General features: G+C 38.6%; 1 protein-coding gene across 1 annotated transcript; it reads left to right on the top strand.

Annotated features, from left to right (window-relative positions):
- The first annotated feature begins 54,438 nt into the window (after positions 1-54,438).
- cdh7a (cadherin 7a) lies at positions 54,439-142,441 on the top strand. The gene is given in 13 exon segments (XM_026941430.3): positions 54,439-54,928; positions 66,079-66,403; positions 66,405-66,527; positions 87,628-87,922; positions 95,916-96,035; positions 101,755-101,922; positions 102,911-103,098; positions 106,682-106,935; positions 108,276-108,412; positions 115,487-115,608; positions 123,076-123,193; positions 124,894-125,145; positions 140,664-142,441. Coding segments are annotated over 12 exon segments (2,394 nt in total). The 5' UTR covers positions 54,439-54,928; positions 66,079-66,304; the 3' UTR covers positions 141,182-142,441.
- The last annotated feature ends 1,738 nt before the right edge of the window (positions 142,442-144,179 follow it).

Here is a 144,179-nt window from a genome sequence, read left to right as displayed (position 1 = left end):
GACTTACCTTCAAGGGGGGAAGTTGGAGCTCAAAATTATGTAATTTTCTACCTCTGTGCATTTAAGCTACAAAGTCAGGACGCACCTCATTTACTGTTCATGCAATGAGCGGCCATGTTGTTTTGACGTCACTCCCTGAACTCAGGATTGAGGAGACCATCCCGAGTTCCAGAGTAGGAATTCTGAGTTGCGTTTTCTTTGTTTTTTCCTAGTCAGAGGTTGGAAATGATGAGGTACGACCTCCAGTCGGATGCAGCGTTCCTATCCGAGAGTTCAAAACGCCTGCTCAAATGTCGATCGGCTCATCTGCCGTTTTTATCACGAAAAAAAAAGACAGCTCTTTTGGCATATTTTCGTATATGTATGTTCCAGCAGCGTTACTCTGATGTTAGAATATGGAGTGCTTTTTTCCATCTCACTCCTCACCCCGGTGTGAATACGTCTGCCTTAAAGGCTCAACAAAGAGAGGATTTCAAAGAGAGCTGTTTAAGTAAGCTAAGAACCTTTAACTCTCCAAAGGACCCCATGAAGTACCCTTTCTCTAAGAACGTATACAATGCATATTTTTATCCTTAATAATGGCCTCCTTTTGAGCATCACCTCATATTGTAACACTATATGACTTTCCCTATGCACTACATAGGGCGCCTATACAGTGCAGTCGCTAGACCGTGCATTTAAATAAGAACCCAATGTAGCTGATAATAAACGGTCAAACCTTTATGATCAGCCATTTACACTGACATATGGTGGTGACACATGACGTCTCGCCTCAGGCTGTGCTGATGTCTTAACACACACACACACACTCACACACACACCCACACACACACACACACACACACACACACACACAAACAATTGACTTTCTGCCAGCGCATTTTGCTGCCGCTGCAGGACCTGACATTTAATGATCTTTAGACAGAGTGATGTCACATTTATCAGTCTTCATCAGAGCGAACACATCCCAATCGTCCAAGTGTAAACACAGGCCTGCTCTTCTCCCACTCACACACACTGTCGCTTTCACAAACACACACACATACATATTCTCTCACCCTTTCTCACACTCTTATCTCTCTCGCTTTCACTTATACACTCAATCAGGGCAATTAACCAGCGCAGACGTTTACGGCCCAGATGGCTCCGCACTAATCCTAATCCTCCTAACGCCAGCCAAGTCGCTGGAGTTCGGCCAGTTCAGCGCTTTCTTCAGCACCACAGTCGTAGCCTGGAAGTGTGTATTTCACTTCTTTAAGAAGACGACTGTAAGCCCTTTTGCTAATATCTCTGCTCCAAAGTGAGCAGTGCTAAGTGGAATTATAATGTCATTCAGTAGCAGGAGTTTTTTTTATTAATAATTTACCAACACATCTGAGGGAAATGTCTATATTCCTGACAATAATTGTCTTATTTTCGCCACAGTTTCATGCTTGCTAGCTAAGTTCCCATTAGCTAGCTTATGCTCAGTGTAGATTTCCCAGTTGCCAAGCAACAGTGGGCCTCATTTTTCAAACTGGACTCTGGATATGAACGAATTTAATCGTAACTGGTTTGCAAGAGCTTTTACACAATAAACATTGTTCATGAAAATCCAGTTAGTATCCTGTTTTTCAGCGCAGTCGACGCTTAGGAGGCGCTCTTTCACCGTCAGTCATCATTTTGTCATTTTCAGCCCTCTTTATGGAGTTTTGTGGGCGTCAGTAAATATAAGTGTGCCGTGAACATGCTTGGTAATTTACGGCTGATCGGTGTTTATAAACTTACGCACATGAGTACGAAGAAAATCCGCAAATCTGGTGGAAATTTTTTGTTTGGTTTGGCCTACAAAAACATTTACACACAAGATTGATAAAAGAGGTGTGCCTAGTGTTCTCACAGCTTCACTTAAACTGTGAGTGTATGGTGTTTATGCATGCGATTGACCCGACATAAGCTAATATGTTTAGTAGTCACATTCCAGTGCTTCTAATTCAATTATAACACAGCATTGATGTTTTCATTCCTTTTGTGTATATCAGGGAAAACTACATAGCCTTATTGTAACATTTGCATCTTTTCCCCTCCTCTCCTTCGAGAGTAGATAAGATAATGGGTTAGATAGTTATGACTCTCTACATGTTGAGCTCTGAGCTCTGTCGTACACCGATTCGCCACTATATTAGCTGTACTGATCCTGCGAGGAATAAAGTGCCGGCTCGGTGCAGGATGCCGGTATGATTGGAAGCAGATGCTCCTTTAATGATGTTTGAGTAAAACATTGAATGCCTTCATCTCCCTGAGTAACTCGTGTATTATAAAAACAGCCATAAAGCAAGCGTCTGTCATGAACATCCTGCCACGAGCATTACGCACAGAATGGATTGGACGCATGAGACCAGATTCTTACAGCCCTTACTGTCCCAGCTCTGGGCCGTAGCGGCTTCCGCTGCAGATTTATGGAACAATAATGCACCTTGGCTCGACTTCCTCTTGCCCCCCACATCATATCCTATTAACCTTGGCAATGTTTAGCAATGTAAGTATGGCCGCTGGGGTAATACTGCTGAAATAACGTTTTTGAAATGGCCCCCCCTCGGGTGTGACCCTGAGGGCTGGGATGTGATTGAAGGTTAGAGAGGGGGGGGTCAAGATGAGGCCGAGGGGAGCAGAGGACATTCACAACATTGACTTTCAATCCCAGAATCCTCTTTTTCCCCTCTTTTTGGTCACTTGTTATAGTTGTAGATAAAGGACGTGATGGAAGGGGGCCATGTTTGCCACCAGACCTCTGTTGGTTCTGGTCGATTGTGTTGAATTTACTCCTGCAGTGTTCAATTGAGTCCAGTTTAATCCTGCATGGAGGGAAAAAAAAATCAATATTTAAAGAGTTAAATAAACCCGGCTGTATTTTTTTTTTTTTTTTTACTGAGAAGAGCTTTAAGGCCGGCCATTACAAGGACATCATTTTCATGCAGACTATACAGGGAGTGGGATATAAATAGGAGGATATGATGATTAATTAGCATCTTCTCAGCCAATCATATTAATCGTGTCATACGTTGTGAGAAGAGCTTGCTAAGCACAACGGTGCACCCTGTAAAAATGGCTGACTTAGGGAGGCAGCACCCTGGGCGTTTAGCACAGAGGACACGGAGGGGATGAACCTGACATGAGCAAATATTTGGAATAATGTCTTCCATTACTCGGTTAAACAGACGCAAATTAGACGAGGGCTAAGAGCTCATCAGAAATGAGAAGCCACACAAGTGTGCTGTGAATATAAGACCTATAGCTCCTGTATGGAATACATAACACAAAACACATATAAGAGATTTGTGAGATCTGAGTATTTCAATTTTTTTGCCTCCCTTCTTATACCCTTCTTACAGAGTTCACTGCGTTTGAGAATGGACTGAGCAGAGGTGTTGGTTAGCAGCCTCGTGCCATCTCTTGGGGTGTGTACTTCTGAGAAACAGAAATAGCTATATATAGCTCCTAAAGCTAGTTAGTTAAACACAAATTAAATAAAGCAAACAATTTTAGCAGATTAGCAAACAAGCTAATCTTACACACAGCTAGCTACGTACACTCGGTGGTACCAGAGGCACCAGTGATCTCTGCTACGTCCTTTGCTCTATGTAATGTGTCTATACACATTTAATGAGAGGCTGTAGCCTGTATGACAGGATAAGACGCAACCACAGTTATGCTTTTCTTCTATTTTTGTGAGTCAAACTATACAGGAACTAATTACAGGTAGGAGCTAAAGTTGTAAGTGGGGAACTGAAGAAACCTCGGACCACACTTAGCATAGGATTGGTCCAAGGAATCATGTCATGCCTAATTTGCATAAAAGTGAGAAAATTTCAATTGAAATGCTGCTTGTCACGCTGTCGCTTTGTCATTTTGTCGCTTGTTGTGTGCACACAGAAAATGAACGGTCGAGGTCATTGCTAATGTGACTGCACGGTAAATGGTTTTATTTATGATGCAATGCAATGAAAGATTTTTGATTAGGTCATAACATTTTATTAGAGTGGTTTTAATTCTGACCTGATGTATTGGAAGAGGTTTTGATTATGACTTAATGTCCTTGAAGATAGGATGTATATCTATGTATTTGTATAGGATGCAATATATATATATAGGATGTATGTATATGTATTTGGATAGGATGTAATATATATATATAGGATGTATGTATATGTATTTGGATAGGATGTAATATATTAGAAGGGTTTTGGTTATGATGTAATGTATCTGAATGGCATTAAGATGTTATGTATTGTGAGGGTTTTCGTTATGACTTAAAGCATTAGAAGGGTTTTGGTTATGGCCTAATGCAGGGTTTTGGTTGTGATGTAATGTATTGTAAAGGGTTTTGATTATGACGTAATGAGTTGTAAGGGATTTTGCTCATAGCATAATGTATTTTTGAAAAAGGGTTTTTGCTAGAAAGTAATGTATTAATAGAGGGGTTTTGGTTATGACATTATACACTGCGAGTGTTGCAGTTATCACTTAACATATTGAAAGGGTCTTTTGATTATGACGTTTTGACACACATTAAGGGAGTGACAAGATAGGGAAAAGGAGAAAGAGAGAAGATGGGATCGATAGTGGGAAAAAATCCCTCCATTCTCTTTCCTGCCTTCTCTCTTTAGCTCTTGATCCTCTCTCTCTCTCTCTAAAACTTGTTTCCCCCCCCCCTCTCTCTCTCTATCTCTCTCTCAACCTGCCAGTCATCATATCTGTGTCTACTGCATAATGTATAATATTGTAATTATGAGGATGTTATTGGACATTACCCACTGGAGTTGCTGTACATTTTGAGTTTGCTATTTTGTTTGTGTCTGCTGGAGAAACTCACAGAAATATTATAAAATATTGAGGTTAGACATTGTGCTAGGCTAAGACATGGTCCTTTGGGTTCTGAGCACAATACATTAGAGAAAATTATATATATATATATATATATATATATATATATATATATATATATATATATAATATGTTCCAAGGTCATGATGTGTTGTAACAATAAATAAAATAAAAATAATAATAATAATAATACTAAAAGGAAAGGAAAATAGTTATGCACTAAAATGGAATAAACTGGAATAAAATAAATACCTATGATAGAAACAGAACAGCTGCTATAATGTAAAGCTGCTCGCTAGATGTTATTGTGAATTTAAGTGATGTAAATAAAGCATGAATGCTCCCCTCTTGACTCGTGACTGCATAATTTAAAATAGACCCCAGGCTAGCTTTTAATTTCTGATTAAACCTCATGATTGTTTATTAATAACAGAATGAAATATCTTTCCAGGATTAACTCAATGAACACAAACACACACATACACACACACGCAAACACACACATGCATGCATGCATGCACGCATATAGAAAAGCAAATCCTACTATACAAGCTGTCAGTCGCATCCAGTGTTGTTAAAAAAAAATAATAATAAAATAAATAAATAAATAAATAAAAACCCGCAGTGTCACCTGATCACATGACCAGAGCAATAAAGCAAGCATGATGAGAGTAAGAAGAGTCTCATCATCTGTCCTTCTATCCCGTCCTAATCCAGCCCATCTCCTCGCAGCGAGACGTTCAGGATCAGCGGTCCAGCCGCAGGTACGCCTCAGCTGCGACATCGCTTCATAACTCGATGAGCTGGAAGACGAGGAAATGGGTCAGATGAGACAACGTGCTCTTCCGGCCATTATTCAAAAATGCTAAAACGGCACCAACGACTGATCCACAGCTGGGATGTCGCACTCTGATTTATTCATTCGCTTTGATTTATGCCAGTAGGCCTTTATATATTTTGCAGATGAATTAATCAAAATGAACGCTGATTGGGGCAGATGTGCTACTCGTAAATCCTAGAAGCTTTAAACTTACATATGTTCAAAGCCACTTACGAGATGTTAAAGGAATTCTTCAGTACTCCGTTTTTCAAACTAATCTAATCTAGTCTAATCTTGTTCACCACATCTGTAGAGAATGTGTGAGTTCCACTAGCAAGAACTTTGACATGTGCCCCTGAACTGATTTTGTTTCTGGTTTACACCAATCTTAACTTTAATGGAAGTCTAAGTGACATCAGTGGGAAGAATATTACACAATATGGCTGCCTAGCAAAGAGGTGAAGCGGAAATTAGTCAGAGCAGCTACCAACAAGCCACATGTAATTTGGTGAAGCATGGTGGTGGTAGCATCATGTTGAAAGCTACTCCATAGCTGTGATGCCTACGTGATACACTCTGATTAATTCATTCTCTTTGATTTAAGCCAGTTAATGAAAATAAATGCTGATTGGGGCAGACGTGCTACTTATAAATCGATGAAGCCTTAAACGTAAATATATTCAAAGCCACTAACGAGATGTTAAAGGAATATTCCAACATATTCGAACACTTCCTATTCAAGTGTAACGCTAAGCAATGTTAAACAACTATCAATTTTCATTTTTTGTAATTTTTTCATATTAGAACTGTTGCTGTTTTTTTAAACTCACAACACACAATATCTTAATGTTATTCTTGAGATGTTTGACCTAACAGTTTACGCCATACTATCGCCACCTACTGGCTGGAGTGTTTTCAAGTCATCTTCATGTGCATGGAAACATCTTCGAAACTGCTGTTCGTATGGATGGGAATTTTGAAAAAGTAAAAATATGTTTTTAAAAATATCCATATGGACAGCGCCTAAGGCAGTTCTTGTCGGAAAAAAATAATCGCGAAGGTCATGTAAAGCATGAATGTTATTCCAACCAGCAGACCAGAGTAAACAAGAGCGCTCACAGGATGACATGTTCGAACGTTATTTTTTTGAACGTCTCTCAACATCGTTAGCACAATTAAAGGTGGCAGCGGCTGTGTCGGCTCAGACGCAGCTGTCACCCGCCAGTTTGTTTTCCACGCTCCAGCCTCGCATGAGCTGACAGTGCGAGGGTGAGAAGTGGCCTGTGTTTAATGTCTGGTGGGTGTACGCCAAATCCCCCGAGGCCAGGCACAGCCGATAGACAGGGGGTGTGTTTTGACAGGAGACATGCTGAGCAATCAGGAATACAGTGTTGTATACGGTATAATACACTGACACGGGGCTTTGAGAGAATAAGCCTAATCTAACAGATGCTACATAATGATAAAAAAAGTCTTTTTTTTGATTCAGCACCACTGCACATTCTGACAGTATGTCATTATGCTGTAATTACTGGTACAATATTGTGCACAGGTTCGTTAAAATCTCAACATTACACACACATTCACAAAGAAAATATGCAAAGTGCATTATGGAATCCTTAAATAATGTATGCTAAAATACTGAACAATAGCGGTGCAGAATTCTCGATTCTGATTGGTCACGAGGTGTTGATTCATAACATCGGATTCACAGGGACTTGTACGGCGGATGCACCACAAAGACACAAGTGATCATTGATATGGCAAAGTTTTCTGTAAGGAGATATTTATTTAACATTAATGGAAGGAGTCTCCAGTGTCAGCAGTTTGTAATGAAGGCAGGGTTTATGCTTTACGGTTCTTGGTAGCATGACAAGCTGCGTTTTTTTTCTTTTTTTCAAAAAAGTGAGAAAAAAAGAGAGGCTGGTGAGGGAACGACTGTTTGTTGTCTTGTTGGATGCAGCCACACGTTATATATTTATGAATATATTTTCAGATTCCAAATCCATCGGGGGCGTGCAAACTTTTGCTCATGACCTCACATTCACCTATGCAGCTTGGCTGAATATTTTCCTCTTCAGTGTAGTGTAAAGAAAAGAAAAGCGCATGAATGAATAAAAAGTAACGTACTCCAGGATCACACCGAGGTGTCAGATAGACTCAGGCCAAATGCGCATCAGTGTTGAACAGATAAGTGGCCGAGTGATGGGAAGTGAGACAGGAAGGAGGTGTAAATAACTTCCTCCTGCGGTATGAAGGAGGAAAAGAAGCCATCAGCTGATCCACAGGCAGCCGTCTGGTGCCGAGCCAAGAACAAGCGTATCTCCTAACTGATCAGCAGCGCAGACGTCAATAACCTAGAGTGGACCATCTCAGGACGGAAATGAGCGAGCGAGATGTGGATGGATGATACACTGCGTGTGTGTGTGTGTGTGTGTGTGTGTGTGTATTAGTAATGTAATGCAATACCACTGTATCTGTCTGTTCCTGTATCTGTTTAGTGCTCTAAATATCTGTATCTCTATTTGGATTTAAACCTAAAGTGGGCGTGGCCTGAACCAGAACAGTTTTTTTTATTAGTTATATACATTTATCAATTGATTGGTTTTTTTTTGGACCCAACTGCGATATTTTCTAACATATTTACCTGGTTCTATTCCCCAAAATATAAACAAACTAGTAGATTAATTCAAACCACACCCACACTGGACACTTTGGGTTTATTAACTTATTTATTTATCCAATTTTTCATATTTTATTTATAGACAATAAGAAGTGCAAAATAAGAAATTGCTTGTACAGTGCAACTGTCCTTTGCCTAAAGTCGTGAATCTTGAATCTTAAATGTGTAGCTCACCTTCACGTTAATGAGTGTGGTCTTTCTTTTCCCGCGAGCTTCATATCTGACCTGATATTTTTTCTCGAATAAAAATAGAAATGTCTCTATTTGTATCCGTTTAGAACACGTTATCTGTTCATTGCGAGTAACATATTCAGCTCATCCCGAGTGTGTAAACTGTATGTGTGTTTATGTGTATAAGGTTAGGGTTAGATTTAGGTCTTGTGTAGCATTAATCAGCTGTATGACTACTTCTGTCAATGGAGGTCCTCACAAGGACAGTAATCTAAACCCACACACTCTTTCGTTCATTTATTTTCTCGCAGTATATACTGCAACTGCTCTCCACTGTGAGGTCTTTAGGTAAAAAGTGTAAATCATTTAAATGAACCAATCGTTTATTCCTAACTGTGTTGTAGCGTAAAGATCATGCTGAAAGTGAGCAACTTGCGCTAATAAATAAGATCATTATAGCGCTACGGAACTTCCAAGTGGTTTGCTCTTTAAACTCGGCTCAGTTCTTCCGCTTAGCTGGATTTTTCCATTCTTCAAAGCTGTTCTTGAATTTTTTATTTTTTTTGCCTCCACAAGAAACCTGTAAACTTCTGTAAACACTTGCTCAGAAAACATTTCAAAACACAAACCTTAATTCCTCCACCTTATTGAAATAAATGTTTTTTTTATTAAGGAGACATTTATTTAACATTTATGGAATGAGTCTCCAGTATCAGAGCTGAAGATGTAACTTTAAGTTTTCTGACATCTCCAAGACAGAGGAGTTTACGCCTTGTGGTTTCTCAGTAACATGACAAACTGCTTTTTTATCTTATTAACTTGAGAGAAAGAGAGAGAGAGAGAGAGAGAAAGAGAGAGAGGGAGGGAGAGAAAAGAGTCTGTTGAGAGAACAACTGTTTATAGCTTATATAATGTAAGTGAAAAAAGGAAGTAATTTGTTTTATGGATGTTCCACAACATTAAATGTAACTATAAATGGATAAAAAGGAAACACAAGAGTCATTCAATCATAAATAAATAAATAAATTGTTGCCATTTTGCTGTGGTATAAGAGGAATAAAACATCTTGGCAACACCATGTGCTGGTCAATTAGACTTATTTAACGTTTGCAAAAATAAATTATTTAACATTGAAAAGATGGAAAAATAAATTTGACAAAAAATAAAGTAACATTTGCTCTTAGAAAGATTTAGCATTAAATTCAGCTCATTCCAATCAGTAATTATTAAAAAATTTAATAAGTAAAAAAGGTGTTAAAAAGTCCATTTACGTGAGATAATTTGTGATCACAGTATATCAATATCGTTATATTTCCCAGTTGGACACATTAGCATTAGATTACTTTCATAACCCAAAGTAATAGTCTAATAGACTAACGGAGATTTTCTGATGACTCGTGATTGATGGGCGAATTAAACAAATGAACAAATATTCCACTGATCAGCTGTTGAACTACTTCCGGAGTTTTCTAAGAAGAAAGCGGCTTCATTAAATAGCCGCAGCAGATAAGCAAGCTCTCACTGGGTTGTGTGGTCAGAGCATATTTTCTTTTTTCTTGCATAAGTCGTGCTCGCCTCTTCCTCTCGGCTGGAGGGAGATGTCTAAGGTAATGGAGCGCGGTCAGGAGCGTGGAGCGGCATCCTGATCTCCGCGAGGAACGGCAGGATGCCGAGGCGAGGTTCTGCTTCCGTAGCGCTCTCTCCGAGAGGGGCTGACATTTGCTATGTCTCCTCTCACTGCAGGAACTCTGTGGATTGATAGAAAAGAATGTGCAGACTGGAACGTCCCACTGAGTCTCGGAGAGCAGTTTTAGATTCCTTACTCCTCACAGCGAGGCGGATGCTTTCAGCTCGCTCTTACATAAACAATTCAGCTGGAATCATTGAAAACCTGCAGAACAATGAGGAAAACCGGCGCTGTTCGGAAAATAACATGGAAGTAAAGCGCTATAAAAATGTACTGAGGATACAGCTGCAAATTCATAAGTTATAAACAGACAAGGTTTAGATGAGTGAGCAGAATTAGTAAATTCATTTCCATGACATCACAGTGCTGTTCTCAATCCTGATTGGTGAACTGCAGATCTCAGAAGAAGAAGTCTTTATTTGTCACATATACATTACAGCGCAGTGAAATTCTTTTTCTTCACATAGGTCAGAGCACAAGGTCAGCCACGATACAGCATCAGGAGCAGAGAGGGATAAGGGCCTCGCTCAAGGGCCCAACAGTGGCAACATGGCAGTACTGGAGCTTGAACCAGCAACCTTCTGATCAGTAACCCAGAGCCTTAACCACTGAGCCGGTTTATCTCAGAGTCGTGTTAACGCACGCGTTCTAATACGTCATCGTTTCTATAGCAACAGCTCATTCACAGGGACTTGTACAGCAAATAAACAGATTAACAATGTGTAATTATTGAAAGAGATATTTCCATAACATTTATGGAAGGAGTCTCCAGTGTCAGAGGTAAAGCTGTAACTTTAAGCTTTCTGAAATGCTCAGGACAGAGGAGTTTACGCTTTATGTGGTAACATGACAAGCTGGTGAGGGACTGTTTGTAGCTATATAACGTAAGCGAGAACAGGAACTCGTTTCGTGGGTGTTCCACAACATTAAATGTAACTATTAAATGTACAATATGTCATCCTTTAAATAAGGAACATTGTAATCATTGGCAAAATTGCTGTAGTATAAGAGGGATAAAACCCTTCAGGACATGCTGTTATGGTGGTAACAGTAACTCCGCTTCATCGCACCACTACATCATTGATTATTTTCCTGTAACAGCACGAGCCAAGTGTTTTATTTCTTATATAATTCCAGTCAAATTGTTCCGAATCTCGAGAATTTATACGCAATTTTTCATAATATTCCCGTGACCAAGCCTGGCATAAAATGGCCAAAATTTACATTTCACGTCATTTCAATACATTTTAAACAGTTTGTGTACTCAGTGATGTTTATTTAAAAACAAAAATACAATTTAATTTTAAAAAATGTAATTTCATCTCAACAGAACAGGTAAGTTCAGAACAATGAATCATTTGTGAAAAATCAAAGTAACTAATATTAAATTTAGGTCTGAATTTTGTAAATTTTCAATTTTTCAAGGTTTGAATTGCATTTCAGTGTTACATGCTTAGCCAGTTTTGCTTTGTGTTTCTGCTTAGCTATTCTTCACTATTTCTTTAGGAATTAAATGACATTTACAGGAACATTCCTAGTTAAGTTAACAACATTGATTTTTTTGGAAGAAATAAAATATTAACGTAGCACCCCTGTGCTCTCTAGCAAGCTCATACAAACAGCTAATTAGCTACTTAATTAGCTAGTGGCCTGTTTGCTAGGTATAACTATCTACACAGAGCGGCACAGCTCCAGGGTCTCCAGTTTGATCTTGGGTTACTGTCTGTGTGGAACCCTTAATTATCCGATGAACCCTTAAAGATACATTAAAGAACCTTTTTGTTTTAAAGATTGATAATGATATGCTAATAAATAGTGATTAGCCTACTTTCTGATAAGGAAACACTCATTTCTGAAAAGGTTCCTCATCAGAATGGAGAGCAAAAACCCTTAATTATTCACTGAACCTTTGAAGAATGCTTTTTTTATGCATGTAAGTGTGGGTTCTCCTGGTTCTCCAGGTTCCTCCCATGTCCTAAAATCATGCTAGTAGGTGGACTTACTATGCTAAATTGCCGCTAGGTGTGAGATAGTGTGTGCAAGGTGCTCTGTGATGGAAGGGTGTCCCATTCAGGGTGTATTCCCACCTCCCGAACAGTTTTCTTCCAGATTCGCCACAGTGCTAGGGCTCTAATTAAATAGCTAATGCTAATAAATACAACGTTAATCCAGTGAACAGGTGTAAAAGAGCGCACAGAGGTGTAGTGAGGTTAGGTGATAGTTGTGGGTTGTTGACATGGAAGGCAGATGGATGAGGATCAGTGCTTGTGGAAAGTGTGTGAAGCTCCACAGCTGTTTTCTCAGCTCTCCTCTGAGGGTGATTCGGTTTCATCTGCTTGATCAAGCATGAGGCTGTGCTTTGTATGCGGACTGGGAGTCCTTCTCCTCCTTCTCCTTCTTCTCTTCCTCCTCGTCTTCCTCACACACCTGCACACTGTTAATTCCCACGCTATCTCTCATCCATCATCCGGCACTCAAAGCACGCCACGTCTCCGTGACAAAGACGTGAGAGGGGAAGAAAGCAGCACGGCCTTCTTATAAAGACGACAGTTTCATCTCACTGTGTGTTTGTGCGCCACTTTTACTCGTATCCGCAGAGCGAGTGTCACAAACAGTTCAAGGATCCTAATAGCGTTAAGTTAACTATATATGCAAGTAAGGAATAAAACACTCCATGTTGTGCTGAAGTGAAATTTATTAATTGAAGAATGACATGTACTTGTCGTTATCCATTTTATCCAAATTATAGCAGCTACAGTGTAAACAGTCGTTCCCTCACCAGCCTCTCTTTTCTCTCTCTTGAAGTTATTAAGACAAAAAAAAAACACAGCTTGGCATGTTACCAAGAAACCACAAAAAGTAAAAGTTGAAAAAAAAAGAAACATAAATTTACAGCTCTATCATAGACTGTTAGAAAGGGTTGACACTGAAGATGTCTTTCATAAATATTTAATAAACAGAAAGCTTCACCATATCAAAATGGCTCCTGTGAATCAGCTGTTGCTATAGAAACGATAACGTATGAGGACAAGTGCGTTAATATAAACCTGTGATTTGTAACTGCGCTATTATCAGAGCTGCTGTTATAGAAAATGAATCAACACCTTCAAACCAATCAGAATCGAGAATATAACAGCGCTGTGGTGTAAAATAGATACTATAATAAATATTATTAGTGTTATAGACAGGATTATTTAAAATCATAAAACAATGTCGAAACTAGATATGGAAATGTCTAAGGTTATAAAGTTCTTTCGTGCATAAAATAAAAAGACCGCCTCTATCTCTTTCTCTCTCATTCTTTAACTTTTATTGTATAGCAAATCCTAAGAACATTTATGATCTTAAAGCTCTTTTAGGAACATACTTAACTGGACCACCTGTAATACATGGAGGTGCTAAAACTTATTCTCATAAGCAGAATTCTAACAAGCAGCAGCTCATTTTCTTGAATTTCATTCAATTCGCGATTTAAAGCTTTTCATAAATATTTCAGCTAACTGGCACTGTTCCAAAAACAAACAAACAAAAAAAAACCCATTGTACACTGGCAATTAACTCTTGTCTCTTTTTAAACTACAAATTAATCACTGATAGTGAGACATACAAACAAAACGGCAATTAAATACGTTCCACCAAAGACCTATACTTTATTTAAAAACTTAATAACTGCCTGCTGTCAGATCCTAACAGGACTCTAAGTGATGTTTAATTAAAGGTAGGGGAAAATACAGATAAAACACCCACACACACACACACACACACACACATAGAAAATGATAGTGTCAATTATAAAATAAATATATATTTTATACCCCATTTGAGTGATCATGATTGACATTTTTTTCCATTAGATCTAAAGTGTTTCCAATAAAATAAAATAAAAAAAAATTAACCATTCTTTATTATTTATTATTTATTTATACCTATTCACTACATAAATTTCATTTTTCAGCATAACAGTTGAGGTTTGAGTAATAAACTGTTTAGTTATAACCAGCGGTGGACAAAGTACTGAGAAATGATTCTTGTATATTGAAGTGAAAAGATAGATACAATTAAAACATGTATTTGTAATTTGAAATGTACTCAAGTATTAAAAAGTAAAAAGTAAATGATTTTAACTAGTCATGTTTTTATGTGAAAAGAAACGTATTCCTCATCTAGAACTGTTTTAAAAGCAACTACATCATTTTGTCTTGAAAGAAAACATCATTCAGTCACCGTAAGTGTGCAATATTAGCTAGAATTTGAATTTCCCTAACGTATTACATTAGCTCCTGGAATCCATGCTAGTCTAACCTGGCATTAGCAAAGAAAACAGGCTTAGTTAAATATAGCCAGGTAATGTTAGCAAATTAGTGAAACTCAACAATACCTCAACAATTAAAATTAGCTTTTTAAAATGAGATGGAATTTATGGCAGCTGGGGAGGCAAAGAGAGACGCCTCATTTTACACGAGTTTTCATTTCCTCAAGCATGCTGACATATTTTACTGAGGTAGGGCCAGGGGCACTCATCCTCAAGTTCAACACTGAAAACTGGTGGTTACACACATACACACACACACACACACACACACACACACATATACAGACACAGTACTGTGCAAAGAAATACTGTAGAGCAAAGATGCCTGCAAAAATAATGAAATTAAATGTTTCTACATTTTAAAAAAATACTATAAAGAGCAGTAAACAGTAATAAATGAAACAAAGTCAGTATTTGGTGTGACGATCCTTCGCTTTAAAAAAAAAATAGTAGTCTCAGGTGCAGTGTGTGCAGTTTTATAAGGAAATGAGCTGTAAGTTCTGACAGTACTGAGTATCTTGCAGAAACAGCCACAGTTCTTCTGGAGACTTTGACTGTCACACTCGCTTCTTATTTCTTCTTCTCTCATCCAGCCAAAAAACTGTACGTACACACACACACACACACACACACACACACACACACACACACACACACACACACACACACACACACATATATATATATATATATATATATATATATATATATATATTAGGCCACAACTGGATAGATAGGTTTATAGAAATATATATATATATATATATATTTCTATAAACCTATCTATCCAGTCGTGGCCTAATGGATAGAGAGTCGGACTTGCAACCCGAAGGTGAACCTGAAGGTTGTGGGTTCGAGTCTCAGGTCCAGCAGGGATTGTAGGTGGGGGAGTGAATGACCAGCGCTCTCTCCCACCCTCAATACCACGACTGAGGTGAGACCATTGAGCAAGGCACTGAACCCCCAACTGCTCCCCGGGCGCCACAGCAAAAAAAAGGCTGCCCACTGCTCCGGGTGTGTGTGTTTACTACTGTGTGTGTGTGCACTTGGATGGGATAAATGCAGAGCACAAATTCTGAGTATTGGTCACTGTACTTGGCCACAAGTCACTTCACTATATATATATATATATATATATATTTCAGCAAAAAGAATTTATTTATATTTTATGACTTCTACATTATCGTGTCAGTGCAAAAACATTTAGCATTTAAGAGAGCACAAAAAACATAATGAAGGCTGCTGGGTTTTACTGCAAAAATAAGAAGTGAGTGCGACAGTCAAAGTCTCCAGTAGAACTGTGGCTGGTATATTATATTATAATATCATTTTTTTTTAAAGCAAAGAGTTGTCACACCAAATATTGACTTTGTTTTTTTTTTTATTACTGTTTACTGTTTGTGTTTTTTATGTTATTACCTTCAAGAAAGAGAAAAAAGAGAGGATGATGAAAGACTGTCTGTTTATACCTGCTATAACGTAAGTGAGAACAGGAACTAACTTGTTTCCTGGACATGCTGTTTAACTGTAAATGGATAAAAAAGTATGACATTTTTTAATAAATAAAACAAATACATAAATTATTGTCAAATTGTTGTGGTATAAGAGTACCTATAACAGCATCTTCTCTTCGTCACACCACTCCATTCAGGAAGTGTTTTTTAAACATTTCCTGAGATTAACCTTGTGAGAAATCAAACGCTATGTCCAATCATGCACACTCACGCAAGAAGAACTCTTCATCTGGAATCATCTGGAAGTCCACGTGGAGTGGATGGGCTGCAGATGTAAAATAAGATCCTTACCTCGAGATCCGTTCTTCAAGTTTCCACTCGGGAACGTAGCAGAGATCTTTAATGCATGATACACAACGGCTCAGGGATCCGAGAGGAAGCTCCTGCGAGAACGCTGCCATCCTCCTGCACTCATTGTCCTCAGTTTGGAGAGGTTTGTTTGCTTACCTTTAGTGCGTCTTGGGTGAATATTATTTATCTCGATGCTCATTATTCATCGCTGCAACACACCTGTGGGAGCGTGGCTCCTTCGTAAGATGAATACTAATGACTCTGGCAGCTCTTAAAGTTCATCTCTGTTCTCTTTAAGGCTTTAAAAACAGCACAAATATCAAAGAACCCGAGTTTATTCCCTTACCAGTGTTTCATTTTATAAAAAAAAAGCCCATATTGCAATTCCTTTGCTGTAAATGCTATTTCCCCCTCTAAGAACTATAAATATTTCTGACCTACAAAATTTTTAGAAGCAATTTCCTTTCCCAGGCTGTAAAATCTTTCAGGGTGATGTAGAGTAACCTTCTTCCAGCTAATTGCTGTGTTTTGAGAAGGCCGTATTTCTGCTGCAGCTCGGATCACGGCTTCATTTTAGCCTAAGCCATTTTCATTATTCCTCTCCACACACACTGTTATAGTCGTGCAGCCATTTGAAAATATCTTTGTCTTCTACACATTTACATTTTGCTTTTAGTCATCTGTCTGATGTTTCTATTCAAAGTGGGGCTGAATCCAATCCAAAGATGGAGCCGAAGTCAAGGGCGTAACAGCGGCTTGGGTTTTATACTCGAATTCACGAATTCAATCTCACTGCATGTTGCGGTTCCCATTTGTTCATCCGTGACTTCATCCATGCGTGGTTGTTATTATTTTTAGTTCACTTTCCCATCCCTTTCCTGCTCATTGGTTACTTGTATTATCTGTCACCTGTGTTTTGGTTCATATTTCTTGTTTCTCATGTCTTGTTTCATGTGCCTTGTCTTTTGTTTTTCCATTCAAAAGTTATTTTGCGAATGTAAACCTCATTTCTTTTATTTCTGCGTTTGCTCATTAAATCCTTTGTGTGTCTCTAACCTGTTTTTGAGGACTTCAGAGTTTCGAGTCATTACAAACTCACCACCCTGTGGTCACTAAATACATGGCTACGTCTTCTATTTCTCCAGCTAAGAACTGTTTAAATTAGCCTAATTATTTATTACATTGGATAAAAAAAGTGAATAGATGGAATGATTTTTAAGCAGCCGACATTATATTATATAATCACTTCTCTAACAATCACCACGATTTGGTTGCAAATCTGAATCCAGGATGATCCATGTCCTGGCTGAGTGTGTATCCGCTTCCCATCACATAACAGAACTCGGGAAAGAGGATTTTTCAGAGCCGTTTCTAGCTATAAGTGTTATAACCAGTCAAGGATGTCTCTTATGGCAACCCAAAGTTTCAGAATCCTACATTTTTTTTTTTTTTTTTTTTACATAAAAAAGTTTGTTTTAATAATAGTGTGCAACCAAAAAGCCAAGGGTGCCAATACTTTAATTTATATCATAATAGACATACTAAAAAAACAAAAGTATTGTTACTTAACAAAGAAAAATATGTAATTGTTGACATGGTGAGGTTTTCTGTAAAGAGATGTAACATTCATGTAACATTTAAGGAAGGAGTCTCCAGTGTCAGAGGCACGTTTTCGGATACGCGTGGGAAATAACAGAAAGAGTGAAAAAAAAAGAGTAAAAGAGTAAAAGAGAGACTGGTGAATGGAATTACTGTTTAATAGCAACACATACATTATAGCAGCTGTAGCAGGAACTAACGTGTTTTGCAACCTGAAGTGTAACTATAAACAGATAAAAAGTAAAAGTGTCATTCTTTAATACATTTTAAATCATAATCAGTGGCAAACTGCTGTCGTAGAAGAGGAATAAAAAACATCAGGACATGCTGTTAATGGAAAATAATCAACTTCTGGTTGATAACAAGAACTGGGCTTCATCACATCACTCTGTTGTTGATTATTTTCCTACAACAGCACGACACAGAGTGTGTTTTTATGACAGAGGTGATCTACAATCTGATCCTGAGACAACGGTTTTCTGCTGCAAAAAGAACTAACATTTCTGAATTAGTTTTAATAATAAATCATTCATTTAATCAGCTTTACCAAATGCAAATACGGTAAGCCATGTTTTTTTTTCTTTTTCTTTTTGCATCTGTTGCCATTTTAGACTTTCATTTTCTCTAAACTCTTGCTACTTGGCTTTCTACCAAGTGTAATAAAGAGGGATTACGTTCATTCTAAACCAGAGGAAATGTCCATATTCCGACTCTGACATTTCACATATGGTCAAATAAAAAAAAGAGAGAGACTTTCATGCCGGAGGTGACTTTCCCAGACAGCAGTCACAATCTCTTTATCCACAAAGAACATTAATTAACGTTTCCTTTTTCATTCTCACCTCAATAGAAACCTCCTCAATTAAAATCAAACCTTTTCAATTATCTTTAAAGGGCAATGAAGTATGCAAAAATATGTGAATCTTGTCACTTACAAGTAAAAGTACCTAAAAGTTCCTGCTAGCTAAATGTTAGCTAAGGTAATTACGCACATTTTGATACGATCAATCCGACAGAAAAGTCTGAATGAAAAACCAGCAGCTCATTCAAATGAAAATGACATAAAAAAAAACATATAAATGTAAATAAATAAGTGTAAAGGTCATATGCAAAAATAAATGAATCTTGTGTAAAACTTATGTGGAAATAAATTAATCACATGTAAAAAAAAAAAGAATCATGTACAAAATTAACTTGAAAATAAACAAATTGTGTAAAATTCATGTGAAAACATGAATCATTTGAAAAAATAATTGTGAAACAAATGAATCTTGTGTAAACAGTCAAATGTGAAAATAAATGAATCATTTGAAAAAATAAATGTGAAATAAATCTTGTGTAAACAATCAAATGTGAAAATAAATGAATCATTTGACAAACTAAATGTGAAACATATGAATCTTCTGTAAACAATCATATATGAAAAATGAATCATTTGGAAAAACGATAAATGAATGAATCATGTGAGAATCATATATAATCTAAACGAATCATGTGTAAAATCCATGAGTGCTTTTTTTTTTGCATAGTTTAATGTAAAAATATTTAAAAATTTTAACTGGAAATTTGATGATATCGATCACCGTTTCTTTAGGTTTCAGCAGCTCTGTGTCACAGAAACACACACCTGCTGGTGTCAGTCTGAATCATTTATTTGCCCCAATCTTAATCCAACATGTTATTTCACAAAACTGAACAGATTTCAGGATTTGAAGCGATTGTAATTAACACAATGATCTCTTTATCCACGATCATGTTCATGACGAAGTCACCAAACTCCCAGTTCATCTTTTCCATCTGCTCTCCATCTTGTTCTGCTAATTAAAAGAGAACTTTTTAAAGGACAGCACAAGCTTTTAATATTCATGTGTATGACAAAAAGATGGCCTTCAAAAAAAAGTTTGGCTGCGTGTGTACAAAACGAATGCGCTAACATATTGCTGTATTTTAATTTCTTTTCATTTAGAGGTCGGGTGTTAAAATGTTGAAGGGATGAATGTTGGGTCAGGATGTGAGAGTACCAAAAAAAGAAGGCTGAAGACATCAATGCAAATGTTGTTATGCAAAATGTTGCAAATAATTCAAACACAAGCTAAGTTTTGTTTATTGTTAAATTCATGACGTAGTCAGAATTCTGATTTCATGAGAAATTCATATGATGTGGCTGAATTTGAAATGATTTCATCAGAATAATTTCATAGAGAAACTCTAACCCCACCCCTCACCTTAACCTTCGTAGCTTTCCAAAAGAGTTGACTTACGTGAATTGAAATTCACATGAGCTAGCGTGTATGAAAACTGTTAAAGCTGAAAGAGAGGCTGTAGTTTTAATAATGACCGATTTTTTTTTCAGTGTTATTTTTTCTTGCCCTTGTTTATTAAAAGGTTCTACACAGAACCTTTAAGGCTTGTCCAGAGGAAGTAGCTAAAGAGACCTGTAGCAGTAGATATATATATATTTTTTAATAAAACAACAATTTGTAGCTGGTCGTTAGCAATGTAGGCGGGAATATGGTGTTGATATGGTGAAGTTTTCAGTAAGGAGACATTTATTTAACATTTATGGAAGGAGTCTCCAGTATCAGCGCTTTGTAACAGTCATAAGGACAGAGGAGTTTGCATTTTGTGGTTTCATTTTGCGGTAACATGACAAGCTGCATGTTTTTTTTGTCATATTAACTCCAAGTGAGAGAACAAGAGACAGGCTGGTGAGGGATCGACTATTTATAGCTGCTATAATGCAAGTGAGAACAGGAACTAAGTTGTTTCCTCAGATGTCGTTCTTTGATGAATAAAAAATTGTAATCGTTAGCAAACTGCTGTGGTATTAAAGGAATAAAACACTTCAGGATTTCAGGATTGGTGGTAAAAACAGCACAACTTGTGGAAGCAGCGTTAAATTGCCGAGCTGAGCTAACCCTTAAGGAGCCATTTTTCTGGAGATTTTGAGAAAACAGTACAATAACAAGCTTTCAGGCTTTTCAGCTTTCATGTTACCAATTTCCTCGTTTTTTTCTTTTTTTTTTTTTTCTTTTTTTTCATTTTTTCGTTTTATTCCTCCCTGGACGAGCTGCCAGCCGGCGAGGATGATTGGGCCTGATCCTTCCTAGCTGTGTATGCTGTGTACGCCGCTGTTCTGACTCGAGTGGACTTCTGCTTGTTTATTGCTCTTTTTTTATGTCCTGGATGTTGGAGTGGTTTCGTTAAGTTCCCGGCAGTAAAGCTTACCTTAAACAAGAAATCCTGGTCACTTGTTAGTGTTTGTGAAACTCTGAACAGGAAAATGTTCTTTTTAGTGATCCCAAGAATGCATTATACTACAGCACTGTTGAATTCTCGATTCTGATTGGTCAGAAGGTGTAGATTAATTTTCTATAACAGCAGCTTGGACAGTCTTTCAGCTTCAAATCACAGGTTTATATTAGAGCGCTTGTTCTGATATGTAATCATTGCTATAGCAACAACTTACACAGTTTTTTGATGGTCACTAAACATAGCCTAAGCCTAATGTATGGTGACGTTTTCTGTAAGGAGTTCGTTTATTTAATATTTATGGAATGAGTCTCCAGTGTCAGTGCTTTGTAGCAGATGGTTTAAATGCATTATGCTTTCTTGGTAACATGGCAAGCTGTGTTTTTTCTTTTTTCTAATTAATTTCAAGAGAAAGGAAAAAAATATACTGGTGAGGGAACAAATGTTTATAGCTGCTATGACTGTAAGTAACATTAAATATAACTCTAAATGGATAAAAAATGGATACATTAAAATTAATAAATAAAAAAATACAATGATTGGCAAATTGCTGTGGTATAAGAGGAATAAAACTCTGAAAAATCTCAACAATAATTGCATCTCGCACACACACACACACACACACACACACACAATGTAAGAGATGAAAAACTTGTCATCATCAGGTCAAGTGCCACTGCATCAACCTAGTTTATTTGAACAGAGTGTACATGTACTGCTGCAAAATGCTTTTAAAACCCACCACAGAGAGCGAGTGATTCATATATCTGTTCATTTCTCTTCATGTATCTTTCCGGATACACACTCACAGCCTTTTTTATAACAATTTCATTCAAATGCAAAACAAGATTTCTTCATGGTTTTGGTTTTATTTGTGAATATTGTGTCTGCTTGTGTGTGTGTGCGTGAGACGAGGGTTCCATCGTACCTAATATTTCAGGCAAAAAAACAAGGCATGCTAACTTCAGATCATTTCCAAACACACAGCATCAGAGTTTTTTTTGTTTTTTATCAGCTCAGGAATAGCAATGAGAGCGTGCGTGCTGGTCAACACTGAAACATTTCCTCATTACGCCGGCTCTCCAAAACAAACACAAGAACCAACAAGCATAAATACAGATTTTATTACTCGAGCATTTGAATGTCACTCCCGGCAAAGTACCTGTGTCAGTGGGTGCTGACAGTTCAGGCCGCGTGCTGAAAATAAATGAGCGCTTAGCCATGCGGCTCGGCTCGGCTAGCCACGGGGGAAAATTACTCTGAGCATCAGGACAAAATAAGGAGGAAAGTAAACACATTGACAATCCAGCGTTGCCTTCGGCTCGTAAAAAAACAATGATGCATGAATATCTGAAGAGGTTTCAGTTCATTTCTCATGTAGACAAAAACAACAATGCAAATAGAAAACAGTCAAAACAAAGCTGAAGTGGCTGGATAACACCGCTAACACTAAACGCAAATATAAGCCAAGAAACACAGTTCAAACAATCGCTGATCCTAATCTAATGAAAAACTTGCTGGTATTTTCCCAAGCCGATTAGTATAAAGTTTTAAAGTTTAGGCTGAGGGGTCAGGGTTACGTAGCGTGCACCATTTACGATGACTTCATTCATACGGAATCCGAGGCTGTCTGTCTCGCTTAGAACCCGCACGCATAGTGCCAGGGTTGGAAATTCCCAGTTTTATTATAAAATATAGTATTATGAGAAGAGAGCTGTGAGTGTAAGAGCAAAGTAAAAGGTAGAAAGATAAAAGACACACATTCACTGGCTCCTGGGAACAATTCTAACAAGAATTTTTGTAAACAATGTGTTTTTGTTTTATACTCATAAAATTATGAGGGGAAAAATGGTAAACTTTTCATTTTAAGACTGTAATAAACTAATTATCAGCAAGTAATACAGAGTTTACTAATAAATGATTACCTTTTAATTAAGTAAGGAAAGAAACACTCGTGTTATACTGTTATTGGAAAATAATCAATGACTGGATTGTTAAATTTTTTGTTACATCTGGAAAACAACTTAGTTCCTATTACGTTTTCATGTTACTGAGAAACCGCAATGCGTAAACTCCTCTGTCCTGAAAACTTAAAGTTACAGCTTTATCTCTGACTGTTACAAAGCGCTAACACTGGAGACTCCTTCCGTAGATGTTAAAGAAATATCTCTACAGAAAACTCGTATCAATGATTACACACATTTTTCGGCTACACACATTCGTCTGCCTTACAAATCCCTGTGTATGTTGTTACTATAGAAACAATAATATATTAGAACAAGCACAATAATATAAACCTGTGGTTTGCCTTGAAGCCGGAACTACTGTCTGCTCCTTCCGACCAATCGGAATCGAGAATCCAACCGTGTCGTGGTATAATTATTGTATAAAGTTTAAAATACATTTTAAGCACATACATAAACACAAACAGTAGCATGACAATGTTTTGAAAATTTGCCCTTCACACAAAAGCCACTTAACATTTACGCTGCTTTAAGAGGGTTCATTGTTCCAGACTGCTATAGAACAACATTAGCACTCTCTCGAGTGTCTTCATGATTCCGCATTCCCAGTGCGCTCAGGTAGGCTTTGGTTAAATACACCCGGCATGTGCGTCCCGCGGGACGATAGAGCTCGCTGTAGCCTAATTGATTTTCTGGTTAATGCTGACACTTAAAGACGAGCACAAACTTCTGTCCTTGTCCAAGGCCGGCTACTAATTTTGGATTTTCTGCTCTTCCCCATGTGTCCTGAACCCTTGCTGAGGGGGAAATCGACTCTGAATCGATGCTCCTGCCTCCCCAAAGCACGGGGGACGAGGAGAGTGAAAAATCAACAGCCACGAGCCTGCACGAGGGACTCGGGGTTCGTGATTGATGTGCTCCACGTCCGCCATCGCTGCTAATTTATTTCCCGTTGCTTCATAGATCTGTAATTATCTTGTATTGAGTGGCGGCGCGAGTCGAGTCCTCAGAGGGTCACTGTAGTCTCCTTGTGGTCTCATTGAGAGTGAGTGGAAACACAGCCCAAATTCGGGTTGATTACATTGCAGAATCCAGTCTCGTGAGGAGTCTTGAGAATTTCCAAGGCTTTCCAGTTTGAAATGTTTCAATTTAAATCAATGACAGCAGAGTGCTTGATTTTTTTCCCACTATAAAGCAGACAAACTAACATCCTGAAATACTTTTTTCCCCCCTCAATTTTGAATGAGTTCCCCAGACTGGCCAATGATTTTCCGTACTTTTATCTCCTGCTTCTGTTCTTATACTTTTCTTTCAGACAAAATATTAACAGACAATACATGTTGCTGTTAGAATTTATACATTATTTATGAAATGTAAAATTTTATATACAGTTACATCAAAATGAAAATTTAAGCACAAATAATTAATTAAGTAATACTGTGCAATTTAAGAAACATGAGATTTCATAGCTTTCTAATTCTGCTTCTAGTTCAGCTTTCCTTGTGTGCACTGTGTCCCCATCGAGCGCTCAGTGCTAAATAAGTTCTCTCAAACTCATAATGTTAATAGGTTGATCCTTCAGTCTGATATTAGCACTAAATGTAAAGTATTTTTTCAGGTAGCAGGTGGTTTCTATGGCTATCAAATGATCACCCTCTGGCTAACGTTATATCATTATACCTGTCTGCCAGTTCAACTTTAATTGCCTTTAATTGGAAAGTTGCAGGTTGTTGTAACACAAGCGACTGCAAAAAATTTTAAACGGGCAAATAAACTAGAAAGGTCCTAGAAATTCATAATAATTTTTGCTTTTTGTGAATTTGTAACATAGGAATTTTGTGAAACCTGTAAATTTGTAACATGAATTTTGTGAATGCTGAGAATTCATATTGCAAATTTTGTGAAGGTTGTAAATTTGTAATGTAAATTTTGTAAAGGTTGTAAATTTGTAGTATAGGAAATTTGTGAAGGTTGTAAATTTGTATCATGAATTTTGTGAAGGTTATAAATTCATAATGAAAATTTTGTGAAAGTTGTAAATTTCTAACATGAATTTATGATGGTCATTATTTCATAATTTGAATTTTGTGAAGGTCGTAAATTTGTAACATGAATACTGTGAAAGTTTTAAATTCATAATGTAAATTTTGTGAAGGTTGTAAATTTGTAACATGAATTTTATAATGGTCGTTATTTAATAATTTGAATTTTGTGAAGGTTGTAAAATTTCTATTCTATTTCTATGATGCAATTACAGCAAATTACAAAACTCATAGGTTTATATTAAAGCAGATCTACCAAAAAAATGCAGCAACCCAAAACACATGGCATGTTTGACTCACTTCCTTCAAGTGAGTAAATTCAGAGTTGAATCACTTTCTCTGTAGAGTTCGATTTGAAGTAAACTGAGACTGCCTCACTCAGGTGTGTGATTACTGTGTTCTCACCTGCTTACAGAACCGCACCGAGGTGGAGAACACCAGGGTTCTGTTCAAACTGACTAAACACTAACACTAACACTGCATATGTGAAAGCAGCATAGTATTTGATTTTGCTTCAACAGTGAACAGATACCAGACTGAGTGATGCTCCTGTTTCTGTGTCTTTGGGCTGTCAATGTCAACTCAAAGAAATAAATAAATAAATAAATAAATAAATAAATAAAAAAACCAAGCCAGAAGCAGAGAAGCAGAGATGTTTTCGCACTGCAGGGGAAGTTTACACAGTGAAAATGCTCTGCTGGTGTAAATTAAGGGAAAACTGTCTGGAAGATTATAACTCTCCTGTGACAATCCCGCCTGCTGCTGCTGTTGCACACGTCCTCACTTTTCCATCACCCGTCCATGTCCCCTGGAGAAATGGGGCTTAATTAGTTCCCATTCGGGTAATGGGCTGGGCTGAGCTTTGGCCTGGTGTGATGGCGATGTGTCAGTTCCAGAGTTCTCTCATCATGTGCGATCACAGAATAGCTGCGAGTCTCTCTCTCTCACACAAACACAGACATACGCACACACACACACACACACACTCGGTGCACAACCTCTGCTCATTAAAAGCTAATTATCCTCATTTGCATTTTAGCCTGTTGTTTTCATCTTAGCATCTCCGCATCTAGACGAGGTGCGAGGAATGTTTGAATTGGAGTTTTAATTGGACTCCAGTTGATGAGTTTGAGAACTAGATATTTTACTTCATGTCCCACAACATGCATTATTTGCCTTTTACAGTTCCCACAAGGAAAATAATCAACAACAGGGTGGTGTGATGAAGCGGAGTTACTGTTATCACCCCACGCTGATAAGTATTATTTTCCTATAACAGCATTCCCCAAAGTGTTTTATTGCTCTTATACCACAACAGTTTGCCAACGATTACAATTTTTATTATTAACAAACGACAGATAATACTTTTTATCTGTTTATAGTTGCATTTAATGTTGTGGAATGTCCACGAAACAAGGTAGCTGCCTTTGTTTGCTTCTGCTATAGCAGCTATAAACAGTCATTCCCTGGAAAGCATCTCTTTTCTCTCTCTTCAAGACAAAAAAAAGTAGCTTATCACATTCCCAAGAAAAAAGAAAGTGTAAACTAAAAGTGTAAACTTCAGGCTTCCACGCGATACGATACCATTTTGATTTTTTACGGCAACGATTCGATATTTGACGAAATCACAAAATTTGTTATTAAATGATGCGATATGATTTTGTGTATTGTATACGACTAAAAATTGTGCAAATCTCAAACTTTTCTGTTATGAAGACTTTTCCGTGTCTAAAAGCTTAAAGTTTTCAAACATCGAAACTGGAGACTCCTTCCATAAATGTTTAACAAACATCTCATTACAAAAAACTCCACCTAATCAATGATCATTAAATAACACGTTTTTAAAATTAGTTTATAACATCCAACATACATGTTTTTACTTTTGCCATGTTGCCATTTTTAAAGATAAAAGTGGATATCTCTACTTTTCCTGAGTAAGAACTTCTTGTTAAAGATCTTTCCCAGTGTATATGTAGAAGAAGTCACCAGAACGTGAACACTGAGGCTCTTCACTGTTTTCCAGCACACCTGAGCCACGTCTTCATCTGAGAGTGTGATAATTAGCTGACGAATTGAATGATGTGTGTTAGAACGGAGAGAATTAGCACATTGGCAGCGCTGTGTTCCTAAAGGGCTGATGAGGAGTGATGCTTGTCCAGCAAACCCAGCACAGCCCACTGAATGTGGCATCGTCTGCTGCGATTTGTTCCAATCCATTACGATAACACCTGAGAAGACCAGCCGAGTTTCCATCTTGGTTAAAGAGATCATTAGCGGAATATTAGTGGAAATCTCAAACGTGGTCAAACAGCCAAGACATCACGACAGGAGTCCGGATTTTGCTTCTTGAGATTTGTACTGGAGCTATACGGCGAATGTGGCTAACAAGTAAGGGAAGCTTATAGCTACCAGTGTAGCATCTTTAAATCATCACATGTGCGTGTCAAGAAAAACGGTTCATGGTTCTTTGGATAGTTGAGGTTTCTTCACTTGATAAGCTGATAAACTAAAACTATCAAATGAACCTTTCTAAGATTGTAGACAGTGGATCTGATGGTGGTTTAATAATAAACTGATTGAAGAATATGTCATTATTTAACAAAGAAATAGAAGTAGTTTATGGAACATTCATGGAAGGAGTCTCCAGTGTCAGTGCTTTTTTAACAGTCAGTGGTAAAGCTGTAACGTCAGGTTTTCTGCCACAGGATGTTTTCAGAACAGAACTTTTTTACAAGCGGCATGTAGAACAATGCAGTAGCGGTTGAGAAAAAAATGGTAAGTGTGAAAGCAGCCAAACCAAACAACGTTAGCAAACATTAAGCACAGCTTAATAATGACAGCTAATCACCCTGATCATATAAACTTATTAGATCATGCTAATAGCTAGTTATCTAGCTATATCTAGTTATTGGTTAGATAGAATTTAGACAAATAGATATTGTAGTCATAGATATCTGGTCTCAGGATTTTATATTTGAGCCTGAATTCTTTAAACAACAAGAGCTTCTGTTTTTTTTTTCTTTCTTTTTATTCAACGACATTGAATATGAGATGTAGAAAATTGCAAATGAATACATCTGGAGATTATTCGACCCTCTGTTCTTGTTGTCACATCTGTTAAAGTTTAGATTTGTCAGGAATTTTAATCAACTGCTTGAAGGCATCTTGAAAAAAAAAAAAACAAGATTAATAAGATCTTATGACTTTTTTTATGTATAATTTGCATACTAGCAGATGGGATTCGTTAACTAACTGTACACCTACTATGTGCGCCTGTGACCCTGGCCAGTGAAGGTAAATGAGGGTGTAAAGAAGAACTGATTATAAACAGAAACCCTGTCCAATAGTCTACAAAATGGCTGCATTGGTTTACAAGCCTAGAATCCATTTCAAATAGAAAAAGAAAATGGTAAAAAAAAATGTTATTGCCTTAGAAATTTAATGCACATGATAACAGATGTACACCCACTGGTTCGCACAAAAGCACTAATGTATGCAAAACCTGCAACACTGCGATAAACAAACACAATAACACTTTATAGTAGTTATTAATGTTCTCTTACCAGCTTGTCTTTCTTCTCTTGATAAACTTAGTCATATTGTTTTGGACCTGAATCGAATCATATCAGTGGTGAATCAGTTTGTATCACTGCTGAATCAACTCGTATTGGTGCTGAATCGAATCGTATCAGTGGTGAATCAAATCATATAGGTGCTGAATCAAATTGTATAGGTGCTGAATTGAATCATATCACTGCTGAATCAAATTGTATCACAGCTGAATCAAATCGTACAGGTGCCGAATCAAATTGTATTGCTGATGAATTGAATCGTATCGGTGCTGGATCTAATCGTTTCACTGCTGAATCGAATCAGAGTGCTGCTGATTCAAATCATATCTGTGATGAATCTAAATGTATCAAATGAAACAAATTGTATAGCTGCTGAATCGAAGGGGATGTGCTGAATAAAATCATATTGCTGCTGAATCAATTCGTATCGTGCTTAATTGAATGGATTCAGTGCGGAATTGAATTGTATTGTTGCTGAATTGAATCTTATCGCTGCTCATCGAATCATACTGATACTAATTTGAATTGTATTGCTGCTGAATTGAATCGTATCGCTGCTGACTCGATCATAACGGTGCTGAATCGAATAATATCTCTGCTGAATCGAACCGAATTGCTGTTGAATAGAATTGTTTTGGTGATGAATTAAAACATATGGGTGCTGAATTGACTCAAATCACTGCTGAGTCAAATCATTTCACTGCTGAGTCAAATCAGTTCACTGCTGAGTCAAATCAGTTCACTGCTGAGTCAAATCAGTTCACTGCTGAATTGAATCGTATGGGTTCAGTGGCGATTATTTTTGCATTGAATTGTATACTAAATATATAGATGTGCATCGTATCATCTAAAAGAGTGAGATTCGCAGCCCTATAATAAACAGGCAATATCTTGTGTTCTTAGCCGCCACACAATTTTGGATTTTTGCATTTAAATAAAAATGAATAAGCTTCAGAAGGCTGCAACCAGAAGCCTCTTTTCTCTGCACATCTATTTAAGGTGCTCTTCAAATTCAGGTGGCAAATAACAGTTTATGAATAGTGCTTTGTTACAGCATCAGTGCACCTCCATAAAACTGACATATTTACATCTCAGCAGCTGACACGCTTCTGTTCGTATGTGCTTTCCATTTCGATTATTTTCCTTTCAGATGCTTTTGCGGCTGAGGAAGAACCTCGCAATCCAGGTCAGATGAGTACCTCCAGATTATCAAACCCATATATTTACAACATTCTTGTTTCAGAAAATGCTTTTAGGCAAAATCGAACCCAAGCACAGAGCTGAGCACAAACTCCTAACTCTGGTACTCATGTACTCATGAGCAGCCATGTACGGCCCATGAATTAATAATTAGGCAATAAAACTTAACTTCCCGGGGACATCTGTATCATGATGCATTGCAATCGTAAAGAGCGCGCATATTTTATGAAAGGTGAAATTCAGACCATGTTCTGGAGATGTTTCTCCATGTCTGAAAATGTATAAATCATAACTGAAACAAATAATGGAGCAATGGAAAGTGCTGACAGGCATCAAAGAAAAAAAAAAAAAACAGTCAAGTGCAAATGTTTGTACACCCTTAGGCCAAAATGACAGAAATGCATTAAAGAAATTAAATTTATAGCAACAAGACATTTAGTATGTTAGATTTTTCCATCTCATGTAATCAGAAAAGGTCACAGAGTGTATGTTAAGGTGGTATATAGTGGGTGTATCTCTGGTTAATAACTCGGATGTCAAACATGTTCAGATCTTCATAATGCAAGGCTTACTGCAAAAATTCTTGCTTTTTTTTTTCCAAACATTATTTCTGTTGATTTTGCATTATGTTTCTTTTTTAACACTCATTTATTTATTTAATTTAAAAAAACAGTAGGGGGTGCAAACTTTTACAAAATTCCTAAGAATTCTAACAAGTGAGAACAAATTTTTTTGGATTTCATACTAGCAGTAAAGCAATGATGTCTAACTCCGAAATTTCACATGAAGAAGAAAATTACGCTCTTTCCTTCTTTCATCTCTATTTTCATTTAAATGATGATATTGTGATACTGAATGATGAGGTCACTTTGAAAGCACAACAAGCCTGTAACCCCTTATTATATCATGAAAAATATAAATAAAAAAAATTAAGTAAATCATTAGAATGTCCTTAAAGTCCTCATGCCATTAGCATGGGTTGTAGCTTACTCCATTTTGTATTATTGCTAATTCTACGCTAAACTCAACCCTGTGACTCATTTTTGGAGCAAAGTGCTGCAAAGGAACCTTGAAATAAATGAGAAATTGTTGCCTGAGATGGATTAACGCATTTTTTCTCAGATTCAATGTTGAAAACTCTCATTTGTGTGATTTCATTCGTGCAATTACCGAGACCCTGAGATCGCATTGCTAATAAATACTACTTCAGTGCTCGACTTCTTGTCTAACTGCGGCCCATTGCTGTTTTTATTCACCTCCTTTAACGGCGGAACAGCGAGTCCTTTCACAGTCCTGTTGGTGTTGATTATTAACCTTCCTGTGAACCGTCAATTAATCCCCTTAAGCAGGGCGCTGAGCCGGAGTGAAGCTCCACCACCGAGCTTCTCGCCCTCATTGCTATTCTGCTCCGAGGAGATTGTATACGAGGACTTAATTTGTTACATATGTCATGTTCTTCGCGCAATCTTGCCACGCGTTATAGCCCACTCTGCTGGGATTCCCAATCCGTGCTCGGGGGCTGATTCCCCATCTCCCAGGAGAGCAGTGCAGGAGCAGGGGGAGGGAATTAAGAAATTAAAATGATTTACTGCTCCGGAGGATTACCAGGTCGACCGTGCCGGCGTTTCTGCGCTTCTACAATACAGCAGCTGAGATAAATAATATAAACTGCGAAAGCCAGGTTATTCTTCTGTGCACTTTGGGGAGATATTAAAATTTGGAGCAGGAGGTGAATTCAAAAGAGCACCACAGAAAAGGAGAAAATAGAGAGAAAAGAGAGTGAGGGAGGAAAAACAGGACACAGACGCAGCCCAGCAACAAAGATTTTCTCCACGAACCGTTTCTTTGGGTGCAGTCTGGGTCAAGCAATATACTGTCTCGCTCACAGTGCTGTTAAATAAAGATAGAAAATAGGCAGCAGCGTAGTAGAGACCGAGAACAGCCTCTAGCGTTTTTGTGTGATAGATCTGGAGCGGGTTTGGCAAATTCATTCACCAGTTTTAATTACATAAATGCACATGAATGTATTTGAATATTAATGAGCTTTTAATGTTCTACTGCACACATTAGCACACAGTGCGTTCATGTCACTTAAATCACGGACGTTTAAGCCTGTTTCAGATTTACTCACGTACTCATGTACATACAGTATGCTTTTTCTGTTGCTGATGATTATCTAGATTAAGGTGATGCTAGATTAGTCTCAAGTAAGAATCCTACCACAATAATAATAATAATAATAATAATAATAATAATAATAATCTACCACAAGGACCAATTCAAAATGGCTTCCTGTTCACTATATACGCTCACTACATAAAGTATAATGTAATGGCATTGTGGAGTCTATGGCCATGCCCAAAAGAACACCAGTTAGGAATAAGCAACTAACTAACTAACTAACTAACTAACTAACTAGCTAGCTAACTGACTAACCAACTAACTAACTAACTAACTAACTAGGTAACTAACTAAATAGAAATTGTACGTTTTTTTTCTCTCAGAGCCATCATTTTGTGCTGGTTTTGACCTGACACTGACACTGAGAATCGTATCAATACACTGTAGATAGATAGATAGATAGATAGATAGATAAAAAGTTTGGACTACACCTGTGTACTTTGTGTGTGTGTTTTTCGTTGTTGTTTGTTTGTCTTTTATTATTTGTTTTTAAGTAGTGTCTTTAAGATAATCCCAATGTTATACGGAAAATTCAATAAGAATATTGTTTAAAAATATCAAAATGTTAATTTTGGCCAAATAGTCATGCGATCTAAATACTTAATGCAACTAAAATGGATTTGTTTTTGAAGATTCAGAAATATTCATAAATATTATTGATTTTTTTTTTTTAACGGTATCCGAACAGTGAACAGCCCTGACATAGAAATGAGTACAAATTAATAACTTGAATTTAAAATCCCTTGCTATCACTGTACAGTGCACTGTGTGAAATAATTGGCCCTTTGTAGTGCACTATATCAAACAGGGATTTTAGATTAAACATTAATAAATAACATAGAGGACATTATTGATCTGATATCATTATGAGTACGATTTGATGGCTAACTCCGCCCCCATGCCATCTTTAACCATATATATGAATTTTGCCATTGTCAGATGATGACAGATGTATGTTTCTCAGATGTGTCCTGACCCGACCCTCTTCTCCTTCTTCTCCCTCTCTCTCCGCTCAGGCCAGACGAAGTGGTCTAACACATCAGTGTCCAATCTGTCGTCTGTGGTCGAGGTGCAATCCCATCCTCCTCCTGCTCGCCGAGTTGTTTGACACCTTTCGTTTAGCTCTGATTGATCGATTGCTTTCACCGGCGAGTCAAAATGAGAGGAGACGGTTATGTGCTCTCGCTCCGCCTCAGCAGGAACACAATAGCAGAGTGTGTGTCTTCTGCTACTCGGGCCTCCCGGGAGACTCGGGCTAAGTGACAACGCTGCAATGAGGCGCCTGATGACCGACGCCTCTAAAAATGGAGGGAGGTGTTCCCATCAGAGTGAGCCGACCTCTGCTGGGAATTGGCTTCGGTCTGGACCTTGCTGTGCTGCTTTAAATCATCGCGCACCTCAGAGAGAAATAAAAAAAGTTTTGTCTATTTCTCCTAGAACATATCTTGCACACTTTTGAAATGATCTCATCTCATTTATAGGCTGAAATTTCCCACACTATCTCAGGTTATCATCCCGTTATCCGAAATTATCCTGACCACTTCATAAGCACGGGGGCGGCTGAAAACGATCACGCCGAACGTTTCAGTGTAATTTATCATGACTGCCCATTACGGTGCCTGTTTAAATCGTTTAATCCACGAATTTTAATTTCAGCAGCTGGAAAAAAAACTCCCCGTCATAAGCAATAAGACGAGAGGTGAAGACCGAGCCATGCTGAGCCGTGCCTCTTATTAAACATGATATCGCTGACCTTTGCATGTGCTTAGACATTTCCTAAGGCGATAGGAAGGAAAGGAAAGGCCAGTGTGTGTGTGTGTGTGTGTGTGTGTGTGTTAAATCCTCTCTAAAATAAGACACTTTCAGCAGGAACTGGCTAGTTGCACTTACTGAGCTGTGAGATTTCTGCTTTCCAAAAAAGAGTGATGTCGCGACGAAGGAGAGATTCTAATTAATAAATTAGAACCTGCAGGTAAAGCTGTAGAAACAAAATGAGAATAATGGAACTGACTCTTAAATCATGGTGCTCTAATGGGTGTTGTCAAGCACCATTTGTAAATGTAGCAGAAAAAAAATGATCTATTGTGGATTAAATTGTCTGCCTAGCGATAAGGACGTACGGTTTTGCATTGCAAGGATGGACGAATCAGTAGCCTGGCCGCCTGGGATATTGTCTCTAGGCTATTTTTATTTTATGCATAGATATGTCTTAAAACTCTGAACGACTTGCTTATCAATATTAATAATTAATCTATAATAAACTATAATAAAAAAGAGCATCCAGGATTTATTTTATAATAAAATTCTGAGTTGAAGTTGTGCAGTTAATGGCGTTCTCTCAGACTGGGTGTCTTCGCTGACTCCAGCCTCCCAGGAGACTCGGGATAAGTCTCAACGCTGTATATTAATGCAGATATTCTGATACGTTATCGTTTCTATAGTAGCAACTTATTCACAGGGACTTGTACAATGGAAGTGTCACATAATCTGAACCTAATAATAAAACAAACAGTGTAATTGTTGATATGCTGAAACTTCTCTTTCAGGAGATGTTTATTTAGCATTTATGGAAGGAGTCTCCAGTGTCAGTGGGAAGGTCTTCTGCTACAAAATGACTGAACTTGTTTCGCAGATGTTCCACAACATTAAACGCAGCTCTGTTGAGCTATAGATTAAAAATTGTCCTCATTGGCAACTTGATGTGGTAAAAGAGGAATAAAACACTTCGGGACATTCTGTATAACGCAGTTATGGGAAGATAAGCTACTTCCGGATCTAATTGCTAACATTGTTAATAAAGAAATTCTCGCAGGCAGAAGAGAACAACCTGAATTTTACCACAACACTCCTGCTGTGTGTCATGTTGGGGATGAGATGGCTAATTTGATTCTTTTTTTTTTCAGATGTGCATGAAGAAAATAGCAAGGCAAAAGTTCTGTGCGAGTGCTACTTAATAATTAGCAGCTACTCCATTTGTTTATACAGACCAAAAAGCCCAAAGTCCCGCCCACTTGGTTTCTATTGGCTCACAAGAATGAGGCTCGTGAACTGACAGGTCAGAATTCACCCAGATAAAGTAACTGCAAATGCACCGTTCCTATCCAACGTCCTTCCTCCGTCAGTGAATTGAATAGAAAAGCTCTAGCAAAGAGTCAAAAAACATAAATGCCATGGCTAAACCATAAATATTGGCACCTCTGAAATTCCCACAAATGTGATCTGAGATCATTATTTCCAGTAAGCGCTTTATCCTGGTCAAGAACCTTGTGGATCCGGAACTATTCCTGGGAACACTGAGCATGAGGTGGGAATACACCCTGGATGGCGCGCCCCACACACACACATATTTGCATAGCCAATCTACCGAATGGTATGTTTTTGGGAGGTGGGAGGAAACCACAGTACTTGGAGAAAACCCACATGGACACTAGGAGAACATATAAAACTCCACTCAGACAGTAACATGAACTCTGGGAACCTGGAGCTGTGAGGCAGCAACGCTGTTAATCAATCAGTAATGCTGTGCCGTAGTCATAGGAATCATTTATGAAAAAGACTATTAGCAGCGCTCTCTAAGTAATGAATAAAAATCCAATCAAACAGCTTTATTATCAGTAGCAAATCTTCAACATTTGACACTACTGGCTGTTAGTCGTGTTCTGATCTCCCCAGCCAAAAAAAAAAGAATTAAATAAATAACAAACTAAACCCTGCCTTGTGGGATGCATGTTAATAACAGTTCCAAAGCTTCGGAAAAGTCCTTTATTTCATGGTGTGATTTGCATTCTCCGAGTTCGCCGATGTGGTTTTAAATTAGATTGGGGAAATGGAACTGGCAACGCTGTCATTTAAGTACAGAAGGGCTGTGACCCGTCGATGACTACGGGGACCGAACACGATTTAATAAAGACTTCCACTGAGGCTGGAGTCGTGATATTTGGAGCCGAGCACGCGTGTCAAAAGCTGCCTGACTTTTATGAACTTTTATGACCTCGTGCATGGGGGATGGCGGTCTGAGGTATTGTTTTATGTGCCTTTGAGCTATCACAGGTGTCTTAGAGTCATCTCAGTTCACCCAGTAAACAGCAGTCTTAGGAAACAGGCGTGCTAGTTTACCAACCGACGCGCCAGTGTTAACACTGTGAAATAGCAGGAAGTCTAAAATCAAGTGCATTTTAAAACATAAGATGTTCATTCTGACCATCGGAGAAGCACATTATCTTAGGAATTGTACCAAAAATATAAAAGAGAAATATTTTTATACCACATCGCTGTTGAATACTCAAATCTGATTGGTTAGAAGCTCTGACATCACACACTTACTGTATATGAATGCATTATCATTGTAATACGTCATTGTTTCTATAGTAACGTCTCATTTAAAGGGATTTGTACGGCAGGTGCGGCACAGAAACAGGTTTTTAAAAATGTGGAAACTTTGATATGGCGAAGTTTTCTGTAAGGAGACATTTATTTCACATTTATGGAAGGAGTCTCCAGTGTCAGTGCTTTGTAACAGTCAGAGGAAAAGCTGTAAGTTTTCCGTCACGGCAAAAGGGATAACAGGACATTCCACAACATTCGACGTAGCCATAAATGGATAAAAAATATGATGTGTTGTTAAGAGGAAGAAAACACTGCTGTTATAGAAAAATACTTTACTTCCTGCTGGTAATAGTAACTCCATTTCTTCACACAACTACGTCATTGATTATTTTCTTACAACAGCACGATATATAGTGTTTTTTTTCCTTTACATAATCCTTATAAAGAAGTCAGCAATGTTTAAAACATGGAACTCTGTTTGTTGCTGTCATTATAATTAAGCTAATATTCAAAAGCACCATTTTTTATGTTAGCACACAGCTAACGGTAGTGTAGGTTTGATGCATACAGTAACAGCGTCCTAGCTTAAGATATAAACATGTATGATACAGGAGGTATATCCTTTACTGCATTTATGTGTGCTAGTTCTGTTCTATTCTGTATGCTAGCTCTGATGAACATTGTAGTAACGATTTAAACAGTGGTAACATGACTCAGCACTGAGGTATCAATTGGCATGTCTCATAAAATAAACGTTTCAATTCAGCTTGACATCTCTGATTCTTTACAAGCGACACACTGCAAGCCTTAAAACTTGACATTGTGTCCTGCTGTATACGTGTAGAAATGAGATGACAATAAAAATTGATTTGACCTGATGAGGTACAGATGATAAAGTCAGGGTGATCTCAGAGGTCCAGTGAGTGGAACGCCCAGCCGTAATTCCCCTGGACTGCGAGTGAAACAGCCTCCCCGTGCCCTCTGGTTAATGGGCACTAAACCATGGGCACCGGCGCTGCTTTGATCTGCTTGCTCACTATAAACCTTTTCATTTAAGTGTGTTTTATTTGCCTCCCACCTCATCCAGTTCTACAGCCCAATTCAATTTGCATGATAGCGCTGTGCAGAGATTTCACGTTTCTCTCTTCAGTCCCTGGATATCAGTATCAGTCTCACGTAAAGACGTTTGTTACACAGGCCTGCTGTCAATCCCTTACACTCTGACTACCATTTACAGGAGAGAAATAAGTCACTGACGCCCTGAGACATGACACGTAGATTAAATTTTGTGTTAAATCTGATGTATCTCTGTTCATGAGGTTGATTCATGGTTAAAGGGTAGCACAGAGTATCATTCTGTTTAATGTCTATAGAAAGGAATACAGGATCAGGAAAAAAAATCAGTAATATATCTTCTCAGGTTAGGGTTTCTAACTTAACTTGATAACGCTTTACATTAAACTTCCATTATCTATTTCATTAGATAACGTTAACAAACCACTTCACTTTAATAACGTTAACAGAAAAACACTTGAATTCTTTTTCTTTCCCTAAATGATTAATTCTATGCTTACATCCACAGCGATGACCTTAATTAAAAAGTGTGGTAATTAAATGGCAAAATCATCAATAAATATAAAAAAAAAATTTGATGAATTGTGGGTGCCAATATTTATACTCATAGACCTGGCTTCAGCTGGTAATCAACATGTATCAACATAGATCACAGATGAAACAAATAAGGTATAAAAGGTGTTACTTTGCTTTGTTAGCATTACGTCTGGTGTATTAAAGTAAAAGTTTATCGTTTAGCGAACCTTATGTGAAGCTTTAGCTGCTTGTATTTTATTCTTGTTCTAAACTAAAGCTAAACCAATGAGATGCTACCACTTATTAAAAGCTATCTCCTAATGTGGTCATGTTTTCGCCATATTTATGAGATTATTCCACATGAACGGCTAACTCTTGTGGTATTTAGTGCATCGAAATCTTCTGGCAGCTTCTTGCTTCTCAATTTAGTGAAATCTCCATGGAAATCTGGTTCACAGTCAATGCTAGGTGCAATTATAGTGTCATTTAAGTATTACAAAATCTTTTCTTAGTAAATTACCAACATATCTGAGGTAAATGTTGATATTCTTGATGATTCTGTACCATTCTCGGCATCGCTGTTCCTTTCTCTTCCCCATACAAGACAAACCAGCGAGTGCTAGCCAGCTAACTCACAAGCCTCCATCTTTAGCTAGGATATGCTCAGTGTTAATATTTCCTGGTTGCCTAGCAACAATATTCTGGCAAGTTTAATTACCTACGCTGCTATGTTCGCCTTCGCGTGTCCATTTGAACGCATTAAAATTTTAGCATAGTCACTGATCAGTGATGCGTGATTTGTGTAGCTTTGTCTAATAACTCGTCAAGCTTGTTACTGTTCTTTTTTTTTATTTATAACTAATGGGACCTGGAGCCAGCGCCGAATCTTTTCATTCATGTTTATCCGTGTGTCATGGCTGGCGTCCGCAGCGGGGGCTCAAAACACAGGCAGGCAGTAATCAAAAGGCAAATCCATTATCATAAATCAAAGCACAGGGAAAGGTTCAGAAGCGGAAAATTATATTCACATGACGAGGAGTCTAGAGACAGAAGAACGACAAAACAGTAGAAAGTAATGATGATTAACTAGAAATTAGGAAACCAGGAGCCTTTGTTGTTGTTATTATTATTATTTTTTTTAATATGTAGCTAAACATATTTATTATTGGTCTACATCAGGGGTGCCAAACTCATTTTAGGTAACAGGCCACATTACACTTAGTCCATGTGAGCCGAACCAAATAAATAAATCAGTTTAGTGACCAATAACAACAACTTATATTAAATGGGTTCATTTATTGATATTTATCTGAAAGGTACATTCTGAATTCAACAAAGAAAACAGATGAACAGATTGCCATTCATTACCTAAATAAAGAAAGAAAGAAAGAAAGAAAGAAAGAAAGAAAGCAGATTTTCCAAATTATACTTTTATCATAATTAGCAATTACTGTAGTGTTACTTCCTGGAACTTAAATGGACTTTTATGTCATGAATCTAAACCAAATATCCCATAACACTGAAGTGGAGAAAAAAAAACAACAATATAGTTTGCAAAATTAAGTACAAATAAAAAAAACGTAAAAGTTGTGGTCACTGCTGTGAACCGTGGTTACAGCATAAAGTTTTTAGCTTGCTAATGAAGAATTATGTATCAATATATCTGCAAGCAGCAATTATCGGGGTTCAAGCACTTTAAGAACTTTAAGTGCAGGTTTAAAAGATATTATTTATTACGTATTATTATGTATTATTTAGCCAATGTATAAGCACTTAAACTGGAGATGAAACAAGACAATTTTCAGAAATTTCATGTAATTTATAACAATTACAGAACAATTAATTCATGAAATATAGCATTTTTATTACCATTTATGCCTGTTGTAGTGCTACCTATTGCCTGATCTCTATAGAAATTTGCATGCTTCTTTATAGTCATAAGATGCATGCGCTTACCTAATTTTGTGAAGTTCTGAGCTTTCGTTTATGAATTATAGCCTTTGGGTATATTTCGGCACACCCATATTTTTAAATGACCCTGTTATCGCCATCCAAAGACCAAAGTTCAATATTTTTTTTCATAATTATTGACAATTATTTAGTGCTTGATTCCCTAATTAACATATTTTTGTCAATAGCTGAGTTTATGGCTCTATTTTGCCCCTAGTTCAATAACAGGGTCTAACGGCGTCCAACAGACGATTTTAAATTAGAAAATGGATCCTATATTCATTTAGCAGGCCGGATTAGACCCGTTCCTGATCCAGATCCAGCCTGCAAGCTGTTTGTTTAACACCCTTTTAACAAATTTTCAGTGAGCTGCATTAAAGTGTAAAGAATTCACACTTACAAAACATTGAATTTTAAACAGAATGTAATCCATTAGCAAAAACATATCTGGTCTCTTTAGGTATGCTCTTCTGCTATGAGCCTAAAGTTGCTAGCAAGTAAACAGAAAACCTCATAGCTATTAGTTTAGTATCAAAACTTCACATCCAAATAAATACCTAGACAGAAAAGCAAAGCAGCAGAAGCCAAAAGGTTTCCCAAAAATGGAAATAAACAAAGTTAAATGAATTGCTGCGAGTATGAAGATGCACTGCTACTGAGCAATAAACTGTGACAAATGCGAGTTAGTGCTAACCATTAATTAGCTGACTAGCTATTTGGGATTGGCGGAGGACACAGAAGCATTTCTAGATTCATAGCAGAGGTGGGAAGTAATTACAATTACAATTACTTTGAACAGTGAAAATGATGAAAATGCTGTATTTTTCAAGGCAGTTTATATTGTGACAACTAGCAATTAGCATTCAGCTAGTTTATATCCTCGGAGTTGTTACTGTGCTAGCTAACATTTGAGACATTAGCGATAAAGCTGATGTAAGTAAGAAAGTACAATTAATAAACTCTGGTTTGTAAATATTTGTACTATACTGGACTTTCTAGTGAATACATGTTTCGAACACTACTATATTTTGCTATAGTCATATATCTGCAGTCATAAGGCTCATTTTTAGCAGCAGACAGCTGTAAGGAGCTGATCAAAATTCCTAACAAATCTAAACTTTAACAGATGTGACAGTGAGAATGAGACACTGCATTTATGACGGCAGTTTGTATTGTGATAGCTAGCGAGCTAGCGATTAGCATTCAGCTAGATTGTTTTGTCAGAGGTATTATCATGCTAGCTAACATTTGAGAGCTTAGGAAAGGAGCTGTTGTGAACTAGCCTTAGCTAATGTTAATGTTTTCTCACATTGCTTAGTTGCTTGATCAGGACTTTTTCACGTTAATTTAAGAGTTTACACTTTTCTACTTTAACATGATTAAAGATTATGGAGCTTTACTTCAGCTTTTATCAGAGGATTTATTTTTAGATGATTAATTGCATGTTTATTTGCCATTTTTAGTAGTTAACTGTTTGCATATGAAATCATTTATTATGTTACATTGATGTAAGTGGTTTACAATTACACTTGGTATTACAAAGGCACATTTAAAATAAACAGTTTTACAGTTGTATTGCGTTACAATTTGAAGAGATGGTCAAAAGGACAGAACATGCGGCTCGTCTCTCTGCTGTCTCTGTCTATTCCATACCCAGGTGGAATATTTTACTGATATTTGATCCCATCCTGGACCGAAAAGCAGGACCTGAGACTCTTATTGAATACCAGCACCTTTAGGCTTTCAGATTGAGCCATTAATTGGCACAGGGCAATGGAAGAGTGTTGTGCTCGGTGTAAATGGTGTGTTAGGAGCATCGCTAGCGGCTGGGATCTTTAGCTCCATGATTAGGATTCCTGATACGAAATTGCAGAACCAAAGCTGGAGGCATGCAGCATAGGAATGCTAGTTTAACCTTTGTAGCTGAGACGTGCCAAAAATACCAGCCTCTCTGCTTTTAGTGATACGGAGCTGGTAAAACAGATGAGAAAATATTCAGCTTTTTTTTTTTTTCAGTGAACATATTTTCTTTTGTTGTAGTAAAACTGTGGCAGGTTGTGTTTTGCTCGTCGCTTTGTCAAACGCACCTGTACGTAAGCTTTAAGCATCGGAGCCCCCGGTCTCTAAGCTAATATTGGATTTTCAAATATAGGGCTGTGTCTGTGTGAAATCGTAATGAATAGCAGCAATGCTAGCAGGGTAAAAAAAAAAAAAAAAAACACCGCCGTGTGAGTCAACTATCTATGGAGCCTTTCGCTTTTTTTGTTGTTCTCTGAAGGCTGACTCTAATTATCTGCTCCTCGTTGCTAATTGTTATTGGGTCTGGAAGAACGAGGGGATTAAATCCGACGCAGGGATTATAAGGGATGAGGCAATTACGGCTGTTTCATTTCAAACTCTATATCCGTCAGAGTGAAAGCGTGGAGGTGATTACTGCTGAAAACACAAGAATGTATCATTCCTGGAAAGGGAACTTACAAGGAACGGTGTTTTCTTTCTTTCTTTCTTTCTTTTTTTGAATTACCCAAATCTTTTCTTAGGGTTGAATGCTAGGATTGTGATTTATATCATGGACCAAAGAAAGAAATGGAGACGGGCTTTTTTTGGTTGCTTTCAATCTGAAAACTAGCATCGCTAGCTTTAGTAGTTCAATAAAATGTTAGAGGATTTTTCATCACCATGTTCAGACATTTTGAATCGAAATGTTTCTTGTATGTTTTGAATCGAAATGTTTCTTATGTAAGGAATAAAACACTCCGTGTCATGCTGTTCCAGGAAAATAATCAACGACAGAGTGGTGTGATGAAACAAAGATACTGGTACAGCCTGAAGTTGATTATTTTCCTATGACAACACATCCAGAAGTGTGTCATTCCTCTTATACTACACCAATTTGCCAGCGATTATAATCTTTTTATTTATTAATGAATGACATGTCATACTTTATATCCTTTTATAGTTACTGTATTTTAGTTCCTGTTATGTCATAGTAGCTATAAACAGTCATTCCATCACGAGTCTCTTTTTTTTTCCTGAAGTTACTATGACAAAAAAAATCAAAGTAACTTGTCACGTTTCTACGAAAATTTTCTGATTTTCTTCCACGGGAGAGTCTTCAGGAAAGAAGACCTTGCTTTGCATGTTTCTGGTCACATGACAAGCTGCGTTTTTTTTTTGTTTTATTGACATCACAAGAGAGAGGGTTCATAGTGTTTATATGAAGTGAAAACATGAACTAACTTCTTTCACAGACGTTCGACAACATTAACTGTAACTATAAATGTATAAACTACAATTCTCCATTCTTTAATTAATAAAAAATATAATCATTGGCCAGTCACTTTAGGGAGTGCTGTTATTGGAAAAGTATTTCTGGAATTGTAACAGCATGGCATTGTTTTATTCCTTATTCGTGGCGTTAATTATGTACAACATAACTCTGACAGACATGTTAATCACGATGTACTGTAAACACCGGTATACTGTCACACGCGCCCTGCTCAGAACAGCCTTTTATCAATCAGACCAGCTCACAGCAGTCTATCTCACAGCATTATGTTTCATGATAAAACGTATCCTCGGACATAAAGCGAATCTTCAGTCCGTCACCAGCGAATCCTCCTCGAAGCCATTTCCTCGCGGTAACGAGCCAAGTCGGGGAGCGATGGCAATCTAATGGAGCGTGATTGAATGAGAAATAATTGAATTATGTGGGGGCAAAATCCTCACAGCGGGAGAAGGAGAACGAAGGCGAGACGTCTCAGCTGCTGACTGATGACGCGAACCTTTCAGGGCCGTGTGTGTCAGCTGCTTCTGACAGATGCACCTTGTTTTGCTGCAGCAGAAGCAGGAGAAGTCAGGCATAAAAGCGTATATTGATGTATCTCGTCGCTTTATGATTAGCACTGTAAAGGCCAGGCTGGAAAGATTCGACATCATCTGAAAATCAACTCGAGTTCTGCTCAGATTTCCAACCTTTTTTTTTTTAAAGAATAGAAAGCTTGCTAGAAAGGTTCAGGGCATCTGGTTGAGACTAAAAGTGTGCATCAGAAGAGGCAACAAAGAGGACGTTTTTACTCTCATGTGGATGTTTTCATGAAGCTCGCTGCACAAACAAAGATCACGCTTATTAACAGGTGATTTACAGCGTCCCGAGTAAGTGTCATGGTGGCGTAAAGCGTAAACTCCTCTAAAGACTTTCCTATGGCAGGAAGTTTAAAGGGACAGCATAAATAAACGTCTCCTTAAGGCATGACTTTTAACATACCTGCCTGCGTACTTCACGTACATCTGGAAGATTAAAAACAAAGTTCACTACTTGTAGGAACGTCGAACTGTAATGTTTAATGATTTCACGCACAGCAACGTCAAACACACTCACAAGCTCTTTCTCTATAAAACTTTCAGTCGTCGGCGTGATGGCTATCATGAGCTGCGTTTCAAATAAAAAGCTCTACACTAAAAGTATTACAAATCTAGAAGATCCAGAAGAGCCTTCAGTAAGTTTGAGAATAATTCTATTACCTACATTATTTTTCTATTATAGATCATTTCTATATATTATTATCTATATTATTTTCTCTCAAGTTTTTTACAATTCAAACTCTAACTGCAGTAGGAAAACCGGTAAGCGTTAGTACTCAATAATGGTCTTAAGTATGTGATTTGAGACACAGCTCTAGTTTGTTTATTCGGTTGCAGGCACAGTGTCACATGGTGCCATACTTACTGCCCCTCATTTACGTTGGTATTACACCATGTGGACGCGTCACGTTCAATTCTACGGAAATTCACAAGTGATGCAGGATACAAGTGACAGTCATTTTGCATACTTGTAGTTAAAAGCAAGTATCAGATCACAGGAGAAGGTCATCACATATCATGTAACCTCTTGGCAGAGGCAGCCAGACTCTTGCCTAAAATATACATAGTGGCACCCTAGAGTTCACGTGACCATGTTTTCTTGCACATAGGGGAACACTAGGGAACTTCTTCACATTCTCTTGCATATAGTGGCAACCTAGAGGGCACTTCATCATGTATTTTCCACCGGAAGGGGACCCTAGAGGGCAATTTACCTTGTTTTATCTACTGTAGGGGCACCCTAGAGGGCACTTCATCATGTATTTTCCACCGGAAGGGGACCCTAGAGGGCAATTTACCTTGTTTTATCTACTGTAGGGGCACCCTAGAGGGCACTTCATCATGTATTTTCCACCGGAAGGGGACCCTAGAGGGCACGTGATCACGTTTTCTTGCACATAGCAGCACCTTAAGGGCACTTCATAATGCTTCTCCCATGTAAGGGAACCCTATAGGGCACTTTTTTTCCACAGGAAGGCACCCTAGGAGGCACTTTATCATGTTTTCTCACACAAAGTGGCACCCTAGAAGGCACTTCATCATACGTTCTTGCAAATAGAAGCACCATATAATGCACTATATCTCAGTTTCTTCACTGTAAGGGCACCGTGGGGCGCACGTCGTCACTTTTTTTCCACTGCAAGGGCACCCTAGAGGGCACTTCAGTGTGTTTTATCACACACAAGGGCATCCTAGGCATTTCATCATCTTTTTTCTGTTTGAAGTACAGCCATTAGGACATTTTAGTCACAGTAAAGGCATCCTAGAGGGCACTTTTGTAGTGGGTGGGTGTGCATGTAGGACAAACCACCAGTGTTTTTAGGGTTTGGGGGCTTTTTTTGTAAAAGTTTCTGGAAAATGACACAATTTTAGCATGTGGTTTGCAGTTTCATTAGATTTTCCCTTCTCTGTAGCTCATCCATCTCCAGAGATTGCTGCCAGTTTTTTTTTTCTTGTCAAAATCATTTCCCACATTACCACAACTTCATTAAACACACTCAATACGGAAGGCATGTGGCCGTCTGACCCGTCGGAAGCTCGGGTCCATTCGCAGGCTTTGATGAAGGCCCACCCTGAAGGCTCTGTTCATTATGATTAGTGCTTCCACATTCATCCGTCTGTCACCAGCGTCACGTAGCCAGCAGCAAGCGATCTAATAAACGTCAGTCTCGATGAAGCCGTCTGCCTAAAAGAAATCGGAAATGTAATCAGGAGCTCACACAGATAGATAGAGCGAGGGACCTCTCCTACTGCTCCTACGCCTCCTCGAGAAGAACAGCACGTGAACGGAGCCCCGATGCTGATATACGTTTGTTTTTTCTCTTCCTGCTGTCGCAGATGTGTATCTTTAATTATGTGGACACTGACACAGTGGAGTGCGCTTCATTCTGCTAAAGAACAGTGGAATAATCCCAGCATTAAGTGTAAAGCCTTCCTGAAAATATTTCAGCTTTCATAGTAGCAAAGCAGGAAGGTTTGCAAAGCTTATGTAAACACCTGCCTCGCAATCTGCCTGTGTGTTCTAAACAGCCATTGGTATTCTGTACCACACACAGACACACACACACACACACACACACATGCTCAGGAGCGTTGCCATCTTCTACCACACATCAATTTGATCATGAAGGGAAAAAAGGAGCAATCACAAACCCTTAACATCTACTGTTCTCACATTAAACTCGTGCTTATTAGAGCAGCTGAAGGTGAAAATGCAGTTTACATTCGATGGAAGCGTGTGTGTGTGTGTGTGTGTGTGTGTGTGTAAAATTCATTTTCAGTGTTTTATAGTCTTCAAACGTGCTGCTCTTAATATCAGACTGAGCTGTAATGAGTTTATAACCTTCTAATGCAATCTATCTATCTATCTATCTATCTATCTGTGTGTCTGTCTTAGTCCATTACGTTTAAAGGTGTTGTGTATATTATTTTTTGATGGTTTCCCTTAAAATCTTTTCAGTACGAGTAAATGATGTCTGATCAGTGATGAGTGATTAGTGATCAGTGATCTGCAATCAGTAATCAGTGATTAGTGAGCAGTGATTAGTAATTATTGATCAGTGATTATTGATCAGTGATGAGTGATTAGTGAGCAGTGATGAGTGATTAGTGATGAGTGAGCAGTGATGTGTGGTTAGTGATCAGTGATCTGCAATCAATAATCAGTGATTAGTAATTATTGGTCAGTGATTATTGATCAGTGATGAGTGATTAGTGAGCAGTGATGAGTGATTAGTGATTAGTGAGCAGTGATTAGTGATGAGTGATGAGTGAGCAGTGATGAGTGATTAGTGAGCAGTAATTAGTGGTCAATATTCAGTGATCAATGATTTGTGAGCAGTGATTAGTGATCATTGATTAGTGTGCAGTGAAATTTTTATTGAAAAGGAATAGCGTATTTAATATGACAACACTGTATAGTGCTGACACACACACACACACACACACACACACACACACCCATCCGCACCATATAGACACACACATTAAAGCTCCATGGGATTCCAGCAGGCTGGTATTATTGACTACATTTAAGTCTGTGTTTCTCTTTCTGCCAGAGATTCAGAGTGAAGATGAGAGAGGAACCCTCAGGCTTCAGCCTTTTGTTGAATCTTCTCATGCATCGGCCATGTTTGTTTGGCCTTACACTAATCCCATCTTGTTTCTTTTCAACGTGCCCTTCCCTCCTCTCAAAGAGGATTTCCATGCTCTAATTAGGTGTATCACAGTAATCTGCGAATCCTCCGCCACGGCACCGCTCTACACATTCAGGGCTAGCCGTGCCATTGTAGCGCGGACAGCATTAGCGTGCTAACTCAGATGATCCAGGGTGGTGAGGGCGTCTCCATATTGACTGTATCAAATCTAATCCCATGCTTCTTTGTTCGCATTGACCCTGAACACATGTCAGGCCTGGTTGAAAGGGCTCGTTCGCTTTGAAACGTTATCCCGAAAATGTTCTCACCCTCGCCGGTGGTCATGCGCAGATCTGATTGGCCCGAGCGCATCTGTTTCACAGGAGGGGAAAAGAAAAGACGAGGATTTGTTCAGATCCGTGCAAGCATGATGAGAGTGCAACGACGGGAATAAAGGCAAGAGGGGATCTGAGTGTGCATAAAGGCGAGATAGGGCCTCCTGGCTTTCAGAGTGATCGCTCAAGCGTGTGTGCACACACACACACACACACACACACACACACACACACCCTACAGGACCCTGCAGGAGACGTAACCACAGCCTTACAAAAGCAGGCATCTGAAAATCTCAGCTCCTGTGTGAAGTCTGATCAATAGATGAGAGATTGTGTGTGTGTGTGTGTGTGTGTGTGTGTGTGTGTAAAACCTTTTAGTTCTTTTAGGTTTTTTTGTTTCTTTAAATAAAAGCTGCAGGTTCATAAAAAAATCTTTTTTTTCTTTGTGGTGACCAGAAAGGTGTTTTTATTTAAAATACTAAAAGTGCAAAAGATCCCCTCAAGGACAAAAAGAAAAAGGTCCCCACAATGAAAACTTTATTTTTTTTTTTCAAAAAAAAAAAATAATTCAGCTTTTATTGAAAAACCAAAAGGTCCCCACAAGGATAGGAAGACTAACGAATGTGTGTGTGTGTGTGTGTATGTGTGTGTGGCTCAGCAACTCGGATCCCTTGCGTCGTTGACATCTGCTCCTCTTCACTGCGAGCCTGGTGACACAGTCCATCTTCAGAAAAGATTGAGCCGCTGAAAAAAAAAGAAGAAAAAAAAGATAAAAAGGCTTCGAATGAACTAAAAGAGCAGCGGCTCGCTTTTGTTCTCCTGTTTTTCAAGCCGGGGAGAAAAAAAAAAAAGATTGATGCAATTTCCTGTCTTCAGAGAGCTGGCTGAGTTGAGGCCGGGGTTTATTGTGTTGTGTCTGTCATGGCGCACATTCCTGCGAAGCTGACGAGGGAAGTGAGAATTCTTTTCCTCCCCGAGCAGGAAACGGTGCGAGAAAGTGAATCTTCATAATTATGAAGTTTAATAAAGCCGTTCTGAGGGGACCGCTTGCTTCTTTGTGTCCTCTGGGCAGAGACTCCATTCTGCCTGACAGCCACTCATGCGCAAATAAACACATCTTTTAAATATCTTCACACTTATTACTTTGTGCCACCTTAGGTGTTTGCTGCTTTTGGAGCATGACAATAGAAAAAGAAAAGCTATTTTAGTCCTCAGTGTGAGGAATATATTTAGTGAAAGAGCTCATCGTTACTCAGTAAAGCTGGAGCACTGTTGCTAATCGATGTGACAGCTACGTTTAGGTGTATTACTGTAAATATAGCCTACCACGGACCAAAGAAATACAAATTACAGCACAGACACTTGACGTTTTATTGAGATTCCTTTCTGAATGTGATATAAATATTCTCTCATATAAGCATATAATCCTTCCTCACTTCACCGTCTTACCCTGCGCTCACACTAGCGAAAGACAAACTCTTTTTCTTGTTCTCATGTTCAAAGATTTTCTCTTTATGCAACTTTATGCAAATTAGCTATAAACGATAAATTCAAACGATTGGCTCAAATGATTCCTCAGACCAATCCCATGGCGCGTGTGGTCCGACCTTTCTTCAATTCCCTTTTGAAAAAAATGAAAGAAAAAAATTGTGTGTTTTCATCTTCTTCTGTCATATATGATCTCTCATTAAATGTGGAGAGAGACATTACGAAGAAAAATGATGCTTGGAAAGAAGGAGAAGAGATTTAGTGTCTCTAGAGAGTGTACGTAGCTAGTACAGTTACATAGCTAATACAGTTAGCTTGTGCTTCTAATCTGCTAATAGCTAACACAAAGCCTTGCATGTAACATGTAAATAATAAACAGTGCATTATTTAATTGTGTTTCACTCGTTAGAAGAGGACATATAGATATACAAGTAAATATATATATATATATATATATATATATATATATATATATATATATATATATATAAAATGGTGCCTCTGCTGATTGTATGTTAGCAAATATAGTATAGCTTGCAAAGTTAGCTTGTGCTGCTAATATGCTAAAAGAGCTGGCATGTACCGGATATCACACAACCAACTGTCATATTTTTTCAGTTTATTAAAGTATAAGAATACATTTTAGATATAATTTCCATAAACATCAGTCATATTCTGTATAAATCATGTGATGTAGGACTCATATATATTTTAGCTACTACCCTTTCTCATGGGAACGAAAAACGCTGGATTGACGGCACACGCCCCCAAGGGACAACATTTCATTTTTAATTTTAAATCTTTAATTTATTTTTAAAGAAATAAATAAAGGGGGCGGGGGGGGGGGGGGGGGGGGGGGGGGGGGAGATGGGGTCTTTTGCACTCACTAATATATAATATATTTTCAGTTGTTTATGAGTTGAAAACATTATTAGTGCTGTTATGATTCAATTCAGTTTAATTTGCACTATAGGTAAAGTTTGAGGGAGTGGGCGGGGCTAAGCACAGTGAAATCTGTTACGTGTATAAGACTCCGTGTCGTGCAGTTATAAGAAAATAATCAGCGATGAGGTGGTGTAATTAAGCAGCGTTACTGTTATCACCCAGAAGTTGATTATTTTCCTTTAACAGCACATCCTGGAATGAGTTATTCCTATTATATCACAGCAAATTTGTACTTTTTATCTGTTTATATTTACATTTAACATTGTGGAACGTCTACTGTTACTACAGCAGCTATAAACAGTGGCTCCCTCACTCGCCTCTCGTCTTTTTTTATTTCTCTTTAACCATAAACTCCTCTGTCCTGAAGATGTCGGAAAACTTAAAGTTACAGATTTACCTCTGACGGTTACAAAGCGGTGACACTGGAGACTCCTTCCCTGAATAATTTTGCAAAAGGCAAGAAAAATAGATTTCAAAGGTATTTTCTGAAAGGAAAACTTTTCTTTAGGAACTCGATTAACTGAGAAATCAAATTAATTTATTGGAAATTAAATAAGAATCTAAATGACTTCAGCTGTTGGTTCACACTGACATTTTGAGATCCTGTTGGATTTCAGAGACGAGCTCATGGAAAAAAATTACATTTTGGATGTGACTTGGCCATTACCTGCTATTAGATACCAAACCGCTGGTCCGGTGAGGCGTAAAGTGGCGCTGTCTCACCGCCAGCTCCCCGTGAACACTAATATATGAGTGACATGGAGAAGAGAAGGTCTCAGCATGGCTGCTGTGGAAATCACACCACTACAAAAGCAGTATTATCTCCGCGTCCTCTCAGGGCCTCGGGTTTCCATGGCGGCGGCGTGGCGTGTTTGGGTGGGTGGGTTGTAGCATGACGCACATTCCACTCCGAGACTGGATGAAGTCTGGACTAAACTTTGTCTCTTCCCAGCATGCAGTGCACAGAAGCAAGAGTTATATTTAGCTGCAGAATTATTGGCACCCTTCAAGACAAGGGGCAAAAAATAATTGCAGAAAAATAAATATTACTCTCAATGATTCTGTCAAACAACTGGAGAAACTACTTACCTCTACTCTATCAAACAATTATAAAAATGTTGATTTAAATATTCATGTTTTCTCAAAAAAAAAAAAAGAACGAAAAGTGGCAATGGTTTTGGCTCCCTTAAAATCAATTCATGTTTTTCCAAAATTGCTTTCAGTCTCTGGATAACGTTGGGCATATAAAATCTCTTTATGGAAAACAAAAAGAGACAGATCCATCTGTCCATCCATCTGTTCTTCCATCCATCCATCCATCCATCCATCTAACCAGTCAGTCAGCATCCATTCATTTATCTACCTATCCATCTACCCAATCACCCATCCAGACATACATCCATCTGGACATCCATCTTTCCAACTATTCATCCATCCAGTCAGTCAGCATCTATCTATCTATCTATCTATCTGTCCATTTTCCTGTCCATCCAGCCACCCAATCATCCATCCATCCATCCATCCATCTATCCAACTGTCCATCCATCCATCCATCCATCCAACCAGTCAGTCAGCATCCATCCATCTATCTACCTATCCATCCATCTTTCTGTCCATTCAACCACCCAATCATCCATCCAGCCATCCATCAAACTAGCAGTCCATCAATCCAACTGTCCATCCATCCATCATTTACATTTCGTTATCACTGCTACAGTCATCCTCCTATTGGTGGCTCTTAGAAGAGTGTCACAGCAGCACTCACAATCTGAGATTTTAATAAAAAATTTCTCACGCTCCCGGAACTTTTCTCACTGTCTTTGGTCACAGTGGTGCTACGTGAGCAGGTCACGTTTTCACAACTCACGCAGAAAAATTGAGAATTTTGTCTGCGACTGCAAAATCGGGCTAAAAGTCATACTATGTAAAGCCAGCTGAACACTGTTTGAGGATTAGTCATTCTGCTCTCTATACAGAACTAAATTTACAAAACCGATCCGGAAACATGACTCCCGCCAGCACTGCTGTTTTTATTACACGCAGCATGTTCCTTTCTCCAATTTGGAACCTTTCAGCTGTGAGCACTTAATATCACTCTGGCCTCAGACAATGCGCTTTCACAGTCACTAATCCGCAGTGATATAAGACCGAACACAGTCATATGTACCGTCGAGCTGTTAGAACCGAGCTGTAGCTCTGAAAGCACGGCCACAGCAGCCAGGAACTCTTAATTAACTTTGTCACAAAGTCATTCTAGTAGTGGATTAGCAAGAGTGCTTCGTTAGAGGCCCTTTGCTTATTTGTTGTAAAGTCACAGAGGGGATGTGGCTCGATTCCCTTAACAGCTCTGCACACAGCATCATTCTTCATAATTCCTCTCACACACACACTCTGACTCACACACTCACTCACTCAGAGACAACAATGGTGCATAAGCTAAGTGACAGATGAATTAACAACACACTCCATTTCTGTCACGCTTTTTCGACACAGGCGCTGGCCATTGAGCCTGTCACAGAGAGAGAAGCGTCTCAGGGAAAAATGCAATTACTCCATTAACGACTTGTCCGTCTCTCTCACACACACTCACACACAGACTTATCTTTCTTTCTCACTCACACACACACTTGCACTCTCTTTTTTTTTACTTCCCTTCACTGTCTTTCAATCCCTCTTGCACTGAGAGAAGATCTTTCTTCGCAGACACAGTGAAATCCCTGGTGTTAAATTAACACGTAGAACCAAAACAAGGTCAAAATGATAAAAGCAAACGAAAAGAAACAACAGTATAACACTTAATTCACCTCTGGGTATTAATTCAACAGTGGGGATTGCTTGCGTGTGTGTGTGTGTGCGTGTGTGTGAAGACAGAGAGTGTGTGACAGAGATGATAGTCATTCTAATAGAGAGATAAGTAAAGTGGAAATCAGAGTGCGATCTGTGCATCACAACTTTATACAATTCTTACAATTCCTGTAAGACACACTCTCAGCAATCAAGGGTACCTTTAGTACCTTTAGTACCTTTAGTACTTTAACCTGGAAGTGTGAATGTACTCAACCCTTAAGGCTTTACTCTAAAAGTTACCTTAAATTGTTGTTTTTTAAAGGTACTCCATGTCTGTGTCTACGTTTAAAGGTACAAAACATAACAGTACCACTCCAGCGACAAGTACAGGAACAGTTTAGTACCCTTTTTAGTACCCATACATCACCACAACATCACCTTTGATGCTTTTTACACTGAAATAACCAATATAAACAGAATTGATTTAATTTAATTTTTTTTTTAAAAAAAGAGCAAATTTAATTGCTGTGCTAAAATTATTTGTGAAATTCTCTTTTTTAAGTAACTCTTTTATCAAGATACACTCATCTCATCTAATGATGCACTGAAATAAACAATATAAACAGAATTTACATAATTTTATCATCAAATTTCTTTAAAAAATGTAAATTTAATTGGTGTGTTGACATTTTTTCTTCTTTTTTTCTTCTTTTTTCTTAATTCTTCTTATTTTTTTTTTAGAAAGTAGCTCTTTTTTTCAGCATACACTCATCTCATCTAATGATGCACTGAAATAAACAATATAAACAGAACTTACAGTACTTTTAATTTTTGCCACATTTTTCAGTGCACGTTCAGCTGAGATAATGATGCGCATGGCGACTCGCTTTAGTGACTCGATTCCGAGTGAATCAATCTTTTTCTTCAGTTGACTCCTTTTAACTTTTGATTCCCTCAGAGCTCCATCTACAATTCTGACTTTTAGAATAAAGCATTCCTAAAATATTCATAATTATAATAATTATAATTATAATGCTGTTATATGATGAATTTATTTCGTGCATACTGCTTGTTTTATGGATTTGGACTTGAGATGGATTTGGGTGTTGATTCTTGTTTAAGTAGTGTTTAATGACAAATAAGACACAGTGGCAGTCTTTGTTATGTTGAAACATTTGCTGTGGGAGAAATATAGTGACATAACAGGAAATAAGTGAAATGCTAAAAAAAAAAAAAAAAGCAACTTTTGTATTGCAGGAGGGGATAAAAAAAAACCCTGCGATTCGTAGCGAATCGATTCCACAGAAAGACTCGTTCAGAGAGTCGATTCGGTCTCGAATCTCGCATCAGTACAGAAGCAGGGATCGACGAGCGACACTTTTGGCTCTGCCTGTGACAGAGTGTGTATCGGGGCGCGCTGCGTGTGCGTGCATGTGTGTGTGTGTGAGAGAGAGAGAGACTGAGCGAGAGAGACAGAGAGAGAGTGTGTGTGAGTGTGTATTTGTGTGTGTGTGTGTGTATGTCTTCTGGCCGAGCTTCTCTGCAGCTGCGACTCTTCAATGGACCTCATTGTCGCGGTGTCGCGCTCGTAGGCGTGCGGGAACCTCGCGTGCAGAAACCTTGCGTGCGGGAAACCTCGCGTGCGCGGCGGACGCTCCGGGTCTTGCGGTTTTGCGTTGCGCGTGGCACCGTCGGGAGCGCAGCTGTACCTGCAACACTCCTACTTCTTTTCTTTTCTTTCTTTTTTTCTTTCTTTCTTCTTGTTCTGCTGGAGAAACCAGAGAGAAGCTTTTAAACTCGGAGCACGGGATCCTGGGGCTCTGCGTTAACACCGGGTGCACGCGCTTGGAGGTGACGGTAAGCCAGCTTTACGCAGAGCTTTCAGAGTTTATTAACTGTGTTTCTCACACACTTTTTACATTTCCATTTGTCTCTTTTTTTTCGCTCTAAGACCCTAATACTTTCAATTTAGAAATCATTTTATATAAAACCTAAAAGTCGCAGATATAGTTTACATTATGATTATTATTATTATTATTATTATTATTATTATGATGATTATGATTAGTCGTTTATCTAATAAATCTAATAACACATGATGCTGAATGGTATCTGATTCTAGGCTACACATGAGCTGTGTGTACAGTTTATCATGGGGCTTACACTTAATTAGAATCTTAATAATTAAAAACTGGAATTAACCTGGCAACCCAGTGCACACACACGCCCTAGACATCTACACACTGTGCTGCTAGTGTATTAATAAAGCCTATATTTCTATATGATTCTAAATCTGGCAACTCAGCATCATTCATTTCTGAAAAAAAACAGAACAGCACTGCTGATGGGAGATGATGGGAGTCTGTCTCTATATAAACATCTTATTAGTGTCAAGTTTGTTGTTCCGTATGTTTCAATCTAGCAGCAGTGTATACATGTAGCATCCTAATGCCAACTTGTAGCCTACACACACACACACACACACACACACACACTGTCCCTCTCTCTCTCTCTCTCACACACACACACACACACACACACTCTGTCTCTGTCTGTCTGTCTCTCTCTCTCTCTCACACACACACACACACACACACACTCTGTCTCTCTCTCTCTCTCTCTCTCTCTCACACACACACACACACACTGTCTCTGTCTGTCTGTCTCTCTCTCTCTCTCTCACACACACACACACACTCTGTCTCTGTCTGTCTCTCTCTCTCTCTCTCTCACACACACACATACACACTCCATTCTGTCTCTCTCTCTCACACACACACACACACACACACACACACACACACACTCTGTCTCTCTCTCTCTCTCTCTCTCTCTCTCACACACACACACACACTCTGTCTCTGTCTGTCTCTCTCTCTCTCTCTCTCACACACACACATACACACTCCATTCTGTCTCTCTCTCTCTCATACACACATACACGCTCCATTCTGTCTCTCTCTCTCACGCACACACACACACACACACACACACACACACACAAATAGCTCCTGTTTTAGTGTACTATTTCACATATATTATCTGTATTATCCAGTACACCAATAGACAGCATGTAGACACAATCTGACTTGTCCATGACTTAATTAGCATTCAATGGGTTGGTGATTGTCTGCAGTGTGGCTCTGCGCATCGCATATTCATCCACACACACACACACACACACACACACACACACTGCTGGTGAATATTATGAGTGCGTCTGTGCTTGGGCCATTAAGTTCATTTGGCACAATAACAGATGGGCTTGTAAGGTTTGTCCAGTTATCCCTCTGATATGTGATAGCTTAATGAAGTTATGGATATGTGTGTGTGTGTGTGTGTGTGTGTGTGAAGGGAAAAAGTTGCATTTGCATATTTAATTTATTGAGCGCAGTAAATTAGAGTCTGCGTCTCTCTGCAGTAAACCCTCTCTCTGCCTTTTTTATATGATTCCTTTTTCTTTTTTTAAACTGGGTAAAGAATATGAATAGTAAGTTTTATGCCACCTGGAAGCTCTTTGTAGACCTACAGTTGTGTGAGAAAGGAAAGGAAAAGAAAGAAAAGCTGCATTTCAGGCAGGAAAGTTTCTCTCGGCCACTAGGGGGAGCACTTTATTATTGATTAATTGAGTTCATATTCATAAAATGCAGTGTTTCTCACCCTTGTCATCAGCTGAGCTGCCACACTGGTCAGAAGCAAGTCCTTCATTAATCACTAGCTCATTTGCATGCCTTAGTGGCCTGTTATTTCTGTTTTTCTGATCACGCTGCTGGGTTTGGTTTTTACTCTAAATTCACATCATGCTCCTTTCAATCTGCATACTTATCATACTGACACTGCTTTTGTTATCGTGGTATGTTTTTTGTAATCTTGCTATCATGCTGGCGTGACACGTTAATTTCGATATTAAGGATTAATCAAAGTTCATCTTATCATATTCCGATAATATTCTACAGTACTACAGTGTCATGGCTAATAATGTTCATACATTTGAATTCGGATCTCATTCTAATCCAACACGATCCTGATGATCGTGCTAATCTGGCAGACTGATTATCTTGAGCTGGAGTCTTGGAGATCACATTGACGGGGCACTTGATGATGTCATGAGGAGATGTCAGATCTGCCTGTAAGCGTGAAGCTGCATGAGGAGAAGAATACTTTATTTATTGATGCGCGTATTTTCTTGCTCTGGCTCGTGTACTTTTTCTCTCTTTTCAAAACAAATACTTCGTCTCCATTTTGATTCATCACCAGGATGAGCGATCGTTCACATGCAGGACTGCATATAGAGAGAAATAGTAAATTGTGATTATACTGAGGTAACATATTATAGAACCTGTGTCAGAAGTAAATGTTAGCCTACTTTGGTAATTAATTTCACTAATAATAATTAATTTATTGATGTATTGATCAAGCCGATACCAAGATTTGTCAAGAAAGCATACCTGAAACCTCTGAGAAGACAGAAAGCATGATTTCAAGTAAGGAATTAAACAATCAGGATGTGCTGTTATAGGAAAATAATTAACAGCAGGATGGTGTGATGCACGTCCCAGTAACAGAACATCCTGAAGTGTTTTACTCCTCTTATACCACAGCAGGTTGCCTGTTATCACTTACGTTACAGCAGCTATAAACCGTCGTTCCATCAGCAGCCTCTCTTTTCTCTCTCTCTCACTTAATAAGACAAAAAATACAGCTTTTCATGTTACAAAGGAACCACAAAGCATAAAGTCTTCATTAGAAAATGATGGAGATCTTAAAGTTTGTTGTTAGAAAGCCCTGACACTGGAGACTCCTTCCATTTAAATAAACATGTCCTTACAGCAAACATCATCACATCAACAATTACACACCTTCTTAAAATCCGTTTTTGTGGAGTGGTAACAATAATGTAATAGAACGAGCGCGTTAACGTAAAGCTGTGCTTTGCAGTCTGAAATACTTAGAGCTGCTGTTATAGAAAATTAATCAACACCTTCTGACCAATCAGAATCAATAATTTAACAGCGTCGCTTTATAAATAGACGGAGCTACTTTACTTCCAAATGGCGATATGGTTTCAGTTAAATTCATGGCGATTCACACAAATCGTTAAAAAAATTTACTAAACGATTAGCGCTAAGGGTACGTTTAGCTTCTGTGCCATTTTTAGGATTTCTTATGATTTTATTTATTTGTAAGCGATCAAAACACAACCGTATTGATCTTGCTCGGTCAAACTCGTAAGAATCTTTCCTGAGATTTTAGAGATTTTTCAGCGTGTTTTTTGTGCCAGTGTTCAACAGAGCTTTTGAATCACGGAAGGGGGTTTACGTTGTTTACGTGCGGAGACGGAGCTCTTCAGTCAGCTACATTTGTGGTGTAGTCAGAAGAGATTTTATGTAGTGTTTATGTGAGATGTGTGCATATGCAAATTGACTGAATTTACTTATTGCAAGTTAGATGAAGACATAGCAGACAAAAGAAACAATGGATAATCTTTGAGGACGAACATTTTTCATCCCAAATTCGGCCCTGTGGCAGTCTGGCAACTCCACATTTCCATAACCAGCTCTCCGAGCCCATTAAGTGCCTGTAAGCCAGTCTGGCACTCGTGGCCTCTCCCCGGCGAGCGGATCCACCAGGAGGCTGTAATAATGAGGCCATATGTTGCCCATCCTTGCTGTACTGCACTTGATGCCCCAATGCCAGGAGCTATGCACTGAGCACGCTCGCCAACACTCTGCCCCCCAGCAGGCGGTGAGGTCTGGATCAGCCCAAGCATAGAAGCCCAAGAAGGCCAGGTTCCTCCTCATCACACGGAGTGATGAGGCTAATGAGGCTTCATCATCCACACTTTCTGGGTGATCGGCTTGGAACAAGGACCAATAGACATGGAACAAAGGAGTGGAGAAAGGACAGCGTGAGATAAATATAGCACAAAAAAGCAGACACAGATTCACAGACTCAGAGCTCATTGCTAGAACTTTATTTTATTTTTGGCCTCTTTTACTCTCCAGGTGTGTTCGTTAGCTTCTGAATGTCTAGATCAGGAAAAGAAGAGGTGATCCCACGGGAGCAGTGACGCACAGAGGGAAGAGATTTGCACAGGGATTGAGGTTTCAGTGACACGCATAAACTTCAACAGAACTACACTGTGACAGTGTAGACGGACAGTGACGATGAAATGGAACGACATGATAAAGAAAAGAAATGGGACGTATTTACAGAGCTGAAGAGTGGAAGCCAAGTATTTCAGTGGGCTGGAAAATATTTCAATAAAATGTTTTCAGTGATGACAATATATGCATATATATGAAAAACAACTCCTCAAGGGAACCCTCTTGGGAAGGAAAGAATCTGTTTGCAACCTTTGAAAGCAACCTTTGCATTTATTGTATTGTATTATAGCTGCTTTAATGTAAAAGAGAACAGGAATTATCTTGTTTCATGGACAATCCACAACATTAAACTAACTATAGAAGGATCAAAAGTATGACATGTTATTCTTTAGTTAATAAAGAATTGTAGTTGTTGGAAAATTGCTGTGGTATAAAAGGAATAAAACACTTGAGGGCATGCTGTTATTGGAAAAGAATCAACTTCAGGGTGGTAGCAGTAACTCCACTTCATCACACCACACCAGAGTGTTTTATTCCTGAATTTACATGATGATGATGATGATTATTAATATTATTATTATTATTATTATTGTTGTTGTTGTTGTTGTCATAGGCTAAGCTGCCTGATTCTAAAAGTGTATCTACTGTAAGGGGAAAACTCTTACAGATAACTCCAGACACTTTGTACTTTATGTTCTCCGAGGTGTCACCCGAATGGAAGTTCTGCGTCTCTGAAATAATTGAGACACGGTTAGAGAGCGTTTTCTTTCCGTCTCGACTGCTTCTATGCTGTTTTTTCGACATTTGTCGAGTTTATCTAGTGTAACGTACAGCGATCTAATCAGGAAGCTAAGCGCATGTAATTCCCAGCTAAAGCATGGCTTATAATGGAGATTAGAGGCTTCGGATGAGACATTTCCCCTCTGAGGCGTGCAAGATATCCTGAGACAGTGTGTTCTTTTCCAGTATGGTTAGAGTTCACGTTAAAAAAAAAAGGACAGAAAGAAAGAGATGGATTTGAGAAGCAGGGAGTAGTGAGAGACTTGGAGAGACGGAGTCTCTGAAGAATACTTTGTGAATTACTTTGCCTCACTGTTCCTGATGTGGATAGAGAGAAAGCCAAGGTGTGTCTGAGTGTGTGTGTGAGAGAGAGAGAGAGATGAAGAGTGGAAAGGGAATGAGAGGAAAGGACAGAGCATCCCTGGAGGACTCTTCTTCTCTCCTTCAGATCACATTCCTTTCGCAGCTCGTTTCAGCTCGGGTTCTTTAGCAGATCTTAAACGCACGTCCCGCATGCCGGAGTTCAGAGAACACTGCCAGTCCACTCAACATTTACATCCTCGCCCTGCTCCTAACACACCTGAAGCAGAAAATCAAGCTGTGCTGGAAAGTGTCAGACTAAAATTACTATTTAGAAACCATTCGATCAAAATCGCTGAGAAAATGAATGCCCCAGGAAACCTACATCTGTGATTGCTTTCTAATGAGGTTAATGTCGATCCTGTGGCCACGATATTCACTGCAAAGTGTGGATAATTAGCGACTTTTCCAACTTCTGCATTGTGTACTTTGACAGAATTTCTTCTCTTCTGATGTAAAGTGGGTAGAGTGAAACTTTATGGGGAAAAATAACCTTATGTAAGCTTTATGCTCATATCATTCTTTCATCCCACGCAGCTTTTATTGAAACTATGCGTTGATGCTTGAACAGTCTCTTGGAGTTGGAGCGAGCCAGCAAGTGAAAGCTAAGTGAAAGCTAACCTCAGAAAAGCTAACATAATGAGCAAAAGTAAACTAGTGAGGAAAAGCTAAAAAGAGAAAAAAAGCTACCAAGTGAAAAGAAACCCTGTGAGAAAAAGAAAGCTAATCTAGTGAGTGAAGGCAAAATAGTGAGTGAAATCTAAACTAGCACAATCTAACATGGTAAGCAAAAGCAAACTAGTGAGTAAAAGGAAACTAGCCTAGGAAATGTAACCTACTGAGTGACAGCAAACTATTAAATGTGAGTGAAAAGCTAATGTAATGTGCAAAGGAAAACTGGCAAGAAAAATCTAACTGACTGAGTGAAAGGAAACTAGCGAGCGAATGCAAGCCTGTGAGTAAAAGCAAACTCGCAAGTGAAAGCTAACCTAGCAGACGCTAAAATAACGAGCAAACTAGTAAACAAGTAAAGACTAACTAGAGAGTAAAAACCTATGAAAAAACCTATGAGTGAAAGAAAGCTAGTCTAGTGAGTGTAGGCAAAGTAGTGATTAAATGCTAATTTGAGAGAGAAAGGTCTAACCTGCAAACCTGTGAGCAAAAGCGATGGGTGAGAAGCTAACCTAGCAAAAGCTAACATAATGAGGAAAAAGCTAATTAGTTAGTAAAAGCTAAGTAGAGATAGAAATGTAACCTACCAAATGAAAGCAAACTAGTGAATGAAAGCAAACTAGGAAGTGAAAGCTAACCTATCAAAGCTAACATTGTGAACAAAAGCACACTAGTGAGTACAAGCTAACTAGCAAGGAAATGAAAGTGAGAGCAAAAGCAAAGCTGTGAGTGAAAGAACGCTAATCTAGCGAGCTAGGGTAAAAGTGAGCAAAAGCTAACTAGCAAGAGAAATCGAACCTACTGTATTGCGTGATAGAAAACCAGCCAGTGAAAGAAAGCTAATCTACTTAGCGAAGCCAAGCTAGTGAGAGAAAGCTGATTAGAGAGAGAGATTTAACCTACTGAGTGAAAGTTAACTAGCGAGTGAAAATAAACCTGGGGTCCGAAGCTAAACTAGCAAGCGAAGGCACTAGCGTGTGAGAGCTAATCGAGTGAGCGTAAGCAAACTGTTAAGTGTTGCTGATGCTACAGATGCTGAGCTGGTTCACGTTTTAGAAAACTGAACTACAGACATTTTTTAATACATCAAAAACTTTGCTACAGTTTTTTTTTTAAGTCTCTGATTCATGGTCAAAAATAGTTTGACAATATTTTCGGAATCAAACTCCGGTTGTTGTATATTATTCTCTAAATGTATTAGAGAATGTGTTGAATGTGTAAATGTGTTAAAATTGCAAACTGTCACCACTGAAGTAAAAAGACGCTCAGCAGAAGACAAGCGCTCGGTGATTGATGCGAGTTGGAGCGATGATTTGTTGCGTCTTGATAAGTTCTTCACAAACACATCCATTACACACACTTACACCACAGCGCTGTTGAATTCTCAAATCCGATTGGTCAGAAGGTGTTGATGAATTTTCTGGAAAAACAGCTCTGACAGTAGTGCAGCTGCAAATCCCAGGTTTATATTAATGTGTAAAATCACAGTTTCTATAGTAACAGCTCATTCGCATGTACTTTTATGGCGGACGATCTATATAACCGAAGACTTAATACTTAGTTGTTGCTTAATAAACAAAACATAACCACTGATGTGGTGCAGTTTTCTGTGAGGAGATGTTTATTTAACATTTATGGAAGGAGTCTCCAGTATCAGTCAGTCAGTTTTCCAGATGGAGGACTTTGTGTTTGCGTTTGCAAATCGTTTGCTGTGGTGAAAGAGGAATAAAACACTTATCAACGTCAGAGTGGTAACAGTATCCCTGCGTCATGACCCCATCACCCCGTCGCTGATTATTTTCCTATAACAGCACAACACGGAGTGTGTTATTCCTTACTTATTTGGCAGACGCTTTGATCCAACCTTCCCTAGGGCAGAACGTTAGCGGGTTCTGTATCAAGCGTTCGAGTTCAGATCTCCTCTTAGCGACGTGTGAAGTCTTCTGTTTTCCTGAGACGTTGAATTTCTGTCCAGGCCTCGACATCCCTCATGACATCAGAATAAATTCTGAAGGCATGAGGCATTCTGCTTCAAGGACGGATTCGACCCAATTTCTGTTTGAACTCCTTTGATTGGGAGTTTAAAAGGCTGTTTGAAGCATGTGTAAGCTCTGCCGAGAACCCCGAGGGCCGGAGGAGCTATGTGACTGGAATTTTGTCATTTTAGCCAAGGTTACGTGCTTCTGAACTGCAGATTTGCATTGCTAATGGAGCGCTACGCCATGTCATGAGTCACGGCTGCTTTGTTCTGTCCCAGTGAGCACAAAGACGTTTAAAAGGCGTGTTATGGTCAACTGGTAACTCTGTAAACTCCTAGATTATTATGTATTTATTCATTTTACAGGAAATACAGTAAAACTAAGAGGAAAGGTGCTTAGTTATGAGAGTGAGGAATCCTGGGAGTTTTTGGGGTTAAGGATCGATGTTAAGACTGATGACGTTGCAATTAAACGTAACTTTAAGGAGTCAAAATAACAGTTACAGGATTATATTTGAACTTGTTAGAGTTTTAGGTTTAAAAAAAGGATCTATAAAAATAAGATTTTTTTAAAAAAATAAGGGTTATATTTTGAATTATTATAATTTTTTTTTAAAATAAGGATTAAAAAAATAAGGATTATAATTTTAATTATTAATTTTAGATAGTTAAAGATAAGGATCTTCCAAAAAAATAAGGTTTATATTTTAAAATATTATAGCTTTAAATCTTTTGAAATAAGGACCTTTAAAAACATGGATTATATTTTTGTGTAATATGATAATTTTAGATCTTTAAAAAATAAGGATTAAAGAGATTTATTAAACATAAAATTTGCTTTAGATCTGATTTTCAATATTAAATAAGAAGGAAATTGTGATTTCAGGACCATCTACCACAGAGCTAGCAAGCTCTTTTATTTATCCAGATTTCTATCATAAAATGAACATTATGTTACATTTCACATTATGTTACTCAGACAGTACATTACCATTATTAGTGAAAAAATATCCTTTGAATTTCCTTACAATGCATATTCAGATCTCAGGTCAAAGTGAACCAGAACTCAATCTTTTCCTGAATAACGTGCCTTTTATGGGACAATTTGAGTCAAAGCGCTCAGCTATGTATCACTGTTACCCACAAAATACAGTCATTGTGTGAAAAGTGCAGCGTTCAAGTTCAAATTGGACTTGTGGAATTCTGCTGGCTCGATAATGGTCATCCACAGACGTCTCTGGTCAGTCTGAGCTCGCTGGGGTTTCTTTATTAGCAAGGTAAAAGCCAGGCCTCGGCAAGGGAGCAGCAGTGCTGTGGTTGTTTTTTTTTCCCTGTCTGATCTCATCAGCTACTGCTAAAGGAAATATAAATCTCCCGGGACGTCGAATGTCCTGCACGGAAATGGTGTACCGCTGTTCTGCTATTAGGCATTTTCATTTAGCTGACACCTCCTATATGGGCACTCGGAGTGGCATACATTTGTTTTACTGCTGTCAGCAATTGATCTCTTTCTCTCTTTCTCTTTCTCTCTCTCTCTCTCTCTCTCTCTCACTCTCTCTTTCGGACTCTGCCCTTAAGACAAATGTGCTCCACTTTCTGTGGGTCTGTTAGTTCACCCGCAGCACTTCACACACTTCTCATGTCTTCCTTTGAAATATCAAAAAGATCTTGCTGCTTTTTAATCTTGCGGTCGAGTGTGTAGCAGCGTTAGTATATACATACACATATTGAAAGAATGATATAGAAAAGAAACATGGCCAAAAAAAGAAACTGTAATTATTAATGTGTGCTTCAAGCAAATACTGTTGTCAATACACAAATACACGAACAGCTTGTATATGAAGGCTGCCTTCAATTTATGCAACATTTTAGCGTTTTTGAATAGATTCCTGTTGTGTTCTCCTTCTCGTTGCGGTTCTTTAGGAAGGCGAGAACACATCGATCACACTATAGTGCGGACCAAAACAGCCGAGAGCTTCTGAGCGCCTTGGTCTCGCTTTGCTTCCAAGTGAACTCTCTGAGAAAGCAATTTGAATCTGAATCGACTCACTTGCAGGAAGTGAATCAAACATGCAGAAATGTCATGTGATACACAAAATGTTTAAAACTAGGTATTTATATAATGATCTAATCATTTATTTATTGTTTACTCCATGTTCTCTGTGCTCAGGTGGTTGTTGTGATTTTAGTCGGTTTGCTGAGTCTGAATCAGAGTGAATTTGATACTTTTGATTCATTTACTGTTTGTTTTGGTTTTACACTGCACGTAATTAAACGTACCAAAAAGCATCTGAAAGCAACTGAAAGCATCCTTGTAATACACTTTCATTTATTGGTCAGAAACAGAGTGATGGAAACCGTTAAACAAACCTTTACCAAGTGTTAGTGGAAATCAAACAAATCACTTGAGCTCAGAGAACAGGTAGTCGGCACAGAATAAATAATTAGATAGTTATATAAATAAGTAGTTTGAAACAGTTTATGTATCACATCCAGAGTTTATTTTACAAAAATCCCGTTTGGCGTTTCTGCATTCCTGTAAGTGAGTTGATTCAGAGTCAGATCACTTTCTCACTAGAGTTCACTTGGATGTGGAAGCGGACCAGGACCACCTCGCTCAGATGCTGGCTGTTGTTTTGTTCCACACCGGAGCGTAAATGCTGGATTCTCACTTGCCTAAAGAACTGCACTGAGGGAGAGAGCACACCAGGGTTCCATTAAACAATGCTAAATGCTGCATGTACACGGAGCTGAGACTCCATAATTTCATCTGTGCAAATCTGCAGAACATGAGGCATTTCTGCAGTGCTACAGCTCTGTGCTTTGGCTCAGTTTAGCAGCTCACATCTCCAAAACAATGCTGCAAACCAAAGCACATGGCCTGGTTGATTCACTTCCTGAAAGTGAGTCAATTCAGAGTCAAATTGCTTATTGAATTTGCTGTGCTTGTAACACTTTTCAGCACTGTCACAGGGCAGCTATTACTACATTAATAAGCATGTCATGGATGATGCCGTGTCTTCCTAGGTTCTGACTCTTAACTAACTGCCTCAGCCCATTTCTTTCTTTTTTCTCTCCCTCACTCACACTTTTCCTCTCTGTCTTTTCAGGACTGACATTCCTGATTCAGCCGTGATCAACATTCACTTCTCCTGTGGTCCATCTCATCAATCACTGCTGCTCCTCGTCTCCACTGCCTTTCCACACAGAGAACAAACTCCGGAGCAAACCATCCACTGCTGGATATCTTGTGCCTCTTTGTCACCCCACATCGACTTTTTCTCACCCTCGTTTTTCTCCTCCGGCCCACACCATGAGCAGGAGGAGCTGTGGGGAATGGAGTGGACTGACAGCACTCAGCATGTTGGTGCTGGTCCAGTGGGCGGGCAGCTGCTGGGCCATGACGCTGAACTCGGTTCCTCTGCGTCCAGTACCAGCCGCATCAAGCAGAGTCGAGGATGAGGACACGGTACTCCACAGACACAAGAGGAACTGGGTGTGGAACCAGTTCTTCGTCCTGGAGGAGTACACGGGAGACGACCCTCTCTACGTCGGCAAGGTAAGTCGCTCTATAAACCTAAATAGCTAAACCGTGTGCAAATAATAATTATTACGATATACTTTGATATTTAACGCTGTATTGTTATATATCATTTATGACAAATCTGCATGAGAACATCAGCACAAAAAAAAAAACACACAAATGTTAACTCAAGGACCATTAACAAATCTTCAAACCCTTAAAAGTTCCATGTAGAATCCTACAATAATGTTTCCTCATTTCGGAAGCTTCCGAATAAAATCCAAGACCCCTTAAATATCCCAAGAACCCCAGTAGTTAAATTTAACTAGGTAATGTAGAATTGTCAAGGCAAACTATAGAACTAGCTAGCAAGCAGTAGCTAGCTATCCACCGAAGAATACCAGCTGAGCACTTTTTAATTAGCTAAACCTATTAAAACATGTTAGCTACAGTGTAGACAATATTTTCTTTACTGTTTTAATTGATATTTATATTTATGATGATAAAATTGGTCCTATACTTAAAATTAGCTATGTAACGTAACTGTGTTAACTGTGTTAAGCGAAATAAACAGGCTTTCAAGTGATATCCAACTCTCTATGTTAGTCAGCCAGGAAGGGTGCTTTCTGATAAGCTAAACTTACTAAAAATGTTAGCTACTGCCTAGCATCTATTTTCTATACAGTTTTTTGCGTATGGTTACATTTAGCTAGTTAATGTAACATTGTCCAAGCAGAGTATGAAAAATGTTAGCTAGTGTTAGTTAATTAGCTCTTCTAGGCTAAGCTAACCCTACTTTAGAAATAAAGTTGTGTTTGATCTAGTTTGAGAAGTGAATGATTCTAATTAAAGAAATGTTATATTGAAAGTGCAGATATTGTAAATCATGCTAAAAGATTAGCCAATTATGATATGGACATTGAGTATTAGTCTAGAGGTAACTCAAAGGCTAATCGCTAATCGCAAACCTAAAACAGACAGGAAATGCTGTCCAGAATATACACCACTTTTAGAATGAACTTTATTTATAACATGTTTTGATGTTGCAATAAAGTGTATAAATTGTGTGACACAAAACTAGAACTCCAGAAAAATAAATCTTGTGATACTGCAACAGCTCTGTGTCAAAAATGGAGTTCTTTTTTTTTTTCTCCGATGTCTGTCGCATTTTTCACCCCATCCATCACAGCCTAGTGGAGGCTCGATACATTTAGATTCCTACATTTTCCAGGGGAAAAAAAATGAGTTTCATAGCTCAGGTATGAGTCAAAGTCGAAGTTATTGTTTCTGACGTCTACATTTGCTGTTTTGACTCACGCCTCAGGCCCTCCATCAGAGCCTGGGCTGAAATCTGAAGTCAGTGAAGGTGTCCAATAAAAAAAAAAAAAAAAAAAAAAAAAAAAAAAAAAAAAAGGACTAGATAAGGTTATTTGGGCAGTGTTTGTCATCTCCTGTCTTGCACGGGTTTGGTTTTTCGAATCTCAGATTCTAGTTTTTTACTAAACGCAAAATAGGAGGTAGACCAGGACTGCTGATATCCACATGCTTTCCGATTACGTGTCGTTAACGTAACTCTACAGCACGCTAGGTTTTGTAAGATATAGCTATTGTGTTTGGTCTTCTTTTGATGGTGACATTTTGGTCTTCCATTTTATATATAATTTCAAATATTTCAATTGAGGAATAAGAGGTGGTCATTGTACTTTGAAGTTTGAGCTACGAATAAATTGAGTTCGTCTCTCATTACTTCTCCATTTTGTCCTTCATTAAAGCAGAGACCTCTTGAATACTGCCTGCAGGAATGTTGAATTATTTTTGCTTTTTTTTTTTTTTTTCCTATAATAGGTTAGGATTTGGTAATCCATTACAGCATTTTGGTATCTGACTGCTAATGGGATAAAATTTGGGCTAGAGCTCAGATTTAACCCACACGATGACTGACACAACACTGATCTTTCATGTGAACATAGAACACGAATGGTCATAAGTCTGTGCTATCAGTATCTACAGGGAGAAATGCATTCTGTGCATCTCTAGATGTAGGTGTTAAATATGCGTTACGAGCGCCGGATAATGATCGTCCTCCGAGGAGCTCATGCATGACTCTGCCGCATGCGTTCCATGTGTGATGTGAATTAGTAATAACAGCCATTACTTCTCTGCTGCTCTTACCAAAGTCTCCTCTAATATTTGCTTTTTGGAGCCTTCTGTTTGACAGCGGAGTGTGGCAGGATGTACGCTGGTATGAGAGTGTGTGTGAGTATATATGTGTGTGTGTGTGTGTTTTCCCTTCAAAGCCATGCACTGCCTTTTAAAGTCAACCTAAAAAAACGTGTTTTTGGGATTAAATCCTTTTGTGAGAATTCATTTTAGTCAGCAAGCTGATCAAAGTGTGAAGTTGTCACTGCAGCGGTGTGGAGAAATTCTTTAGAAAACCTGAGTTACAATTGAATCAGTGTTATTGCATCATAAAATATAACAGCCAGTAATGTTGCAGTATGCAAATGCAGGTTGGTGAATTGGGAAAAGGGGGTGGAGCTTTTTAAGTTCTGTCCATCTTTCTGATTTCTAATGAAAGTTCTCCAATAACAGAAGTCCTGAAGTGTTCTATTCCACAGCCAGTTTTTACTCCATTAAAGAATGACACATCTTTTTTTTTATCCGTTTATAGTTACATTTAAGGTTGTTTTGGAACATTCCTTCACCAGTCTCTCTTTTTTTCGCTCTCTTGAAGTGAATAATACGAAATCTGCAGCTTGTCGTGTTAACGTGAAACCACAAAGTCCTGAAGACGTAAAGTTACAGCTTTACCTCTGACTGTCACAAAGCGCTGATACTGGAGACTCCTTCCATAAAAGCAAATAAACATCTCCTGACAGAAAACTTCAGCATATCAACAATTACACTTTTTAAAAATCTGTTTATACAGCGTGTCCACAGTACAAGACCATGTAGAAGTTGTCGCCATAGAAACAAAAGGGTATTAGAATATTAGAATGTTAATATTACAATAAATCTGTGATTAGCAGATGCGTTGTTATTTTACAGTGGAGAAGAGTATGATCTGGTAGAGCCGAGTCTTTATAAAATAATTCCACCATGTTTGGCTTTTTGGGGTAATAAAAGGAACTTGGAAAGTGTGTGTACACTGTGTCTCACAGAAGGTTCTTGTAAATCCAACCAAGTGTTTTGTCAAAACAGGTATTTGATGTACTAGCTGAACAACACTTATTTTAGCTCATGTACTACCTATAAATCGACTTCTAGATTGTTACAGACCATAGATCTCCTTTAAAGTGTGTCTCACTGACACTTGCTGGCTCTGTGCTAATGACCGGCTGTGTGTTTAATGAATATCTGACACATTGTTTGATCACGGCTCTTTGATAGCAAACGGATTTAAAGTCCTGCTCACTCAGATTAAAGGGGATTAGTAAGGATTTGTCACACAGGAGGAGTCGAAAGATTCTGGATGGTGACAAAAAAATTGTCATATTGTGTCGTATTTGTGAAATATTACCGTGGGATTTGGAAATTGTACGCATATCTGAGTGCAGTTGTCATTGCTAAGTTGTTGTTTTGTCATTTTTGTTTCGTGCTTTACCACAGACGCTGAGCCATTTCTTTTTCCTCACCCTGGCAGAATGTACTGTGAGCTGCTTGATAAGAGGGTTTGGTATCTAGCTAGTCATCTAGTTAATAAATGCTAACCTGCTGCCACTTTAGTCTCTATACAGTTGGATATTGTTGCTAACTTGACTGACTGATGACTTAATCTGAGCTTCTGCTCACAGCTCACAGCAGTGTGTGCTTTCAAACCTGTTTGGAAATCTCAGCAAGTAGGTTGTTGTTCTTCTATCGACTGCTCCCGTTAGGGGTCATCACAGTGGCTCATTGGTCCGTATATTTGATTTGGCACATTTTTTACGCCTGGATGCCCTTCCTGACACAGCCCTCCCCAGTTTTATCTGGGCTGGGGACCGGCACTGGGACTGCACTGTCTTGTGCAGGTTCCCTGGCCAGGAATCGAACCCGGGCCGTGGCGGTGAGAGCGCCAAGGCCTAACCACTAGACCTCCAGGGACGCAAAACTCAGCAAGTAGGTAAGCAATAAAAAACTCCATGACGTGCTGTTTTAGGAAAATAATCAATGATAGCGTGGTGTGATTGTTGATTATTTTTCTATAACAGCAAGTCCTGAAGTGTTTTATCCATCTTAGATCACAGCAGTTTTACAAGACTAACAGGTTTTTCTTTGTTAAGGAACAACACGTTGTAGTATTTACCTGTTTATAGTTCCATTTAAAAATTAATTAGAATGGGAATCGCTGTGTAAAATTTATAATCTGTAATTTGCAGAAAATGTGACAGTTAAGTGCTTGGACCCCTAACAGTTTGGTACTTGGACATCTAATATTGTAGAGCATGGCCTCCTAACAATTTTCATGCTTGGACACATAATTCTATGTGCTTCGACCCCTAACAATATAGTACTTGGACACATAAGAGATTCAAAATCAGAATCAGTTTTATTGGCCAAATATACCTGAACACACAGTGTTGCTTTAATTTAGTTACGCTAACTAGCTTCTAGTATAGCTAGTTAGCTTCAAATATCTGCATTTTTACAGTAGCTTATTCAGCATTACTAATTAATTATCTCTTTTTCTGATATCAACAATGAGATGCTTTTATTTTAAAATGTACATTACACATGTAGAAAGTTTATGCATCAAGTTTCAACAGCGTCAAATAATAATTTCTGGTAGGCTGCCAGCGGGTGTCAAATTAGAGCGGAATTAAAACACAAAGACCTTGAGAGATGATCTGAATATATCAAGCACCTGTCTTACAGCTCTGCTCGTCTCTTCATACACACACACACACACACACACACACACACATACACACAGCTCTTTAGCAGCACACACTGCCAGACTGAGTTTTATTAGAATCTGACTCATCTCCAGTCGACTCGAAACCAGGAAAGACCGAACACAAGTGTGTGTCAGCATGGAATGATAATGAGCAGAGTCATGTGCATGCTCTGTACTGCATCTCCCTCTCTCTTTCTCACACACACACCAATCTGTCGCTTGGTCTCGGTGGTTCTCTCGTTCTCACATGGTCTATTGTTTACTCCCTCTCGCTCACACACACACACACACACACACACATTTCTTCTCTCATACATACTCTCATGTTCTTTCTTTCCTTAAAACTTTGCCATACACACTCATACACATACATATTTTTTTCTCTTTTACACTTGCACACACCTTGCTTCCTCTCTTGCACTCGTACACATTCTGTTGGTTCATGCATACACACACACACACACACACACACACATTTATACAAACGTAAACTTGGTTGTTTTCTCTCTCTCTCTCTCTCTCTCTCTCACACACACACACATACACTTTTACATTCTCTGTCTCTCACATACAGACTTCCTGTCTCATATACACACTTTTCACTCATCTGTCAGTCTCATTACATTTATTTCACCTTCTTTCACGTCTTTCTTTCACTTGAGGAGACTTAAAAACTTTTTGAAGTCCAAGTCACAAAAGATGAAAGTTCTCTCATTTTGGTCCTCGACTGTGTTTAATTATGGAGCAGGAAATATGGAAATCAGTCATATCTCATCATGCAGATCATTCAGGAAATCTGTCTTACACAAGGCTAATATATTACTGCCAAAATGACTTCATTACCGATGGATCGTACCATTGGTGCCGGAACAGAAAGGGGGAGGACGGTGGAGATATTTTAAGCCCAGGTGTCAGCAGCATGACTTGATTTTGTCATATAGTTATGATTTAATATAATAAAATATAATATAGCATATCAGTGTCAGCTAACTGAAAATATATTAAACAATAAACAGGAGTAATGTAACAAAGAGCAAACACAGCAAAAACAATCAAGAAATTCACTGTTGTATTATTAAATGATAAATTCTATAATAATAATAAGTAGAAGAAGAAGAAAATCAGTATTGTGCTTTAAACTCTAACAATTTAGTGCTTGGACCCCTAATGATTTAGTGCTTGGACCCCTTAGTATTGTGTGCTTGGACCCCTAACAATTTAGTGCTTGGACACCTAACAAATTTAATGTATGGACTCCTAATAATTTGGTGTTTGGACACCTAAAAGGTTTTGTGCTTGGACCCCTAACAATTTAGTGCTTGGACCCATAATTTGTATGCTTGGACTCATAACAATCTAGTGTTTGGACACCTAACAATTTCAAACTCAGAATCAGAATCAGCTTTATTGGGCCAGTATGCCTGAGTGCACAAGGAATATGACTCCAGATTCACAGTAGCTCTCATGGCCTTGTCAGTGTCAGTGCTTGGACCCCTAACAATTTAGTGCTTGGACCCCCAACAATTTAGTGTTTGGACCCCTAACAATTTAGTGTTTGGACCCTGAACAATTTAGTGTTTGGACCCCTAATGACTTTGTGGATGGACCTCTAATGATTTTGTGTTAGGACCCCTGACACTTTAGTGTTTGGACCCCTAACGATTTGTGTTTGCTCCCTGAACAATTTAGTGTTTGGACGCCTAACACTTTAGTGTTTGGACCCCTAACGATTTGTGGTTGGTGCCCTTAACATTTAGCGCTTGGCCCCCTAATAAACATACGTTATAAACAGCATTCCAGTGTGCAGAAGAGCTTCTCCTGCTCTTTATTTACACATCCACAAAGAACCTCACAGACCAAACAGGCCATGCATCAGAAAAAAAAAAGAATTTAGGAAAACAGGCCAAATATAGGCAGCACCACCCGGTGTGTTCTCGCTCGTGTTCTCTCTCCTCTGTTCTGTGTGAAACAATGTATAAAATAGTTCAGAGCAGATTCAGAGTTCAACTAAAAATAGTCTCTGTTCCTGTGTGAAGTTTGACATTTTATAAGAACCCCTTGTTATGAATTTGTTAAATTAGACTGGGAATGTTTTAGGGGCAGATACTATATTTAAAGCACCTTAAAAAAAAAGTCAAGCAGTTTTGTTATTGTTATTTGACCTGATTTTTTTTGTTTGTTTCTTTGTTTCATAAATCTTCCATATTTAATGCCAAAATTTCCATGTTTTAATCAAAATAGCTGGTATAGATTGAACAAAAAATTGAGACAAACAAATTTTTTTTTTTAAAATATACAATTTTATTATTTTTGTAACAAAGAACAGTTGGTGTTGCCTATAACTATACTATAGTACAGCCTTAGAAAAAAAATCCCCAGGGATCTTTAGGTATTTAAGGGTTCTAGCTTCCTGAAGGTGTTCTAATTAGAATCTTTAGCAAAAATTAATTGAAAATATTAAATAGATTTTTGTGGCAAAGAGCAAAGCTTTATTTTTTTTTTTATAAATATGGTGAAGGATACAAGTTAGAAATACAGGGTTTCTCAAAGGTTCTTTGAGTCTTTAAGGGTTCTAGCTTCCTGAAGGTGTTCTACTTGGAATCTTTAGAAAAAAATAAAAATTGAAATAGATTTTTTGAAGCAGAGGACAAACCTTTATTTTGTAACTATGGTCAACCGTAAATTCTTAGAAAAAAGGGTTTCAAGGGTTCTTTGAGTGTTTCAGGGTTCTAGCTTCCTAAAGGTGTTCTACTTGGAACCTGTACAGAAAAAATAGAAATAAAATTGAAATAAATGGGGAAAAACAGAATTTTGGGTCAAAGAACAATAATTTATTTTGAATTATGGTTAAATATAAACGCAGAGAAAAAGGTTTCACGGGTTCATTTAGTGTTTCAGGGCTCTAGATTGCTAAAGGTGTTCTACTAGGAACCTTTAAAAAATAGACTGAACAAAATGAAAAAGAACAAAATTTTGTTGTTATCTATGATCAAACCACACACTGTTAGGAAAAGAAGCGTTTCTCAAGGGGTCTTTAATAGATTAATGGTTCTGGTTTAATAAATTTGTTCTACTTGGAACCTTTAGAAAACATTAAAAAAAAAATAAATATATTTTTGTAACAGAAAAGAAAATTTTGTTAACTATGGTCAACCATACATTTATTGGAAAACAGGAATTCTTTCAGTGTTTAAGGGATCTATCTTCCTAGAAGTATGTGTTCTACTTGGAAACTTTTCTGAAAGGGTTAATTTTCGGGTTCCAATGAAGTGACAAACCAAAAAAAAATCTTTCGAGATAAAGAATAGAGCTGTTTATGTCTACAGTGCTCTTAATAACAAACACTGGCGGTTCCCACAGTTCCTGGGATCATTCAGAAGTCATGTTCTTCTCTTTTTTCCCCTCTACTTCCTGTCATTATCTGTTCAATGAAGTGAAAAACCCTGATGAAAACAGCCGGAGCTTTTGTCTCCGAGCGTCCGCAGCAACAGCAGACGGCGAGCACACGGGCAGAAGAGAGCAGATAGACGCAGTGCAGAGAATTCATAGCTGAGGTCTGAGCGCTGATTGACTGACAGCTTTGGACAAGCGGAACCTTTAGAAGAAGCGTTTTGTCATATTTCATCTCGCTGACAGATCCTCGTTCGGAATGGTTTTGATGGGTCTCGGGTGTGTTACAGTGGGTACTGAAGGAGAAATGGCACATTGGGAAAAAGCAGATATGACTTTTAAAATCATTTTCTGGTAAACACAAGTTTATATCAACTACTGTTATGTGAATGTTCGGAAGAGGAAGTAAAGTTTCCAGTAAAGGAGGCGTGGCCTGCATGCCTTTTAGTTACACTAAAGAAGGCGTGGCCTATGTGCCTGTAACTTACAATGAAGGAGGTGTGGCTTGTATGTTATTTCCAGTGTAGAAGGTGTGGCCTCTCTTCCTGTCAGTCAAAGCAAAGGAGGCGTGGCCTGTGTGCCTGTTACTTTCAGTGAAGAAGATGTGGCCTTTTCCTGTCATTCCCACTGGAGTAGGTGTGGCCTGTCTGTGTGCTACTTCCAGCGATGGAGGCGTGGCCTGCGTGCCTCTTACTTACTGCAAAGGAGGCGTGGCCTGTGAGCCTGTTATGTCCAGTGAAGGAGGTGTGGCCTATGTGCCTGTTACATCCAGTGATGTAGGTGTGGCTTGTGTGCCTGAGACTTGCAGTGAAGGAGGTGTGGCCTTGTTCCTGTCAGTTACAGTAAAGGAGGTGTGGCCTATGCACCTATCAGTCACAGTTAAAAGGCAGGGACTTTGCACCTGTTACTTCCAGTGAAGTAGGCCTGGCCTTTATACTTGTCAATCACAGTAAAGGAGGCGTGGCCTCTGTACCTGTCACTCACAGTCAGTGAGGTTTGGCCTTTCTTCCTGTTATTTCCAGTGCAGTAGGCATGACCTTTTCCCTGTCAGTCACAGTGAAGTAGGCGTGGCCTCTATACCTGTCAGTCTCTGTAGAGGAGGTTTTGCTGTTTTGCTTTAAATATAAAAAAAGCCATGCAAAAGCACAAACACACACATATACACAAACTACACACACTCCTCCATGGATCAGTTTCTCCAGCCTTTTGTGGTATGCAAATTCCCTGGCCTCTCCTCACAACACAATGTTTTTCTTTTTCAAGAAACGAAAGAAGAGCGCACTAAACAAAGCGCATGTAAAAAAAAAACCCTAATAACAAGTTCATTAATAAGCTCCCGCTAATGATTATGGCAGGAACGTTCTCTCTCTCACCCTGCTGTCACTGTTAGTACACCGCGTGCTGAAAACACAGGAATAAGCAACAAAGTAAGAGAGACGAATAAACAGATGAAGGCAGAAGTAAATAGTGCACAGTACACACGTGAATAGATTTTCAAATGCTGATTCTTAATGAGGCTGCGGAGTTTCATGCCAAAGCTGTTCACACTGAAAGAACCCGCCCCAAAATTATTCACATAATTATACCAGAGTGCTTTTAATGAATATTCTTTTGTCATCTCGATATTGTAACACTATTAGCTGGGATTATTGCCGATGACCCTGATGAATATTGATAGGACTGCTCCAGCTCGAATAAAGAACTCAAATGAAGTGATGTCACCAAGGGCAACATGAATAATACATATCACTGTCTCTGGGGTGTGTTCTGTAATATCAACAATTATTAACAATGACCCCAGTGTCTCTGCTGAAAATACACTTTCATTACCTTCCAGACTCGATCGTGTCCATTCCGTCTGAACATTGTGCCTGAAGTTCAGTGTATTAACAACTGCTTCACACCATGTCATGTTAAATCTACCCTGCTCTAAGACGAGGTACTTCTCATTCCTCTTCTTCACAATCTTCGCAAACTTGGGAGGGTCAACGATGGTGTCGTGTAATGAAGTTAATTATTTTCCTTAAACAGAATGCCCTGAAGTTTTTTCTTCCTCTTATACCACAACAATTTGCCAACTATTGCAGTATTTTCATTCTTAAAGAATGACACATTATGCATTTTATCCATATATAATGTTGAGTAAAAAGTCCATGAAAGTCCAAGTTCCTGTTATCACTTACCTTATAGCAGCTGCTTTCTTTTAAAGTAAAAAAAAAAAATCAAAAAGTCTCTTAGGGTGGAAAACTTTAAGTTACTGCTTTAACTGTGCTATAAAATGCTGACACTGGAGACTCCTTCCATTAATGTAAAATAAACATCACCTTATAGAAGACTTCACGACATCAACGATTAAAAGCTTTTCTTTGCTTCATAACAGAATGTTTTTTTAATCCATTTATAGATACATTTACTGTTATTCCTGTTATCACTTTCATTATAGCAGCTAGAAACATCCTCAAACGTAAAAAAAAAAAAAGTCTATTTAAGTTTTAATTTTGTAGATGGTAAATTCTGTAAATTCTGTTTTTATGTCATTGGACAGTGGTAAAAAGCATTTCACTGCACGTCGTACTGTGTATGGTTGTGTGTGTGACCTATAAAATGAATGAATTTGAATTTGAAAATGAATTTGAGATTGTCCTCTGTACAAGTCCCTGTGAATGAGATGTTGCTATAGAAACAATAATGTACATGAATGAATGCATTAATATAACCATGTGATTTGTAGCTGCACTACTGTCAGAGCTGCTGTTTTAGAAAATTAATCAACACCTTCTAACCAATCAGAATCGAGAATTTAACAGCACTGTGGTATAATTAAATATAAATGTTGCTTTTGAATGAATAAAAGAAGGTATCATCAACAATACCTTAATCAATATGGCAGCTTTTCCACCTCAGACAAATGCCAAAGCTTCAATTTGGAAATTTGAATAAATAAAGAACGAAATTAAACAAGGATGTAGAAATACTTTGGGTTTTAGACCAGAACCTTGAGGGACTCCTTAACTGCTTCCCTGCTCTAACACACCTGACTTTCCTAGTTATAGTAGCTGGATGAGATCAGGTAAAAGAGTGAATGGACCATAATGCGGTTGATGTTTCTGTTTCTTGCTTGTTTCTGAGCTCCGTGTGATGGACTGGGCCTGTCACGCAAACCCCTGAGCTGGCTGTCGAGTTTCCGCAAGCGTACGGCCGGACAAACGTCTCGAGTCCTGCGTTAATTGGAGGAGATGGTTTGATTTGAGCGTGCGCAGTAACGCTGAGGGAATCTGCAGCCCCTTTACGTTTCCTTCTTCCCTGTTACTGTATCTAACCTACATGTGGGATTTTTACTGAGAGAACATCTCGGTAGTCGCAGCCTATACCTTGTCACAAGGTTGCCAGATATCAAATTTCCACTCTTCCCACTGGAAAAATTCTCCTGGTCTGGCTGTAATTAAGCAAATTCTTTTGTCTCTACCACATCAGTGATTGCATTAAACCGAATCAAATGGAGAAAAAAAGGAGGCCTTTTCATGTCACAAGTCGGCACACGCTAGCCAAATCCTCTTTGGAGTGATTTCTAACATGTGTTTGGTAATTAGAAGGAGCCTTTTCATCTGGTGCAGCTCACCGCACGTGGAAGTCATCAGGTTTCCAATCACATCTTGGCATATTGTGCGAAAGAAACACATAAAACGAGAAACACATATGGAACAAATACTTGGGAACTAGCAGTGTAACACGGTGACACCATCTATATCTGTATCTGTATTTGTTTAGTGCTCCAAATGTTCAGATTTAAATCTGAAGTAGGTGTGGCCTAAATCTGAATAAAAAATTATCTGAATGTTGCACCACATTGTCCCCCAGACACAATGGAAAACATTGGCTTATATTTTTTATGCAGTTTTTATTTTTATCTGTACATTCCCATGACATTGTTAAACACATTTATTTGGTTTTATTTCTCAAAATTTAAATCCTAGTTTAAACCTGTCCAACCCTGACCAGGCGGTTACTAAGGAGGAATTCAGTGACACTGTAAATGTATCACATGTTATTGAACATGGTCTTTCTTTGTCTGTTAAACATGTTGTATAAAAGGAAAAACCATACGCTTGACTTTTTATCCCAAAACATCCCAGACTCAATGCACAACACAACTCTGTATTTATATTTGTATAAATATATTTAAATCTGTTCATTCCAAATAATGTGTTTGTATTCAGTTACATCCCCAACGTGAACACCCACGGCTCTAAGGTTGATTCAGATAATTAAGGTCAGCCACATTGCACCTCACTTGCACGAGACCGAATATAGACAGCGCCGCTCTTCCTCTTCTGCTGGAGGATATGAGATGACGCCTCTGAATCTAATGACAGGAAATAAGAAAAGGATTCCCTGACAATACCCCTCCGAATGAGACTCACAGTCCCCGAGCCCAGGACTGCGCCGAAATACAATACAGTACCATTTGCATTTTTATAGCGTTCTTAAGGTGTTGATTCAGGTGAAATATTACAATGGTGAGCGGATCCATCACCTTGAGACCGTATTCAAAAATTCACAGCCGGATCACTCCCACATGCGAAAGCTATCCAGGCCGAATGATTAACTTATCGCCGATATCCAGGCAGGCGCATTGTTATACGCTTGATTAGGGACGGTTTTTGGGGAAGGGAATTTATTTATTTATTTATATTTCTTTCTTTCTTTTTTTTTTTGAGAGCGACCTAAAAAGATAGAGCTCAACCGTTCCTCGTCCCGGATCTGTCGCTTGATGGTAAATGTCACAAACAAAAGACACTGCCACGAATGAGGCTCCTGAATGCCAGGCTCGATTTTTATCACCCGTCTACAGCGACGGAAGAATGGCTTACATGCCTCAGGAGGAGTGATGAAACAGTGCTGGCAGAGTTATTGCAAATAATGATAGCTGGCCAGCCTGTAATGGCTGAACTTATTTCTTACTCAGAATCTTAGGTGTAACACTTAAACTCCCAGGTGCACACACTCCTCACTCTCACACCTTCATTATTAGTTTCTCTATAGCTACTGAATAATATATAGCACACAGTACAGTACAAACAAACAAACAAACCACTTAACAGTTCTGTCGTCTGTCCTTTTGTGTAATTTCTGCTTTGATTGAGCAATCAATCTTTTCGTTTCTCTTCTGTTCTGGGGGAAAAAAGGCAGATAGAGTAAATAATCCTACATGTTCACGTTCATCACACCCGCAAATATATTTCACATCCACCTTCTCACTCACTACTGATGACATGTTGCACTGAAAAGTATAATCCCAAAGGGAGATCAAATCATAAACGCATGCGTGCAATATTACATCTGAGTCATATAGTATTTCTAGTTTTAATTTAAGATAAAAGGGATCTGATAGATATATTGCTTAATACAGTAGGTATTACTTAAGCCTGGTGTAATACATTAATGCTTCTATAGTAACATCTCATTCACAGGGACTTGAACAGAAGACACACCATATAACCGGATAAATAAAAACAGGTGTATTTATTGATAGGGTTTTGTGTAAGGAGACATTTATTTATCGTTTCTGGAAGGAGTCTCCAGTGTCAGCGCTCAGTAAGTTTTCTGACATCGTCAGGACAGAGGAGTTTACACTTTGTAGCATGACACTGATGTGGTATAAGAGGAAGAAAACACTGCAGGACGTGCTGTTAAAGGAAAACAAGAAAAATCTTCTTACCAGGTAAGAGCTGGTAAATCGTACAGGATATTGTGTAACAGATATAAAGATTATAATGTATAAATATAGTAAATGGAGTCAGGTTTAGACATTTCCATCAAAACAGCAGGAAATGATTTTTTGTAATTTTTCCCCTCTTCTTTCCAGCACTCAGTTCTTTAACAAGAAGCATGTTCAGTGGCTTGATTGAGTAGATATAGCTAATTAAAAGACGTGCCTCCATCTGTAACGCGGCTAAGCTGGAGGAGCCCAGTCACACTTTCTGAATCTCAATGAACAAATTACGGCGAATCAGATGTGACGCCTCGCCAACATCGCGATGAGCCGATCACTAGAAGATGTACGGCCTCGTGAGCGTCTCACTCATTAAATGCGGATGAGAGGGAAAAGTAATTGATATGAGCTGGCAGGCAGGAAAGCGCCACGTTTCTATGTTTCTAATCAGCAGACGGAGCCGCAGTGAGAGGAGGATGCGGTTAGTCAGGCCTTTTCTGGGCTATACAGCAAGGAGACAGATGAACGGTAAATTAGGTGCATGTAAAACAGGAGGCGTTTGTAATCTCGTGGTATAATTGGCCTCACTGTGTGTGCGCCTGTGTGGGGTTTTTTTGTCGTAGAGACAGATGACAGCGCTGCCTTCATTTGTCTTTCTTTATTGCGGTGTAATGTGCTGGCCGGAATCAGCATGCACTCACTAATTCTTCCTCTTTCTGTGCTCTTTTATTGGGCAATTGTTTGTGTCTGACTGAGACGAGGGTTTGAGTCAATAACTCTCTTAATGGAGCTTGACCGAACATGAAACGCCGAAGGTTTAATCACACGGACGTGAGAGCCATCACTGTCACCGCCTGCGCTCACGGCCATCCTAATGAATATTATTCACAAATCTCTCACGGTTAAAGTGGCGTTATTTACACACAGCGTATAACTACGAGCACAAATATGTCGTTCTGTGACAGAGCACTGTTTTCATGAAATCTGGAAAAGCTCTTACTGTGGCCTTATCCTGCTCCCACCTCAATCCTCTGGACTTTCAGCAAAAGTTTACTTTTCATGCAAATGAGTCTTCCTCGCCAATATGAGGCACGGCTAGACGACACGACAAAGAGTGTTTTGTGTTTTCCATATGGATTGTGTGTGGATAAATGCAACTTAGACCAGTCAGAGGGCGTGGATTCATTTTCTATAAACAGCAGCTAACAAAAAATTCCTGGCAGGTAGAGAAAAAAGCTGAATCTTCCCACCAAAACCTTAATGTCTCTAGACAAGATGTCTAATTTTTTTAATTTATTTTTTTTTTTACCAACAAAAGACACCACAGTCTCACCCAGCATGATCACATGACCATGTGTGATGCAAACATCTGGGTTTGTAGACAAAACAGCCCGCAGAAATTTCTCCCTCTGGTATTAATATAATTTCCATTGGGAGGACGGACATAGAAATCAAGTATCACGTAGAAATAACGTTTACCTAGATGAAATAACCGCTGTCCTTTCCCCTTCGGTGAGTGGGCTTTTCTGCCAGAGGAATTTTATTTGTGCTAGGATTTTCTTGCTAGCAATGTTGGCACCTCTTGTATTGCTGTCGTATTTACAATCCATTCCACATCACACACGTTATGTACTCGCAGCCAATATAACTGCTTGCTTCTTCTTCCTTTTTGTTTTTTGGAAAAAAAATCAATCATTTTTTTATCACCATCATGAAACATGAGGGATGGAAACAGCCGTAGTTGGGCCAGCTGGAAATACAACAGAGCTCAATAAAAGCATGGCAGGAGACAGAGGTTTTTTTTTTTTTCCTGTTTATCTCTGAGTGTCATTATCATGCATTTTGTTATGTAACTACATGCTGCACAGTCATGACCTCACTGGAGATTATAATTTGAAAAAAGAAACATTTTAAATTCAGCATACAGGAAGTGAAAATGTGAAAGTTGAATGCATCTCTGTGGATCTTACAGTATGTTGTACTTACACCTGCAAATGGACAAAAATAATAGCAGCGTGCAATGCAGGTGTAGCGAGACACATGGGTTCGTGTTTTACACACATTGAACACTTGTTGAAACGGATGTTGTGTGTGAGGTTTCCAGGATTTCCGACCCAGACGTATCAGTTATTATGACGAAGATGAAGGTGAAGGTAGTGTTGGTGGAGATTCTATGAAAATCAACCCACATCTTCACCATTTTCTCTTCCAAATGTGTCTCTCCTGCAAAGCTAAACAACTTTTTCTTTAAAAGAAGTTTAAATAAATCTTTAATGAGCTTAAATGTGGAAATAGATAGTCAGTCATGATACCTAATAATATGAGATTGTAACTGATGTTTTTTCATAGATTTCTTTCATGCTCTTGCTAACAGAAGCAGGCACTTATATCCTTCACACACACACACACACACACACACACACGCACACGCACACGCAGCATTAGTCATTCCGATTCTTGTTGTAGCTGCTGCACACACCAGTTCGCTGATTACAGTCGTAAAGCAGCTCCGACTGTAATGACATGCAGTAATCATTTCACAAAATTAAAATTTCACATAAGACAGCATGTGAAACTCGGAGTTTAACTAAACAACTCTTTCTCACACTGTTATTAGACGCACTAAATCACTGAAGCTCGTGGCCAACAGATACACAGTTTACACTAATTAGACTCAGCTGTCATAAAGAAGCTCATCTTCAGTAAACGCAGCACTTTCCATCCAGCTGCCATAATATTTTGACTGATTTTTATATTCAAGTTAGAGTGTATTTTATTTTTTACAGCATTAGGATGATTAGTAGAAGATGATTTTTATTTCTTTTCTTTTTGTGAAACAGTTGAATCGATGAAGAACAGTGCTATCTTCACAAATTCTCCATTTGAGTATGTGCTGCAGTTCCCTGTGTTTCGGTTTTGGTCCTGTCTCCGCCCCCTGTCCTGCCATTGGTCTGTTACTCATTGTGTTCACCTGTTTCTTGTTAGTCCTTATCTAGTTTGTCGATTTAAATGCTGCTCTCTCTGGAAGGTATGGCAGTGAAACACAGGACGCGTTGTAAGTGTGTAAACTCAGTGTATGATTTATTGAGCACAATCTAACAATCATCATTGTACCTCAAAGCAACAGTCAAAGAAAAGGTAAGCAGCTATAAGTAAGGAAAAAACATGACAGACTATACGGTTATATAAATATAATCCACGGCAAATGGGATTATTTTTGTTTAACTGCACAGCCAGGAGTGTGTTAATCCACTTATACCGCAGTGAGTTGCCAACGATTACAATGTTTAATTTATTAATGAACGACAGATCACACATTTTAACGTTTTATAGTAAAGATTTAATGTTGTGGAAGGATCATGAGACAAGTTATTTCCTGTTCTCAATTACGTCATATCATTGATAAACATTCCCTCACCAGCCTCTCTCTCTCTCTCTCTCTCTCTCTCTCTCTCTCTCTCTCTCTCTCACAGCTTGTCATTTTGCTGAGAAAGTGGAAAGCACTTTATAAAGCACTGTGACTGTTGCAAAGTACTGACACTTGAGACTCCTTCCAGAAATATTAAATAAACATCTCTTAACAAAAAAAGGCCACCGCAAAGGTCACATTAACGATTATGTTATTCTTTATTATAATATAATATAGTATAATATAATATAATATAATATAATATAATATACACTGAAAACAACATTTAAAAAAATCCATTTATTATTAGTCTTTGATTATCTTATTTATAAATGAGCTGTTACTATAGAAACAATAATGTATTAGAATGATTGCATTAACATAAACCTGCTGTTCATGTTATGGTTGGAATTAATGTTACAGTCCAAGCCATGCGTTTATAGGAAAATAATGCACGCCTTCTACCCAATCAGATCCAATTGTTATAAACTGGGATAATCTGTATTTATAAAACAAAGTCAAAACCAGGTAACACAAAACAACAAAACATGGCAGTCGAAAAAATGACATGAATGACAAGCATGATAAGACTTCGCAAAGAAACACAGAAAGAGCAGGGTGTAGAAAGACAAACTAATTGAGGTCTAACAGGAAACAGGTGACCACAATGGGTAACAGACCAATGACAGGACAGGGGCGGAGCAGGACCAAAACCAAAACAAAGGCACATGTCAAAACAAACAAAAGTACATGGGGAATGAATGAAACTGAGCTCAGAGGCAGAATTCATGACAGCTGACAGAGTTCCAGCTATGTTTGTGTTCTAATTTACACCAAAGCCCTATTCGTGTGGGATTCGTTTCTCTGGGTGATGCCTGTAATAACTTTTTAAATGCCTCTTCCATGATACAACTCTCACCTACGGACGAACATTGAATTAACATCAGTTAATTAAAGGTTGTTCTATCTACAAACCTGGAGTATTGCTTCACGCATGGTCATGTGATCATGTCTGTATTTGGCAGCATACTATATATCACAACTGCTCATTCATTTATTTCTAGAAAACTAGAAAACCTCGTGGCATATGTGACTCTAAACTGACTTTATACCTGTAGCTGACATTACAATAACAGCTTTAATCAGTTTGCAGGATCGTGATCTTCTGATTTATTTTATTTCTCCTGCTAATGAGCTCCCAGTGTAGGCAATATGGAGAAGTAAAACTACCCATACCAAGTAAGTTGTTGAGAGTCTTCTCCAGAACATTCATCTTTCATGATTTGGGAAGTGAATACACGTGATGGGCAACTAAAATTCGAAAAAAAAACCTATAAAATCCTGGACATCTATCTATTGGGATTGGACTAAAATCAGACCACTGTAGAGTTGTTAAAGAAATGGTGGAATAAGTCCAGATCCTCATGTAAAATGAATCCCGTCCAAATAGGTCTCAAATGTGCTTGGTTCACTTTCTTTAATGAATATGACAAATTATTAAAAAAAAACTGTTTAAATTATAGAGAGCAGGTTATTTTGAGGAGAGAAATGTAGGCATACATATTTATAATAATTTATAATTTATAATGTCAGGCATGTTTATACTATACATATACACGCACGTCTAGGAAAAAGGTTTTTCAGTTTTTGGGTCTATGGAATATAACGCTAAGCAGTTTAGTGAATGAACAAGACACTGATTTAAAGTTGCTCCATGCGAAAGTGTCCCTTTGGATTGAGAAATCTGCATACAAATGCTAAATCTGCTGAGATCATTTCCAAGAGCTCAATATTTGTGGTTTGGTTTCTCCATGAGAGCGCTCATTAAAAAAAAAAAACCTTGCCAGCTCAAATGGAGGAATAAACAAGTCAATAAAACTTGTGCATTTAACAGAGAGAAGCGAAAAGGAACCGATCTGCAGCAGTTCCTTATTAGTCAACTGTTGAGTCTGTAAAGTGTGAGTAATGGTCATTAAAGGATTTCTGTACAATTCAGCAGAAAACAAATGAGACTTGCAGGCAGCATTTATATATATATATATATATATATATATATATATATATATATATATATATATATATATATATATATATATATATATTCACACACAAAGATGCTTGTGAGAATTAGGGAAAAGAGGAGGTTTCAAAATAGATTTTTGTGGTTCCAGAAATATGGAATGAATGCTAAAGAGTTTATTGTGTTTATACTAAAGAGTCAATGATGTTATTGTGGGTTTATGACGGCGGTACATGACTACGCTCTACTTTCTCAGAAGCGTACACCCTTTACAGTGAAAACTCTAAAGGGTTCCTGTGGAGAGGAAAAAACAAGTCATAGACCAAGTATCACAAATTAATAATAATAATAATAATAATAATAATAATAATAATAATATCTAGAGATGAAATATATGATGTGTGTCTTCAGTGACTCAAATTATTTCAGTCCATTCAGTTAAATGATTCATTCAGATTTGTTCAGTTCAGTGCAGCCTGATCATGCCACCGTTAAAGACTGGCAACCGCTTAAGTCAGATAAAAAAGCCAATAATCATTGCCACTTTATATTTTAAATATGCTTGTATGTCCATCTTAAGAATTATTTTCACACACAGACCAACACACTCTGGAAATCTCCAGCTCTGACTGAATGATTCATGAAGTTCACTGACTCAAATACTGAGAGAGGAGTGAATCTTGCTCATGACCAAAAGAATTCACTGATGAGAGAGGAAGAAATCTCCATTTTGACCAAAAGTTTCACTGACTCAAACACTGATCCACTGAACAAAAGATAAGCGAAGCTCTGTCTTAACTGAAAGATTCGCAAACTCAACCATTGATCTGCTGAATGAGTGAGGAGTGAATCTCAATCATGACCGAAATGGTTCACTGACTCATACCCTGGTTCCCTGATCAAGCAAGGAGTGAATCTCAGTTATGACCAAAGGATTCACTGAGTCAAACTCTGATCCGCTGAACGAGAAAGGAGCGAATCTCGTCATGACCAAAAAGATTCACTGAGTCAGACTCTGATTTGCTGAACAGCACAGTCTCAGTCATAACCGAAAGGATTCGCTGAGTCAAACACTGATCCGCTGAACGAGAAAGGAGCGAATCTCGTCATGACCAAAAAGATTCACTGACTCAAACACACTTACTCGCTGAATGAGACAGGAGTGAATCTCAGTCATGGCTGAAAGATTCACTGACTCTAACACTGATCTGCTGAACAAGAGAGGAGCGAATCACAATCCTGAGCAAAATGATTCACTGACTCAAACACTGACCCACTGAACAAAAAAGAAATGTATCTCGGTCATGACCTAAAAGATTCACTGAGTCAAGAGACCAGGTTCAGGTTCGGCATACACGTAGGTTCTAATTCGACTTGCACAATCCGTGACTGTTTAAAAAACACAAACAGATAAACATATAAAAGAAGCCTATGTATAGTTGTGAAGCCTGTCAACAGCAGTGAGTGCTACTGATTCGTTCACTTCACTGACTTGTTCACTTTAATGACTTGTTCAGAAAACAGACTTGTTCACAGACAAAACATCTACAGAGCAGAAATTCAGAAAGACTCTATTTTGTAGAGTCGGCTAATTTAAATACATGAATGTACAAGCTTCAGGGGGTCACCTGAGGTAGCGATAGAAAACAGAACTACATCCAAGAGCTTCCTTTCAGCAGCACTAATAAGCTCATTCTTTTTCTCTCTCCTTTTTAACTCTCTGTGCAGTTGCACTCTGATGTGGATAAAGGTGAAGGCAGGATAAAGTACGTCCTCACTGGTGAAGGAGCCACCACCATTTTCACAATCGACGAGAACACAGGTGACATCCACGCCACCAAACGCCTGGACCGAGAGGAGCAAGCCTACTACACACTACGTGCTCAGGCCCGCGACCGCGCCACCAACCTGCCCGTCGAACCCGAGTCCGAATTCGTCATCAAGGTGCAGGACATCAATGACAACGAGCCTCGGTTTCCTGATGGACCGTACCAAGCGCACGTGCCCGAAATGTCTCCAGTGGGTGAGTGTGTAGAGACTTGTGTCCTAGTTCTGTTTATTCAGCCAAGTGAAGCAGAAGCAAATTAAAGTATAATGGTTAAAGATGCAAATTCCTCAGAACTCCAAAGCCATTGTTGATTAAGATCCACAAAAAGAAGGGAATTTGTGTGTGCAGTTAGCAGACACGTTGCAGGCGACTTACAAAAAATAAGTCTGTATAGCCAAGTGAAAATGAAACATATCAAGAATAATGCTGATTAAAGGAGGAGAAATACGCTAAAAACCTGTTCTGAATACAACACTAGCTTCGAACAAATACAGTCATGAGTGTGTGTTCTGTTTCTAAGGTAAATAAAAAGCTCTTTAATACTGAGATAGTTTCAAGAATTGTAACAAAATGGAGGATTGATTTTATCTTAAAATGGCAGAAACGGTTTCCTCAAATTTAATACCTGCCCTTCAGTCTTCAACTACACACAACTTCTCTATTCTTGAATTTCTGTGACTTTTAGGCTTTTAGACAGTGCAGGTGCTAAATTAATATATTTATACTGACTCCGCCTTCTATTTGCATATTTATATAGAAACACCCCAAATTGCGTATTCATTAAAGCAAACATGCAAAACGGATGTGCTTTTTCCTGAAGTAAAAAAATAATACCCTGTTACTAAATCAGCTTGAACATTTACTGCTTGTTTATTTATTCATTTATTAATTAATTAATTTATTTACTTACTTACTTATCAATTATGAAGGTTGTGAAGTTTTTACACACACAAATCTAAGCACATTTTAGTAAATCAGACTCCAGGTTTGCACCAATTGAGCAGAAACAGCAGTACTAAAAACACACACACACACACACACACACACACAACATTAGCTATAAAGCAGTCAAAATGCGAAACAAAACAAACAGAATAATCTAATTTCAGAAGCTGGAGACAATTAACTTGCAATGAACTGCAGAGTAATAGAGCACGGAATGAGGGTCAACATCTCCTGCATCAGGGCAGGTGAAACACAAACACACACACACACACACATACACACACACACACACACACACACACTCACACACACACTGAGAAAAGAGTGCTGAAGATGGGCCGTGACTCATCTCTGCTGAGCGTCTAATGCCTCACCATGATGTGGCTCTTAAATCCTGATGAGTTTGACCTTGGTATTGACTTCCTGTTCAAATACACAGGTAAAGTGCAAACTCATATTTGTAGAATATTCTGGAAAGCAGAAGAGTTTATTCACTCTGAAAAATGTTTTATGTAGGAAACTGAGCTCTATTACAACTGTATTCAGTTTGCTGCAGTTGAACGCTTTTGTGATTATGCTTAAACGCAGATGGAAATTGTTTGTACCTTTGTGCAGATGCGCGTTTGCTAAGAAGCGCTACGTATCTGTGTCACAGTACTCTCTTTAACACACACTCATCGACATTCTTTCCCGGCTCAGAAGTGGCTACTTGAAGCACAAGGAGATTTTTCAGTCCCTGGGCAGGAAGAGCAGCGCAGCTGAAAGTGAAGATTTGTCCCATGTGTTTTCCATAATTTACACAGGTTTATATCAGATAAAAAACTTCACTAGCAAGTGGAATAAAGCTGTTATTCTTTTGCCCTTACTTATACTTATATGAGTTGATGAAGTAACAGAGTAGGTCTTAAGATCAATTATCTGACAAGGGTGTGTAAAAAAAAAAAAAAACAAGCACAGTGTGTCAAAGACGTCTGAAGTTGTTACTGTCCAATCACAATAATTCCTCCCATTTATAGATTAAATAAATATTTTCATACACAATTCTGAACTAAAAATTCCAGCCAGATTTACAAAACTTATGCTAACACTGTTTTTCTTTATACTCACATACGTACATTGATAAACACCAATCAGTTGTTCATGGTACGGCTGATTTACTTTTAGCCACGCCCACAAAACTCCATAATAGGCACAGCTTACCGAAAGCTGAAAACAACAAGATGGGGACTAATACGGCGCTAGGGCTGGATGATACACTATCAATATCGTGATTAATTATGTCAATATCGTGATTCATTATGTTTTGTCTTATTGTGGGTATTGCGATAAATTCATTATAAATGTTTTATGTTTTTTAAATAACACTTCAGCAGATTTGATGAAGTTCTCTACTGATCTGAATCTTTAGATTTGTAAAATGTTCATTTTGACAGATTTGTTTTGACATTTATTTTTAAGGTTTATTTAAAAATTGGATGCAGCATCATTATTTTGCTGGCAGAATAATGTTTGTTACCATGAATCGTCAAAATTTCCTGAAATTTTCTGATATGATATTTTTGTAATAGCATCCATCCATGTATAGGGTGCCATTACTTTAGTCCTGTTTGAATGGCTAGTCTTATTTGTTTCGTTTTGGATCGCTTTCTTCAAGTCATTGATTTAGATCTAGTTTTTGAATCCTTGATTCTGTCCATAATGCTTGATTCTGATTCATGATTCGTGATTCATGATTCTTGACTCAAGGCTTTAAAACAGGTTGTAAAGAATTAAGGCATTACCCGATTACTAAACTTTACTCATAAATAGTCAGAAAAAGAGATGATACTTGCACTCTGGTCGCCGTTTGTTTGGCACTGTTTAGCCATGCAGAGCGAATAAAAGCTGACAGTCAGAAGCGCGAGTCGACACGCTGTTTTATAAACGTAATTAACATGCTGCCCACCAGCAGCCGTCCAGACCTGGGAGCAAAGCCATTAGCCTCTGCTGAAGCAGGTGACCCCGCTCTCACCCACTGCTCCCGCAGATCAATTTAAAATCATTACGCCCGAGCACTGATGAATGGCTCTGATTAACGGGAGAATGATTAATTTAATTTGGTAATTAAGGAACAGGAGATTGTTTATGACTGCAGACCTTTCGTGGCACCTCGACACATCACTCGGACTCCCAGAGTGGAAATTCATAACAGATGCTTATGAGAGCAGTCCCACGTGCCCGGTCATTTTTCACAGACAACGGCGTTATTAAGATGCTTAAAACATCATTGTCGGGCTCCTGAGCGCCTGATGTTTTCCGTCTTGCTGTTATTGAATTCCATTAGCAGCTGGAATTGAGCTGCACTTGGATGAAATCAAACCGAGAACGTTCGAGTGTGTGCAAAGGAGAAATAGCATTATAGCGCAGACATTAGATTTGTACTGATTAGCTAATCATGCAGACAAGCTGTACAACAGCCGGAAGATTGGATGTCATTCTGATCTCATAGAAAATCTGTAGGAATTCTAAGACTGATCTGAAGTCACAAGAAAAGCTGGTAAGTGCTAGCTCCATTCTTTCCACTTGGTTTATGAGAGAATGTTGGAACTACACACTGTTCTTGCTCAGAACCAAACAACAGCTCACATTCACAAAACCATAAATCACATTTTAGTGAAAGAAATAATAAGCTTTATTGGTAACACACCACTTAAGGCCATAAGTTTCTACATAAGCCCTTCATGACTATTGATATAAAGGTACATAAGCATTGGTTAATACGTCAGTTGTCTAAGTAGCTGTATTTTCCCAAAAATTGTGATAATTTATATAACACTTATCTAAAGACCTGTATTTTTTATAAAGATACATGAAACTTACATAAGCCCTTCATGAATTGTGATATAAAGCTACATAAGGTTTTATTAATGTGTCAGTGGTCATAATGGCTACTTTTTCCAAAAAAAAAAAAAAGTTAATTTGTGATAACACTTCACTAAAGGCCTGTATTTTTTAGAAAAGGTACATGAAACCTCCACAAGCCCTTCATGACTACTGATATAAAGCTACATAAGCATTTATTAATGCATTAGCTATCAAAAAGGCTGCTTTTTCATGACTAATTGTAATTGTACATACTCAACATATGTGATGGAGAAGTATTATAAGGAGTATGCCTTTTTTTTCAGAGAGCACAATGAAGTGGTGTAATTAATTTAAAGCATAAATCCACACTACTTTAAGTGGAAACCTGCAGAAAGAAAATTGTTATGAAAGAAAAACGACAAGATTGCTTAATCCTTTAATCCTGTTAAAATCAGCGTCTTTATAAATTGCACCATCAATTCTTTATAATCTACTCATACAGCTGGTTCTCCACTCCACTCCTGATTATCCACAGCTTTTTGTTTTTTAATGATCTGGCTCAGGAAGGGTTTTAGCTTGTGAAGTGCTTCAGATGAATTCTGGAGTGAGTTTGCAGGACAGTGTGTCCACAGCAGTGGATTTGAGAAACCCTGCAGTAAAGGAGATCCAGCATTGTTGAATTAAAGCCTGATTTCCTAACAATCCTCATAACCGCGACCCGAATGAACCTCAGCTTTTTCTGCAGCATGTGCCATTTACAGGGTTAAATAAAAATGCCATTTGTGGCTTCCACAGGATTTTGTGCAACATGTAAATCATAATAATTTGCGGTGAATTCGAAATTTCCCGAAGCTGTGAATCTCTTTAAGGAGTGGAAAATTTCTTAAAATGTGAAAGAGTCAGATTTTTGCCTAATAGTGCTGCTGGTTTGTGGGCACAAAAATGCACTGCTGGTTTTCAACACTGTAAAAAAAATGACCTTATAAACATACGATAAGGATTTCTGGCAGCAGAATTGTCAGGTCATTACCATAATGAATATTTACAGCATTCTCACAGTCATGACAGTATTACAGTGTATTTTTTCTTCGTTTTTCTCCCCAATTTGGTCATTTGGCGATCATACAACAGCTACTCAGAGCAGCAAAACACACTCGGAGGAAATCGCTATCCGCCCTCTTCTGCATACACGAGCTCATTCGATTGGCTAGTGTCACTAATAGTCTGATTAAAATGTGCTCATTAAAGCAACCATTTCATTTCAGGTCTCAAAAATCTTGAAAATTAAAAGTTATAATAATGATGATGATATAGAACATAAATAACTATGTATAAGATAGAAGGGTATCAAGAAAAAACATTTTCGAAAAGAAAGATGATACTACTGTTGAAAAACAAGAGATAATTACGTGAAGAAAAGAAATTAGCCAGATTGCATCATTGTTCCTATGGTGACAAACGCCATGTGCTCATGTTTGTTGTTCTTTCTGTTTTGGTCCTGTCTCCGCCCCCTGCTCCATCATTTGCTCGTTACCTGATTGTGTCCACCTGTATATTGTGTATTAGTTCTTAATTAGTTTGCTCATTTACGTTGCGAAGTCTTATCATGCATTTGTATGTTTAAGTCTGAGTTTGTTTCTGTGTTCTGGTTTCTTGGTTTCGTATCTTGCTTGTTTTCTTTATCTTTTTAAAATACGGAGTATCTGTTTTTGTTGTCTATCCCTGACTGAAGTAATGATGATGATATTTGGTTAATAACATTACTATACCATGTTTATATAATACCACACACTTGATACACACGTTACAGATTATAGGTATACTATATTAGCGGCTAGTTTCTTGAAGTATGATACTTCATATGAATGAATTTGTTATAAGAAAGTACAAACACTATCCTTGCACCTAACCCTGAATTTCACCTTTGTAAACTCGATTTTTTTGCAAATTGTTAGTCTTACTTAAGTCGTAAAAAGTCTTCAAAGTCTTACTTAAAACAGCTCTTTCGAATTGTGATGATTACAGCAATAGCTGCAGTATGAACTTCCTCATTATCTACAGAGGCCTTACCTACATAGTGAGCTTTATGCCCTTTTGTCCTGCTAGCTCTATATAAATAGAGCGTAATGCCATTGTTTATTGCTGTGCATTAGGTAATAAGGACGAAGGAGCTCTGAATCTTCGATATAAGAGAAATGAAATCTGATAGGAAGCAGTCCAGTGGAGCACATGGCACAGGATTTCAGCTCCGTCCCATTTTTTTTTTTCTTGCGGGTTTATTCCCAGCGGCGCTCTCCAGATGTTTGCGGTTTCAGATATGACACAAACCGGGCCTGTCCCCAAAGGTCTTATTTAGTCCTTTTTACGAGAAGACATGTTAAAGGGTAATCTGTGCTTCTCCCGAGGAGCACCACAGCCAACACCGGCCCATAAATCGTGCTCAAATGAAGGCTCGGCACTTTCCATTAAGACGCTTTACAGCTTAAATAAAATCTATCTGGGAATTATTATCCAGGCAGCCAGGCAATATTAAACTTGCCTTTTGCGGTCTCACACCCGAGCCAGACGTCTGTGCTTGGGTTTTAAAGGACGAGTTATGCACAAGGGACATTTACATTCATCCAAAGGAAGCACATAGTCGAGAAATGGAAGGTTAAGGCTTAAGAGTTGAGGGGTTTGAAGTCACAACCTTCAGGTCATTAGGACACAACCTTAACCTCTGCTTTATCGCTCCAAACTGAAATGCTTATCTGATAATCTTTTGAAACGTTTAGAATTGTGAACACAGCACTGAGCCATGACAGTCATAAAACCCAAAACACAACTGAAAAGGCAGATGTAAGGTTTTAATTATTTGTGTCCTTGTGTGCTTTGTGACTTTGTCTCGGCCAAGTGCTGATTTCACTGAACATGTGGAAACAATCAGGGAGAAAGAAAAAAGGCAGAATAAGATGCACGACGCACAAGCATGTAGCCCACAGCCCAGATTTTTCCAGCCTTGACATACTCATCTACTTTCAGGGCTCCGCGGCGATTAAAGTGCCTCACTCACACCTGCATGTATATATTAGATGTATTAGGGTTCTTATGATTTCTTTTCGCCCATCCTTCATGCTGTGGCGCTGTGGGTGCCTTTGACTTTGTAACTATATATAGCTGTTTTAAAGGATGAATTCTGCAAAATTACAAAATGGTCGCTTTAAGAGAAATGTACTTGATCCAAAACATGTTTGGTGGCTGATGTTTGCCTCATGGGGCTTGTAATGGAAATCTATCTCACCTCAAATCTGTAGTGTAAATATGTGTGGTTTAGGACACACTGGGACTGCCTGTAGTCTATAAACGTGAACAAAACTTCACCGTGTAGCCAAATATAATATGGTATGTTACGGGGTGACCATCTTGGACAAATGTCCAATTTACACACACACAAAAAAAGCTCAGCTTTAATTCTAAGCTGTTTCCAGTTTTCCTGTAAAGTTCGATACCCTGATTCGTACATTTTTGTATCTAAACCATTCAGATATGTGAGGAATAAAACACTGTGTGTCATGCAGTTATAGCAAATTAATCCACAACAGGATGGTGTGATGAAGCAGAGTTACTGAAGTTGATTATTTTCAGCTTGTCCCAAGTTTTTGCTCCTCATACACCACAGCCAACAATTTGCCAACGATTACAATTTTTATTTCCTTAAGAATGACACATTATACTTTTTATCCATTTATAGTTACAGTTACAATGTTATGGAACGTTTGTGAAATAAGTTCCTGTTATCACTTAGCTTGATGTTACGTTATGTTACGTTATAGATCTTGATATTAATAAGACAATAATGTAGCTTGTCATGTTACAGAGAAACCACAGGGCGTAAACTGCTGGGTCCTGAGGATGTCGGAAAACATGATTACAGCTTTACCTCGGACTGTTACAAAGCACTGACACTGGAGACTCCTTCCATAAATGTTAAATAAACTTCTCCTTACAGAAAATTTCTCCATATCAATGAATACGCGCATTTTTAATCTGTTTATGTGGCATGTCCGCTATACAAATCTCCCTGTGAATGAGCTGTTGCTATAGAAACGATAACGTTTTAAAACTAGCGCAATGATATACAATAAACCTATGATTCACAGCTGCAGTACTTTCAGACCTGCAGTTATAGATTGTTTGTATTTAAGTTTATTGCCATACCAGCTTCAATGGCTATTCCATGGCAAAAATAATGACATTAATCAAAAATTCAGTAAAATTCAGCTTATAAAAAAATCTAACATTTCTGTGCAACATGACAGCTCTATAAAAAAAAAAATTCATCAATGGCATAATAATCAAGCTAAATGTGTTAAACGTGCCAGACTAAATCTAAAGGCGGCTGTTGTTGTCGTCTCCACAGGTACGTCGGTGGTGGAGGTGAAGGCAACGGATGCAGATGATCCCACATACGGCAACAGCGCCAGAGTCGTCTACAGCATCCTGGAAGGCCAGCCGTATTTCTCAGTGGAACCCAAGACAGGTACAAACAGCAACACAACAACAACACACTGGTAAACAGTGTTCTGGGTTTGGGAATACTAATGTGCTGACAGGGTTCCACACCTCGCCTCTTCAGTCTCATGAGGAAAGAGGACCGAGAGGTTTGGGATAATGGGATAAAATTTGGGATAAAATAAAATAATGGGATAAACTTTGCTGATGTGAGGTAATTTCAGCGTTTGAGATGTAAAGACAAGAGTTTCAGGCTTTATTAGTGAAATAAATGCGATAAATAAATTGTTATTATCACTATTATAAAGCCTGAAAGCTCATCACATGCAGTAAACTTCAAAAACAAAATTAACTAAAGATTGCTCATACATAGCCCAGTGCAAAAGTTTGCACACCCTTAGGATAAAAAATGACAATAATATGTGGAAAATATAAACATTAAGTGTGTTAGTGTGAAATAAAAATGGTCACATAGCATATGTTACAAGTCAATTAAAATCAAGTTCTTTTGTAAAGAATCTTTAAAAATAACAAATGTTGACCAAAGTGATGTACAAAAGCTCATATACAATCACTCAAGTTAATAAAGTGACAAATTGATTAAAAAAGAATACTGACATAAAGAAAAAGAAAAAATTAAATAAATAAAAAATTATTCTAGTTTTTATTATTATTATTATTATTATTATTATTAGGGGGCCAAGCACCGAAGGTGTGTAGGCACCCTATTGTTATTCTACCTCTTCTTCTTCTTATTATTATTATTATTATTCTGGCTAGGGTGTCTATGGCAGCCCATAGAACCATCAGGTAAAAAGTTGTGAAATTTGCAGTATCTCAGCAAAAGCTTTGTGCACTGACACAAAACTTGGTAGGCATCTTCAGGACCATGACCTGAAGCTCTGCAACAAATTTCATGCCAAAAAGTTACAATAACATGCCGAAAATGCTTCCATTTAAGTGCCATGTTTGCTACTTCTCCTCTAAATTTTGTCCACTCTTCACCAAATTTGGCTCACATCATCTGAGACCTGTCTAAAGAAGAGTTATCAAAGGAACTTGATATGCAAAACCGTTCTCCCATAACTGACTGGCAAATGCATCAAACAGGATGATAGGCTGTATCTCAGTAAGACATTTGCATATTGTCATGAGACATGATCTTCAGGACCCACAAAAAGTTTAATGACTGCACAGTCTGTGGTCAAAAACTGTGGAAACTTCCATGGTGTTCCTAATTTAATTTTAAGAACTTGTGCTAAATTCACAGTTCTACATTCCTAATTGTACATTCCTATAAATCCCTGGGGTAAGCTGAAGTGAATGCTCATCAGCATCTGAATTTCAAGAGTACTTCCTCTTTGCCAATTTGAAATTCATTGGAACTTGTTTCATGACTTACAAAAGTTATGAAATGATTTTTGATATTTTATATAGTTTTCCATATTTTATATACTTGAATCCCTTTGCCTGAAGTTATGGCCCTGCTTTCCTGTGATTGCCTAGGTAACAATTTTGAATGTGTGGCTCACCGAGTCTGGGTGCTTGGCCCCCGAAAATGCTGCTTGCAGCTTTAATTATTATTATTATTATTATATCTATCTTATAAACTTTGTTACTTCGGATATACAATATAATTTTTTTAAAATTAAATTAGCCTGCTGCTTCATTACATTAATCAAGTGAACTATTGTAAATATAAACACGATTAATAAAGAATTAAATACATAAGCCACTAAACAGACATTGATCAAGATGATGAGCTTGTGATTTAGTCGATATAAAAAAAGTCTAACAGAAGATAATTAACTAACTTTATCTCAGCTTGACAATACTGCAGTAATTTCTTTGTAAAGAAAATTCGTAATCATAATTACGATGATTAAAATATGAGTAATTGTGCAGCTCAGGTACATGATTAATAAAAAGCAGGTGACTGTAAAAAAAAAAAAAAGAAAAGAATAGGAAAAGTGTAGATAGAGAAAATACAGTGAGGATAAACAGTGATTTGAGTAAAAGCTCGATTTGGAGCACAGCCTGTGAGAAATGTTTTCGGAGCATCTGTTGTTGTCTGCAGTCCTCAGCCGTGAACATTGACGTGACCCGACGTGTCTCGTGCGTTTGAGCGGGAATCTCATGATAGAGCTTTACTCGGGGTCGTGATACGTCTGTCTCACAGGAGCTGGATCGTGGGAGGAAATAATGCAGTTTGAGCAACGGTGACAGCTCATACACTCCCACAGCGAAATCTCACAAACACTCTCCCACGTCTCTGGATGGGGGGTCTCGCTGGACACGGCAGGGAGAGAAACAGAAGTGTAAATATGTGGAGGAGTGTGAGGTTCGGAGCTGGCAGGGATATAACAAGAGAAAAATCTTCACTGTAGCATCAAATGCTGAGAAACTAGAGACAGGACACAAAAACAGGAGTTACTTTTACCCCGAAACTGATTATTCTCCAACAACTGCAGTGTTTTATTCCTCTTATACTACAGCAAGTTGACGAGGTTCATCAGGCAAGTTAGATCCTGTCGTCACTCACATTATAGCAGCAGCAGTTCCCTCATGTTCTCTTTTTCTCTCTCTTGATGTTACTTAGCTTGTCATGTTTCCAAGAAGCCGCAAAGCGTAACCTCCTCTGTCCTGAAGATGTCAGAAAACTAAGTTACATCTTTAACTCTGACACTGGAGACTCCTTCCATAAATGTTACATGAAGGTCTCCTTATAGAAAACCTATAGAGCATGCACGATACGCGTCCCTGTGTACATTGTTACTATAGAAACGATAACGTGTTAGAACAAGTGCATTAATATAAACCTGTAAACCCTTTCAGAGCTATAGATTAATAAAGATTAATTAATTAAGATTAATCAACACCTTCTGACCAATCAGATTCAAGCATTCAGCATTGCAGAGGGATAAATAAATATAAATGTAAAGCTTGGGTGAACATTTCCAACCAAGATGTTTATAGACTGTATAGAAAAATGGTATGATTTATGACAAATTTATTAAATAATCTAAAGAAGCTTTGACATATATAATAAATCTGATTCCCAGTTGTGACCAAGACGAAACATTTGAATGGCAACTCACTTAAACAATGAAAGACTTGAATCTTACTATGGGATATTTGATAAAACAAAGCTGAACGCTACCTGAAAATATTATTAATTTATAGCTAGAAAACAAGAAACAAATTAACAACTGACCAACGGTTTACATCTAGTGACTTAAGTCAAATGATATAGCTATAATGTGATTGGTGCTCCTTTTTATATTGTGTACTCTTTCAACAAACATTATCTTTAGATTAAAAAACACAAAGTACTAAACGATGTAGCTAGCCTGATTCAAATCTGAAAATGAAAACACAACACTTGGCTCACCAAGCGTCTCTTACATATTATCTATGCATATACGTAAGTAGAAAAGAAATGTGGGTGTGTTCACGTCCGTAGCTGTTCAAACAAGGAGAACAAAGCTACACAAAGCAAAAGCAAATGCCAAAATTATGAACCGCAAACTCGAAAGCTATGAAGAATGCTCAAAGCTGGAGAAGCCCAACGTCCTTCCAACAGAGCAGCAGACCTCAAGCCTGATTATCCGGTGGAAATTAGGTCTATTAATGATTATTGACAGGTCCTTCACTACTGCCAGACCACCTGCAACTGATGGAAGAGCGCAAGAGAAGAGAAAACAGTAAAGTGTCTGAAGTGATTAAGACCATGGCATTGAAGCTGCTGTTTTGATTCACACTTCCAGAGATGGCTGTCTGAACCTGACAATCGTCTCCAGGGTTTGGACACCATTCCTCAAATATCTGTCGGATTTGACATTTGAGTTTCTCATAGCCTAGTTGCCTCCCCTCACCCTGACCCCATCAACAGCTCTGTTTTTTCTAGTTTTATTTCTTTAGAAAGATTTTTTTTTGTTTGACCAATTTTCTCCCAAATTAGTCCTAGCCAATTTCTACCCGTACTTGCGTCTCCCTTGTCGCAAAACAACTAGCAAGCCAAGAGGGCCAATTATCATCCAAAGCTCTCTGAAACTCTTAGCCAAGGAACCAAGGATAGTTGTGATAGCTTTGGGATATGAATGTAGGATCTGACTCTATAGGCAAATCTCAAGCACCACCAAGTCGCACCACTAGACGAACATTTCTTCTAAAATGTTCTGGTTCAATGAAAGCACAGACAAGACTTCCTCTTCCCCACGATCTAAAGCCACCACCTTTAGAAAAAGGCCACAGCTACAGCCTGAGTCGGGTTTGGACAGAATTTTGTTAGTCTATAGTTTGGTCTGGACAGAATTGTATAAGGCCAACCCTGCAGTCCACATTTTAGGATTTACTGTATGTACAGTGTACAGTGTATATAAGAGAATAGATGTGAGTGGGATTGCTTCAGAAACATAAAATTCATTTGAATGACTTTTATTCGTGACTGATATCCATTTCTATTTTGTTTAGTGTTCATGATGATTTGGTGGTTTGGTGTTGAAGATGATTTCGACAGGCTGGAGCCAGGATTCCTTCGATTTATGTAGGATTTTATTCGGTTTTGAACAGAATTCGATAGGTCTGTAGTCAGCTTTGGACAGAATTTTGTCTTTTGTTAGGCTATGGTTGATTTTTGACAGAGTTACTTTGTAAAGCTGTAGGTGGTTTTGGACAGAATGCTTTCTCAGGCTAAAGTTGATTTTTGATTAAATGTTTCTTGAGCTATAGTTGGTTTTGGCCAGAACTTTTTCTCAGGCTGTAATCGGTTTTGGATGGAATTTTGACAAAATTTAGGTTGAGAAACTTTACAACCCTTAAAAAGCTTCTCGGTTGTCCCTCTAGAGGAAACCATAAAGTTATATGTAAAACACTACAACAAAATTTTTCCCTATTACAAAGGGGTCCAAGTAGAAGTCTTTTTGGAGGCTTAGAACCCTAAATTATCCAATGATCCAACCTTAAAGAGCTCTTGATGAACCCATTTTTAAGAGTGCAGTGTTCAGATTTCAGAGTTCACGTTGTGGGTTGGTTCAGGCTTAAACAATGCGTTCTCAGTCTATTCAAACTTTCAGGAAAGCTCTAAGTTGATGGCATATGGATGGAGCTAATGCTACAGGTTACATCCTGATTACAGAAAAAAGACATCCACATATGGTGTCTGTCAGCACAGGCAGTTCATGGCCGTTTATTAGACTCCCCTTTTCAGTGTATAGACTAATTTTAGAAAATTTGTTCCCTCAGCATGTGGTAGCAGCACAGAACAAATAGCAGCGTCTATTGATTAGGGTTTAACTGAGCAGTCTAAGCTCAGGACGGATAAAGGGTCGCTTAATGGCAGGGGAATTAGTCATCAGGCGAAAATGCCAAAACCAACAAAGATCAGGAGAGAAAATTAATTCTGGGTGAAGCAAAGACATTAGTAAAGATCATCGAGAGCTATTATTATGATATGCTTTTCATGAAGGATAAAGCACGACTTTATAAGAAGATAATCCTGTTTTAATTATGACAAGCCTTCATCTTGGTGAAGATTTAAAGTCTGTTATCCGTTTAGCGGTCCAGCATGCACTGAATTTGACCCCGATTATTATTATTATTATTATTATTATTATTATTATTATTATTATTATTATATTGGAGCAAAGCTTCAAGCTTGTCCCTGCCTTTTGTTCCAGACTACATTTAACCCGTATCTATTCATTTTATAGCAATAACACTGTAAAGATTATAATATGATGTTGCAGGTATCGTGAGGACGGCGCTGCCCAACATGGACCGCGAGGCGAGGGACCAGTACCTGCTCGTCATCCAGGCTAAGGACATGGGAGGCCAGATGGGTGGCCTCTCAGGAACCACGTCCGTCACCGTCACCTTAACCGACGTGAACGATAATCCTCCACGCTTTTCACGAAGTACGCGAAGTCACACATCTTATACATCAGTGCTGCTTGTGATGTGTTTTCAATCCCAAACAAAGCTTTAGTTATAAAATTGTTAGTTGTGAAGTTGTAGCTGTAAAAGCTGAATGTTCTCTGAATGTTCTCTGAATGTTGTATTTCAGTTTCCAGAGTTTCCAAATGCGATCATTTCCAAAGTTATAATTGCTTCTCCAATGGAACACCAGATTATTTTACAAATTCACATTATATATTATATATTATTATTAATTATATATACATAATTACAGTATAGGCTTATTAAATGCCTTGTATGATGTGTGTTGGCTACAGAAAACTTCGACACAGCTACAACATGAAGTATAAGGAAGCGGTTGCATTTAATAATGTTATTCTCATGAGCACATTTATTATGTTTCATACACTTAATGAGCGTAATATTAGTGACTGTCTCATCGTGAGGTGTTATCAGGTGTGCTAGTTACAGCTAGCTAGTATTATATTAGCCTAATAAAATACAAAAAAAAAGTTGTTTTTCCCAGTGAATGAAACATTTTGTTTAAGTACAAAATAATATCACTGTAACTGAAAAAGATTTTTCAGTGTTGCTTTTTTTTTATTTACTTTTTCCAACTCTGAGGAATTCATGATGTTTCCATGATGCTGTTGTGTTTGCATTTTTAAGCACTTAAGGAAAATTCAAGGCATGTTTTTTTTTAAAGGAAAGCATCCATAAAAGCTCCTTCAGATGATCTTATTTTATTAATTGAACATGAAATTGAAATTTGAATGTGTCTTTTTGTCTCAAAAACGTGTAATAAATGCTACAGGGAGCTGCAGTGTTAGATCTAACACGTCAAATGATTATATTTTTCCCAATACTGTTAGCTCGGCTAATATAGCAGGGAGCAGAGGGGACACACGACACCGCAGCCTAGATGATAAGAGAAAGCAGAAATAGCATCATCAATAATTTTGTGTGTGTGTGTGTGTGTGTTTGCAGAATCCTATCAGTTCAGCGTGCCCGAGTCGCTGCCTGTGGCTTCCGTGGTGGCCAAGATAAAGGCCTTGGATGCAGACGTGGGCCCCAACGCTGAGATGGAGTACAGAATTATCGAAGGAGACGGCCTCGGGGTTTTCAGGGTCGAGCCAGACAAAGACACTCAGGAAGGAGTCATAACTCTGCTGAAGGTAAGTCGCACACCGGCCGCGTGATCGCGCAGCTCATTGCACATGGAAAATGAAGCACTTTTTCAGACCGAGTATGAGTACGAGTATTTTGGTGAAAATGAAAATGAGCAACCTGTTGTCAGCATATTAAGCTATCGGCGACATTACAGAATATTTTATGTAGCTTGTTGATGTATGTCGCTAACTCTTCAGACGGTGGCCGAACCGAGGCGTATCAATGAGCGTGGTCATTAAAAATACCAACAATTGCATCTTGACAAGTGTAGACCCTGGTGAGTACACATCTCAGTGCTCAGTGCTCGCAGAAGTGAACTGTTTTTTCGCACTTTCTCAGTTGCACACTTGCTTCACTGCTCCATGCTCCACTGCTCCATGAACACGCAATTCACGGGGTCTAGTGCTCATCTTTAATGACCACGCTCACCGATACTTCTCCGAACACACAGGTCGTCGTCCTCACACTCGATTAAAGATAACAGTTTACATTGCGTAAGATGTTTTATCAGGTGACTTGTGTTGTAGGAAGATGCTGCAGTTCCTGTTCATATGCAATCTGCTTTGTTCAGTAATCATAATGAAATACGTTCAGATCGCTGTCATTTTGTGTCGTCTGTTCAACGTACACTAGGACAACATCACATCGGATGTTGGTATCAGAGTAATTTTTACAAGTACGTGTATGAGGAAATGAGCCTGGTATCTGACCGATGCCTGATACCAATATGTTTGTGGAATTACAGCTGATATTTGGCTTGCAAGAGAATCATGCAAATAGGAGTTGAAGTAATAGCAGGATTAGAGAGAGGGAGTGGTAATGGTGGAATTAGCAGAATTAGAGGAAATCATATCTGCAGATAAAGTCTGAAGGTTAATCCGAGCGTACAGTTGCCTCTGCTGCAGAGTATTTATGAGGATCAGCAGCCAAATAAGTCCCATGTGGCTTTGAGCCGCTGATAAAGTCACCAGCTGTGTCCTGGTCTGGATTTCTACACTAAATCTCAATTAACCTTACACGATGAAATTCCAGGTTGTCTCTAAAGCAACTGCGATTCGTAATTGTTTGATTAAGAGAGATGTCATTTACTCTCATGAAATTAGATATTAATTAGCAAGCTAGTTTTTGTGGAGATTTGTGTGAAATAGTAGCAATAGTGTAGATCAGTTTTCAGCCAGGATCGGTAGCTAGTTTTACGTAAGAATAATACGACTGATATGCATGTAAAATGTTTAATATAAAATCACATATAGACCAAAATTTAAGACCGAAGTGGAGTGAATCAGTCTGAATTACATTTTTAGAAACAAACAAATAAACAAACAAACAAACATTTGTAATTGTTGATATGGTGAAGTTTTGTATAAGGAGACTTTCATGGAAGGAGTCTCCAGTTTCAGAGGTAAAGCTGTAACTTTGAATTTTCTGACATTTTTGTTGAAGGAATGACCTTTTATAGCTGCTATAACGTAAGTGAGAACTAGTTTCACAGATGTTCCACAATGTTACATGTAACTAAATGGATAAATGTATGATGTGGCATCCATTAATAAATAAAAAAATTGTTAGTGTTGAAAAATTGCTTTGGTATAAGAGTGTTTGGTATAAGTTTTTATTCGTGACCCCATTTGCATCTGGAAAAACTCCAGCACTCTTTTTCGTTTTAAGCAACTTAGGTTCGTCTGCACACTTCAGCTCTCACATGTTTCTGTTTCTGAAGGTAAAATTGCAGAGCAGATTAATGATAGTGAGATCAGGGCTTGGCAGAAGACACACCATCTGTTGCAGAGCTCCTTGTTCTTTTTTTTATTCTCATCTTAGAAAATGAATAATTAGGAATATAAAATTTGTTCTTTTCCACTGACACACTACTGCAGAAGACAGGATCCTTCTGTGGATTATATTTCACCAGTAGTTTCTGCACACATGATGCTTTTCCGATACTGATACTGCAACCTTGAGTATCAGCCGTTACCCGTGCGCATCTGACACTGTCTCCTCAAAAACCACGAAACTGTCATTTTTTTTAACTTGAAGAACTTTGCAGTTAAACTCTATTGCACAAAAATGTATATAAAGTATAAATATATAAAAAATGAATCCTAACAAAAGAAGAAACAGTCACGTCTCTTTATCCAGGAACATGCCCAGTTCCAAAAATATATTTCTTTTCCAAATCCAATTGCAATCTTTCCAACTCCATGCCATTTTTTAACAGGATCAGATATCTGGTATTTTGCTGATTCTGGGCATCATCTCTACAAAAAACATAACCGTGTCTTGTCCTAAAGTTACACATGTGAACTTACACACACACACACACACACACACACACACACGACATTGTGTGAATAATAAGTGATCATGTGAAAAATCAAACCACATGACCTATATGTGAAATAAATCATGAGAAAATAAATTAATTTTGAAAAAAATTCACATTTTGAAAAAAAAACTAAATAAAACAGGCTTTAAATATGAAAAATTGACGTAAAAATAAATGACTTGTGAAAATCACATCTGAAAATGCAAAAAATGGTGTAAATATGTTTCAAAACATATGGAAGAAAATGGTGTAAATATGTGCAGTTAGGAGCTAATTTATTTAGACTGACAGAATTTGTGCATGTGTTTACAGCATGTATATAACAGCATGAGTATTTTATCAGCTCTGGGCTGAAAGGAACTCATTCTGGTCGATTGTATGATGATGTGGTCTAAATTTAGGTCGACTGAATTAAACGGGTTTAATCCAAACCTCAGGCACTCACGAACACGTCTTGGAAAGTGTTCTGTGGGTGGAAAGAGGAAAGCTTTATCGCCTTATCGTCAGGGGATTGTGAGTTCTGATCCTGATGATGCCGTGGCCTTGATGAGACTGGCCGTGACCTCTGGGTGGGAGGAGCATACTCTGCCCTACGCTGTCAATCACAGTGACATTAGCCGATCACGGGTGTCTGTGATCCTGGGTGTGCGGAAGAGGGTAGATAGCTCTCTCCTCCAAGTGTGTTACGCTGTTACTTGTGTGTAAGATTACACGTATACGTACACGTGTGTCTCAGAGGAAGCTCGTATTAGCCTTCAGTCTTCTTGGTTGGTAGTTGCCGTGTGAAAGGGTGCGTGGGAACAGGTGGGTGATCAAATTTAGGAGGAAATATGGGGAGAAAATGGTGCTAATAAACAAATCTAAAGGGGTCTGTGGAATTTATTTCACAGTTTAAACTTTACAGAAGTTTAACAAGCTTTGATTTAGCCAGTTTTGTCCTAAAGTTGAGCCTTTATATTGAAAGTCAGCGCAGGTGACAGTCGTCCATGTGGACAGGTGTGATAAATGTGCTGTATGAGAAGCTACTCCAAAAGACATTTTTGTGCATCATGTATCTCTGTCTTAAAATCGATATTTAGCTTTGACACCACAGCGCCGCGTCCAACTCCATCAGCACTCCAGTGAAATATGAGCTGTTTATCAGCTCTTTATGTTAACACTCTGATTGGCTCGGGACTCTGCTTTTGCCAGTTCGGTTGATGATTGGAATCTCTCCTCTGGTTTTTTTCTGATCTTTCTGTTTTGTCCTTTCCTTTCTCCAGGGTCTTGACTTTGAAACAAAGTCGAGTTACACTCTAAAAATCGAAGCGTCTAACAAACACATGGATCCTCGCTTCCGAGCGCAGGGGCCGTTCAGCGACACGGCGATGGTCAGGCTGGTGGTGGAGAACGTGGACGAGCCGCCGGTTTTCTCCACGCCCGTCAGCAGGATGGTGGTCTCCGAGGCGGCTAAAGTGGGCACCATCATCGGCACGGTTTCCGCCATGGACCCCGACTCCACTAACAGCCCCATCAGGTTTGGAACGCGACCTCGCACTCGGCACTCCATCATCAGGGGAAATTTGTGTCACTGTTTCCTTGTGCCTCAGAGGCTTAATTGCAGCATAAACACCCCATTTTTTTCTCTTCCTTATTACCATCACCGTTGCTGAATTACGCTGATTAGCTTTGACGGCGCATGCCGAGAGAGCACAAAGAGGATCGCTCGGCGGGGTTATTATTTCTGTCATGCCGAGCTCCTCCAGAAGTGCACCAGCGTGTTAATTGTAGAGATCGGTCTTGCTCAATGAGCTCCACGCTTGACGCCGGCGCTCCAAGATTAATGTTCACCGCTAAGCGTGTTTGGGTCACACAAGCAGGCGTGAAATTATTCTGATTGCAATTTTGATGTTGATGCAACATGGTGGTAAAAACAACAAAACATCCCATTTGGAATGAATCTTTCAAAACACCTCGAGGAAATGCTACACAATGAGCCGCATTTCAATCAGAATTCCTGGCTTCTTCAATTAATTAAACATAACCGAATGTGATACTGGATAGCTGAGCTAAATTTAGCTAACTGCTCAACATTATGTACAGTGTAGTTAGTGTTTTTATCAAAACAACTCGGGTTCATTACATTAATGTATATTCAGTTATTTATTACTTTTCATTTCAATCTAACGGTGTGTGCATTATAGCATTTCAAAGATTGTACTTACTTGACGCAGTTAAAGTCTAATTCTGAGGCAAACGTATATATATATATATATATATATATATATATATAAATGATAAATGAGAATGATGTAAGCGCAGTTAACTCTAAAAGTTTTGGCACCCTCCAGGGAAATCGGCAATATTTGTTGTAATATTGTGACCTTAGTTCTATCAAAGTGAAGAATAAATTTAGATAGAAGCATATAGGTAGATAGATAGATAGATAGATAGATAGATAGATTGTGTTAGCTAGGATAAATTACCCCTAGAGGAGAATGAGTGCATGAATGTGTGTGCATGGTGCCCGGCACTGACTTTTTAAAATTTATATAGCATGTGAGTTAATTTTTTTTTAAATTATGAAATAAAATAATTCAAATAAAATACTATTATTTCATAATATTTATTATTTTAATATCATTTTATTATTTATAACTTATTTAAAACTTCTCAGGCATTAATTTTTGCAAAACTACTGTGTAAAAAAAAGAAATAAATCATCGTGCGTAAGGTTTAATTTAAACAATGCAATTTTTGGCTGTTCTCTTAAAGTGTGCCAATACTTTCGGATTTAACTGCTAAGCCTGTTCTGTGTAACCCTGATGATCATTTCAGCTGATATTATGAATCTGATTTTCCATTTGGAAACTCCAGGTACTCGATAGACCGGAACACTGATCTGGAGCGTTTCTTCAACATCGAAGCTGCGACTGGAATCATCAGCACGGCCAAGCCTTTAGACCGAGAGATGAATGCGGTGCACAACATCACCATCCTCGCCATTGAAAGCCGTGAGTCTCGTTATTTTTTCGCTTTTTTCATTTTTCACGCTCAAACCAAACAAATCCACCGCCGAGTACAAAGAGACCGCGATCGATGCAAAGACGATGTCCGTCTTGTACTCTTTTCTTCTTTTTGCTCTTCTACAGCGTTCATAATTGAGCTTTCCAAAAGGTGGGAATGATATTTCGGTTTCCTGACAGACGGATGCTTCCTATCGCCGCGTGGAGCTCGGAGCAGCTGGGTTTCACTCGCCACAATCCCAAATTCTATTAGAATGAAATCCGCCGTACTGTAATAAGAGATAAAAATTTAAGCCTCTCGAGCAATTTCCCCATGAATATCATTACCCCGAGGCTAACAGGCTGTCACTGACCTAACAGCTGGCTCCGAGTCGCAGTAATCTACATTTCAAAACGCAAAAAAGCTACGTTTTGCAGTCCCGCTGCTGAAAATCAAACGCACATATGTTATTTTGACTCGGGACAAGCGTTGTAAAGCAGCTTTTGAACAGATGTTCAGAGCTGCTGCAATCCACTTCCTTAAACCGTGCGCCCTGTTCAGGTCCGAGTGACCCAGTTTTCATTTTTCCTAACAGTCTAACAGTGATAAATATATTTTTACATGAAATGTAGGCCAGTATGTGCTAGGCTTGTCCAATATTTTTAAAATCATTTTTATATTACAGAAAACAAATTTCGACCTTCATATGCCTGATAAAGTGTTACAAATCGTTTGGTAATAATTTCTATGAAGGCCGTATGTATATGAAGGCGTTTGCTATAAGACTACACAGGAAGCTCGGCTTCCTCTAAAATGTCCTTATATGCGGCAATACAGTGTTTACCAAACTGTCTATATTATTAATCACTCTTGGTGAAATTTTAGCAAATCAAAATATCTGATATCTCACTGCAATATCACTCTGCTCATTCATTTAACTCAAGCAAAATATTTACAATAATAATAATAATAATAATAATCATAATAATAATAATAATAATTTTCTATGGGACCTTTATACATTTAAAATGCAGCTCAGAGTATGAAGTAAAACACAAACAAACAAAAGGTTAAATATATAATATATTATATATTATAATACAGTAATATATTGTTATTATATTAATCATTATAATCATAATATTATAATTGTAATTATTTTACTACTAATAATAATAATAGTAATTGTATCACTGCTCGTCACTGGGATGGTATCCCTCAAGGGTACATTTCCGGTACCTTTATGACGGATGAGTGAATATAGGGCACCTTTAAAGTGTCTTGAAGGTTCACCATTGGTCTTTAAGCTCCAGTTGTGAGTAGTGGAGGTACATTTCATTCAGATGAAGAGTACAGGACAGAAGGACAGGAGACGCACCTTTGAGGGACGCCACAGCAGTGACAAGGATTTTGAGTGTGTTTGTTTTGCTAATAATTGCAATTAAGATTAAATATACTGTTTTTTTTTTTAAACAAACCTTATAACTGTGTTATATAATGCCATGAATCATGGATTGGAACATCTGTTTCTTGGTTAATTGGAGACATCTTCCTACGATTTTCACTCAAGTGCTCTGACTTCCTCATGTTCCTCACACACATACAGTAGATAGCTTTAATAGTGTTGATCTGAATGACCAAGAGCCATAACGGCCTTCACTAAGCCACATTTCTGTTCCATGATTGTGGACATACCTGGCTTAAATTTGCGAGGTCTAACGCATGGACTATCCATCTTTGTCAAATACGCTCAAGGTCTCCGAAATGGGTGTGGACACGGAAGATTGAAATGTCCTCTTTTATCTGTTGGCGAGAGTGAGACAGAAAATCTGTCTGAAAACCCACTTAAAAATCTCCATTTTGTCTTTGTGTAGCCTTGGGTGTAGCGTTAATGGCATTGAGAAGCACGAGGGATGAATAGCAGATTTTCATTCAATATTGGAATTTTTATATTGTAAAGACTAAATGTTTCTAAAACAGCTTTATATGCTTTCAGTTTCATGTATTTTTTCCAGCACAAAGCTCTGACAATCACTCGGTGACTCATGGGCAAGCAGTGAGTCTGTACAACATCCAATGTTCAGTGACACAAAGGTATCACAGAATGACAATAGCACAGTAAAACAGCTCAAGGCGAACACTCGGAGACGGCAGAAAAGCTCCCACACGTCCACACACACAGCCAGCGGCGTGGAATGAAGTGTCAATCCTTCAACCTATTTCACTTTTGTCCCACAAAAGTCCCACAGACTCCAGGCCGCTGGGTTCCGCGTTATAACGGAAGAAGTAATTAACGCCTCTATCAGTGTTTGTTTGAAAGTCAACTAAACAACACCAAACACCTGCATTAATTAGCTTTCATTCCAGACGTGACAAAATACGTCTACGATAACCAACTTTGATTACTGCTTTAATTTAAGAAACGAAGGCCCTCAAAGTAACGCATTAGCTAACACTAAGGATCACTAATTAACATAAACAAAGTGATTAACACTTGTATTAACTAATGTTTATTCCACCCACGAACACAAATACACCTGCATGAATTAGCATAAATTCAATCACAACATATTACTAAATAATGCTAATCAACTCGCAGCTCACTCAGAACCAGGAAAAGATAAAGGTATACACACTTAAAAAAAAGGAAATAAAATAAATAAATAAAAAAGGTGACTTGAAATTATCAATTTTTACATTAAGAATATTACATTTAGTAACATAAAAGCAACAGCACTGCAAAAAAAAAAAAATCTAATCTGATTTATAATCGAGAACTTTCGATTTTTAAAACAAAATCAAATTTAGTGTTTATGTAAGAAATAAAACACTTCGGAATGTGTTTTTATAAATAATCAATGACCTTACCGAGTGCTTTATTCCTCTTTGCCAAGGATTGCAATTTTTTATTAATTAAAGAATGACAAGTCATAATTTTTATCCATTTAGAGTTGCATTTTATGTCGTTGAACACCTGTAAAAAGTCAGTTCCTTTTATCACATACTGTATGTAAGACAAAAAACCCGCAGCTTGTCGTATTACCGAGAAATCGCAATGCGTAAACTCCTCTGTTACGTTGATGTTTATTTCAGATTGACGGAAGGAGTCTCCAGTAACAGAAGGCTTCGTGACACTGGAGACTCCTTCCGTCAATCTGAAATAAACATCTCCTTACATATTATAACACTGATATACGATGTTACATAAAGGTACATTTTTTTTTTCATCTGTTTATGTGGAGCGTCCACCATACGAGTCCCTGTGAATTAGCTGTTACTATAGAAACTATAAAGTATCTATAAGTTAGGGATAACAAAAAACGAGCGCATTAACCTGTGGTTTGCAGTTGCAGCTGCACTGGTGTCTGTTAGAGAAAATGAATCAACACCTTCTGACCAAACAGATTTGAGATTTCAACGATATGATTACCAACGTTTTGTAACATTATTTATTTATTTATGCTAATTTGTGTGGACGGTATTTTTTTTCACAGATGGAACAAACATTAGTTATTACAGGCGAACTTACCAATATGTCCATCAATGCAGTGAATAATGTTAGCTAACCCTAAATTCCTCTAATTAGCTATGTAAATACTGTAGTCGTTAGTGGTTAAGAAAAGTTTATGTCTTATTTATAGATGAATTAATATTATATGCTCATTATTTTGTCACTATTACTTAACAATATGCATTGTGAGCACTACTAATGCTAAAATTCACAGTTTTGTTACGTTAACTAATGCTGTAAATAATGTTTGTTGCTTCGTGAATCATATCCTCTAAGATGAATAACTGAATTATAAAGGCTGGGAGTTTAAAGGGATAAAGGGATCTTACTGGCGCCATTCATTCAAATATTCAGTCATTTATCTTCAGTATACACTTTATCCTGGTCAGGGTCTCAGTGCAGCACCTGCGAGAAAAAAAAAAGCTTCTTACATTCTATAAAATGCGCCACTTTTTCACTTTTGTCACCGCTGACAGCACTTTTAATAAAGCCGTGACACCGAGGCAGCCGACGCAGCCCGACTCCATTTTATTCAGTGTAGGTAAAACGATCCGTTATCCAGTCAGATCCGTAGATGAACGAGGAGCTGTGACCAAACACACAGTGTTTTCACCTTCCTGCAGGTGTGGAGACTCAGAGGCAGATGTTCCTCATCTATTTAAGTCAGAGAATGCTCTTAGCGCTGTTTTTTTGCAACATGTTTGCTAAATCTGACTTGCGTTACACACACAGCGTATGTGCGATAAATCACACCGGTCTGTGACGCTCCAGTGAGTCAGCTGTTTCCACCCAGTTGTCCAGATGTTTGTTGTAGCTACAGATCCCATTTATTCAACAGCTTCACTAAGATTTATCTGATTACATTGTTTATCATTGTTTATCATTGTTTATCACTGAAACCTTGTAGCTTCAAACGCCAAAGAGAGTAAGAAGGCAATTTGAGATTCACAGGTGCTGAGTAGTGACTGCCATCATGCTAGGAATGCCAGGTTTCCTCCATCGTTAGCCGAACTAGCCACTCTGAGGTAAGAAGTCATTTCAGTTTTCAGTCATTTCAATCCAATTACTCGATTTGATTAAGACAATATTCTGATTCCCCAAATTCCAATTCCCACCCCTGGAATATGCCTTTTTTTAATCAGAAATTTGTTGCAAGTAAATGCCTTATTCAGAAAATCCACTGAAAGGAGATATATGCACATGCTCAGTTCGCAAGGAATTGTGGGTGCTAACAGATGCTTAGCTGTAGGCTAGGTATTTAGGAATGGCAACTCAGGCACACTTACAACAACCATGTATACACGATGTAGAAACACTGTATTCGGAATATGGCTGCAACCCGAATGTAGACCTTAAAAGGAATTTGATATGCGTGTAAACGCAGCCATTGACATTTCCCTGATTATCTTGTGTCTATCCATCTATTGGTCGTAAATAATAACTTACTAATAAACAAAACATAGCAATGACTGTTTACCTCAGTTGCAGCTAACAATGGAGGAAATCTAGCATTCTTATTCTTAGTATTGCTAGGCAGCTTCTACACCAAATGTTCCTCTTGTCTAAGGTAGCAAGCAAGTGATTTAGCATTATGCATACAGAAAGGATTACTAAATTATCTCAGCCATGTTGATCCAAAAGGATTTGTGGAGCCAAAAACAATCATAGCGCCATGCTGAAATTACTCAAGTACGTGATGTGGACTAAAGTTTGAGAGTTAGAGGTGTTAGGGGTGATTATATAATTCATTTTTAATTTGCACAGACCGAAGTGTTTCTGCTAACCCAGTGGCTGGCAGCTTCCAAAACCTGTTAGCAACATTGCGTCGTAGCTCCAATGCAAAACTGTAGAAGCATGTCTTGGTTGGTATTTTTTTTCTTTTTACATTTTTGCCCAAATTCTGCTCATATATCATGGGCTAAAAATGACACGAATAAACGCAAGCTTGCACATAAAAGAAGTGACGAGTCTTATTAATTGTTGTTGATGCGTGTATTTGTGGCGCGGAAGCTGTTCGATATAGTCAGCGATTTTTCCCAGCTGTGTCTCTTCTGCTCGAATGCGTACTGTTTGCCCTCCACACGTGTTCAGGTTTGGCTCGTGCTATGAAGAGAACCAAAAAAAAAAAAAAAAACCTCTCAGCTATGTTATATGCTTACAAAACAAGAACATTGTGAAGCCCCATATGGCTTGTTAATTCGCCATTTGCCAAGTGTTGCATAAATAACAATATCTAGCAATACATTGGTAAATGTTGGCAGCATTTCAGGTGACCTTGAAGTGCTGAAAGATTGATATCGAAATACTTTTTAAAATATAAACATGTCTGCTTTTCTTCATGGGTTGGTTTCCAGCTAAACGGCACAATAGTTATTATATACACTTGTATTTTGACTTGTATGCAATTGGTTTTCATGTAAAGTCTAAATATTCCCTGCTGTTGGTGATTCTTCTTGCAGGTCAACCACCTTCAGTTTTATTCCCATTTATTCCCAAGATCACTGAGCATGAAAGTGAAAAAAAAACATGACTGGTTCTTATTCCATAAATAATGCAAGGTTGCATCAGTCACACTGATCCTCAGCCTGAATATTTACCCCCTCTCAAGAACATCATCCAAAAAGATGAGGCTTCTTCTGGAACTTTCTCATGTCAGAAAGAAGAACCATAAACTTTATAACCCTTCACACACTTTCACAAACATGGTTCTTTAACTTTCCAAGGAACCTGTATTTAAGGAATTTGTTTTAGTAAGAGGTTCTGAGAAAAGGTAACCACTTTAGAAAGTGAAGATCCTCCTCACTATCCAAAGAACCACTGAGGAACCCTATTTCTAAAAGTGTACGAAGGGTTGTAAAGTCCACAGTTCTTCTTTCTGAAACGGTGAACTGTCCAACCCTTCATACACTTTTCCTCAGTAGGGTTCCTGAGTGGTGGTCTGAGAAACTCTGATTAAAATGAGTTCCTTAAAGGTTCCTTGGATAGGTAAAGAGTTCCTGACTCCCAAAAAAGTTCTACTTAGAACCATCTCTAATAAACTTGTTCTTTAAATGGTTCTGTTGATAGTGATGGGGTTCTTCACTTCCTAAAGGGGTTCCTCTCTTAGAGAGATTTAAATAGCAGTTTTCCAAAGGTTCTTTGGATAGTGAGGGGGTTCTTCAGGTCCTCAATGGATTACTATCTCTGAGAAACTCTAATAAAAGGGTTTCCTCAAGGAAATGTTGGATAGTAAGGGGGTTGTTTGTTTCATAAAGAGGTTAGCATTTACCCCTCTCAAGAAACTCTTATTAAAAAGGGTTCCTCAAGGGTTCTTTGGATAATAAAGGGGTTCTTCACTACCTAAAGATGCTAAAAGGTTCCTAATTGAACTTCCTAATAGACCCATGAACTATTCAAAGAACATTTGAGGAACAATATCAACAAATCAATAAAAGAGTGTATTAATTTTCAAACATTTTATACAAGTTACAAGAAGTTCGCAAGATTGTAGAAGAACATTTGTGTCAAAATCTCAAAAAAAGAGAACGTTCAGAGAGAACATCACGTTGTAAAACATGTCTGTGTGTTCCAGTGGACCCATCGCAGGTGGGGAAAGGAATCACGCTCATCACGGTGATGGACGTCAATGATAACGCTCCTGTCTTCGCCATAGAGTACGAGACGTTCCTGTGCGAGACCGCTGGACCAGGCCAGGTACTACAATGACCTGCTTTTATCATGCTGGGCTTTTTTTTCTATATCAACTTGAGCCACAGAAAGGAAAATAGCTACTCATATGATTAGCGTGTCCCTCCGGGTTCTGACAGAATCTCTCATATAACGGTGACATTTTCAGTCGCAGCCGCTACTTCCCTTTTCGTCTGCGTATGTCTGCGCTGACCTAAAGGAACCAAGAACACCAGAGACTCTGCTTTGAAAAGTTCACGGTTGATGAATTAAACAAATTAGTTTGATAAGAGGGGAAGCGGATGCACAGAGAGCGAAGCCGACGCTCAGAATGTAATTAGCGTTTTTGTCTGATTGACAGTTTGAGGCCTTGAGGGAGTTTGGGAGAGTAAAGAAACCAGAGGGATATTTTATTTTTCCTCAGGTTCGACATTGTTTAACGAAAACTAGCTCACCGTCTATCGTCTGTGTGATTAACCAGCCCAATATCTGCCCAGAAATAGCTGGAAAATGAGCTCGAACCATACGGCTAAAGAGCCGCCCCTCCCACACCCTGTATTAAATCCAAAATGGCGAGTGCTGTTACCAAATATATTGTAATATTCACACACTAACATAATCCAATACATTTTTAATGAAGCCGCATTACAGCCATGCCATTTCCCTAAACATTAAAGTGGTCTTGTATTATTACAGATTATTATTATAAATACAGAACAGCTATGAGAAGGAGTAAACCAATTCACTGACGCAGAACAAGCACATTCTGTTTTTATTTCATTTACTATAATTAGAACACAGTAATTTTACTGCTACACCATTTCACATACATACATACATACATACATACATAACAGACCATGAAAAAAAAAAGCTTACCTATTTGGCACAGTGTGTACAGAGGAACGAAATGATACTTACTCTGGCTTACAAGTAAGGAATGAAACACATGGGGATGTGCGGTTATAGGAAAACAATCAGCGGCGTTGTGGTGTGATGCGGTCCGATGCAAAGCGGCCCTACTCTTACTACCCTGAAGGCAATTATTTTTGTGTAACAGCACAACCTTAAGTGTTTTAGTCATCTTACACCACAGCGATTTCTTTTGCTGAAAATGTATTATTTGGACACATCAGAAGGACACGTCATTCTTTGGACACATCATTCTTTTTATCCGTTTATTGTTACAGAGAAACTGCGAAGTGTAAGGTTGAACTTAAAGTTACAGCTTTACCTCTGACTGCTACAAAGCACTGACACTGGAGACTCCTTCCATCAATGTTAAAGAAATGCAGGAAAGTCACCGTATCAACAATTATACACTTCTTTAAATCTGTTTATGTGGAGGGTCCGTCATACAAACCTGGTCTGGTGCTGCTAACATGTTTCTTGGACGTTACACAACATTAAGTATAAAAATGATCACATTGCATGCTTTAATAAATGTAGTCATTGTATAGAATATTTGTAGTCATTGCAGTAGGAATGAAACCCTGCAGGGTGGAAACAATAACGCCGCTTCATCACGCCATCACACCTGGACAGTGATTATTTTTCTATAACAGCACAACATGGACTGTTTTATTCCTTACCTAGCCAATGCACATAAAAGTGCAGGTGTAATAATGGATAAAAAGAGAAGGAGCAGAAGCTATTGTGGAATAAATTGAAATAATGACTAAAATTGCTATAATTCTTTTTAATTAAAAAAATCAAATAACTTAAATATGACTTCATGTAAATGATTATATAAAACAAAATCTACATTAGCAGTCATAATCAACATTTATTTAAAAGTAATTGTTGCTATAGTAAATAGTAATAAATAGTGGTTCTCTTAGACTGTATGTTTCCATAGTGGATCCTGGATCTTGTCTGAGAGCAGACTTTTTTAATTTCAGATACTAAAACAGAGGCAAACACACACAGCCTGTGATTTTAATATCTAGATCCGCCGCCAGCCGAGAGCGTAGGGAACAAATCTGAGCGAAATGTTGGGAAAAAAAGCTGGAAAAAAAGGCTTCTTGTGCAGCGTGTAACTCTAATCAGCAGATCAGATCACTGCACATCGGTGGGGAAGGAGCTTTACAGCTATGCACATACACCCAGAGGGAACAGTGGTCTGAAATTAGTTTGTTGAGGGACTGTGGTCAAAAAGAGGGCTGAAGTGAATGACAGACCACAAACCCTGCCTCGGTTATTCTTCCACACTGAGCCTGCATTTGTATGAGTTCATGGCCGTGATCGGATTCAGGCTGGGTCGTGTCGTTATCACTAGAAATGTGAATGTTCTGATAATAAAATGTCCTCTATAAAAGATTCGAAAAGGACATAATAAACATAAGGCTCGTCCATAATGTGAGCAACACTGGTGTTGCTTCAGAGGCGCCGTAACTTTCGATCAGGTGACATTTTCATTCCTGTAATGCTCTAGGGCTTTTTCACAGCTGGAATAATTCACATGTGAAGATATTTACAGGAGCTTTAAAAACCAATGTAATGTGAATTCTTAAGAGAAAAAAATCTGGAATCAAATGGAAGCATGTGATGAAAAGAGTAGAATATCTTCAAAGATGGTTTACAAGAATTCTCATCATTCCCATTAGAGCTTTTAAATCATAAAAACAAGCCTCGCTAGGGTCCATGAGACGACTTTCAGAAATTCCCTGTTGGAAAGATCATTGTTGGCAGCCGAGCAATTATGGCTAACTCTCAGTGTCATGGGAAATCATGTTTGCCACCGGAGGTAGCGCTCATCTCGGCAAATGCTGATGAAAAATTTCTGTCGGGAAAAAAAATAGAATCCCCTCCAGATCCCTGTCTGTGTCTTTCGGTCATTCTCAGACTCCCCATCTCTTTTAACTTTCCCAGATATTACAAGCCAAATGACTGCGCCGTATTTCTGGGACCCCGGCGAAACCCTCGGTTATATTTCCCATCAAATGCTGCACTGTTCATAAGCGCTTCACTTCCCTCATGGTTCGCGCTCGTTCCGGGGTCATTCACGATGCGCCAGAGCTTGACGGGGTGCGGCCATGACAGGAGCTCGCAGTATCGATATCTCAGGTCTCGTTAGAGTTTCGGCCCAGTGGCTGTGTCCTTAACACAGCCCTAAAAAGCCTCCACTGCTGGACTATTAAATGGTCCGATGGTTCTATATGGCCGTGAGATTGACATCCACACCTTCACGTCTGCTCAGTGACTCAGCGGCTTGCTTTTGTGGGCAGAGCTCCAGTAGTGCTGTTGTGGAGTCTAAAGGTAAAAACGTAACCAAGTTCTATTCTACCTCAAATTTCCTGGTGTTTTTTTATTCTTATTTACATTAAATTACAAAAACTGGTGAAGAATTATCCTGCAGTTGTGCTATCCTATTACAGGAAGTCAAGACAGAAGTAGTAACAATCCTATGCACTTATGCGCTATATTGACCGTGCATTAAGTAAGGAAGAAAACACTTGGAGGCATGCTGTTAGAGGAAAATAATCAACGTCAGGATGGTGTGATGCAGCGTGACATGAAGCGGAGATATAGTTACAAGCCCAAAGTTGATTATTTTCCCCTGTGTTTCCCAGTTGATGTTATTTTTCCTTTTATACCACAGCAATTTGCAAATTATCCATTGTGTTTCTTTATTGAACATTTTGTACTTTTTATCCATTTGTAGTTACATTTAATGCCGTAGAGAAGTCTGGAAGCGGCTTCCTGTTTCGCTCACTAGCCTCTCTTCCCACCCTGATGTTTCCAATAGCAGCACATCCTGAAGAGTTTTCTTCCTGTTTTTACCACAGCAGAACGGCACGTTGTAATTTTTAGCTGTTTACAGTTACATTTATTCACTGAAGTAATAGCAGCTAGAAATAGTCATTCCTTGACCACCCTTTCTTTATTTCTCTCCCTTGAGGTTAATAAGACAAAACAAAAAAAAAATTCCATGGTGGAAAACTTAAAGTTGTAGCTTTACCTCTGTTACAAAGTGCTGACACTGGAGACTCCTTCCATCAGTGTTAAACAAACATCTCCTTACAGAAAACTTAATATCAGTGATTTTTTTTTTTTGTAAAATAATGTTTTTAATCCGTTTATTATTAGTGGTAGATTATGTCGAGTGTCTGCTATACACATCTCTGTGAGTGAGTGGTTACTATAGAAACGGCATCGTATTAGAATTGGTGCATTGCTATAAATCGTTGCCTTGAATCACAGACGGAAATCCTGTCAGAGCTTCTGTTATAGGAAACGAATCAACCTTTTGACTGATCAGAATTGAGAATTCAGCCGTGATGTAGTATGGTATATTCTGAACTCAACACCAGCCATTTTGAGAAGGCAGCCAGCAACTCCAGAGGATTTTGTACAAATCGATTAAATGGGAAGTGAAATTGAGGTGTGCTGTTTTGTTGCGAGCTCTACCTGCTCTCTACCACTTCTAAAACTGGAACAATTTTTCCGCTTCGCTGAACACTGGTGGAATCTGTGAGACGCAGATACCCCCCAATCATTACGGTCTAAAACAGATGGCCTAGCGTAAAAAAAGTCCCCTGATGCCATCCTACAAGTTCTTCTAATGGGGTCACTCCAGGTGCTTTTCCGCGCCTCCTTCTCCTTCCAGCTCACGGCACTTTGCCCAGTCTCCTTGAACTGTCCTTTGTTGTTCCCAATATCCCTTTTTTAACATTTAATAGAGGCTTGGTATGAATGGGGGTGATGATCTGTGAATGATTTGTTGGAGGATTATGAGGGTTCCAGGTAATTTTGCAGCTGAAATGATCAGTAATGAGCACGGAGGTTTTTAATGTTATCTACTTAAGGATGCCTGAGCGCCGCAGTCGCTCTCGGTTCCTCTGTGACGCGATCGCTCACCGGTGCCGTGGACGTCCCTACGCGACCTGCAGGGTGGAAGAAACCAAATCATCCATACTTTCTCACATGCATGCTGTGACCTTTTTAAGCAGCGTGGCGTAATCGATTTATGATAGTCGATGATGGGAATGTTTTCAGGAGGCTTGGTAAGTGAGTTCAGCTTAATGAACGTCCCAGATCACTGCACTTTCTTCTTCATGGATTTAGAAATGGTTCTTTGGGATTTTTCTTTCTCTGAATTATGCAGTACATAAAAGCGTTTTAGTCAAAACGTAACGATTCGTAGAATAGTCAGTTTCATTGTAGTATTAATCTGACCACCAATAGTCCTTTTTTTTCTAACCTCCAATTGTCCCTTCTGCCGTCTCACATTAGCAGTCTTTTGCTCTCGCCTTGACTCGATTTGATTTTCCTGCTTGAAAGATGAAAACACTGATGTGGCTTCACTGCACTTTCCGTCACGGTAAATGGAGAATGTTTTGAGCTCCCTAAAGTGAAATAAAATCTGTCAGTGTATGTTTGATTTAGCTAACATTAGGCGTGTATACTGTATATTTAACATCAGTTAGATGTATTTATTAGGGATTTGGGATGGCGCTGAAATGTTCTACCAAAAATGGTCAAAAAAGAAAAAAAAAACTAAATAAAATTCAACAAATATGTCAAATCTTAAACTTTGCGTTCCATTGTGGTAGAAAGTGGAGTGTGTACTGTATACAAGGTTTTACGGTAACTAGCAGGCTCTTGGGGGGGAAAAAGCTGCGACTAATCTGTTTTAGTTACGTTTACATACACACTTTCTTATTAATTACTGTACATAACATCTTTTTTCGACAATATGAAGAAGTCTGGGACGCAGTTATTCTCAGTTGGACCGTGGCTTGGAGTTTAGAAGATTTTCGAGCAGATTGACTTTGTGCTGACCGCAGCTTGACACGTGGGTGCTCGGTATTAACCTCAGCCCCAGCCCACAGATTTAAGCCCCAACAGCGTATCAAGGGAATTTCCTTAATGCTCCACCTGACAGACAGGTCTGATAATCATCTCTAAAACACAGCACTTTTCTCCAAATCCCCCAGCGCACTGACTAAGCATCGCTAATCACTGATAGCGTATTGACTCACGCCCCTAGTGCCATGATTGTTTTGATTAGAACTTGAACTTCATTTCAGACAGCCAGACAGCCATATTGATATGGCCACTCGAAATTGGATTTGTACGCTATTACTTGACGCGCACTTCAAAATGCAATTCAGGCATGCATGCTCAATATAATGACAACATGATCATTTAACCCCAGAGTGCATTTTTTTCTTTTTCTTTGCTAGTCGGTAGTGCTTGAGGTGAATAATAATGATGATGATGATGATGATGAAGTGTTTCGTTTATACAGCACATTTCTAAAACTGTGCAAACAAAATAGTAGGAAAAATGTTGATAGTGTATGAATGATTAAGAAGGCTAATATCAGTTGTCATAAAGTGCATACGTAGGAGGCGTCCTAATGTACTTATATAAGTTACTGCGATTTATTTATTTATTTTTTTTAGAAATAGGTTGCCATAGACCGCTTAATGTCGGCATCCTGTAATGTTACGGAGGTTTAAGTAGGTTTATGTCAGGTGTCATGAAGCACTTACTGTATGTAGGAGGTGTAATACAGCCTTATGAACACTGCTCTTAAGTAAAATGTACAGAAAAAGACTAGTTAAAAAAAAAGACTAGTACAATAAAGAAAGGGAAATGTGTTGGTAGTGTTATGAATGTATAAGTAGGTTTATGTTAGGTGTCATGACGCACTTATTTAGGACGCGTCATCCCTAAGTGAAGTGATACTGCTATTTATTTCAAAAATAGTTTGTCATAAATGGCTTATGTAAGCATTATGTCATGTTATTATGGTTTAGGTAGGTTTTTGTCAGCTGTCATAAAGCCCTTATTGAAGAGGTCTCATGAAGCCTTATGATCACTATGCTTAATTAATGTGTTACAGCAATTTAAAAAAAAAAATATTAACATTAAAAAATATGTACATTAGTTCCCACAGATAGCTTATACAGTGTCATAAATGTGTAAGTAGGTTGATGTCAGTTGTTAAGTAATGGTTATTTAGGCTCTATGTAGTGTTACGAATGTTTAAGTATGTTTATGTCAGTTGTCTTGAAACACTTGTGTATTCACTGTCATGTCGCCTTGTGAACACTATCATTAAGTAATGTGTTACAGCAATTAAAAAATAGTGATAATAGGTATATATCAGTTGCCATAGATGGTTTATGTAGGCATCATGTAGTGTTATGAATGTTTAAGCTGATGTCAGGTGTCATGAAGCGCTTGTGTAGGGACTCCAGCAGCTGAATTTTTTCATGTGCACAAGCTTCCTGGAAGAGCGAAAGAGTGAATTGCTGTAGAAAATGATAAAAAAAAAAGAAGAATAGAATATAATTTAAAAGATAATGTTTTAGAATTGTACAAGATATTGTGCACCACTGGAACGAGTTAACAATATGGCATAAAATTAGGAAATATAAAAACATCCATCTGAGCATGAGGTTATGAAAGCATGAACCAGAGTTTCAGCATCTTCCAGAATAAATGAAGGTGGAAGTGGATTAAGAGTTGTGCTCTCCGCAGGTGATCGAGACAGTGAGCGCGGTGGATAAAGACGAGCCTCCCAGCGGCCATCGCTTCTTCTTCTCCCTGACTGCAGAGGCTGCTGGGAACCACAACTTCACCCTGCGGGACAACAAAGGTAGCTTACACAGCACTGTTTAATGCCTTATCTGCTTAAACACACCTGGAAGACGTATTACAATATGTTGTACTCAGAGCAGCATTACATTGATGTATAAAGCGCTTTCCTGCAGTCGAGTCCAAAACACCGAGCATGATAACAAGAACTGCTCTTATTTTATTCGTTTGAATAAAAATAGTACAATTTTGTCATATTAAGATGCACGTGTTACATTTTTTAAAAAAAAAACAGCATCAAAACTATTTGAAAAAACATATTCTGTAAAAATTGGAGCAGTGCTACGTGACATCTACTGCACATAAGCCCTTCATGACAACTGTCATAAGCCTACATGAACATTTATATACGGCTGAACTTTACGTGGCAATGTCACATCATCAGTTATGTTATAAATTTCTATTCTGACCTACAGGTTATACACTCACTTACAAAGACAGTGGTTATAACATTTCAGAAAGTGCCATAATACAACCTTATGTCAGATCATTGACATTTTATAAATGTTTAAGTAGGTTGTCATTAAGCACTTATGTAGTATGTGTCATGTAATGTAGCCTTATAAGCACTGCCCATAAATTAAAGATTACCACTATTTTTACAAATAAGTTTATACCAGTTGTCATAGAGAACTTATACACATGTAGTGTATACTCATGTAGTGTCATGAATGTTTAAGTAGGATATTTTCAGTGATGTAGACTTATGAACACTGCCCTTAAGTAAAGTGTTACCACTATTTTTTTTAGAAATAGATTTAAACCAGTTGTCATAGACAGCTTATGTAGGGTTATGAAGTCTTATATCAGTTGTCATAGATGGCTTATGTAGACATTGTGTAGCCTAACGAACACTACCGATAAGTAACGTGCTACTGATATTTTTAGAAATAGTTTTATGTCAGATGTCATAGATGGCTTATGCAGGGATCATGTAGTGTAATGAATGTTTAGGTAGGTTTGTCAGTTGTCAGGAAGTGCATATGTAGCAGGTGTCAGTCAGTGCTATGAATATTTAAGTAGGCTTATGTCAGTTCTCACATAGCCTTATGAACATTTCTCATAAGTATTACTGCTGTTTTGTTAGTTATGATTATTGAAGTATCTTTATGTTAGTTGTCATAAAAGGCTTATATAGCAGTGGCCATGTTGCCTTATAAACACTGTACTTACTTAAGTGGTCCCGCTGTTTTTTTAGAACTAGGTTTATATCAGTTGTCATAGATGGCTTATGTGGGCATCTTGAAGTGTTATGAATGTTTAAGCATTTTATGTCATTATTGGCTTATGTAGCCATTATGTAGCCTTATGCACACTGCCCATGAGTAAATATATAAAAGAATAAAATGTACATCAGTCTTCACAGATGGCTTATGTAGGCATTGTGTAGTGTTATGGACACTGCCCTTCAGTAAAGTGTTACCAAATGAAAATGTTTAAGAAGATATTCAGACAGATGTCCATTTATTATGAGAATTTTTCCCTAACAGCTAAAATTGGATATTGTAATAATATTTCATTAAGACATATAGTGTTTCCAGATAAATATGGATTATAAATATTAATATTATAAAAAGAAATATTTGTAATAACCTTGACAGTAGTATCTCTGATCTGTCTAGTTTCTTTTCTCACCTCATTTCCTTTCACCAACAATCTCTTTCTCTTTCACATCTTATCTTTTCATCTCCTGTCTCACAGATAACACAGCATCCATCCTGACTAAGCGCGGAGGATTTCACAGGCGAGAGCAGCCGCTGTACCGTCTGCCTGTGCTGATAGTGGACAGCGGGAGTCCGTCTCTCAGCAGCACTAACACTCTGTCCATCCGGGTGTGTGAGTGTGACTCTGATGGAGCTCCGCAGGCCTGTGGCACCGAGGCTTTCCTCCTGACAGCCGGACTCAGCACCGGAGCACTCACAGCCATCCTGGCCTGCATCATGACACTGCTCGGTAAGAGTCCATCATCATCATCATCATCATCATCATCTTCACTAGGATCATGAACCTAACCCATAACCATCATTATCTCTAAATAGCAAGAGTGTTATACTTACAAACACCATCATCTTCAGGAACATCACCAACATCATAACCAGCACCTGCTTCATCATCTTAATTAACCCCAGCACCATCAACTCTACATCGCCTTCATCACCACATCACAATCATCTACCATCATTATCATCACTACCAACACCACAGTTATCATCATCACCATCACTACCAACACCACAGTTATCATCATCACCATCACTACCAACACCACAGTTATCATCATCACCATCACTACCAACACCACAGTTATCATCACCATCACTACCAACACCGCAGTTATCATCATTACCATCACTACCAACACCACAGTTATCATCACCATCACTACCAACACCACAGTTATCATCATCACCATCACTACCAACACCACAGTTATCATCATCACCATCACTACCAACACCACAGTTATCATCATCACCATCACTACCAACACCACAGTTATCATCACCATCACTACCAACACCACAGTTATCATCATTACCATCACTACCAACACCACGGTTATCATCATCACCATCACTACCAACACCACAGTTATCATCATCACCATCACTACCAACACCACAGTTATCATCATCACCATCACTACCAACACCACAGTTATCATCACCACCATCACTACCAACACCACAGTTATCATCACCATCACTACCAACACCACGGTTATCATCATCACCATCACTACCAACACCACAGTTATCATCATCACCATCACTACCAACACCACAGTTATCATCATCACCATCACTACCAACACCACAGTTATCATCACCACCATCACTACCAACACCACAGTTATCATCACCATCACTACCAACACCACAGTTATCATCACCACCATCACTACCAACACCACAGTTATCATCACCACCATCACTACCAACACCACAGTTATCATCACCACCATCACTACCAACACCACAGTTATCATCACCATCACTACCAACACCACAGTTATCATCATCACCATCACTACCAACACCACAGTTATCATCATCACCATCACTACCAACACCACAGTTATCATCACCATCACTACCAACACCACAGTTATCATCATCACCGTCACTACCAACACCACAGTTATCATCACCACCGTCACTACCAACACCACAGTTATCATCATCACCATCACTACCAACACCACAGTTATCATCACCATCACTACCAACACCACAGTTATCATCACCATCACTACCAACACCACAGTTATCATCATCACCATCACTACCAACACCGCAGTTATCATCATTAGCATCACTACCAACACCACAGTTATCATCACCACCATCACTACCAACACCACAGTTATCATCATCACCATCACTACCAACACCACAGTTATCATCATCACCATCACTACCAACACCACAGTTATCATCATTACCATCACTACCAACACCACAGTTATCATCATCACCATCACTACCAACACCACAGTTATCATCACCATCACTACCAACACCACGGTTATCATCATCACCATCACTACCAACACCACAGTTATCATCATCACCATCACTACCAACACCACAGTTATCATCACCATCACTACCAACACCACAGTTATCATCATCACCATCACTACCAACACCACAGTTATCATCATCACCATCACTACCAACACCACAGTTATCATCATCACCATCACTACCAACACCACAGTTATCATCACCACCATCACTACCAACACCACAGTTATCATCACCATCACTACCAACACCACAGTTATCATCACCACCATCACTACCAACACCACAGTTATCATCATCACCATCACTACCAACACCACAGTTATCATCATCACCGTCACTACCAACACCACAGTTATCATCATCACCATCACTACCAACACCACAGTTATCATCATCACCATCACTACCAACACCACAGTTATCATCACCATCACTACCAACACCACAGTTATCATCACCATCACTACCAACACCACAGTTATCATCATCACCATCACTACCAACACCACAGTTATCATCATCACCATCACTACCAACACCACAGTTATCATCATCACCATCACTACCAACACCACAGTTATCATCACCATCACTACCAACACCACAGTTATCATCATCACCATCACTACCAACACCACAGTTATCATCACCATCACTACCAACACCACAGTTATCATCACCATCACTACCAACACCACAGTTATCATCACCATCACTACCAACACCACAGTTATCATCATCACCATCACTACCAACACCACAGTTATCATCATCACCATCACTACCAACACCACAGTTATCATCACCATCACTACCAACACCACAGTTATCATCATCACCATCACTACCAACACCACCACCACAACCAAGATGATCACCATCACAGCCTTCACCACCGTAATCATTACCATCACTACCAACATCACCGTCACAACCATCATCACCACCCATGTGCACCATGTTCCTTCTTTTACGATGGTTTTTATATCAGCTCCAGTGTTTCAGCTCCCTATCGGCTAATTGAGAAGAAACAAATAGAAAGTCAATTACACAGCAAGGATGTTGTCTCATCATTTTGGTTGTTTGTTTGTTTCTCCTCTCCTCATTGTCTTCATTAAGTCCTAAACTGATGCAAAATGAACTTGTTTTGTGTGTAGAAAAATAATTAATTACGGCTAAACTGGCTCGTGGGAGAAATGCTGCGCTTTACGATGGAATAACATTTGTTAATTACATAGTTGATTTCCAAAAGTACATTAGATCCATTACATTTGATTGATTCTGCACCGTGTCACACTGTTGATGCTTGTCACACCGGTGCGCTCGGCTGGTTTAACTGAATTTGCGACGGTTGAAGCTGTGAAGGACGCTCGCTGTGTACTGGAGGGTCTGTTTGGCTTTGCGATGATGTGCCAGATTAGCGTTTAGCGGCTTTGTTAGCTGATTGTTTGACGAGTGCCCTTTTTTTCCAATGTGTGCTATTCATGTAGCCTGATTGGTCGAGCTCGGCCTGATTGTTGAGTTGATGATTTGAGAAAGAGTGAATATAGCACTGATGGATAAATGAGTTCATGATTATTGTATTGTTGGTGTGTCTCTCAGATTAGCGTCGATGAGTACCTGACCTTTGTGTTCCGTGCCGTTTACTGGAGAAGGTACTCATGTTTTTCCTCGTTTGTCTCTTGCTGCACTGGTGCGTGAACGTCATGACAGTTGCTGGTCATTTGTCCAAAAATTGTTCTAGACTTTATCTTACAATACTCGCAGTTATGTAATCTATTACTAGTTTTATTTTTCTTGCTTAAAAGCCAATGCATTCCTTTTTAATTGTAACTTTTTAACTCACACTTATTCATCCTGAACCGTTTTATTTTTTTTTACTTTTTGTACCTATTTATGCAAGAAGGTGAGACGTTATCACCACAGATATCTGTTCAAGTCAACACACTGCCTGCCTGTTGTGTTGGAAAAATGTTTTTTGACTGCTGCTACATTTTTTAATTTATTAATAAATATCACAGTGGTGCTTTTTATCCATTTATAGTTACGTTTAATGTTGTGGAACAGGGAGACAAGTTAGTTCCTGTTCTCGTTCACGTTATAGCAGCTGTAAACAGTCGTTCCCTCACCAACCTCTTGTTTTTCTCTCTCTTGAATTTAATAAGACCAAAAAAATGCCTTTTGTCGAAGCGTAAACCTCTCTCCTGATGACATCGGAAAAATAACTGACTGTTACAAATCATTGATTTGTGAGAGTCCTTCCTTAAATGTTAAATAAAGGTCTCTGAATAGAAATAAAGGTCACCATATGAACGATTATACGTTTCTTTGTTAAAGAACAAAGACTGTTACTATGGAAACGATACCTGCGAGAAATGAATCAACATCAACACCTTCTGACCAATCAGATTTGAGAATTAAACAGCATTGTGGTGTTGAATTAAAATATGAAATTACATTGTGTTTCATGAATTATTTCATTATCACACTGGCTGATTAGCTTCGTGTGGTCCCGCTCGCCACACTTTAATCCCCCTTCAATTTTTTTTTCAACATTATGGAAATCACGAATCAAAAAATAAAAACAAAAAGCTTCAATCTGAAAGAAATCCTCAAAGCACAATACGAGAGGGTTTTTAGAGAGGACGCTGCTTCTCGCCAGCTTCAGTCAGTCTTAATTAAACTGTGCAGACGACAGCTCTTCTCCCCCGTCTCTCTGTCCAAGCGAAACAACAAAACAAAAGGACGCAATCACACTGCAATCTGTTGACTGATTGCACCCCACTGAGAGGCCATCAAGGCTTGGAAGTCCAAACCATGAGTCAGAATTGGTGAGATGGTGTCTGTGTGTCTGTGTGTGTGTGTGTGTGTGTGTGTGAGAGAGAGAGAGACAGTCATCCATCAGCCAGAATAAAACTGAAACAATGAAGCTGCTGGATCTCTTTTAGCGTCCAGCTCGGACTTTTTCGGTCAAAACTGAAAAGCTCACAATGGGAAATCGTGATGTATTCAAAAAATATGAAATGTTGAATAGGTCAAATTCAGCTGCAGTCTCTTAAAGAGCGTTAATAAATCAATCATCTCTATTGTCTTGTTACTCACACACCTTTTAAACCTTCTGCAAGCACGCAAAATGGCTCTGGCATAAGCTATTATATAAGTTATTTAATTATGCCACAAAAAGAATGTGGAGACAGTCACAATATAGCTAGTGCTGGAAACATCGATTTTTTGCCTTGCTTCTGAATGAAAATCAACACCTTTACTGATGTTTATGTAACATTTATGAAAGGAGTCTCCACTGTAGCAGAGTAACGCAAAGCTGTAACTTTCCCACATCTTCAGCACAGAGGAGTTTACGTTCTTTAGGTTTTTTTTTTTTCTGTTTTCCCGGTAACTATTTTACCGACAAGTTACAACAAGCTGCATTTTTTTGTCTTGTGAGGAAACGACTATTTATAACTGCTCTGAAATAAGCAAGAACAGGAACTAACTTGTTCCACGGACGTTCCACAACAATCAGCGTAACTAAAAGCAGATAAAATGTCTCACATGACGCTCTTTAATTAGTAAAAGATCATCATTAATTATCATCATTGGCAAGTTGCTGTGGTATGAGAGAAATAAAACACTTTGAGACATGTGGTTAAAGGAAAATAATCAACTTCATGGTTGCTTAATGTCCTATGACAGCACACCTCTTTGTGTTTTATCTTTCATGGTGTTTCAGTTCCTCTGTTAAAGCCAAAAATCTATACTTAGAAAGAAAGTCAGACATTTTTGACATTAATGCATTACAGAATAAAAGGTGACAGGATTGCCAGATTGTGTTTACAAGTTGGAAAATCTTTCAGCTAATTTCATCAATCCTTCATTTACGTCTGGAAGCAAATAATTGTGTGTGTTGATGGATATAAATGAGATACAATTTGGTCTGTTTATTGTTCATTGGGAACAGTTCAATCTGGCAACATAAAGGGATTGCTTCTCCCTCAAATCCTGTTAGTAGGTATATTTTATCATTGTTGTAACTATGGTACTAATTCCTCAGTGTCCCTGTCCAATTGCTGGCAAAGGTCCTTCTCTTTCATAGCATTAGAACTGAAAAAACTTCTTTTTCAGTTGCGTGCAGCTACAAAAAAAAAAACACTTATTGCAACTCGTTCGTGATTGAAAAGGGAAGGAGGGAGGACACAGTGAGTGTGTGGATATATGTAGGGGGGTAGATGGGGTATAGAGATGGAACAGATTTTTTTCCCTCTGGGTTTCTGAATAATAAATCAACAGGCATTGAGCCCCGCTGTCAGTTGCGTTATAATCCGAACAGTAGGGTTCCTGTGCAACCTCACTACACAATGCAGCAAACACAAGGACTGTTCAGAGCAAGAGAGGGAGAAAGCAAAAGGAAAAACACTTGCCCAGCTCTTGAAGGCCTTCTGTCCAAGCTGTGTGCGTGTGTGTGTGTGTGTGCGCGTGTGCGTGTGTGTGTGTGTAGTTTCCAGAGAAACAGGATGTTTCTCTAAGTCCTTCATCCTCTGTGCAAAGTGCGTCTGCAAAGCTGTAGGAGGTGAAACCAGTTGATATTCAGCATTTGCGGGTGTTTAAAGCATGACATTCACTCCGCGGGGTTCTGCGCTTCGGAGACGAGCTCCTTCTTCTTTAATATTAACAAAAATGGCATTGATGTTAATTTAATCTGTTAAAGAACCAACATTAACAACTGCTAGTTGTTGCTATAGCTGTTAAGTTCTCCTCACTTCACGGCTGCTATAGCAACAACTTCATCATTATGCTAGTTGTGTTTAATCTTTTGATGTTAAATTTGGCTGAAAATGAAATAGGACTTGAAAAATCTTGAATCACCAAAACACACGCTTCTGTGGTGGCTAGGTGGGTGAAGGTAAGGTACTGGTTATATGCTTGGTTAGGAGCTGGACATGAAACTATTCATTTCTGCAAACAAAAGCAAAGTGTAAGTGCAGAAGAACAGACATGTCTATGTGTCGATGATGTGCAGAACCATTTCTATTGTAAGATACTGTACTTTGCAAAGACTGGAAGTGGGATGATGTGGATCATGAGTGAATACTGTCTGTACATCAGAAATGCACGTGCACCACAGTGACTTTGTTTCCCATGCTTAGAAATACAAGAAAAATATCTTCCGACGTTTTTGAGCTAATTTTGTCTGGTTTTTGAGATTTGCTGAAATCTGGCAACCCTGGTTAATGACTTTACCTCGAACCCAGTTGAACAAAGGCACGTGTAAAACCAGTCAAAGCGAGCTGTTAGACTGTACTCTGGGTGATTCTACGTTGTCGACTCTCAACTGTTGATTACAGAGTTACTCTAAATTGTCAGGTGATAGTAGCTTATAGGATAAATCATGTGTAATAGCATTATATTTTGTTTGTTGTTATTAATCTATCCAAAATCTGTGGTGCTTTTGCTCACCGTTTTCGTTAAAATATCTTGTGGAAACGTGACGTGTATATCTATATCAGTACACACTATTCCAATAGTGTATATCTATATCAGTACACTCTATTGGAATGACATGACACCATCTAATATCACAGAATGGCAGCGGTTGTTGTTTTCCTGTCAGAGTTCCCTCATTACTCCACAGCTCGGGGTAGCGGAGCCGAGAGGTGAGACCAGCCCCGGGCTCCTGCCTACGGGTCGCCGGTGTCTCTCTTTCAGCCTAATCTCCTAATGGCTGTACCTCCAGAGCCAAGTCTACACCCGTATATATGCTTATGAAGATCTAGTACGTGATTGTGTCCTTCTCGATTTATTTATTTAGCAGCACTGCTGCCGAGCCGGCGCTGTAAACCACAGCTACCTACAGCACTGCGGTCGTATAAACGTCTCTGCAGACTCCAGTACATCTCCATTAGTGGACACTGCCCGTGTGGGATAGCAGCCGGGACTGACAGAGAAATGGCAGAGCATAATCTAGCAGAACTGCATCATTTTTAAGAGGTCGATAGGAACGAGTCCCCCCCAATCCACCGCAAGCACCCCAACCCTCTACCCCCACCTCCTCTGTAAACCAAAAAAATATCCCCATTGTTGTGTAATTGATTCCGCATGATGGATTGTTTTCTGAATTCAATTACGCTAAATTGGGGATAATGTTAAATTGATCCGCGGCTTGCTGCTGATCATCCATCTTGTGTCAAAACTGCGGCAAAGCCGAATCAAGTCTTTAAACAGTCAGTAACTGTACGCGAGGTCTATATAACACTCACGAATCACACAGCAGCAGGGTCAAAGAGGAGCACAGCGCCAGCTCGCCTCTCGCTTCTTTGATAAATAGTGGGAGGCTTTTTATTTATTTTTTTTCTGGCTTGTTTAATGAAGTAATGCACATTGATGGGGTGCGGACTTGCATTTTCTTTAACGACTTACGGAAAAGGCCGGGATTGGGTTTCAACGAAAGTCATTTTTCTTACACTTACGCTTTTCCTGTAAGGGTCTGAAACACTTTAAAAGAACTCGAAGGCTGCATATGTGTGAATTTTAAATGTCTATAAGTGATGTGGAAAAGCTTTTTGACGTGCATAAATTAAGCGAAGGATTTTTTTGTTCCTGTTGCATGGAACCGTGTCATAGACACAACAGGACCATCGAACACAAAGACACAAACGAGAACCTGCATTTTTTTTAAAATAAAGCTTCTGAATCAGCGCAGAAGGTGAAAGATGTTGCTTCCTGTGTTTCCCAGGTCTCTGCCTTGGCCACGCTCACTGGTCGTTGTTCGCACTTGTGTAGTTTGTGTTACTCAAACACTCTTCTATGGAAGCTCTGAACTGCAAGTTGTGAAAAAAAGAGTTGTTATTATTTCAACTGAATATTTCATAATTTGATTTAATTCTCATTATTTCAAGATACTATGTCATTGTTTCGACTTCTCATTCTTTTGACTTATCTGATTATTTTGACTTAATATCTTATTATTTCAAGATACTATGTCATTGTTTCATCTTATTATTTCAACTAAATATCTCATTATTTCACTGTTAATATCTTGTTATTTCAACAAACTCATTATTTCAAGATACTGTTATTTTTTTCAACTTAATATCATTATTTCAACATATCTTGTCTTATTTTCAAATTACTATCTCAGAATTACAAAGTAGTATCTCATTATATACAAAGTAATATCTTGTTATTTTAAGATACTATGTTTTTTTTTTTTAGACCTTTGAATTCTGAATTCCACTAAAGCAAAGTCTGTTTTACTTTCTATTTGGGACACAGCATACAAAATAGAATTATTATCACTGTAAGCTTATATTCAATTGTGTGTGTTAAATATGATGTTGGAAAAAACGAGATAATGTAGGAGATAAAATAATGACATCTTGAAATAATGAGATACTAAGCTGAAATAATGAAATAATATATTGAAATGAGGAGATAGCAAGTCAAGATGATGACTTCTATACCTTATCCTTGTAGTGTTAAAGCTGCATGACTCCATCATCAGAATGTCTGATGTGTGAGCTGATGTCTTCATCACACCATGAAGATGTTGAGCCTGTGATCTCAGTTTATTTCAAGCGGCAGTTTATTTCAAACGCGGGTTCTCGGATGGAAAGAGAAGCAGCCAGCGATCCTTAACGCCATGCGTATACATGTATATACAGCATACGCGGTTGTTTATTCACAAAAACATCGCAGTAATGTTGTTTTTTAGTGTCTTTAAGACATATTTTGCCCTCTAGCAGGTGATGTGACTTATACAGCGACGTGATGTAGATGCTGTCATTTGTGCATCACCTAATTACGCCATCTGCTTATTTTCGTAACACATGAATACAGACATCGGAAGCAGCTGATGTGTGTAGTGAAATCACACACTTCGGAAATGATCATGCTTCAAAAAAAAGTGTGTGATGAAACAGTTACTGTTACCACTCAAAATAAGTTGATTATTTTCCTACAACAGCATGTCCTGAAGTGGTTTATTCCTCTTATAACACAACAATTTACGAAAATTTTTATCAAATAAAGAATGGCACGTCATACTTTTAGTTACAGACAATGTTTATAGTTACGTTTAATGTTGTGGAACGTCTGCTGAACAAGTTAATTCCTGTCCTCATGTACGTTATAGCAGCACGAGTCTTTCCTTCACTTTCTCTGGAAGTAAATAAGAGGAAAAAAACGCAGCTATAGAGAAACCGTAAACTCCTCTGTCCTGAAGATGTTACAGCTTTACCTCCGACTGTTACAAAGCACTGACACTGGAGACTCCTTCCATCTTAAAAATGATAAATAAACATGTCCTTACAGAAAACAAAAACACACACTGTTTTAATTTGTTTACATGGAGTGTCTGCCGTACAAGTTCCCACGAATGAGCTGTTACTATAGAAGCAGTAGCGTATTAGAACGAGCGAATTATAGAAACTGAATCAGCGCTGTGGTATAAATAATGTATCTGATGATGTATAGTATAAGAGCGCTAATCTAGCAGCCTTAGCACAGTTAGCCTATATTAGCTAAAAAAACCTGTTCTTTATGGAGAGACTGTGAAGATTGCAATCTGATATTTAACTGGGTCATTCCACAGACACACAACAGTCCTTCTCATATAAAGCCAGTCTTTTGATCTTCGTCTGTCGTCCAGTGTGTGTCAGAGTGTGTGTGTGTGTGTGTGTGTGTGTGTGTGTGTGTGCTTGCCCAGGCTGCTCTCCCACTCTCTCAGCATTTCTAGCCCTGGGAATGTACACCATGCCCGAGGATGAAATATAAGACCACTGCACCATTTTTCACACTCACCATGGCAAGCCGATGGATGGATCATTAGGTGTTTACAACCCACACACACACACGCACACACACACATGCACACATGCACACACTCTTTCTTCTTACTCCATTCCCCTCACATCTCTCTTCCTTCTCTCTCCATCAGCTCCTCTCATCTCCCCTGTGTTTGCACATCACACACCCAGGCTGCTGCTTGTGTTCAGGAGGGAGCCGGTCCTGTTGAGTCGGCACTGTTATCCCTCACGCACTCGCGTGAACGATGAACACTCCTTTTATGCCGAGAGAAGCACATTACACTCGAGCTCGTATTCTACCAGCTCTCTGTCTATACACTCAGAGATTTGTTCATGTTTTATTTCGGAAGGACTTCCTGTTTACGTCGGGGGGGGTTTCAGCTACGCCTTGTGCAGCCACCATTCACCGTTAGCGCCTATCTGTCCTGATTAGTCTCGTTGCTTAGTTTTTTCACTAGTATTCATTCATGCTAGCAAGAAAGAAGCGACAGATGGCGTGGAGACAGCACAGCTTTGTTTTTGCGATTTTATTTTCCAACTTTATGCAAATTCGGTGTATCACGGTAAAGTGACGAGTCTAAACAAAGTGTTGTCAGGTGTGCAGTTTCCTCACAGAAGAGCAAGTATAAAATATCCATTTATACTACAGTGATGTTGATTTCTGGCTTCTGATTGGCCTGAAGATGTTCATTAAAGAAATACGTCATTGTTTCTGTAATATCATCTTATATCTGACATAACATATCATCTCTATAATGACAGGGATTTGTACCCCGGAAGCTCCATATAAACGCATTCAAAATGGTGTGTAATCGGTGATATGGTGAAGTTTTCTGTAAAGATGTTTATGTTTATTTAACACTTATGGAAGGAGTCTCCAGTGTCAGTGCTTTGTAACATCTTCAGGACAAAGGTGTTTACACTTTGTGCTTTCTCAGTAACATGACAAGCTGTGGGTTTTTTTGTCTTAAAGAGAGAAAAAAGAGTGACTGGTGAGGGAACGAATGTTTATAGCCACTCTAATGTAAGTGAAAACAGGAACTGACTAAATATTAAATGTAACTATAAAAGAATAAAAAGTACACTGTATCATTCTTTAATTATTAAAAATTGTAATAGGCAAATTGCTGTATTATAAGAGGACGTATTGTTATAGGAAAACTTGAGAGTGTTAAAAGTAACTCCACATCGTCACTGATTATTTTCCTATGACAGCACACCTCCAGATTTTTATTATTCATTAATTATTATGTTTCATTTTGTTTCCTACTCGTTACACCTTCCTCTTGTGCATAGACAACGTCTTAAAAACGCTCGTGAGTGTATATTTTCCTCCTCGCTGACATCCCAGGCTTCCATTGTAATCATACAAGTGCTAAACGGTTCCCTTTATAGCGTCGTGACATTAGCATCGGCTGCTGTTTGTCATCCCGGGTGACGTGTGTGACCCTCGCTTTCAGGGCAGGCCGATGCGTTCTGAGTGATGTATAATCCTGCCTCATTTGGCGGATGCAGTAGGCATATGCCGGCATCGTAAAACAGGATTTAGTGTTGGGCTGTGTGTGTGTGCGTGTGTGTGTGTGTGTGTGTGTGTGTGTGTGTGTGAGAGAGAGAGAGAGAGAGAGAGAGAGAATGCAGGGTGACCGTTTCAGCTTCGTATTTATGATACATTTCCACCTGTAAATCTCAGCCTTCATACGCCCGAGTGTTTATCGCTGCCAGTGTAACTACACACAAATATGACAGCATTGAGACTGAAGAGGCACGAGGCTTAAAGCTCTACAGGGCTAACATCAGCCGGGGAAGGTTACAGTGTGTGTGTGTGTGTGTGTGTGTGTGTGTGTGTGTGTGTGTGTAGAGTGTCAAAATGACCCCAGGGGTGCTGTTAAATTTCAAAAAGCCTGGGTTGTGTTTATTTATGTACACGTGTGTGTACTGGTGATGACCAAATGTCCCCAGAAGTGTAGTAAAGTTCCAGAAAACTAGCCAGTGTGTGTGTGTGTGTGTGTGTATGTGTGTGTGTGTGTGCTTGTTAGGACAAAATGACCCCAGAGGTGGAGTAAAATTCAACAAAAGCTGGGTTGGATTTATTTGTGTGTGTGTATGTGTGTGTGTGTGTGTGTGTGTGCTTGTTAGGACAAAATGACCCCAGAAGTGTAGTAAAATTCCATAAAACTGGGTTGGATTTATTTGTGTGTGTGTGTGTGTGTGTGTGTGTGTAGATCAACACACTCAGCTAAGTCCAACAGAAAGCCTGTAGGGGTTTAAATCACAACTCCAGTATTTTATTGTGGCGCTCAAAAGTTTGTACCCCCTTTAATATGCATTAGTCCATTTCCATTGTTCTGTATCACGTCTAATCTGTCGAATCGTTGCTATGATTTATGTCTTTGTCCGATCTTTGTCATCTCTTCTGTATTTTATCTTTCCCCCAGTGCCCTTTAATCAAATCTGGAGTAGTTTCTTCTGTTTTATGTCTGATTTTGGGAACTAATAGATGTGTAATAGTGTTTAATCTCGAACAGCTTTTCGGAAAGAGTCTGATCTCTGCTAGTTGTTCTATATTTATAATAGTGTTTTTGTTGTTGTGTTTTTTCTAATAATGTTTTTTCTGATCCCTAGTGGCCATTCTGTATCGTCTTCTCCCCCCGTCTGTTACAGCTATATTCAGGGTTAAGGATGAAACTACGGAATTAAGCGCTATTCAAAAGTTGTGTGAGAGTTACCTAAAAGAGGCGGAGTTTACCTAAAATAGAGGCGTGTCTCAATTATACATAATTTTCCAGGTCATGTGAATAATCTGAATGGTGATGTTTAAGCAGGTGTGTAACCCGACTCTGAATACGAGGAACTTTCACTGCGTAGATATTTGACGTGGTGTTTATTCTACAACAGATTTTCCGGATTGGGTTTCTTATAGCTGTTCTATATTATACATTTCTATTTTTTTATTTGTGGGTTTTTTTGGATTTTGGTTTTTCAATAATTTTTATTGTTTTTGAGCCTTAATTTTTTTGTATTTGTTTTGCATCTGTCATCGTGCCTATGTCTAATCTGACCTGTCTAATTTACCTTATTTACTCGTACTCTTACTCAGTGTACTCTTTCTGTGGAATGCTGAAATCAAAATGGCTTTTAATGAGGTAGTGCAAGCTTTACGGATATTTTGTCTCTGTTATAAATAGCAAAAATCGCTAAACATTAAATAGAGCTTGTTAAGATATTAATAGTAAAACAGTGACGATGCTCCTTCTTTATATTTTTCTTCTTCTCCTCTTTAGTCATGTCTTTTTTCACTCTCGGTAATGGTCTCCCTAAACATGTTAATATCTTTTTAATTCTCTTCTCCAGCTCTGTGGAGTCCATATTTTCTGGTTTAGGCTGTGTAAGAGCAGCTTTCCTGATCCTCATTTACTCCTGCCTGAGAGGCTGCTTGAATTATTATTATTTTTTTGCCTTAACAAAGTAAATGTGTGTTTTAAGTTATTAGACACTTTAATGACACACATTCAGATTAAATGAACGAGAGCAAACTTTTGAGCGTTAGCATCTAGGTGGACGTGACGCTCTATGCTATCAGTATAAATGAAAAAACACGAATTGACGCAATATTTAACTGCATTCTGCAGAAACGTTTGCGTTTAGAAGCAACCCGCTGAGTGTATAAGCTTAATTTATATACCTGCTATATACATATGTCATTTTACTTTAAAGAAAGAATTACTTTCAAGTAAAGTTTTTGTACTCTTGTGTATTTCTGGGGACATTTAAGGACACACAGATGTCTCTCCTTGCACCATCCGTGATAAACCACCTCTTCCTCCAGATGCGTCAGATGTGATTTTAAAGCAACCGCATCCCGATCTGATGAACATATTCATAAACCTAATGTACCTGATCGGAGTTAATTGAACTGCACACGTCGAGATAATACACGTCGCCTCATATGTGGTACATGAAATTCAAAAGCCTGGAAGTAATAGAAATGTTCTCCGGTGCATTAAACAAGAAGAAAGTGTTGGTGCGGCGTCATAAATACGGCGGCGATAGCATCGGCCCGGCGCTTGGCGAGGCCGTGCTTTATCTGCGAGCCGTAAATAGACCGCTGTCTCCGAGCTCAGATTTGTTTTTCTAAAGGTTCGGAGGCTAAAAGGTTCTAATCTGCATTCTGTCACTTGACAGATGGCGCATGTGATTATTATGATGATACTTGATCAGGGTTTTAAACAATGCCGTGTTTCAAATTATATTACGCTCACATAGTTATTATAAAAAGGCTGTTTATTCCTAATTTAATACTAATTGGAAATGAGTAATTAGTGAAAGGCAACAAATGTTTCATTGTGTTTTTATGATTAGAAATTTAACTGGCTGTCTATAAAGACTTATCAGTTATTAATTTCCCACCGAATTGTGTCCATGTTTTTGTCTCTTTATCTCTAGAGAATTGTGTCTCGATTGGCTCTATTTAATTCTGTCTGATCTTTGCATTTCCCAAAAAGCCTTTCAGCAAAGCATTCATCAATGTGGCATTGTTCAGATTGTGTTTAAATAACGCTCATTCAACTGGATCGGATGAGTCTGATCTCTTATACCTGCTCTGAATTGAGCCAGAGCATACCTCACTAACATGCATCATGTCCGATCTCTGGTTGTGGTTCGGAGTCCAATTTGTAGTAGTTTTGTTTTTTTGTTTCTAATGGCTCTTCTATATTATATCTGATCCATAATAACTGTTCCAAGTTATGTCTGATCTCATAACTGATGAGCTCCTGTGTTGATCGTTATCATAACTATTTCTACTTTCTAATCATTTCTTCAGTATTAGGTCCGATTGTCCGATCCAACAGCTGTCCTGTAGTACATCCAGTCTTTAGTAGCTTTTTCCGCTTAGCTCCGATCTGCAGTGTCTGATCTGTAATGTCTGATCTATAAAGGATGTTTTATAGTCTGATCTTTAATTCTTCTCCATTTACGTCTGATCTCTAGCAGCTGTTCTGTATTGTCTAATCTAGAATTGTGTCTAAGTGTGTCTATAATAGCTTCTAATGGATGTTCTGAATAAGCGGTGATCTGTAACGGTCCTTCTGCCTTGTGTATGATCTCTAATATCAGTCCTTTCTTCTTTTCTGTGCAGTGCTTGTGCTGCTGATTGTGACGGTACGGCGGAGGAAGAAAGAGCCGCTGATTGTGGACGATGAGCGAGACGTGCGTGAGAACATTGTGCGCTACGATGACGAGGGAGGCGGAGAGGAAGACACTGAGGCCTTCGACATGGCGGCTCTGCGCCACCTCAACGCCACGCGGGAGAGTAAAACGCGCCGTGACGTGACTCCTGACATGCCTGCCGTACCCACCCTGTACCACACCCGCCCCCCGCCGTACAAAATGGCTCCCGATAACGGCGTTTTCCGCGAGTTCATATGGGAGCGGCTGAAGGAGGCGGACGTGGACCCTTCAGCTCCACCGTATGACTCGCTCCAGACGTATGCCTTCGAGGGCAGCGGCTCGGCGGCGCAGTCGCTCAGCTCTCTCGAGTCGCTCAGCACCGACTCAGAGCACAACTACGACTTCTTGAGCGACTGGGGGCCACGTTTCAAAAAGCTGGCTGATCTCTACGGCCACAGCGAAGCCAGCAACGTGTTCTCCTCCTAGCTGGAGAGTCGATCAGTTCAACAGAAACGAAAACGAACAGTCACCGAGTGCCAATGACTCACCAGTCCTCGAAGGAAGGCAGGAGGGACACTTTTTATTCCAACAAAAATGGATGGTGGAAAAAAAAGACAACATAAATGAACAACCAGTGACAGATGCCAGAAATGGCATGATCCCCAAAAGAGGTGGGAGGAAGAATAAAAAAATATGGAACATTCATGTGTGGGAGGAGAAATATTGGCATCGATTTCCCAACGAAACGTCAATAATCCTCTCTGAGGACAGATTGTGGATTCTTACATTGTGGCACTTGGATTTAAACCCACAATAAGATGCCAAGCTCAGACACAGACAGGATCTAGCGGGGATAAAGGGCAGAGAGGGTGGAGGCGTGCGCGAGAGTCCGTCCTGGAATTTGTTTTGCAGTGACTTTCCGAGGCGGTGATGAATCAGAACAGTCCTGCCTGGCAAGCCGGCTCTGCTGCCTCGTAACCCGTGTTCTCCAACGGTATCTCAACGTTTCTGTTCTCTCACATATTTCTATGACTCACAGCTTCTTCAGCCACAAAAAAATCAATATGAATTAAGTCCTCAAAATACTCTCGAAAGACATATTGCCTTGTGAGGTAATGCAACTGTCGCAGTGTAAAATATCTTTCATCTGACATCAGGCTTTAGTTTCATATGAAATAAAGCATCAGTGTTGATGAAAAATAGCCAAACCACTGATTTAGCGGGAAAAAAAGGGGTTTACGTGTACGATATTGCTTACTCGGGATGAGATTTGAGTCCTCGCAGGTGTTCTTCGGCTTCGGAAAAGTGTCTTGTTCGGTTTCTTTTGTGCAGCAGGAACATTGAAACGGTGTGAAATTGAAGGATTAAACCTATCCATCACTCTCTCTTCTCGACTCCGAAAAACAAATGTGTTTGTAGTGTCAGGTTCTGCCTCATGTACTGTGTACTGTAAGTACGTTCTGGATGATTATTGTGCAAGTCGTTTTTTTATGTTTTGTTTTGTTTTGTTTTTTTTCTACCTGAGACCAGCCAAGCTGTTGCAGATGTGAGGCGCCTCGGAACTGAAACATTGTTAATACACAAAATGTCCATTCTGTCTTACAGCTTCTCTCATTTTCACTTGTGAACAACAGAAATGAAAACGTGATTTGAAACTATGCTTTGAAATATTCTTCATATACACCATAATTGAGATATGGACTTATTTTGTACAGTCGTAAAGTAAATAAAAAAAAATGCACAGCTTCTTTTTAACGTTCTCTTTCTCCCTCTCTCCCTCTATCCCTCTCTCCCCCCCTCTCTCTCTCTCCCCCTCCCTCTCTGGTGATGTGGCTGATTTATTTTGATTCTTCGTCTAACCTGTGCTGCAAGATGATTGCGATTAAATGGCTTGTATGTGCGTTTTACATGCAGATCAAACCTCCACTTCGTTCTGATTGTAGATTCCGGATGAATTGTTTATCCTGAATGTTACCATAACTACGAGGAGTGTGTGAGTATAATCAGCATGTTCACCTTTATATTCACACACTTTTGCACTTTTATTTTTAAGATTGATAAATGAGGCAGAATGCTTAAAAATGCTCAGCGTTCACGTAAAAGAGCTGACTCAACTCAACAAGCTGACTCAAAGAGCTGACTCAAAGAGCTGACTCAAAGAGCCGGCTCAGAGCAGACAAAGAGCCAATTAAAAGAGTTGTTTCAAAGAGCTGGCTCAAATAGCTGACTCAAAGGGCTGACTCAAAGAGCAGACTCAGAGCAGACTCAAAAAGCTGACTCTAAAGCCTGACTCAGAGCAGACTTAAAAGAGCTGACTCAAAGAGCCGACTCGGAGCAGACTCAAGGGGCTGACTCAAGTAGCCGACTCAGAGCAGACTCGGAGCAGACTCAAAAAGCTGACTCAAAAGCCTGACTCAGAGCTGACTTAAAAGAGCTGACTCAAAGAGCCGACTCGGAGCAGACTCAAAGGGCTGACTCAAGTAGCCGACTCAGAGCAGACTCAAAGGGCTGACTGAAAGGGCTGACTCAGAGCAGACTCAGAGCAGACTCAAAGGGCTGACTCAAGTAGCCGACTCAGTGCAGACTCAAAGGGCTGACTCAAGTGGCCGACTCAGAGCAGACTCAGAGCAGACTCAAAGGGCTGACTCAAAGGGCTGACTCAAAAAGCTGACTCAAAGGGCTGACTCAAGGAGCTGTTTCACCAGTTAGTTTTTACTAGTCCCTCCCTGTAATCACACAGATCTCATGTATTGTGATGTAAAGAGAAAAAGCTCTTTTCCAATAAATATAAACCATCATTGTGTTAAAGTCTACGAGCTGACTCAAAGAGCCTATTCAAATAGTTTAGATTCAAAGAGCTGTTTTTTTTCTAGCTTCTGTTTAAACCAGCTCATGGTATTGCATTCACATCATATGCAGAAATATATATATATATGCAAAAGTCAGTCATGAGGCATTGGCCTACATAAACAATAGAGTCTTAAAACAGGGATTTTACTCCACATTGCTCTCTAGACTAACCGACTAGACTAACATGAATGTGTTTTTATTCCAATGGAGCTATCATTCTGATTATTAACAGATTATTAGGCTGCATGTAAACACAGTTCTTGGAGCCAGTAAACCATTTCCCCTACCCGAGTCTGATGAATGGCTCAAACCACGTCCGAGTGTTTAAAAAGCCTCGGCTAAATTAGCCGAGAGAGATGTGACAGATGACTGCAGCCTCAGAAAGAATAAACATATGTACAGAAATACGATGGCACGTCCGAGAACGGCCGGAACGGAAAACTCAGCCTATAAATCGTTAAGAGCGGAACTCTGCTCTTCCTCACGGATGAATGTTGCAGCTGCTTGTCGAGCGAGTTAACCCAGGACGACCCCGCTGTCACTGTACCAAACACAAATCATCCCAGAGTCGCCAGGCTAATCTAGGATCTGATTCTTACTGGGGTTTAGGATAAAAACTGATCCTGAATCAGTG

This window comes from Pangasianodon hypophthalmus, chromosome 21 (genome assembly GCF_027358585.1).
Source record: "Pangasianodon hypophthalmus isolate fPanHyp1 chromosome 21, fPanHyp1.pri, whole genome shotgun sequence".
Lineage (NCBI taxonomy): Eukaryota > Metazoa > Chordata > Actinopteri > Siluriformes > Pangasiidae > Pangasianodon > Pangasianodon hypophthalmus.
This window is presented reverse-complemented; position numbering and strand designations above follow the sequence as displayed.